At 36.7% G+C, this 144,179-nt stretch overlaps 1 protein-coding gene across 1 annotated transcript; it reads right to left on the bottom strand.

Moving 5' to 3' along the window:
• Positions 1-4,988: 4,988 nt before the first annotated feature.
• Positions 4,989-94,638, bottom strand: Gm6098 (predicted gene 6098). Its single transcript, XM_030252972.1, has 3 exons — positions 94,495-94,638; positions 9,652-9,665; positions 4,989-5,325 (listed from the first exon to the last, which is right to left on the bottom strand). Exons 1-3 carry the CDS (start codon positions 94,636-94,638, stop codon positions 4,992-4,994), a joined length of 492 nt encoding a protein of 163 aa, XP_030108832.1. The 3' UTR covers positions 4,989-4,991.
• Positions 94,639-144,179: the final 49,541 nt, after the last annotated feature.

Consider the following 144,179-nt stretch of genomic DNA (forward strand, 5'->3'; position numbering starts at 1 on the left):
AAGCAGTAAGGGCAAAAGGTCAAGTAATGTATGAAGGCAGGCCTATTAGAATTACACCAGACTTTTCACCAGAGACTATGAAATCCAGAAGATCCTGGACAGACACTAAGAGAACACAAATGCCAGCCCAGGCTACTATACCCACCCAAACTTCCAATTACCATAAATGGAGAAACCAAAGTAGTCCATGACAAAACCAAATTCACACATTATCTTTCCATGAATCCAGCCCTTCAAAGGATAATAACAGAAAAAAATTACAAGGATGGAATCCACGCCCTAGAAAAAGCAAGAAAGCAATCTTTCAACAAACCTAAAAGAAGACAGACCAAAAGAACAGAATGCCAACTCTAACAACAAAAATAATAGGAAGCAACAATTAATTTTCCTTAATATCTCTTAATATCAATGGACTCAACTCCCCAATAAAAAGACATAGACTAATAGACTGGCTACACAAACAGCACCCAACATTTTGCTGATTACAGGAAACCAATCTCAGGGAAAAAGGCAGACACTACCTTAGAATGAAAGGCTGGAAAACAATTTTCCAAGCAAATGGTCTGAAGAAACAAGCTGGAGTAGCTATTCAAATATCTAATAAAATCGACTTCCAACCCAAAGTCATCAAAAAAGACAAGGAGGGACACTTCATAGTCATCATAGGTAAAATCCTCCAGGAGGAACTCTCAATTCTGAATATCCATGCTCCAAATGCAAGGGTAGCCACATTCATTAGAGAAACTTTAGTAAGCTCAAAGCACACATTGCACCTCACACAATAATAGTGGGAGACTTCGACATCCCACTTTCATCAATGGACAAATCGTGGAAACAGAAACAGAAACTAAAGAGGAAGACAGTGAAACTAACAGAAGTTATGAAACAAATGGACTTAACAGATATTTACAGAACATTTTATCCTAAAACAAAAGGATATACATTGTTCTCAGTGCCTCGTGGTACCTTTTCCAAAATTGACCATATAATTGGTCACAAAACAGGCCTCAACAGATACAAAAATATTGAAAGTGTCCCATGCATCTTATCAGATCACCATGGACTAAGGCTGATCTTCAATAACAACATAAATAATAGAAAGCCAACATTCATGTGGAAACTGAACAACACTCTTCTCAGTGATAGCTCGGTCAAGGAAGGAATAAAGACAGAAATTAAAGGCTTTTTAGAGTTTAATGAAAATGAATCCAAAACATACCCAAACTTATGGGACACATTGAAAGCATTTCGAAGTGAAAATCTCATAGTTCTGAGTGCCTCCAAAAAGAAACTAGAGAAAGCACACACTAGCAGCTTGACAACACACCTAAAAGCTCTAGAACAAAAGGAAACAAATTTACCCAAGAGGAGTAGACGGCAGGAAATAATCAAACTCAGGGGCAAAATCAACCAAGTGGAAACAAGAAGAACTATTCAAAGAATCAACCAAACCAAGAACTGGTACTTTGAGAAAATCAACAAGATCGATAAACACTTTGCCAGACTCACTAGCAGGCACAGAGACAGCATCCTAATTAACAAAATCAGAAATGAAAAGGGAGACATAACAACAAATCCTGAAGATATCAAAAACACCACCAGATCCTTCTACAAAAGGCTATACTCAACAAAATTGGAAAACCTGGATGAAATGGACAAATTTCTAGATACCAGGTACCAAAGATAAATCAGGATCAGGTTAATGATCTAAACAGTCCTATATCCCCTAAAGAAATAGAAGCAGTCATTAATAGTCTCCCAACTACAAAAGGCCCAGGACCAGTTGAGTTTAGTGCAGAGTTTTATCTGACCTTCAAAGAAAATCTAATTCCAGTTCTTCACAAACTATTCCACAAAATAGAAGCAGAATGTATTCTACCCAACACATTCTATGAAGCCACAATTACTCTGATACCTAAACCACAGAAAGAACCAACAAAGATAGAGTACTTCAGACCAATTTCCCTTATGAATATCGATGCAAAATTACTCAATAAAATTCTTGCTAACTGAATCTGAGAACACATCAAAACAATCATCCAACCTGACCAAGTAGGTTTCATTCCAGGGATGCAGGGATGGTTTAATATACGGAAATCTATCAATGTAATCCACTATATAAACAAACTCAAAGACTAACATGATCATCTCCTTAGATGCAGAGAAAGCATTTGAGAAAATCTAACACCCATGCATGATAAAAGTCTTGGAAAGATCAGGAATTCGAGGCCCAAAGCTAAACATGATAAAAGCAACCTACAGCAAACCAGTAGCCAACATCAAAGTAAATGGTTAGAGGCTGGAAGCAATCCCACTAAAATCAGAGACTAGACAAGGCTGCAGACTTTCTCCCTACTTATTCAACATAGTACTTGAAGTCCTAGCCAGAGCAATTTGACAACTAAAGGAGATCATGGGGATAAAAATTGGAAAGGAAGAAGTCAAAATTTCACTTTTTGCAGATGATATGATAGCATACATAAGTGACTCTAAACATTCCACCAGAGAATACCTGAACATGATAAACAGCTTCAGCGAAGTAGATGGATATAAACTTAACTCAAACTAATCAATGGCATTTCTCTACATAAAGGATAAACAGGCTGAGAAAGAAATTAGGGAAACAACAGCCTTCATGAGAGTCACAAATAATATAAAACACCTTGGCGTGACTCGAACTAAGGAAGGGAAAGATCTGTATGATAAGAACTTCAAGTCTCTGAAGAAAGAAATTAAAGAAGATCTCAGAATTTGGAAAGATCTCCCAGGCTCTTGGATTGGCAGGATCAATATAGCAAAAATGGTTATCTTGCCAAAAGCAATCTACAGATTTAGTGCAATCCCCATCAAAATTCCTTCTCAATTCTTCAAGGAATTATAAAGGGCAATCTGCAAATTCATCTGCAATAACAAAAAACCTAGGGTAGCAAAAACTCTTCTCAAGGATAAAAGAACCTCTGGTGGAATCCCTATGCCTGTCCTAAAGCTGTACTACAGAGCAATTGTGATAAAAACTGCATGGCACTGGTATAGCAACAGAAAGGTAGACCAATGGAATAGAATTGAAGACCCAGAAATGAACCCACACACCTATGGTCACTTGATCTTTGACAAGGGAGCTAAAACCATCCAATTGGAAAAAGACATCATTTTCAACAAATGGTGCTGGCACAACTGATGGTTATCATGTAGAAGAATGTGAATTGATCCATTCCTTTCTCCTTGTACTAAGGTCAAATCTAAGTGGATCAAGGAACTCCACATAAAACCAGAGAGAATAATACTTATAGAGAAGAAACTGGGGAAAAGCCTTGAAGATATGGGCACAGGGGGAAAATTCCTGAATAGAACAGCAATGGCATGTGCTGTAAGATTGAGAATCAACAAATTGGACCTCATAAAATTGCAAAGCTTCTGTAAGGCAAAAGACACTATCAATAAGACAAAAGGGACACCAACAGATTGGGAAAGGATCTTTATCTATCCTAAATCAGATAGGGGACTAATATCCAATATATATAAAGAACTCAAGAAGGTAGACTCCAGAAAAGCAAATAATCCCATTTAAAAATGGGGCTCAGAGCTAAACAAAGAATTCTCACCCGAGGAATACCGAATGGCTGAAAAGCACCTGAAAAATTGCTCAGCATCCTTAATCATCAGGGAAGTGCAAATCAAAACAACCCTGAGATTGCACCTCACACCAGTCAGAATGGCTAAGATCAAAAATTCAGGAGACAGCAGATGCTGGCAAGGATGTGGAGAAAGATGAACACTCCTCCATTGTTGGTGGGATTGAAAGCTTGTACAACCACTCTGGAAATCAGTCTGGAGGTTCCTCAGAAAATTGGATATAGTACTACTGTAGGATCCTGCAATACCTCTCCTCAACATATATCCAGAAGATGTTCCATCTGGTAAGTAGGACACATGCTCCAACTATGTTCATAGCAGCCTTATTTATAATAGTCAGAAGCTGGAAAGAACCCAGATGCCCCTCAACAGAGGAATGGATGCAGAAAATGTGGTACAGTTACACAATGTTCTACTACTCAGCTATTAAAAAGAGTGAATTTATGAAATTCCTAGGCAAATGGATGGGCATCTTCCTGAGTGAGGTAACCCAATCACAAAAGAACTCACGTGATATGTACTCGCTGATAAGTGGATATTAGCCCAGAAACTTGGAATACCCAAGATACAAGATACAATTTGCAAAACACATGTAACTCAAGAAGAACGAAGACCAAAGTGTGGACACATTGTCCCTTCTTAGAATTCGGAACAAAATACCCATGGAAGTCGTTACAGAGACAAAGTTTGGAGCAGAGAGGAAAGGATGGACCATCTAGAGACTGCCATATCCGGGGATCCATCCCATAATCCGCCTCCAAACACTGACACCATTGCATACACCAGCAAGATTTTGCTGAAAGAACCCTGATATAGCTGTCTCTTGTGAAGCTATCAGGGGCCTGGCAAACACAGAAGTGTATGCTCACAGTCAGCTATTTGATGGAACACAGAAGCCACAATGGAGGAGCTAGAGAAAGTACCCAAGGAGCTAAATTGGTCTGCAACCCTATAGGTGGAACAACAATATGAACTAACCAGTACCCCTGGAGGAGCTCGTGACTCTAGCTGCATATGTATCAGAAGATGGCGTGGTTGGCCATCATTGGGAAGAGAGTCTTGCAAACTTTATATCCCTCAGTAAGGGGGAACACCAGGGTCAAGAAGTGGTAGTGGGTGGGGTAGGGGAGTGTGGGGGTGAGGGTATGGGAGAGTTTTGGGATAGCATTTGCAATGTAAATGAAGAAAATACCTAACAAATAAAGAAAGAAAAGAAAACTGTAGAAAGTTAGTAAATGCCACAAGTGGACGACAGTTGGTGGCACGTGTCAATTTCCACAGAGTCCTGCTTTGCAGGATGTCTGAATGCAATGCTTGGGGTCTCTGCTCAAACTTGCAGGAATCACTCATGGAAGATTTTAGTCCACAGGTCGCTTTTTCCCATATTTCTTTGTAAACTCTTCAGCATTCTTACAGAATTTTTTTTTACGGTTCTTAGAGTATTCTTCAGCTAGGTCAGCCCGGAGTGGGTGCTCAGGCTGGGCGTCATTCACCAGTGCTGAGAGGGACTGGATTACTTGGTCAGTCTTGGTGGCTGGCTTCCAGTTTTCAGCACTAATGACTGGCAGACACACCTGCCCCTTCTCATCGATGTAGTTCTTTGTTTTAAATGTGATCTTGGGCGGTTTGAATGGATACTCTGCTAGAAAGTTGATTTCAATTCTGAAGGCTCCCTTATCATATGGAGGGTTGGGAAAGCAGCAGCACCAGATCCAAGATGGCGGCCAGCAGGAGGCTGATGAAGGAGCTTGAAGAGATCCGTAAATGTGGAATGAAAATCTTCCTTAACATCTAGGTTGATGTATCTAATTTATTAACTTGGCAAGGGCTTATTGTTCCTGACAACCACAAGTATTAACAATTATTATCAATCATGTAAATAAAAATAGAAGCAGTTTCTAGTAAGTTGTCCTTGGAATAGTTTATGTAGTTATAGTGATAAAACTGGTTCCTCAAACTGATATCTAAACATGGAAGGTAGATTGATCAAAATTTTCAATGTGTATCAGAACTGATTTGAAAGAGGATCTTTTTGAAAGGCAAATTTTACTCAAACCTTAAATTGAATGAATTAAATTTAGAGTATCAAGTTCTTAGATGTGACTCATTCATTACAGACTAAATTTTGTTTCTTAAATTTCTTCAGTGTTCTTGAATAATGGATGGGAATTTACTTTTCTTTTATATTCGGAATAAATTTCCCTGTTGTATTAGTTTTGTTTTCATGGCTTCAACCAGGGAACAGCCATGTGATTTTTTTCAGTCCTTTTTCTTTTAAAACTACTTCTTTCCATCTAATAATCTTAGCCGTTCTTATCTGTTTTGATATATTCCAGTGCATGTAAACTCAATTTAATTTGATATTTAATTTCGTTTCATCTGTACCTACACATTGGATGTAAATTCAATTGCCAATATTTCAACTTGTGGATGACTTGAGAGTAAAAATATTAAAAATACAATAAGAAAATTATAAGAAACATACAAAGTTAAGAATATTCAAGGAATGGCAATTGAAAAACAGGGCAATAATTATTTGCTATTATTTACATAGATGAATTGATTTAGGCAACTTTTCACCAAATTTGTTCTTCAGGAAAAAGTTAGAATGCCACTGACCCTGGCAACAGTCATACAAGCGGAGCACAGCTGTAACTAAACTCAAGTTAGGTCAACTCTCTTCATTTAAAAATAAAGTACAATATTTGCTTAATCTGAATACATATATACATATCTTTCAAAAGATTACCAGCTACATTATCACTATAACATGTGCAATAGCTCCCATAGTTTTTTTAGGTTTTATCTATAAATGATTATAATATAAATAGAAACTGTGAAAAAGTGATTGTTAGTTTTTCACCTTTGTATGTCCAAAGCACTTCTATTGCTCTCCTGAAAGAACTGTCAGAAAATTAAACAGACCAAATTTATTTCTGCTAATACTTAGTTCTATCCCAGGTACCTGAGAGCGCAGAGAGCAAACGGGTGCTATGTGTCCAGAGCTTACGTATAACCAGAAACTGACTAGGTGAAGTTCCTACACTTTGTTGGTGCCAAATTTCACAATGGTTTTAAGACATTCTCTGTGTAGCAGTATGCTTTAAATCTATAGAACAGAGAAATACAATTATGGACATAGAATATTATAATGTCTATTCTTAGTTGTCAAGATCTGGAATTAACTAATTAGGAAAGGGGGGGTCAAACTATTGAGGTTTTTTTATTTTTCTTTTTTTAAATTTGATATAGAAAGACCCACTTTAATACAGATCTTGAAGGCAAAAGAAACACACCTTTATACCTTTAATATGTGTATTGAAATCTATAAAAACACCCTTAATCTTGACCACAATTTTTTCTAGAAGTCTATATAAGGGCAAAGATAAGGAAGCTTTTCTATTTGCCTGGCTGCCCACACACACCTTGCTAGCAACCACATTCCTTCATTGACATTAAAGCTTACTTCTTCAGGACTCCAGCATATAATACAGACCAACTGAGATATCCAGCCTTATGGACTAAGCAACTACTGAGTTCCTCAGCTTTTGATTCACAACAAGCAATTTTTGTCTTAGCTGAACTGCAGTTTGTAAGCCATTATAATAAATTCCTTGTCCATAAATAAACACATTCATTCTATAAATTCTGTTACTCTAGATAAATGTGAATAATACACATTTTGGTAGCAGAGTGATTATAGAGCAACAAAAAGTATAAGAAAGAATCTAGATGTATATGGAATAGGTTTTTCAGTTTACCAGTACCTGCAAGAAGCTGGAACCCTTTCTGTTTCCTAAAGCCTCTCCTGGAATCTCTGAGAATCCTAAACCCTATTTGTAAACTAACTTACAAATTAAAGATGTAGAGGAACTTGGCTACTGTTGCAAGAGAGTCCATTCAAATATTAATACAGCTGGTATGCAAACACACTACTTGACTTTAATCCCTCTGGTTGGAATACAGACACTGACATCTAATTGAAGCACAAACAAAATGATGAATTAAAGAAAGATTTGACAAAATGAGTCAGACATAGGATATGCCTAACTGTCACAAGAAGAGACAGAAAGAGAGGCTACTTAAAAAAACACTTAGAGAGAAAAAAAATATTCAATTCAATTCAGTGAGTTCAGTCCATTCCCGTCCGGTCCAGTCTAGTATGGTCCAGTCCAGTCCAGTCCAGTCCAGTTCAGTTCAGTTCAATTCAGGTCAGTTCAGAGCAGTTCAGTTCACTGAGTTCAGAGGCAGTCTTTTCAAGCAGAGAAATTCTGATGCTGAGAGAAGCCAATTTGAGTCAGTAAGCTTGAAGAAGAATTTTAACATCTGAGTTGGACTAGCCAGCGGTAGTTGAGAAAGAACTAGAAAGAATTAGCTTATACTGAAGTAAGTTACAGAGGCTGAGACTCTGTCGGCCTAAGTTAGCAGACAGAGGGAGGAAGATGAAGCCATCAAGGTCAAGGGTTGCAGAATATTACATTGTAAGGAAGGAAGATGCTCCCAGGCCTCAGCCTAGGGATAGTTAGACAGAAATGCTCTAGGCTTAGCCCAAGCCATATAGTTGTAAAGCTTGGGCATGTCTCTCATCTCATTTTTCTGTCTGAGGAAATAATAATAATGTTTACATTTATATAAGGAAAATGCATTTGATTATTCTGACTCAGCAGTTGTGCATGGTGACAAATATGGTGAAAACTTATACATGAATTTTGACAGTTTGTGAAAAAACTAAGACGATAATTGTGCCTATGAGTTGCTCTTAGCATCTCTGGATAAATTGACAAAGGATAGGAAAGAGCTCAAGCTCTGGGATAAAATTAACCAACTTCTAGCATCTGAGACTATGTTGAAGAATGACAATGAATATAGTGATAAAGTTGAATGGACCCAGATGTGCAAAAAATAGTCTAAAGGGTCCTGAGTGTGCCATGGATGAGAATCTTCTCCCTGTATTCACAGAGCTTTAAGTTGTAGACTAGCAAACCTAAGTCCTCATAATAAGTTTGTCCAAATTACAGCAAAATTTCAAGTACCAACCTTGGAGGGTTTTGATTCTTAAAGTAAGGATGGTATTTGGTAAAGAATGTGGGATAGGGATATGGAGTAGGAGATGATTGAAGCTCAGAAACTTGAACCCTCATACTCTCAAGGGTGTATTTCCCATGAGGAGGTAGTCTCTTTATTCTCAGCAGAAGACATGACAACTCCCAAGCATTAAAAGACTGCTTCTTCTGTCTTTGACTGAGAAAATTAATTCTCTATTGTCTGCTAAACCAGCAGTGACCTTCTCTGAAGGAAATACAAGACAATATAATACTAATGTCCCTTAGGACTCAACAGTAGTTGTCACTATAATCAAACAGAAGACAATGCAGGCTCCTAGAAGAGTGACAGAAAGTTTGGTGCAACAGGAGGTGTGCTGCACTACCAAAGCACTTAATGAGTTTGCTAATAAATTCAAGCAAAAAGTATGGGGAATAAATGTGGGGATGGAAATTAAGAGTTTATGATAATGATTGAAGGAACATAAGAATGAGTAAAGATGAGTTTATTGATATGGACCTTCTGCTTGGAGATTCTAGGTTTAGTGTAGAAACCAGAATATTCTTTTTTTTTTTTTTTTTTACGTATTTTCCTCAAATATATTTCCAATGCTATACCAAAAGTCCCCCAAACCCCCCCCCACACTTCCCTACCCACCCATTCCCATTTTTTGGCCCTGGCATTCCCTGTACTGGGGCATATAAAGTTTGCCTGTCCAATGGGCCTCTCTTTCCAGTGATGGCCGACTACGCCATCTTTTGATACATATGCAGCTAGAGTCAAGAGCTCCGGGTTACTGGTTAGTTCATAATGTTGTTCTACCTACAGGGTTGCAGATTTCTTTAGCACCTTGGGTACTTTCTCTAGCTCCTCCATTGAGGGGCCCCGTGATCCATCCAATAGTTGACTGTGAGCATACAATTCTGTTTTTGCTAGGTCCCGGCCTAGTCTCACAAGAGACAGCTATATCAGGGTTCTTTCAGCAAACGCTTGCTAGTGTATGCAATGGTGTCATCGTTTGGAGGCTAATTATGGGATGGATCCCTGGATATGGCAGTCTCTAGATGGTCCATCCTTTTGTCTCAGCTCCAAACTTTGTCTCTGTAACTCCTTCCATGGGAGTTTTGTTCCCAGTTCTAAGAAGGGGCAAAGTGTCCACACTTTGGTCTTCATTCTTCTTCAGTTTCATGTGTTTTGCAAATTGTATCTTATATCTCGGGTATACTAAGTTTCTGGGCTAATATCCACTTATCAGTGAGTACATATCATTTGAGTTCTTTTGTGATTGTGTTACCTCACTCAGGATGATGCCTTCCAGGTCCATCCATTTGCCTAGGAATTTCATAAATTCATTCTTTTTAATAGCTGAGTAGTACTCCATTGTGTAGATGTACCACATTTTCTGTATCCATTCCTCTGTTGAGGGGCATCTGGGTTCTTTCCTGCTTCTGGCTATTATAAATAAGACTGCTATGAACATAGTGGAGCATGTGTCCTTCTTACCGATTGGGACATCTTCTGGATATGTGCCCAGGAGAGGTATTGCGGGATCCTCCGGTAGTACTAGATTTTATCCCAGGGATGCAGGGATGGTTCAATATACGGAAATCCATCAACATAATCCATTATATAAACAAACTCAAAGACAAAAACCACATGATCATCTCGTTAGATGCAGAAAAAGCATTTGACAAAATCCAACACCCATTCGTGATAAAAGTTTTGGAAAGATCAGGAATTCAAGGCCCATACCTAACCATGATAAAAACAATCTACAGCAAACCAGTAGCCAATATCAAAGTAAATGGTGAGAAGCTGGAAGCAATCCCACTAAAATATGGAACTAGACAAGGCTGCCCACTTTCTCCCTACCTATTCAACATAGTACTTGAAGTCCAAGTCAGAGCAATTAGACAACAAAAGGAGATCAAGGTATTACAAATTGGAAAAGATGAAGTCAAAATATCACTTTTTGCAGATGATATGATAGTATATATAAGTGACCCTAAAAATTCCACCAGAGAACTCCTAAGCCTGATAAACAGCTTTGGTGAAGTAGCTGGATATAAAATTAACTCAAACAAGTCAATGGCCTTTCTCTACACAAAGAATAAACAGGCTGAGAAAGAAATTGAGAAGACACCCTTCCCAATAGTCACAAATAACATAAAATATCTTGGTGTGAAACCAGAACATTCTTAAAAGGTGTCAAAATTGTTCTTGAATGGTTGCTTGAAATTTTTGTCAAACTATACCCAATTGAAAAGAATTTGGAGATTGTTAAACTTAGCTTAGTGTTATGAAAGCATTTTAAGGCTTAGGGTAATTGAAATGCTTGACTGTGTACGATATACAAAATATAAAAATCTTCAACCATGTGAAGGCCCAGAAGACATTTTCATCACTAATTCTGTAAGGCACAAAATTGTAAGCAGCACATCAGCTCATGAGAAGAGTAGTGTTGCTTTTTTTCTCATTTGCTAGTGGTTCTTTATATTATGAAGGATTTACCCAGAAGTGGAAAGATATATCATTAAAATCACATTTCTGTGTCATCCCTGAAGGATACTAGCAAGGGGAAATCTTCACAGTGGCATGAACTTCAGGCAGTACACATGATTGTATATTTTTTTTGGAAGGAGAAAGGCAAGTGTGTAATTGTTCACCTATTCATGGGCTCTTTAATGGAATGGCAGTATGTTCAGGGACTTGCAAACTGAATGATTAAAAAAACTTATGAGAAAGACTTATGGGGAAGAAGAATTTATATTGACATGTCCAAAAGAATAAGGGATGTACGATAATTATGTCCCATGTAAATGTTCATCAAAACAAGACTTTATCTGAGGTGTTAATAATTAAATAGATAGTATGACCCATTCTGTGGCTAGTAAGCCTCCTTTCCCAGCCATTCTTGTGTTTTGTCAATAGATTTATAAACAAAATGGCCATATGTCAGAGAATAGGGGTTATGAATGTGCTCAAAAAATTGGACTTCCAGTCACCAAGACTGATGTGATTACACCTTCTGCTAAGTGTGAGAAAACAAGATTGAATCACAGAAATAGCACCATTCCTTGATACATGCAGCCAGCAACCACAATGAATCACATAGTCTGTGGAAAGGACAAACAATTATCCTTACAGGAGTAGATGCATATATTGGATATTAGCCATCTATCAGATATATGATTGGTAAAGATTCCCTGTAATGCCTTCCATGGGTATTTTGTCCCCCATTCTAAGGAGGAATGAAGTATCTACACTTTGGACATTCTTCTTCTTGAGTTTCATTTGTTTTGCATATTGTATCCCGATTATTCTAAGTTTCTGGGCTAATATCCACGTATCAGTGAGTGCATATCATGTGAGTTCTTTTGTGATTGGGTTGTTTCACTCAGGATGATAACCTTCAGATCCATCCACTTGCCTAAGAATTTCATAAATTCATTGTTTTTAATATCTGAGTATACTCCATTGTGAAAATGTACCACATTTTCTGTATCCATTCCTCTGTTGAGGGACATCTGGGTTCTTTCCAGCTTCTGGCTATTATAAATAAAGCTATTATGAACAGAGTGGAAGAACAGCAATATGACCTAACCAGTTCCCGCAGAGCTCATGTCTCTAGCTGCATATGTAGCAGTAGATGACCTAGTCGTCCATCATTGGGAGGAGAGGCACTTGGTCTTGCAAAGATTATTTGCCCCATTACAAGGCCAGGAAGCACGAGTGGGTAGATTTGGGAGCAGGGTGGGGGTGAGGGTATAGGGGACATTCAGGATAGCATTTGGAATGTAAATGAAGAAAATAGCTAATAAAAATTGATTTTTTCAAGATCTTTTCCCAATCTGTTGGTGGCATTTTTGTCTTAATGACGGTGTCCTTTGCCCTACAGAAGCTTTGCAATTTTATGAGGTCCCATTTGTCAATTCTTGATCTTACAGCACAAGACATTAGTGTTCTGTTCAAGAATTTTTTCCCTGTGCCCATATCTTTGAGACTTTCCCTACTTTCTCCTCTGTAAGTTTCAGTGTGCCTGGTTTATGTGGAGTTCTTTGATCCACATAGATTTGTCCTTAGTATAAGGAGATAAGAATGGATCAATTCTCATTCTTCTACATGATAACCACCAGTTGTGCTAGCCTCATTTGTTGAAAATGCTGTCTTTTTTCCACTGGATGGTTTTAGCACCCTTGTCAAAGATCAAGTGACCATAGGTGTATGGGTTCATTTCCGGGTCTTCAATTCTATTCAATTGGTCTACTTGTCTGTCACTATACCAGTACCATGCCGTTTTTTATCACAATTGCTCTGTAGTAAAGCTTTAGGTCAGGCATGGTGATTCCACCAGAGGTTCTTTTATCCTTGAGAAGAGTTTTTGCTATCCTAGGTTTATTGTTATTCCAGATGAATTTGCAGATTGCTCTTTCTAATTCGTTGAAGAATTGAGTTGGAATTTTGATGGGGATTGCAAATGGATGGATCTGGAGGAGACCAGCCTGAGTGAGGTAACCCAATCACAAAAGAACACACATGCTATTTACTCACTGATTAGTGGCTATTAGCCAAGATGCTCAGAAAACCCAAGATACAATTCACAAAACACATAAAACTCAAGAAGAAAGACCAAAGTGACTATTTCAATCCTTCTTAGAAGAGGGAACAAAATACCCATGGAAGGAGTTACAGAAACAAAGTGTGGAGCAGAGACTGAAGGAATGACCATACAGAGACTACCCACCTGGGTATCTATCCCATGTACAACCACCAAAACCAGACATGATTGCAGCCCCATAGGAGGAACAAAAATATGAACTAACTAGTACCTTCAGAGCTCCCTGGAACTAAACAACCAACCAAAAAAAAAAAAAAAAAAAAAAAAAAACATGGTAGGATTTATGGCTCTAGTTGCATATATAGCAGATGATGTGATGGCCTTATTGGTTATCAATGGGAAGAAAGACCCTTGGTCCTGTGAAGGTTCTATGCCCCAGTACTAGGGAATGCCAGGGCCAGGAAACAGGAGTGGGTGGGTTGGTGAGCAGGGGGAGATGGGGATAGGGGGTGTTTAGAAGGGAAGCCTGAAAAGGGGATAATATTTGAAATGTAAATAAAGTGTCTAATAAAAAGGGGGGAAAGTACAATATTTTGAAGCTAAATTTTTTAGCCTGTATTACTTTGTAGATATTTCCATCTTCTTCTCTGCTCTATACAATCTTGCAGAAAACACCATTCATGTGTACTAAAATACTCATAAAATGGCTGTCTATGTTGTTTTGAGATAAGAAGCATCTACTCCTTATTCCTCCAAGCACACAAATAAAACACTGCAACAAAATATCCATGTATATTTCTTTGATTAAGTTATGTATTTATTATATTCTTAAAATTATTATTACATTTTTATAATAATGGTTTCCACATGCTTTAGTACCTATATTCTTTAGAGCAAATTAGTTACTTTGATGTGGAAATATATGGGATATAAGATCCCCATTATCTTTGCATAACTGCTCAGAAGAAAACAAATTATACCAGGGAAGATTTTGGTGTCAATCTCTATAACTATTAAAAATTTATACAGGCTTCAGGGTAATAGTTGGGGATTTGCAAATGCAAACATCTTCTTAAATAAGTAATTTCTGATTGTTTGAATATTTGTAGCATGAAAGATGAAATTGGTGTAGAAGATGATCTTTTTATTTCTATTCGACATTTACCACTGCAGGTAATATAAAAGAAATATTATTCCCCTAAAGGTTCATGATGCATCATACTTTTAAGTGTCACAAAACTTAGAGTAATATTAATAAAAAATTCAATATTAAGATAATATATGCACAAAATTCTGAGAAACATACATAAATACTATCATTGTCTGTGAAAGCTATCGGTATTATGTACATAAGTATTTAGATGCATTGTTGAGGTAAAAAGGCACATTTAAAGTATCATCCATTAGCTGAGAGGAGGCACTTCTATTATTTCCATTCTCTAACTATTGTGTATAGAGTGAGTGGTAATGTGCATGGCAGAGCAAGAATTTATGATATAAGATATGTCTCATGGACATTCCTCAAAGAGTGCAACGTAGACTGGCCATTTTGTAAAGCAAAGGAAATAATCAAGGAATCGATCAAAAGAGGAAAACGTGGTAACTTAATCTTTCTGATCAAGCTTCCCCCATTTACAGTCTGACCCTTGCTTTTATTCTCCTTTCTGTGGCTTATATTAACTGAGAACTTTGCTATCTGTGAATTGTACCACACATCTTTTAAGATAGTCTTTTTACCATCTGTAACATTTGCTTTTAAGCATGAACATAAAATATCTGTTCACAACTCTTGCTTTATGAAGCCTTTGTGACTACTTTTGGAAACATTATTCACACTCATTTTATTCTTTCTCTGGACATAAACCACTCTTGAGCGTGAATATATTATGTTGGTTTTTCCACTTCTATCACCACCATATTATTCACCTGGGGAGGATAATTGTACTGTAATGTATTTCTACTATACCAAACAACATAAAAAAGCAATTGTTTAATAAATACTTATGGAATCAATAAATGAAAGATGAGTAATTAATATTAATATTATGTTTTCCTTCGTTATTTAAAAAACTGGCCTTTCAGTCTATAATATTTATTTCTACTTTATTCTGCATTTACTATTTTTATTTATCAAAAAAAATTCATACGAAAAACTTACCTTCTTCTCAGCACCTCATGGTACCTTCTACAAAATTGATCATATAATTGGTCACAAAACAGGCCTCAACAGATATAAAACAGATATTGAAATTGTCCCATGCATCCTATCAGATCGCCATGGACTGAGGCTGATCTTCAATAACATCATAAATAATACAAAGCCAACATTCATGTGGAAACTGAAGAACCCTCTCCTGAAAGATACCTTGGTCAAGGAAGAAATAAAGAAAGAAATTAAAGACTTTTTAGGGTTTAATGAAAATGTAGCCACAATATACCCAAATTTATGGGATACAATGCAAACATTTCTAAGAGGAAAACTCATAGCTCTGAGTGCCTCCAAAAAGAAACTAGAGAGAGCATACACTAGCAGCTTGACAGCACACCTAAAAGCTCTAGAACAAAAGGAAGCAAATTCACTGAGGAGTAGTAGACTGCAGGAAATAATCAAACTCATTGGTGAAATCAACCAAGTGGAAACAAAAAGAACTATTCAAAGAATCAACCAAACCAGGAGCTGAATCTTTGAGAAAATCAACAAGATAGCTAAACCCTTATCCAGACTCACTAGAGTGCACAGGAAAAGCATCCTAATTAACAAAATCAGAAATGAAAAGAGAGACATAACAACAGATCCTGAAGAAATCCAAAACACCATCAGATACTTCTACAGAAGGCTATACTCAACAAAACTGGAAAACCTGGATAAAATGGACAAATTTCAAGATGGATACCAGGTACTAAAGTTAATTCAGGATCAGAATAATGACCCAAACAGTCCTATATCCCCTAAAGAATTAGAAGCACTCATTGATAGTCTCCCATCCAAAGAAAGCCCAGGACCAGATTGGTTTAGTGCAGAGGTCTATCATACCTTCAAAGAAGACCTAATTCCAGTTCTTCTCAAACTATTCCACAAAATAGAAGCAGATGGTACTTTACCAAATTCATTCTACGAAGCCACAATTACTCGATACCTAAACTACAAAATGACCCAACAAAGATAGAGAACTTCAGACCAAATTGCCATATGAATATCAATGCAAAATACTCAATTAAATACTCCCAAATTGAATCCAAGAACACATCAAAATGATCATCCATCATGACCAAGTACACTTCATCCCAGGGATGCAGTGATGGTTTAATATACAGAAATTCATCAACATAATCCACTATATAAACAAATTCAAACACCACATGATCATCTCCTTAGATGCTGAGAAAGCATTTGACAAAATCTAACAACTCTTCATGATAAAAGTCTTGGAAAGATCAGGAATTCAAGGCCCAAACCTAAACATATTAAAAGCAATATACAGCAAACCAGTAACCAATATCAAAGTAAATGGTGAGAAACTCGAAGCAATCCCACTAAAATCAGAGATTAGACGAGGCTGTCCACTTTCTCCCTACCTATTCAATATATTACTTGAAGTGCTAGCCAGAGCAATTTGAAAACAAAAGGATATCAAGGGGATATGAATTGGAAAGGAAGAAGTCAAAATATCCCTTTCTGCAGATGATATTATAGTATATGTAAGTGACCACAAAATGTCCACCAGAGAAATCCTAAACCTGATAAACAGCTTCAGTGCAGTAGCTGGATATAAAATTAACTGAAACAAGTCAATGATCTTTCTCTACATAAAGGACAAACAGGCTGAGAAAGAAATTAGGGAAACAACACCCTTCACAATAGTCACAAATAATGTAAAATACGTTGACTTGACTCTAACTAAGGAAGGGAAATATCTGTATGATAAGAATTTCAAGTCTCTGAAGAAAGAAATTAAAGGAGTTCTCAGAAGATGGAATGATCTCCCATGCTCATGGATTGGCATGATCAATATAGTAAAAATGACTATCTTACCAAAAGCAAAATACAGATCAATGCAATACCCATCAAAATTCCAACTCAATTCTTCATTGAATTAGAAAGGGCAATTTTCAAATTCATCTGGAATAACAAAAACCTAGGGTAGCAAAACTATTCACAATGATAAAAGAATCTCTGGTGAAATTACCATGCCTGACCTAAAGCTGTATTACCTAGCAATTATGATAAAAACTTCATGGCACTAGTATAGCGACAGACAGTTAGACCAATGGAATAGAATTGAAGACTCAGAAATGATCCCACTCACTTATGGTCACTTGATCTTTGTCAAGGGAGCTAAAACCATCCAGTGGAAAAAAGACAGCATGTTCAACAAATGGGGCTGGCACAACTCATGGTTATCACATAGAAGAAAGCAAATTTGATCCATTCTTATCTCCTTGTACTAAGATCAAATCTAAGTGGATCAAGGAACTCCACATAAAACCAGAGACACTGAAACATATGGAGAAGAAAGTGGGGAAAAGCCTGGAAGATATGGGCACAGGGGAATAATTCCTGAATAGAACAGCAATGGTCTGTGCTGTAAGATAAGGAATTGACAAATGGTATCTCATAAAATTGCAAAGCTTCTGTAAGACAAAGGACACTGTCAATAAGACAAAAAGGCCACCGACAGATTGGGAAAGGATCTTTACCAATCCTAAATCAGATAATGGGTTAATATCCAATATATATATAAAGAACTCAAGAAGATGGACTCCAGAAAACCAAATAACCCCATTAAAAGTGGGATACAATGCTAAACAAAGAATTCTCAATTGAGGAATCTTGAATGAGACCTGAAAAAAAATCGTTCAACATCCTTAATCATCAGGGAAATGCAAATCAAAACAACCCTGAGATTCTACCTCACACCAGTCAGAATGGCTAAGATTAAAAATACAGGTGACAGCAGTTGCTGGTGAGGATGTGGAAAGAGAGGAACATTCCTCCATTCTTGGTGGGATTGCAAGGTTGTACAACCACTCTGGAAATCAGTCTGGAGGTTCCTCCAAAAATTGGACGTAGCACTACCAGACAATCCAGCAATATCATTCCTGGGCATATATCCAGAAGATGTTCCAACTAGTAATAAGAAGACATGCTCCATGTTCATAGCAGCCTTATTTATAATAGCCAGAAGTTTGAAAGAACCCAGATGTTCCTCAACAGAGGAATGGATACAGAAAATGTGATACATTTACACAATGGAGTACTACTCAGCTATTAAAATGAATGAATTTATGAAATTCCTAGGCAAATGGATGGACCTAGAGGGCATCATCCTGAGTGAGTTAACCCAACACAGAAGAACTCATATGATATGCACTCACTGATAAGTGGATATTAGCCCAGAAACTTAGAATACCCAAGATACAATTTGCTAAACACATGAATCTCAAAAAGAATTAAGACCAAAGTGTGGACATTTCACCCCTTCTTAGAATTGGGAACAAAACACACATGGAAGGAGTTACAGAGACACAGTTTGCAGTTGAGACAAAATGATGGACCATCCAGAGACTGCCCTACCACGGGGTCTATCCCATAATCAGCCACCAAAGGCAGACACTATTGCATAGCTAACATGATTTTGCTGAAAGGACCCTTATATAGCTGTCTCTTGTGAGGCTATGCCATTGCCTGGCAAACACAGAAGTGGATGCTCACAGTCAGATATTGAATAGAACACAGGGCCAACAATGGAGAAGCTAGAGAAAGCACCCAAGGAGCTGAAGGGGTCTGCAACCCTATAGGTGGAACAACAATATGAACTGACCAGTACCCCCAGAGCTCCTGTCTCTAGCTGCATATGTAGCAGAAGATGGCCTAGTTGACCATCATTGGGAAGAGAGTCCTCTTGGTCTTGTAAACTTTATATGCCCCAGTACAGGGGAAACACCAGGGCCAAGAAGTGGGAGTGCATGGGTAGGAGAGCAGGGGTCGGGAGGTAAAGGGGATTTTTGGGATAACATTTGAAATGTAAATGAAGTAAATACCTAATAAAATTGGGAAAAAAAACTTGAAAAGGTTGAATCACAAATGAAACAATCATTCTTTTTAATTTTTAAAATCACACTAGATATCATATGGTAGAGGAGGAGGAAGGAGCCAGATGGATAAAGGATACCACAGGAAAACCTAGATAATTAACTAAACTGGATACTTAAGGCCCTAAATAGATGGAACCAAAAATCAAGGGTCATGTAGGAGTCTGTTGTAGACCCTCTGTTTATATGTTATGTTGTGTAGCTTGGTATTCTCGTGGGGCTCCTAAAGGTAGGAATGGGGCTGTCTCTAAATCTTTTGCCTGCTCCTGGGATACCTTTCCTCACACTCAGTTGCTTTTTTTTTCCCAGTCTTAATATGAAGAAATGTGCTTAGTATTCAGGAATCCTCATATGCTATATTTGGTTGATATCCCTGGTAGACCTGCCCTTTTCTGAACTGAAATGAAGAGTAGTTTGGGTAAGAGGGAAGATGGGTAGAAGAAAGGACTAGCAGGAGAAGAAGGAAGGAAAATTATGGAATTATGGTCAAGATGTAATATATGAGGGAACAATAAATAAATTTTAAGACGACTGTAAAAATGAAAAACAATTAAAACAAGACAAACTAGATTTCATAACTCATTTTAATTATTAACTGGAGTTTAGAATTTATATATATAATTATAGAAAAATATACTGATGCAGGGAAGATTATATCTTTGATCAGAATGTGTTTTGCTGACTTGTAGTTGTTAATACTTTTATGCTTCATCCATCAGCTCTCACACTTCCTCCATGCCTAGATTTCTCTCGATGTCTTAGTTGGCATCATATTATTAGGCCTTGTGATCACAGAACTCTAAATTACTCCTTTGTAGTCTTAACCATTCTATTCTGCTTTTCTCCTAGTCAGCAATAAAGCACCTGGCAAATGTTTCAGTAGCTTCTTGCTATTGTGACATATTTGTCCACTTTCTGAACATCTTATTAAACCTTGATAGGTTAAACCAAATGAAATGAATATTGCCAATACAAAGCTAATGAACTAAACCTGTTTCTGCCTTCTTAATTAGTCAGATAAAACATGAGTTTATTGCAGTTCAAATGCCCCGCAGTAGAATAAAATGCATAGCCAAATTTTCATGTGTTTGTTTTCTTGTTAATATTTTACATACATAGTCTTTGATTTTTATATAAATAATTTTTTAGGTAACAGTTTCATTGATAAGTAAAAAGAGACCAGGCAATGTTATCATTAAAACACTGTCCATCTATTGTTGGGTTCAGTAAAGTTTTTATTATTCATGCATGTCAATGGACTTTTTACTTCCTATCTTAGATTGGGTTTACATTGCTCTGCAGAGATGCCATGACCAAGGCAACTCTTACAAAAAACATATAATTAGGGTTAGCTTATAGGTTCAGAGTTTCAATCCACCATCATAAGTTGGGTGACATGCCAGCATCCAGGTAGGAATAGATCTTGAGAAGGAGCTGAGAGTTACATATCTTGTTCCAAAGAGAACAATGAGAAAACAGTCTTTTAGACATTTCAAAGTGACACATTTTGTCCAACAAGGCCAACCTCTTTTGACAAGGCCACATCTCTTCATAGTGTCACTTGCTGGGTCAAGAATATTTAAACCACCACAGTTAAAGATTCTGAAATTTTACATATAATTTTGAAGTAATATTCTCTGAAATTTTAACTCTTGCAATTGTAATTTGAGTTGCTTTCACTATGAACTGATTGTCAAAGAAAGTTCCAAAATACCAACATTCATGGAGCAAGAAGTTGAACCCAAAACAGAGAGAACCAAATATCACAAAGAACTCCTGAATGACTGGAGTATCTCCTTTCTCTTTCTGTCAGAATCCTTTTATTTACCTAGTATTTTCTGGGGTGAAAATCCCTATGACACACTGTATCATCAATATAATTGACTGAACAGCTGCATTCAAACTCCTGTGAGGACTGTTGAAATGTTTTATTTCAGTTGCTGGTGTGAAGCAATGGAGAGTTTCCAAGTGAATAATGTGTTCCAACTGGTAGCATCAGTTTCTGTTTAATGTTCATAAATGTTTTCACAGCTAAGTTTTTTGAATCTCATTATTTTACATCAAGTTATTTTTCAAAAGCACTGGAGTATCATTCTGGATTCATCTATGATTACGGAATGGGAACCAAAATGGCTCAGTGGATAAAAGTATCATCCTTGAGCCCAGATAGTAGATGAATGAACTGACATTTGGGTACCCCTAAATTCACACTTATGCTCTGTTACAGACACATGCTTGCATATGTAAAAATGTAAAACAAAGAAGCAAATAAATAAATAGAAGTACTTTTAAAGGTTATTAGAGAAATTTTTATTAATCCATATTTTGTGTGCTAAAATATGATTTTAATAAAAATATGAAAGAAAATATTGGAGATAGAGAGATGGCTAAGCATTTCAGAGAACTTACTGCCCCAGCAATTAACCTAAATGTTTTTGCAAACAGGTACATGATGAATCATACCAACTATAACTACAGTTCGAATGAACCAAATGCCTCTTTTGGACATTATAGGCACTTGCTTGGATGTTGCACATATAAACACAAATATATATGTATATATGTGTGCTTGAGTGTGTGTGTGTATACAAGCATATATATATATATATATATATATATATATATATATATATATACATACATATATGCATATTAGGGTTAGCTTATAGGTTCAGAGTTTCAATCCACTATCATAAGATGGGTGACCAATCGCACGGGACCTGATACTGCATTAACTAGGGAAGCAGATAACCTAGCCTGAGCAGGGGCACAAGTCCCTTCCGGCCCATTCCAGCACCAGGGTGCCTTGCCCGCGGAGTCTTCAGACACACGCAAGGAACCACACAAGATTTCCCACGGGATCCTAAGACCTCTGGTGAGTGGAACACAGCATCTGCTCCAATCCAATTGCATGGGACCTGAGACTGCATTAATTAAGGAAGCAGATAACCCAGCCTGATCAGGGGCACAACTCCCTTCCGGTTCACTCCAGCATCAGACTTCCTTATGCCCAGAGTTTCTGGACACCGCCAAGGTCCTCACAGGACGTCCACAGGATCTTAAGACCACTGGTGAGCAGAACACATCTTCTGCCAGGAGGCAGGTTCAAACACCAGATATCTGGGAACCTTCCCTGCAAGAGGAGAGCTTGCCTGCAGAGAGTACTCTGACCACTGAAACTAAGGATAGATCTAGTTCCCAGGTCTGCTGATAGAGGCTAACATAATCAACTGAGGAACAAGCTCTAACCAGAGACAACTATAACAACTAACTCCAGAGAATACCAGATGATGAAAGGCAAACGTAAGAATCCTATTAACAGAAATCAAGACCACTCACCATCATCAGAACACAGCACTCCCACCCCACCTAGTCCCGGACACCACAACACAACCAAAAAGCTAGACCCGGATTTAAAAGCATATCTCATGATGATGGTAGAGGACATCAAGAAGGACTTTAATAACTGACTTAAAGAAATACAGGAGAACACTGCTAAAGAGTTACAAGTCCTTAAAGAAAAACAGGAAAACACAACCAAACAGTTAGAAGTCCTTAAAGAAAAACAAGAAAAGACATCCAAACAGGTGATGGAAATGAACAAAACCATACTAGACCTAAAAAGGGAAGTAGACACAATGAAGAAAACCCAAAGTGAGGCAACGCTGGAGATAGAAACCCTAGGAAAGAAATCTGAAACCATAGAAGCAAGCATCAGCAACAGAATACAAGAGGTGGAAGAGAGAATCTCAGGTGCAGAAGATTCCATAGAGAACATCGGTACAACAATCAAAGAAAATACAAAACGCAAAAGGATCCTAACTCAAAATATCCAGGAAAAACAGGACACGATGAGAAGACCAAACCTACAGATAATAGGAATTGATGAGAATGAAGATTTTCAACTTAAAAGGCCAGCAAATATCTTCAACAAAATTATAGAAGAAAACATCCCAAACCTAAAGAAAGACATGCCCATGATCATACAGGAAGCCTACGGAACTCCAAGTAGACTGGACCAGAAAAGAAATCCCTACAGACACATAATAATCAGAACAACAAATGCACTAAATAAAGAGAGAATATGAAAAGCAGTAAGGGAGAAAGGTCAAGTAACATATAAAGGCAGGCCTATCAAAATTACACCAGACTTTTCACCAGAGACTATGAAAGTCAGAAGATCCTGGACAGATGTTATACAGACACTAAGAGAAAACAAATGCCAGCCCAGGCTACTATACCCGACCAAACTCTCAATTACCATAGATGGAGAAACCAAATTATTCCAGGACAAAACCAAATTCACATATTATCTTTCCATGAATCCAGCCCTTCAAAGGATAATAACAGAAAAAAAATACAAGGATGGAAATCATGCCCTAGAAAAAGCAAGAAAGTAACCCCTCAACAAACGAAAAAAAGACAGCCACAAGAACAGTATGTCAACTCTAACAACAAAAATAAAAGGAATCAACAATTACTTTTCCTTAATATCTCTTAATATCAATGGATTCAATTCCCCAATAAAAAGACATAGACTAACAGGCTGGCTACACAAACAGGACACAACATTCTGCTGCTTACAGGAAACCCATCTCAGGGAAAAAGACAGACACTACCTCAGAGTAAAATTCTGGAAAACAATTTGATAAGCAAATGGTCTGAAGGAACAAGCTGGAGTAGCCATTCTAATATCTAATAAAATCGACTTCCAACCCAAAGTCATCAAAAAAGGCAAGGAGGGACACTTCATAGTCATCACAGGTAAAATCCTCCAAGAGGAACTCTCAATTCTGAATATCTATGCTCCAAATGCAAGGGCAGCCACATTCATTAAAGACACTTCAATAAAGCTCAAAGCACACATTGCACCTCACACAATAATAGTGGGAGACTTCAACACACCACTTTCATCAATGGACAGATCATGGAAACAGAAACTAAACAGGGACACAGTGAAACTAACAGAAGTTATGAAACAAATGGACCTGACAGATATCTACAGAACATTTTATCCTAAAAAAAAAGGATATAACTTCTTCTCAGTACCTCACAGATCCTTCTCCAAAATTGACCATATAATTAGTCACAAAACAGGCCTCAACAGATACAAAAATATTGAAATTTTCCCATGCATCCTATCAGACCACCATGGACTAAGGCTGATCTTCAATAACAATATAAATAGTAGAAAGCCAACATTCATGTGGAAACTGAACAACACTCTTCTCAATGATACCTCGGTCAAGGAAGGAATAAAGAAAGAAATTAAATACTTTTTAGAGTTTAATGAAAATGAAGCCACAACATACCCAAACTTATGGGACACAATGAAAGCATTTCTAAGAGGGAAACTCATAGCTCTGAGTGCCTCCAAAAAGAAACTAGAGAGAGCACACACTAGCACCTTGACAACACATTTAAATGTTCTTGAAAAAAAGGAAGAAAATTCACCCAAGAGGAGTAGAAGGCAGGAAGTAATCAAAATCAAGGGAGAAATAACCAAGTGGAAACAAGAACTATTCAAAGAATTAACCAAACAAGGAGTTGGTTCTTTGAGAAAATCAACAAGATAGATAAACCCTTAGCTAAACAGACTAGAGGGGACAGGGACAGCATCCTAATTAACAAAATCAGAAATGAAAAGGGAGACATAAAAACATATCCTGAAGATATCAAAAACTCCACCAGATCCTTCTACAAAAGGCTATACTCAACAAAATTGGAAAACCTGGAAGAAATGAACAAATTTCTTCATACCAGGTGCCAAAGATGAATCAGGATCAGGTTAACGATATAAACAGTCGATATCCCCTAAAGAAATAGAAGCAGTTATTAATAGTCTCCCAACCACAAAAAGCCCAGGACCAGATGAGTTTAGTGCAGAGTTCTATCCCACCTTCAAAGAAGATCTAATTCCTGTTCTGCACAAACTATTCCACAAAATAGAAGTAGAAGGTACTCTACCCAACTCATTCTATGAAGCCACAATTACTCTGATACCTAAACCACAGAAAGATCCAACAAAGATAGAAAACTTCAGACCAATTCCCCTTATGAATATCGATGCAAAAATACACAATAAAATTCTTGCTAACAGAATCCAAGAACATATTAAAGCAATCATCCATCCTGACCAAGTAGGTTTTATTCCAGGGATGCAGGCATGGTTTAATATACGGAAATCCATCAACGTAATCCATTATATAAACAAACTCAAAGACAAAAACCACATGATCATCTTGTTAGATGTGGAGAAAGCATTTGACAAGATCCAACACCCATTCATGATAAAAGTCTTGGAAAGATCAGGAATTCAAGGCCCATACATAACCATGATAAAAGCAATCTACAGCAAACCAATAGCCAACATCAAAGTAAATGGTGAGAAGCTGGAAGCAATCCCACTAAAATATGGAACTAGACAAGTCTGCCCACTTTCTCCCTACCTCTTCAAAATAGTATTTGAAGTCCTAGCCAGAGCAATTCGACAACAAAAGGAGATCAAGGTATTGAAAATTGGAAAAGATGAAGTCAAAATATCACTTTTTGTAGATGACATGATAGTATATATAAGTGACCCTTAAAATTCCACCAGAGAACTCCCAAACCTGATAAACAGCTTTGGTGAAATAGCTGGATATAAAATAACTCAAACAAGTCAATGGTCTCTCTCTACACAAAAAATAAACAGGCTGAGAAAGGAATTAGGGAAACAATACCCTTCTCAATAGTCACAAATAATATAAAATATTTTGGCATGACTCTAACTAAGGAAGTGAAAGATCTGTATGATAAGAATTTCAAGTCTCTGAAGAAAGAAATTAAAGATGATCTCAGAAGATGGAAAGATCTCCCATGCTCATGGATTGGCAGGATCAACATTGTAAAAATGGCTATCTTGTCAAAAGCAATCTACAGATTCAATGCAATCCCCATCAAAATTGCAACTCAATTCTTCAACGAATTAGAAAGAGCAATCTGCAGATTCATCTGGAACAACAAAAACCCTAGGATAGCAAAAAGTCTTCTCAAGGATAAAAGAACCTCTGGTGGAATCACCATGCCTGGCCTAAAGCTTTACTACAGAGCAATTGTGATAGAAAACTGCATGGTACTGGTATAGTGACAGACAAGTAGACCAATGGAATAGAATTGAAGACCCAGAAATGAACCGACACACCTATGGTCACTTGATCTTCGATAAGGGAGCTAAAACCATCAAGTGGAAGAAAGACAGCATTTTCAACATATGGTGCTGGCACAACTGGTTGTTAACATGCAGAAGAATGTGAATCGATCTAGTCCTATCTCCTTGTACTAAGGTCAAATCTAAGTGGATTAAGCAACTCCACATAAAAGCAGAGACACTGAAACGTATAACGGAAAAAGTGGGGAAAAGCCTCGAAGATATGGGCAAAGGGGAAAAATTCCTGAATAGAACAGCAAGGGCTTGTGCTGTAAGCTGAGAATTGACAAATGGGACCTCATGAAACTGCAAAGCTTCTGTAAGGCAAAAGACACCGTCAATAAGACAAAAAGGCCTCCAACAGATTGGGAAAGGATCTTTACCTATTCTAAATCAGATAGTGGAATAATATCCAATATATATAAAGAACTCAAAAGGTAGACTCCAGAAAATCAAATAACCCCATTAAAAAATGGGGCTCAGAGCTAAACAAAGAATTCTCACCTGAGGAATAGCAATTGGCTGAGAAGCACCTGAAAAAATGCTCAGCATCCTTAATAATCAGAGAAATGCAAATCAAAACAATCCTGAGATTCCATCTCACACCAGTCAGAATGGCTAAGATCAAAAATTCAGGTGACAGCAGATGCTGGCGAGGATATGGAGAAAGAGGAACACTCCTTCATTGTTGGTGGGATTGCAAGCTTGTACAACCACTCTGGAAATCAGTCTGGTGGTTATTCAGAAAATTGGACATAGTACTACTGGAGGATCCCTCAATACCTCTCCTGGGCATATATCCAGAAGATGTCCCAACAGGTAAGAAGGACACATGCTCCACTATGTTCATAGCAGCCTTATTTATAATAGCCAGATGGTGGAAAGAACCCAGATGCCCCTCAACAGAGGAATGGATACAAAAAATATGGTACATTTACACAATGGAGTACTACTCAGCTATTAAAAAGAATGAATTTATGAAATTCCTAGGCAAATTGATGGACCTGGAAGGCATCATCCTAAGTGAGGTAGCATAATCACAAAAGAACTCAAATGATATGTACTCACTGATAAGTGGATTTTAGCCCAGAAACTTAGTATACCCGAGATATAAGATACAATTTGCAAAACAAATGAAACTGAAGAAGAACAAAGACCAAAATGTGGTCACTTTGCCCCTTCTTAGAATTGGAATCAATCACCCATGGAAGGAGTTACAGAGACAAAGTTTGGAGCTGAGACAAAAGGATGGACCATCTAGAGACTGCCATATCCAGAGATCCATCCCATAATTAGCCTCCAAACGCTGACACCATTGCATACACTAGCAAAATTTTGCTGAAAGGACCCTGATATATCTTTCTCTTGTGAGACTAGGCCTGGTCCTAGTAAACACATAAGTAGATGCTCACGGTCAGCTAATGGATGGAGCACAGCACCCCCAATGGAGGAGATAGAGAAAGTACCCAAGGAGCTAAAGAGATCTGCAACCCTGTAGGTGCAACAACATTATAAACTAACCAGTATCTCGGAGCTCTTGACTCTAGCTGCATATGTATTAAAAGATGGCCTAGTCGGCCATCACTGGAAAGAGTGGCCCATTGGACATGCAAACTTTATATGCTCCCGTACAGGGGAATGCCAGGGCCAAAAAATGGAAATGGTTGTTTAGGGAAGTGGGGGGGTTATGGGGGACTTTTGGGATAGCATTCTAAATGTAATTGAGGAAAATACGTAATAATAAATATATTTTTAAAAAAAGAAAAGAAAAATTAACCCCCCCCCCAAAAAAATAAGATGGGTGACATTCCAGCATCGAGTTAGGAATAGAGGAATATTATAAATTAAAAGAAAATAAATAATTTTTAACAGAAGACATATTTAAATTGTTAAATCCCAAAAGTTCACAAAAAGAATCTGCAGTTTCTCTAATAAAGGATACTCATTTAATCCATGATTATATGTTAATATTGATATTTATTTTAGTGTCACCTATTTAGCTCTGATTATATAATCCTAAACATTTCCTTGCAGCTGTTTCAAGATTTTCAGAATCATTCTACAAAACTGTTTCATAGGTTTCTGAAGCTGATGGTCAAGTATGATTGTAGCAGGAATATATTTATTGATATAAATTTTTCTTCTTTAATCTTTTATCAAGATCCAAAAACTTTATTTGTGGAAAAGCAACTTAATAAAAGAAATATTTGTTTTGGCTCATTTTATTATTCAGTGATTCCACTTCATGCTTACATGGTTTGTCCTTCATGAGTCTTTGCTGTTGAAAATCATTGTGTAAAGGATAGCACAAGATTGTAGCTATCCTTCCAGTATATTTTCAGACGGAGTTGTCCTGAAAGTCTATTCATTTATTATTAAGTTACAGGTATGAGTATTTTACCTGCATGTATGCTTGTGTACCATATATATGCCTCTTAAATGTCAACCATCCCACAACCCTGAGAGCATTATTATTTTTTTTTTGCTTCATTTTAAGAATTAAAAAAAAAATTTGTGGCCAGTTGAACAGGTAAAGGGCACTATTGAACTGGACAATGCAAATGGAACAGTTTGAGGAATGATGTATTTCTGAGAGTGATATTAGCATCCTCATTAATAGCAGAAATAATTGTGAAGGAAAAGTAGTGGGCAGAGAGAGCAGAGGTCAGAGGGGGAAAATGGAGGATGATTGCATCCAAACACATTGTGTGGATACATATTAATTATATTTTACAGTATTTGTATTTTTACTTTACTTACATTGGTGTTTTCTCTGCAAGTATATCTATATGAGGGTGTCCAATACCCTGGAACAAGAGTTAAGGGCATTTGGAAGCTACCATGTGGATCCTGGGTGTGGGAAGCCACATGTGCCATTGCAAAGTGGCGCTGACTACTGCTGGCCACCACACATAAGTTTGGACAAACAACCAATGTGTACATATGCAGTAAAGTTTTTTTCCCAAGATACTGCCTGGCCTGGGTATAATAATGAGGTTCTGAGAGTATAACCAATCAGATGTGAGACATGCAAATCAGGTATGATAATGAGGCTCTGTGAGGAACAGTGAGAGAGTAGCCAATCAGATGAGGAACATGCAAATGAGGCATAGTGCATAACCAATCCGGTGTGAGACACGCCTCTGCTAGGCCTATATAAGCAGCACCAGTTCTGGGCTCGGGGTCTCTTCACCTCTGCAATCAAGCTCTCTGAATAAACATGTGCAAAAGGATGCTGTTGCAGCGTTGTTCTTGCTGGTCGAGTCCGGCGTGCGCAAGAAGTGGTGCCGAAAACCCGGGACAAGAAACATCTTCAGGCATGAGCGAAGACCCCCTGCTACAGGGAGGATTCAGAACTGCATCACGGGGAAGGAGCGGTTAATAAGTGGATTCAGAACTTTTCAGCTGAGGAATGGTGGTACCGGTAAGTATAAAGAAATTAAGGTAAGTCTCTGAGAGGTATGCATTCTTACGCAGTAGGTCTGGTAATTGTTGCTGGGTTTGTGTGGGACCAGCTGTTAAGGAAGGGCAGCAACTTTGTAGGAGTACCATGAAGGCATATCAGAAACAGAGAGAATGGAAAAAGAAGACGTGCGCAGAAAAATAAGTAACTTAAGAAACACAAAAAGAGAAAAAGAAAGGAAGCTAAAATATAAAGATACAAAGGATATTATAAAATATAAAGATACAAAGGATAATATAAAGATACAAAGGATAATATAGAGATATAAAGGATAATATAAAAATGAAGAACAAAAAATTAAGTCAATTTACCCTCCTCTCCAGGACTTTGACTAAAGAGGCAGCCTTCATCAAAGGCTTAAAGATAGGTCTCAGGGAAAGAGGAGTAACTATTAGAAGCAGCCACTGTGCAGAATTCCTAGAAGAAGGAGAAAAAATGAAAATAAGCTATTTCAGAGCCCTCCTAGGGACAGACAGAAAACGGGAGACATCCTGCTTCCTCTCTGGCTCCTATGGAGATATTATTAGCTTCGGATAGGATATCTGTGTTCTATTGTCTATTTTTGGTGCACAAAATTGTCTATATTTCTGTCAACTCATGTTTGTTTTTGTTTGGATGATTGAATGATTGTTGTTCTGTGTTTCATGTTGAAAAATATAAAAAGCAGTCTCAGTCTGCACAGCAGAAATTGACAAGTTAGCTGCACGGTGGCTGGGAGTCAAGTACAGCTGAAAAAGCCATGCTGAGGGCCGATTGCAAATGGAGCTTTTAAAGGGGCAGGCAGCCTTTTGCTTATAACAGAAAGTTAGCTTAAAATTGGAAACTCAAGGTTGGAGTTATTCTAAACAACATAAGAAAACAGGTGATATGCAAAAGCAGTGTACAAAGGGTAGAAAGAGTAGGTTTGAAAAGAAAGTATATATCTTTACAAATAGAAGGAAATCCCTTTCAAGATATAATGGATACAGGAGCAGATAAAAGCATTATATCCAGTAAGTGGTGACCCGCTTCTTGGCCTGTTAATCAATCATCACATAGCTTACAAGGATTAGGATATGAGGCTAACCCAACTATAAGTGCAAAATCCTTACAATGGAAAGATAAAGAAGGAAGGACAGGACTTTTTCAGCCTTATGTACTTCCTTTACCTGTAAACTTATGGGGAAGAGATGTGTTGTCAGTTATGAACTTTATACTAACTAATGACTGTTCTCAAAAAAGCAAGGAAATGATGAAAGGAATGGGATATATACCTGGACTAGGTCTTGGAAAATTTTTACAAGGTAGAATTTCACCAGTTAAAGCCACAGAAAAAGCAGACAAGAAAGGGCTGGGTTTTTTCTAGGGGCCGCTAAGGAGCCTTTGCCCATTCGATGGTGTACGGAGGACACAGTGTGGGTGCCTCAGTGGCCTTTACCCTCTGAGAAGTTAAAAGCTGCTAAAGAATTAGTATAAGAACAATTAGACCTGGTACATGTGGAACTCACTCAATCACCCTAGATCACCCCTATTTTCGTTGTTAAGAAGTCAGGTAAATGAAGATTGTTACATGACCTAAGAGCCATTAATGCACAAATTCAAGTTATGGGTCCTGTACAAAGAGGACTCCTCCTACTCTCAGCTCTACCTAAGGATTGGAGAATTATAGTAGTAGATATTAAGGATTGTTTCTTTTCCATTCCATTAAATAAGAAAGATAAACCTAGATTTGCATTTACCTTGCCTTCTATTAATCATATGGAGCCTGATAAAAGGTACCAATGGTGGGTATTACCCCAAGGAATGTCAAATAGCCCTACCATATGTCAGTTATATGTAGGAAAAGCTTTGCAACCGGTTAGAGATGGTTTCCCCTCCTTAAAAATTTGTCATTATATGGACGATATAGTGATTTGTGGACCTGAAGAAGAAAGTATACAGCAAGCTTATGGCTTGCTTAATGAAACGTTAAAAAATAATGGCTTGATTATTGCACCAGAAAAGGTACAGCAGTCTAATGTTAGTCATTTTTTAGGAGCCACCATTACTTTACGATGTGTCACCCCACAAAAGATTAGTATAAGAAAAGATCATCTAAAGACACTAAATGATTTTCAAAAATTATTAGGAGATATAAATTGGATTAGACCTTATTTAAGGATCCCTACTTCAGAATTAAAACCTTTATTTCAAATTTTAGAAGGAGAATCACATATTACCTCATTGAGACAATTAACACTTGAGGCTTCTGATGTTCTTAGGAAAGTAGAAAAAGTGATCCAAACAGCACAGTTACATCGTATAAATGAGCAAGAACCTTTGTGACTATGCATATTATGCACCATCAATTTGCCAACGGCTGTGTTATGGCAAGATGGTCCTTTAGTATGGATACATCCACATATAACCCCTAATAAGACTATAGAGCATTATCCCATCATGGTAGCAAACATGGCACACAAAGGGATAAAAACTTCAATTACTCACTTTGGAAAAATGCCTGATAGCATAATTGTCCCTTATACTGTCGCACAAATGCAAATATTGTGTGCTACTATAGATGAATGGGCCTTTCTTAGATGCAGTTATTCTGGTTTAATTGATAATCATTATCCTAAACATCCGTTATTACATTTTATGTTATTACATCCAGTAATATTTCCAAAGGTAACGGCTAATACCCCTATAAAGGGAGCCATTGATATTTATACAGATGGATCCAAAACAGGAATTGGAAGTTATGTGATCAATGAAAAGGCTGTAAGGTTCCAATTTACACCAGGAGTTCCTCAACTGGTAGAATGTTTGGTGGTTTTAGAAGTTTTTAAAAGATTTCCTATGCCCATAAATATTATCTCTGATTCTGTTTATGTAGTTAATGCGGTTCTAGCATTAGAGACTGCCGGAAATTTTAAGCTATCTAGTCCAGTATCTGAAATTTTGATGAAAATTACAAAATTGTATTTTGATGCGTGAGCATCCCTTTTATATTCAACATATTAGAGCACATACATCATTACCTGGACCTATGATTAAGGGAAATGCAATTGCTGATTCAGCCACAGAGACATGGTTTTCCTATCACAAAGTTCTATAGAAAGTGCAACGAATTTTCATCAACTTTACCATGTCCCTGCTTCTACATTACGACAAAAGTTTAAACTCACAGGAACTGAAGCTCGAAATATTGTCCTACAGTGTGGTAAATGTGTAGAATTTATTAATGCACCTTCCGTGGGTGTTAATCCTTGCGGATTGCGACCCCTAGATGTTTGGCAAATGGATGTCACGCATATCCCATCTTTTGGGAAATTACAATATGTACATGTATCCATCGATACCAGTTCTGGTGTCCTACATGCCTCTCCCTTGACAGGGGAAAAAGCAGTTCATGTCATATCTCACTGCTTAGAGGCTTGGGCTGCATGGGTCAAGCCCCTAGTGTTAAAAATAGATAATGGTCCTGCATATACTTCTTCTACATTTAGCCAAATTTCCAAACAAATGCAAGTAAAACATATTACTGGATATAATCCACAGGGCCAAGGCATCATTGCGAAAGCCCATCGCACTCTGAAACAATATTTGCAAAAACAGAAAGGGGGAATAGAGGCTATGACGCCAAAGATGGCTCTATTCCTTACAATATTTACTCTTAATTTTTAAAAATTGGATGATGCTAGAAGATCACCAGCTGAAAGGCACAGACAATGGCCTCAATCACCCAATGAAATGGTCAAATGGAAAAATGTCCTTGATAATAAATGGTATGGCCCGGATCCTATCTTAATCAGATCCCAGGGAGCTATTTGTGTTTTTCCACAGGGTGAAGAAAATCCACTTTGGGTCCTGATGCGACTGACAAGGACTGTGAAAGAGCAAGATGAACCCCAAGATGATCCTCTTGCTCCTGATGATTGAGACTGGGATATGTATACCCTTGTGGGCCATAGTAAGATCATGGCCAGTACCTTTACCAGTACATTCCAATTCTTCTACCTAGCCTTTGTTTTTTTGCAAAGGAATGTTTTTTGGATGTGCCTTATGCACGGCAAACTCCTCAAGAGCCACGGGTGTATAAGAGTACTAGTTTTCATTTAAATTATATATTATGCTTTGTGCATAATGTGGATAAACATTTTACACCCTGTATATTTTTTAAGAAAAAGATTAGCTCTAATTGGGCAGATCAAATTAATACTGCTGACACTATAAGTCAGATAGCAGAAAAAACGTCTGAGGCATTGCTTACCCTGCAAAGGGTGGGTTCTTGTATCACCTCAGGGTTAATGTTAGTGAATCAGAGAGTGGATATTTTACAACATAATATGGAACAGGTGATGGATGTCATACAAATGAGTTGTGTGGCATCCACATTGCATGTGTGCATTACTCCCAATAGGTTTATTAATAATTCTTTTATTAAAAGTAAAGACCTATCGAATTACCTGAATGGGAACTGGTTGCAGGAGCTGGAAAGGTTGCAGACGAGGCTGCAGACACAGATCCTGAACCTTAATGGGACCAGAGTGGAACCAGTGACCCTTGGAGAATTTACCTCTTGGCTTACCTCTGCTTTTTCTTACTTTAAGGAATGGGTGGGAGTGATTTTGTTTGGTGCTGCCATATGCTGTGGACTGGTGTTCATGCTCTGGTTGGTATGCAAATTCAGAACCCAACAAAAACGTGACAAGGTGATTATAACTCAGGCACTTTTAGCTATTGAAAACGGCTCCTCCCCTGAAATTTGGTTATCTATGCTCAAGAATTAGTCGGCATCTGAGTTCTCTGCTCTTGCACTCCACGGCACTGAGATGAGAGAGACTCAACGATCATTGATCAGCCCTTGCACATCACTGAGGTTTCCTCATTGCAAGCGATAGGGTGATCATGATTTCCCCACTAATTCATTTTTTGGCTGGCCTCTTTTGCAGAGTTTGCCCTAGGTCATTTAGCAGTTACTGTCACACAGCACTGCTGTATCCAGAGATGGGCAACTTTCCTCGTGCACAGTTCAATCTAAGACACGGGCCAGTGGCGATAGGGTTACCCTATGACTGGTAAGGCTGTGACATTAGAGGAATGACCTAAAACAGGAGCCACGGCGGACGCACATAATTTCACAGGCCTAGTCCAGCCTCGTTTTATTAAAACAAAAAGGGAGAGATGTGGGAAGCCACATGTGCCATTGCAGAGTGGCTCTGACTAATGCTGGCCACCACGCATAAGTTTGGACAAACAACCAATGTGTACATATGCAGTAAAGTTTTTTTCCCAAGACACTGCCTGGCCTGGGTATGATAATGAGGTTCTGAGAGTATAACCAATCAGATGTGAGACATGCAAATCAGGTATGATAATGAGGATCTGTGAGGAACAGTGAGAGAATAGCCAATCAGATGAGGAACATGCAAATGAGGCATAGTGCATAACCAATCCGGGTGTGAGACATGCCTCTCCTAGGCCTATATAAGCAGCACCAGTTCTGGGCTTAGGGTCTCTTCGCCTCTGCAATCAAGCTCTTCCAATAAACGTGTGCAGAAGGATCTTGTTGCAGCGACGTTCTTGCTGGTGGAGTCCAGTGTGCGCAAGACCTGGGAATTAAACCTGTGTCATCTAGTAGAGTTGACAGCTCTTAACCTCTGGGCAATCTCTCCAGCCCCCTACTATTAATTAAAAATAAAAATTATCAGTTCCAAGACAAATCTAAAAGTATAGTAAAATTCCTGTTTTTCCCCCAACATCCTTATGAAATGGTTTCAAACTATGTGTAATTCTGGTTGGAGTTGGATTTGATACCATTGGCTTTCATGAGCACATGCCCGCGCGTGCACACACACACACACACACACACACACACACACACACACACACACAACAAAATCAAAACATATAAAAGGAAAGACTGTATACAGTAGTGTGAGATAGTTCACCATGATTATTCTGCATACCATATGATATGTTTTGTTAAAATGCTAATATATTCTTATAATAATATTATAATTGTCTATAGGGTTATATATTTTAAAAATCTTTAACATAATGGTATATGCAATACCACATGTAATAATATTAATATTCATAATCAGAATGTCAGTTCAATACTTTTCAGTATTAAAAGGAAAACACTTCACTTGCATAACTGAACATAACTTCTGATAGCATGACTTATGCTCTAAACGGTGAAATCCTTTTCTATGATTTTCTCTTTCTAGCACTGCTGTTATGAATTGTGTCTCTGAGATGAACTCAGTCACCTTGTTTTGAAATATTTTTTGCCTATTGACCTATAAGGCTTTGGAGGTAACAGGTCAGGATGTACATCTTTTATATCCAGCATATATATATATATATATATATATATATATATATATATATATATATATATATATGCCACTATAAATTCATGCTTAATTTTAAAAAAAAGCCAAAATATATGATATATTTTGTCTTTTTTTTGAGGTTTTCTTCATTTACATTTCAAATGCTATCCCCTTTCCTAGTTTCCTCTCCGAAAATCCCATATACTCCCCCCCCCTCCCCTTGCTCTCTACCCCACCCACCCCTACTTCCTGGCCTTAGCATTTCCCTATACTGGAGCATTTAATCTTTGCAAGACCAAGAGCCCCTCCTTGCATTGATGGCCGACAAGGCCATGGAGTACTACTCAGCTATTTAAAACAATGAATTTATGAAATTCTTAGGAAATGGATGGTTCCTGAGTGAGGTAACCCAACCACAAAAGAACACACATGATATTCGCTCACTGATAAGTGGATATTAGCTCAGAAACTTAGAATACCCAAGATACAATATGCAAAACACATAAAACTCAAGAAGAAGGAAGACCAAAGTGTGGATACTTTGCTCCTTATTAGAATGTGGAACAAAATACCCATGGAAGGGGTTATAGAGACAAAGTTTACAGCTGAGACTGAAGGAAGCAACATCCAGAGACTGCCCCATCTGGGGATCCATCCCATAAACAACCAACAAACCCAGACACTACTGCATATGCCAACAAGATTTTGCTGATAGTTCCCTGATGTAGCTGTCTCCTGTGAGACTATCCCAGTGCCTGGCAAATACAGAAGTGAATGCTCTCAGTAATCTATTGGATGGAACACAGGCTTCCCAATGAAGGAGCTAAAGAAAGTTCCCAAGGAGATAAAGGGGTCCGCAACCCTATAGGAGGAACAACAATATGAATTAACCAGTACACCCCAGAGCTCCTGTCTCTCCCTGCATGTGTAGCAGTTATATTTTGTCTTAACAAGATGAATATAAATATTAAATTATGCTTTGATTCATGAAAATTATCCAGTTTAAGTATTCATATTATTTTATTATCTTAATATGAATGTTCAGTGTCTCTTCTCATTAATATAATAACAAAAGTTTACCTTACCCTTTAAACATTTCTATATATGTCCCCCAAATAATTAAAAATAACATATTATTGAAATATTAAAAGTTAGTACACAGTTTCAGGACTGATATTACACTTTGAGAATGTTTTATATAAACAGAAAATATACATAGTATGAGTTATTTATCTGTTATTGCACAAAACCCACATTTCATGTCTTGTCATTATGATATACTTGCTAATCCCTTATACACTGTTATTACTTACTTTGTAAATTAACTTTATCTATGTTTTATTTTTAAATGTCTAGTTTCGGTAAATCCATCTGATATAAAATGCCTCTGCTTTTTCCAAGAAGTGAAATAGATTATGTATTTCTATCATGTGAAGATTTTATTTTGAACAATTTGCAAGACAAAAAATATTACAAAAGTCTATTTCTACTAAAACATTGCAAAACTGTTTTAAATAAGATAATGGTGTTATGAAATGATTACTTAATGTATTTCTTTAAACTTTTTTGAAATAATATAATTACATCATCTCTCCCTTCTCTTTCTTCCTTCCAAACTCTCTCAGAAACCACTACTTGTACACCTTTCAAAATCATGGCCTCTTTTTTATTAGTTGTTGTAATTAGCTAATTTTTGTAAGCATTATACAACACATATCACATGACTACAACCTTATCAGTTTGTATGGCACTTGTATGTTTTCAGTGCAGATCATTTGTGTGTACAGGGGCTGATACTTGTGTATATAGGGAAGTTATGGAACAACTTGCTAGATGGGTCTTTTTATTTCTTTTATTATTAGTAGTATTCTCTCATATATTACATCCTGACCAGAGTTTTTCCTCCCTCCTCTCCTTCCAGTCTGCCTCCTACCTGTCCCTGACTCACAAGCCACTCCTCTTCCTTGAATCCCAGAGATTTCTACCATACCTGGCATATCAAGTTGCAATAACAATAGGCACACCCTCTCATATGAAGGTTGGAAGAAGACAACTCAATAGGAGGAAAAGAGTCACAAAATTAGGCAAAACTGCCAGAGACAGCGCTTGTTTCCAGTTAGGAGTTCCATAAGAACACCAAGCTATAAAACCGTGACATCTAACCAGAGGGACTAGGTCAGACCCACACAGGCTCCCTGGTGTTTTGGTTCAGGGTCAGTGAGCCAGTTGATTCTCTGGGTCAAACAAATTGTCCTGCCAATTGAACTCAAATCACTAAACTTGTCAGCAAGCACCTTTACCCACTGGTCCGTTCGTTAGCCCTGTTCCTCAAGTGGTCTTGGCTTTCTTGAACTCTGATAGGTTCTTGGTTGCCATGCAAATATCACATCAGCTGCTGCTAGTTACAGCGAAGTCACAAGTACAAAGCTGAGATCCACCTGGAGGTTTTGCATGGACCTATCTTTTAGAACTTCTAAACTTGCCAAAGTTTTCTACTACTCTACGACAAGGCATTATTTCCTCATACAAAATGTGAGAACTCAATATACTCTGCGCAGTATCCCGAATCTTCTTAAGTATGTCTGCTGTAAAGTCTGATGGTTTGAATGGGAATAGCCCCCGCAGGCTCAAATATTTAAATACTTGGCCCCTACTGTGTTATTTATCTATTTATTCTCAAATTATGGTTTCTATCCTGCCTTTGATTATTCAGTTCCCAGATAAAAGACATACAACCTTTATATTTATAATAAGCCTTTATAGAACAAGAGCTGGTCAAATATCTAACATCTAAGCTATTAGAATTTATTTTACCATAAATAACTCCTAATTATAATTTGCCATGTTCTATCTGGGCTACTCTTAAATCCAATTAGCTAGCCCTCATGGTCATGTTTCATTACTTACTATGGTATCTTCTCCTTCTATCCTGCCTATCTCTCTTCTGCCCAGCTATAGGCCCTAGGCCTCTTTATTTACCAATCAAGGATAACTTGAAGGGCACGGTTACATTGTATCACTTGTGTTCCTGCAAATCCTCTTGTCCTTGTGGGAAAACAATGTCTAGGGGCCAGAATTTAGCTTTATAATGCATAGCAAACAAAGTTCAACAGGTCCCTAGTTAGAAGAAATCTTAGGAGGTATGGACTTATTAGGGAAGGTGCATCACTTGAGGCAGAAGTGGAGGTTTCAGAAGTCCACACAAATACCAGTTAGCTCTATTCTGATTTGAGCTTATGAAACAAGAAGATGCGAGGTACTGACAACTGATCCAATAGTCATAGATACCTGTCTACTGCCATATTCTCTACCTTGATGGTCATAGACACTAACTCTGTGTATCTGTAAACTCCGAATTAGCATTTTAGTCATGGTAAATTTTTACAGGAATAGAAAATAACATAGACAAAATCTTAACATAACATCTCAATAATTTTGTGTTCCCAAATTTTTCATGGATCAATATATTCACCAAACAAAGGGTTGCTAATCTGAAAATATTCATACTCAAAGCAGAAAATCAGGAGAAGAACATGATTTTTTGAAATATCAACCACAAACACTGGAAATATATATATGATATATTAATTATGACATAGTAAAATATTTTTCATTTGCCTCTCCAAGAGATAAGCTCTTTATTGGTTGTCCCATATAGACTGGTGAGTCTTGCAACCATATACCTGCAAACTACAAAATGGAGTCAGAGAGAGGTTTTCAGTGTGTATGCATAAACAAACATAGAGTTTGTAATTATGTTATAAAACAAATGCTATTAATTTCAGAATGAAGACGGGTGAGAAGAGCTCAAGGGAGTCTAGTAGGGAGGGGCTGAGGGGGACAAAGAGAATGGAATAAAGCGATATAAATACATTCCTTGCAAACCTATTAAATATTAAAGGAAAAGAAATTTTAAAAATGATAAAGGCATTAAAATGGTAGTAAATTTTGATTTGTAAAAGTTAAAGTTCAGGACAGTTCTCTAAAATATTGAAAATATGTGAATTAAAAATCTATATGTATAAGTTCAAATATTTAGAAATTCATGTCTATAAAAATAGTATCTGTAGTAACAATGACAGAAAAATACAGTATTTCATGTATAAAAAAATTCCCTGATAGTTTGCCTCCAATTGATGCAAGATTAACAAAGACATAGATGACAATATATGTGCATAATGTTCTTGAACTATTAAAACATTCACAATACTTTAGAACATTGCAGCATATTTGTAGGCCTGTGCATTTAAAAATGATGTATATTATTGCACATATAGTAGATTTTCATCATTACATACCATTAATAATCATCTATAAATCTTGAAAGGACCATAATGCCCTGTAATTAAATAGAATTCAATTGTATTTTACTCTAGTCTCTTAAACTTTATAAGGTGGCAAAGATCCTACCATTCTGTAATTTAAGTATAGAAATGCTGCCCAGATACAGCTTGTTTCTGTGTCAATTTACTGCTACTATTTCACTTTAAAAATTTAAGTAATGAAACAAAGATTATAAGTAATAATAATAGGTTTTAATATCAGATTTGTTGTAAGTTGGAAACTTTATTAAAAATTAAAAAGTGTTATTAAATATAGTTACAATCTTATAGAAATAATTTTGTAAACTTACTTGAGAAAAAAACATTAGAAGCACCAGAACATTCTGAACAAAAATGGAAATGGTTTACAACACATCAACTTTAAACAAAATGTCTTATTTCATTAGACTGACATTAAATTTTTTCTAGATTTATCTTTCTTTTTTCTGTTCACACAATCTAGATTTTATATAGTTTCCATAGACCAGTGCATATTTGTATGTTGTGTGATTCTTGCCACTGGACACTATGTTGTAATACCTGTTCTAACTTGTGACATTTGTCTTTGCCTCTGAGCCTGTGACATCACTCTGTATTTTTAAGTTATTTTCCTCTATAAGGTCAATTCATTAATAAGTTCATTACTGATCAAAGACTTCAAATTGTGTGCTAACCATGCAGCTGAGATATCAAAATGAATCATATGTTCAAATATCAAATGTCTAACATGAGAAAAGGAGTATGACATTTTGATGGTTAGGAACAGATCTGGAAATATTTTTTTCTGGTTAGAAACTAAAGAGCATATTTCAAAACATTATGGGTATCTTAGCAGAGTGAAGAAATGTTAGATAACTGCAATAGCTGCTATTCTATTCCTATCACAATTAACTCATTCTTAGTGTTCATATGATGCTATATGCTTTCAAAAATGTCAGAGTCCTAGTTTGGTTTATATTGCACTTATTAAGATACTAATAAGATTAGCAATACAAAGGAAGAGGTATATTTTATTTTAAAGTGTCCATGTCAAAATTTATCACCCAGGAAATTCAGTGTAGGTTCATGAGGCAGGGACAGAAGGAAGACCAGGGCATATATGCCGTGTCTTGCTCAGCTTTCTTTCTTATATACCCAATGTCCACCTGTACAAAATGACCCTGACCATAGTAGGATGGGGAATTTGGCATCTATCATCATTCATAGAAATTTCTTGAAAACATGTCTCTAGGCCACTGTGTCAGAGGAAATTAATCAGTTGAATTCCTTCCTTACAGGTATATCTAGTTTGTTACAAGTTGTTAAAAGCCAACCATCATATTTTTGATATTTTAATATCAAAGATAATGCTTAAGAAAAGTCTCTGTCTCCTACAGTGATCTGAGAAAGGTATTTGAGGACACTAGCTAGTATTCATTTGTAGCAATGTGATAAGTAGTAGACTTCACCAAGCCATTTGAATAGGGTAGGCTAAAGTTATAAAAGTTTCAAGCACTTAGGCACCTAAACAGCCTCTAAAAAGGAGGCAAGTTCAGCACATGAGCTGTAGAGTATGGAATAGTTTTCTGATTTTCCTATATTCATGTTCTTTACAGAACAAGGGCATTTAACAAATGAGACTCATCCAATAAATAATAGCAATTTCGGCAACTTTCTTTCTCTTTGGCAAAAATAAAGTTAGAAACCTAATAAATATTTTTTTTTCTAATGTCACAAACTCACCAAAGCTAGGAAGATATGTTATATTGCATGGATTTTTTTTTTTTGTAAAGTAAGAAAATGTTTTAAAATAATTACAGTAAAACTGAAAATCCCCAGCATTATTTTAAACTATAAATTATATTTAACATTTGACTCCCATGATTCCTTACTCTTCTTGACAGTTTCCTTATTCATCCTTTTAAGTGATTGGACAGCATACTTGTCTTTCATAGATCTATTAGTAAGATAAGTACTAAGTCTATATCTTTTATATTCTTTGACTTTTTATCTAGTTATTAGTACATAGTGCTATCTTATATACTGAGTTGTAGCAGATTTTAGTGTTTCAATATAACAAAATATTGACATAAAACAGAAGAAAAACCACATATCACAAACAACCATTAATAGCTCAAATCTGAAATAAGAATAACATATACAAAGGTGATAAATATTGCATATCTAGTACACTCAAATAGGAGACTATCATATGTTATTTACCTTTAATCACTTCTAATACTTGTTCATTAATTGAATGCAGATATAGTTTCAATTATTTCAGAGAAGGAAATCTGCATCGAGTTTACATTCTAAGGCAGTTTCATGGACAATATTTATTAACACTTTTTAAATTCCATACCTTCAGCATCATATTTCAAACCCTTTATATGGTTTGTTTGAGCCTAGATATATTACATTCTTTTCTATTTCAAATATAATATGTAAATAGATTATAATACTGTTGTGCAACTTTTATTCATAAATCTCTTTTGTGAACTATGGAGATGTTCATTACAATGAAATTTACAGGCAAGTTCAGCAGTTTTTCTCTGACTGAGAGGAAGACAGTTTATTATTTTGAAGCTCAGTGTATGCTTATAAGAAAGAAAAAAGAAGTAAAACATAACATATGAAAGGGTTATACAACTTTGATTTGTTTATAAGGATATTTATCAAAATATCTATGTCCTCAAATTTCTTAAAGTCTATTGTCATAATGAAAGACTAGGAGTTATTTCTCTCTGTGTGATCATAAAATCATTTTTTCCTGATCTAGAGTGACTGAATTTTTATAGTCAAATTATATTCATGTACAATTTTGAAAGTAAATATTTGTTTAAAACCAATCATTATCACTAGCTAAATACCAAAGGAAATAAATATAAGTTGTTTGTAAAATATAATTTTATGTTAATTTGACAAAGTTAGTCTGAGGAGGGAATTTCTATTAAAAAATAATGCCTTCATAAGATCAGGCTGTAGGGAATCCTGTGGGGAATTAGTGATTGATGGTGTTCGGCTCAGTTCATTGTAGATAGTGCCATCTCTGGGCAGTGGTGGTCCTGGATTCTATCAGAAATTAGACTGAGCAAGCCAGGGAAACAAGCCAGTAATAGCACCCCTCCATGACCTCTTCATTGGCTCCTGACACCAGTTTCCTTCCCTGTGTGAGCTCTTGCACTGACTTCATTTAATAATGAACTCTGAGTTGGAAGCAAGAGCTGAATAAACTTTTCCCTCCTCAAGTAATTTTTGTCAATGTTTTATATAACATGGATAGTAACTCTTGCTAGGAGAGATAATGGGTATTTCTATCTCAATATTGTTTTTAGAGGATTCTGAACAAACTTTGGAAATTCCTTAAGTATTGAGCGTTCAGTGAGTTGTTGACCTGTCCAGCAGGTCCAGTTATTCAAGGGTCTCGAGGGGACCTTCTCCTAAGAACCAAATGGGGGGTAGAGAGAGACGAGAACCTTGTGCAATGAATGACACATGGAAGCAGTCTGAGTAACATCAAGGTCTCACTGTATTAGCAAGGCTCAAAGTTTAAATGCACAAGCAAAAGTGGAAGTACTTCTCAGCAGGAGGAATGGGGCAGTGGAAAAAGAGGAAGTACTTCTCAGCAGGAGGGATGGGGCAGCAGAAATTTTTCTTTTGGGAACTACATGGGGAAGCAGGAACTTGGTGGTATCAGGGTACATCTTGAGGTCAGGACATCCGGAGCTGACTTAGCGCTGGCACAGTCTGTGGTTGTTCTCTGAGCGGTGTGTCGGTGGCCCGCTTTTGATCCCCTTTTCTTCTCAGCGCGGGGGGAGGGGAGGCAATTCAGAGATCAGGACAATAGTGTTGTCTTAATAGATCCCAACAAGTTGTTCTGTAGGAATTCGAAGATAAGTATATTGAGAACAGTGAAAATGATTAAGGCTTGGCTTGTGAAGTTTTAGAGATTAACAAAGACTAGTGGGCCATTAAAGTGAAGATTATATGGTATTTCTTCAACTATAGCTTAAATATTGGCTGTGGTTAAAAAGAGACAAAAAGCGCTAAATAAAACCTTTACATTACTGGAACAATTTGTGTTATTTATTCATTGCTGAGAAATCAGAAGGGATTAAGAAGAGACTAATATCATCCATGTAAAATCATCTGGGAAATATTTCCCATGAGTCAGCACACAGAAATGTGTTATAGATACAGCTAAATGTATACTTAATGCTGCTAGCTGAACTTGGTAGTTTAAGAGTCATCCAGGTAATACTTCATTTGAAGGTGTGAAGAAGTCACTAAGAGCATCAGAGTTTCGTCACTGTAAGAGGCTAGAATATGCCAACTACCACAGCCCCAGTAGATGAAACATGACTGAGCTTAGAAGACAAACTTTGTGTATGGCAAAAGGCAGAGTTGTAGACACAAACCAAGTCTCCTGGAAGAACCCAGAAGATTGGGAGTGAATCCCAGACACTACACATTGTAATATTTATACATTCTGTACTTTTGTTCTGTACTGAGTAGATTGCGATTAGGACACAGTTATTCCTTATTGGAGTAAGAAAGTATTTCATTAATTTTGATTTTTATAGGAACCCATATTAAAGAAAATTTAAACTTTTAAAAAAAGATTTTTTTTTAAGTGACTGGATAGTTTTAAAAGACTAGATTTTTAAAAATGTGTTTGAATTTGTAAAGACTGTGGAATTTTCTTGTTTATTTTCCATTCTAGTCATTGTCCCCCCCACACTCACCTCAGTCATCTCTTCCATAGTTCCTCATCCTATTACACCTCCCCCTTGATTCTGAGATGTTTCTCCCCATCACACCAGGTCTCCTTCCCTGGGTCCTCAAGTCTCTCAGGGATTAAGCACATCTTTTCCTACTGAGGCCAGACATGGCAGAACTCTTCTATATATGTACCAGGGGCTTGAGACAAGCTTCTGTGTTTTGGTAAATATCCAACCACAAGAAGCCCATTCAAGGAAAATGAAAATTTTTTGTAGTAGATCTCCAACCCCAATAAACCCATTCAAGGAGAAAGCAACTCAGTTATATATTTATAAACTTTACACTTATATTGGGCAGATATGCCTCTACACAACTTTCTTCCCCACTATGAATTTGCTGCTGTTTGCAGTTTTTCCATGCCATGCACTTCTGCTCCATCTTCCTTCCAACAACTCGCCCTCTGTCCCTCTCAGATCGCCACTTCCTGCAACTCCTCTTCCCCTCCTCTTCCTGTCTTGCTTGGAAAACCCACCTCCTCATTTTTGCCAAGCAATCAGCTATTTGTCATCTTTATTAGACAATCAGATAATTAAAAGAAATTTCTCCACACTTCTGAATGCTCCTGGTTGGTGGTTCAGTCTTTGCTGGCTCTCTCGGGTTTGTGTTAGTTGAGACTGCTGGTTTTCTTATAGGGTCACTTTCCCCTTCAGCTTCTTCAATCCTTCCCCTATTTCAACTATAGGATGGCCCCTGACTTCAGTTCAATGGTTGGGTGTAAGTATCTGCATCTGTCTCAGTCAAGCGTTAGTAGGGACTCGCAGATGATAGCCATGTCAGGCTCCTGTCTGCAAACACATAATAGCATCAGTAAAAGTGCCAGGCTTTGTTGTGACCTCATGTGATGGATCCCAAGTAGGGCAGGTCCTTGGACCACCCTTTCTTCAGTCTGCAGTTCTTTTTGTTGGGAACAATTTAGGGTAAGTAATTTTGACTCTGGGTTACAAACCTTGTCCCTACACTTGAGGCCATGTCTATCTACTGGAAGAAAACACTTTGAGTTCCATATCTCCAGTGTTGGGCATTTTGGCTAATGTCATCCCCATTGAGTCCTTAGTCTCTCCCTTCCAGGGTCTCCAGTATTTTCTATGGGGTGCCCCCACCTCCCACACAACAAAGCTGATTATTTCCATTTATGGTTTGGCCCTGTGGGCTTCTCTCCTGCCCCCTCTATAACTTATCCGGTTACACTATCCTCTCCTCACTCCCATCCAGGTCCCTCCTACCCTCTGCCTCAAGTGATTATTTCTTTCCTCCTTCTAAATGAGATTGAAGCATGATCACTTGGGCCTTTCTGTTTGTTATACTTGTTATACTGCTTAAGGTCTGTAGGTAATACCCTAGCTATTCTGTACTTTTTGGCTAATATCTATTTGTCAGTGAGTACATAGCACTGCATGTCTTTTGGGATCTGTGTTACTTCATTCAAGATTTTTTTTTTTAGTTCTATCCATTTGCTTGCAAAATTCATGATGTCCTCACTTTCAATATCTGAATAGTATTCCATTGTATAAATGAACCATATTTTCTGTATCCATTCTTTGGCTGAGAGACATCTGGGTTATTTCCAGCTTCTGACTATTAGAAATATGGACATGGTGGAGCATTTGACCTTGTGGTATGGTGGGATGACTTTTGGATATACGCACAAGAGTGATATAAATAGGTTGTTAGGTACAACTATTTCCAATTTTCAGAGGAAACTCTAGATAAATTTCCACAGTAGTTGTACCAGTTTGCTGTACCATCACCAATGAAGAAATGTTCCTATTTCTCTACAGCCTTTTCAGCGTTTGCTATCACTTGACTTTTTGATCTTAGCCAGTCTGATTGTTGTGAAGTGCAATCTCAGTGTCTTTTTTATTTTCTCTGATGACTAAGGACTTTGAAGATTTCTTTATGTGCTTCTGGTCTATTCGAGGTTATTCTGTTGTGAAAACTCTGATTAGCTCTGTACCTCAATTTTATTTATTTATTATTTTTTGGAGGTTTACTTCTTGAGTTTTATATTGTGGATATTAGACTTCTGTCAGATACAGGGTTAGTGAAGTTTTTATCCAATTTCTAGGTTGCCAATTTGTCCTATTAACTATGCCTTTTGCCTTACAGAAGCTTTTTAGTTTTATGAGGTCCCATTTATCAATTGTTGATCTTGGAGCCTGAACCATTGGTGTTTGGTTTAGGAAATTTCCCTGCTCCTTTCTCCTGTGTGAATGAGTTCAAGGCTCTTTCCTACTTTCTCTTCTATTTAATTCCGTGTATATGGTTTTATGTTGAAGTCCTTGATCCAATTGGACTTGAGCTTTGTGTAAGGTGATTGATATGGACCTATTTTTATTTTTTCTACATTCAGACTACCAGTTAGACCAGCATCCTTTATTGAGGATGCTTTCTCTTTTCCACTCCAGGTTTCTGGCTTCTTTGTCAAAGATCAAATGTCCATAAGTGTGAAGGTTTATATCTGGGTCTTCAATTCTATTCCATTGAAATATCTGTCTGTATCTGTACCAATACTGTGTACAGCTTGAGGTGAGGGATGGTGATTCACCCAGAAGGATTGGTTTGGCTATCTTGGATATTTTGTTTTTCCATATGAAGTTGAAAATTGTTCTTTCCATATCTGTGAAGAATTTGTTAGAGTTTTGTTGGGGATTGCATTGAATCTGTAGATTGCTTTTGGTAAGATGGCCATTTTCAGTATGTTAATCCTACCAATTCATGATGATGGGGAAATCTTTAAATATTCTGAGGTCTTCTTTGATTTCTTTTTTTTTTTTTTTCAGGGATTTAAAGTTTTTGTCAAACAGATCGTTCACTTGCTTGGTAAAAGTTACACCAATGTGTTTTATACTACTTGTGGCTATTGTGAAGTGTGTTGTCTCCCTAATTTTTTCTCATCATGTTTATAATTTGTATGATTTACTTGAGTTAATTTTATATTGTGTCACTTCCCTGAAGGTGGTTATCATCTGTAAAAGTTATCAGGTGGAATTTTGGGTGTTGCTTTTACTATCACATCATCTGCAAATAGTGATACTTTGACTTCTTCCTTTCCAATTTGTATTCCTTTGATCTCCTTTGTTGTCTGATTGGTCTAGCTAGAATTTCAAGTACCACATTGAATAGATATGGAGAAAGAGGGCAACCTCATCTTGTCCTATATTGTTGTGGGAACACTTCTAGTTTCGATCCATTTAATTTGATGTTAACTGATATTTTTCTATATATTGTTTTTTTTTTTTATGTTTAGATCTGGTCCATGAATTCCTGATCTCTCCAAAGCTTTTAATATGAAGGGATGGTGTACTTTGTTGAAGGCTTCTGAGCATCTAAATAGATGACCATGTAGCTTTGTTCCTTAGGATATACATATAGTGTAATATGTTGATGGATTTTTATACATTGAACCATTCCTGCATCCTTGGGATAAAGCCTACCTGATCTTGGTGAATGATGGTTTTGATGTGTTCTTGAATTCAGTTTGTGATATGTGTTCTTGGAAGTTTGAGAGAATTTTATTGAGTACTTTGGCAACAATATTCATAATCAAGATTGGTCTAAACTTGTCTTTCTTTGTTGTTTCTTTGTGTGCTTTAGGTATCATAGTAACTATGGCTTCATAGAATGACATAAGTAATGTTTCTTCTGTTCCTCTTTCGTAAAATATTTTGAGGAGTATTGGTATTAGCTCTTTTTGAATATCTGGTAGAATTTTTCACTAAAACCATTTAGCCTTTGACTTTTATGGGTTAGGAGGATTTGAGGACTATTTCTTTTTCCTTAAGTATTATGGGGCTGTTTAGATCATGTATGTGATCTTGATTGAAATTTGGTACATGATATCTGTATAGGAAATCATCTAGATTTTTCAGTTTTTGTAGAATATGGGCTTTTCCAGTAGGTTCTGATGACTTTTTAAAATTTCCTCAGTTTCGGGTGTTCTGTCTCCCTTTTCATTTCTGGTTTTGTAATTTTGATACTGCCTCTGTGTCCTTTAGTTAGTTTTGCTAAAGGTTTAACTACCTTATTGATATTCTCAATTAACTAGCTCTTGGTTTTGTTGATTCTTTGTATCATTCTCTTTGTTGTAAACTGTTTTTTTTTTTTTTTCAGTCCTGAGTTTGACTATTTCCTGCCTTCTACTACTTTTGCCTATGTTTGCTACTTTCTGTTCTAGAGCTTTCCAATATGCTGTTAAGTTGCTTGTATGAGATCACATGATCTATGAACTTTCCTCTTAACACTGCTTTCATCATATCCTGTAAATTTTGGTATGATGTGCCTTCATTTTCACTAAAATCTAAACCATCTTTGATTTCTTTATTTCTTCCATGACAGAATTATCATTGCACTAAGAATTCTTTAGCTTCCATGAGTATGTGTGCTTTCTGCTGTTTTTCTTGTTACTGAAGACTAGTGTTTTTCCCTAGTGATCTGATAGGAAGCATGGAATTATTTATGTCTTATTGAATCTGTTTAGGCTTGTTTTATTTCCAATTATATGGCTAATTTTAGAGATGGTTTTATAAGGTGCCGAGAAGAAGGTATATTATCTTATTTTGAGGTGAAATGTTCTATAGATATATGTCAAATTCATTGGGTTCATAATTTCTGTTAATTTCAACGTGTCTCTGTTTAGCTTCCATTTCAATGACCTGTCCATTCATTAGAGTGACATATTGATATTTTCAACTATTATTGTGTAAGGTTCAATGTGTGTTTTGAGCTTTGTTAATTTTTACTTTCCAAAAGTTGGTTCCCAAATCAGTCTGGCAGTTCCTCAGAAAATTGGACATAGTACTCCTGGAAGATCCAGCAATACCTCTCCTGGGCATGTGCCCAGAAAATGTTCCAACTTGTAATAACAACACATGCTCCACTATGTTAACAGCAGCCTTATTTATAATAGTCAGAAGCAGGAAAGAACCCAGATGTCCCTCAACAAAGGAATGGATAGAGAAAATGTGGTACATTTACACAATGGAGTACTACTCAGTAATTAAAAACAATGAATTTATGAAATTCTTAGGCAAATGGATGGATTTGGAGGATATCATCCTGAGTAAGGTAACCCAATCACTAAAGAACACACATGATATGCACTCACTGATAAGCAGATATTAGCGCAGAAACTGAATACCTAAGATACAATTTGCAAAACACATGAAGCTCAAGAAGAAGGAAGACCAAAGTGTGGGTAGTTTCTTCCTTCTTAGAATGAGGAACAAAATACCCATGGAAGAAATTACAGAGACAAAGTTCAGAGCTGAGATGGAAGGAAGGACCATCCAGACACTGCCCCACCCGGGGACCCATCCCATATACAACCACCAAACCCAGACACTATTGCATATGCCAGCAAGATTTTGCTGACAGGACCCTCATATAGCTATCTCTTGTGAGTCTATGCCAGTGCCTGGAAAATACAGAAATGGATGTTTACAGTCGTCTATTGGATGGAACACAGGGCCCCTAATGAAGGAGCTAGAGAAAGTATCCAAGAAGCTAAAGGAGTCTGCAACTGTATAGGAGGATCATCAATATGAACTAAACAGTACCCCTTAGAGCTTGTGTCTCTAGTTGCATATGTAGCAGAGAATGGCCAAGTTGACCATCAACGGGAGGAGAGGCCCTTGGTCTTGGGAAGATAATATATGCCAGTACAGAGGGATTCCAGGGCCAAGAAGTGGGAGTGGGTGGGCTGGTAAGCAAGGCGGGGTGGGGGAGGGTATAGGGAATTATTGGGATAGCATTTGAAGTGTAAATGAAGAAAATTTCAAATAAAAAGTGTTGGTGCCCTTGTATTATGAGCATAGATATTTAGAATTTCGACCTTCTTGGTGTATTTTTCCTTTTATGCATGTGTCCTTACCCATCTAATTTGTAATGTTTTGGTTGAAAGTCTATGTTATTGATATTAGAATGGCAACACAGGCTTGTTTCTCAAGACCTTTGGCTTAGAAACCTCTTTTTTCCAGACTTTTACTCTGATGTAGTGTCTGTCTTTGTCACTGAAGTGTGTTTCTTGTATGTAGCAAAATACTGGATTCTGTTTACATATCTAATCTGTTTTTTATAGGGGAATAGAGTCCTTTGATCTTGAGAGATATTAAAGACAGATAATTGTTAGTTCCTTCAATTTTTGTTGCTGGAGGATGGATTTGTAGAAAAATACTATTTAAATTTGGTTTTGTCGTGGAATATCTTGGTTTCTCCATTTATGGTGATTGAGAGTATTGCTGGTCATTGTAGCCTGGGCTGGCATTTGTGTTTCTTAAGGTCTGGATGATATCTGTCTATGATGTTCTGTCCTTTAGAGTCCCTTTTGTGAATCTGGTGTAATTATGATAGGTCTGCCTTCATATGTTCCTAGGCCTTATCCCCTTACCACTTTTAATATGATTACTCTGCTCTCTAGATTTAGTGTACCAATTGTTATGTGACAGGATTTTCTTTTCAGGTACTATTTGATGTTCTGTAGGCTTCTTGTACCTTTATGGTCATCTCTTTCTTTAGGTTCAGGAAAGTTTCTTCTATGATTTTGTTGAAGATGTTTTATGGCCATTTCAATGAGGGATTCTTCACCCTCTTGTATTCCTATTATTCATAGGTTTGAACTTTTCACTTTGACTTGAATTTCCTGGATATTTTGGGTTATAATCTTTGCACACTTCGTATTTTATTTGACAAAAGTATCAATATTTTCTATGGTATCTTCTGCATCTGAGATTCTCTCTTCTATTTCTTATATTCTACTGGTGGTATTTGTAACTGTAGCTCCTGTTCTCTTCCTAAGTTTTCCATCTCAAGGGTTGCCTCCATTTGTTTTTTCTTTATTTTTTCTATTTTCATTTTTAGTTGAATTTTGGTCAAAACTTTCACCTACTTGATTGTATTTTTCCTGTATTTATGTAAGTGATTCATTTTTCTCCTCTTTTAGGTTTTCTACATATTTGCCCGTGTTTTCCTTTATTTATTTAAGAGATCGCTTTATATTCTCCTTAAGTGCCTCCATTATCTTAATGAGATGGGATTTTAGCTCATTATCTTACTTTCAGGAATATTGCAAGATCTAGGGCTTGCTGTGTTGGAAGAACTGGGTCTTGGTTGTGCTAAACTGAACTGGGTTCTTTTGCTTATAATCTTGCACTTGCTTCTGACCATCTGGTTACCTCTGATGTTAACTGGACTGGGTATCTCTGACTTGAGTCAGCCTCCTTGGAGGTAGGTAGAACCATCCCCTACCTCCATGCAGTGCTGTCTCTAGTTAGTGTAGGCTTCTTATGTCTCTGGTTAGAGTAGTCCTCCTGTGTCTCTGGTTACTGCGGACCTCAGAGGATACAGGCAGGCTGTGTTCCAAGTTACTGCATGCCTTCTGGGAGGCAGACAAGCTAGAGGCTGTAGTAGAATAACTGGCCCAGTTATTTGACCTGGGTTGAGAAGCAGACCAGAAGGAAGAAGGAGCTCAGCAGGGTTGGTGGGCCATATGCCAGCTGGGCTCAGTCTTTGCTTCAGACCTTCTGGGAGGCACACAGGCTGTAGTGTGTGGATGTGTATCAGGGACTCTGGAATTTTCAGTTATATTTTTAATATGAAATATTAGAGATGAATGAGCACATGTTGTGGCTTAACAGTTATATGTCTGTATATCAAGTTGCCAAGGGTAAATTTATATTTGAGAGTTTTATGTCAACTTGAAACAAGATAAAATTATCTGAGGGTTAGGAAACCCATTTAAGAGCATGCCTCCATAAAATCAGGCTACAGGGCATTTGCATAACTAATGGATGAGGACCCAGCCTATTCTGGATGGTATCATTTCTGGTATGGTAGTTCAGGCTGAGTAAGCCATGAAGAGCAAGCTAGTAATCAGAAATACTACATATCTTTGACATCAACTCCTTCCCCCAGGTTACAGTGCAGTTGAAATTTCTATACTTACATGCTTTCGTGATGAACTGTGATGTGAGAGCATCAACAAAAACAAACCCTTTTTTTCCCAAGTTGATTTGGCCATGGCGTTTCATTATAGCAACAATAAAATCAACTATGTAACATTTGTATGTCATATTTCATTAAAAAGAACTAAGGTTAGAAAGAAAAAATAAAGTTGCATTAAAATTTTTGCATGATAAGGGCCAGTGAAATGACCTATAGGATAGAACCATAGTTCTCAAACTTATTTTTAAATCTTTTATTTCATCATTTATTTTAAACTCCAAATTTTATCCCCCTCCTAGTCCACACTCTGACTGGTCCACATCCCATACCTTCTCCCTGCCACTGTGTCTCCAAGAGGATATCCCCAACCCCAACACCCACTGCACCAGACCTGTAAACTTACTGAGGCCTCCAGTCTCTTAGGGGTTAGTTGCATTTTCTCTGATTAAACCCAGACCTGGCAGCCCTCTGCTGTATGTGTGTTGGAGGCCTCATATCAACTGGTGTATGCTGCCTGGTTGGTGGTACAGTGTCTGAGAAATATTGGGGGTACGGGTTAATTAAGACTGCTGGTCCTCCTACAGGGTCACCCTCCTCCTCAGCTTCTTCCAGCTTCTTCCCCTTTTTCAACCACAGGGATCAGGAGCTTCTATTCATTGGTTGAATGGGTGAAAATATCTGCATCTGACTTGTTCAACTGCTTGTTGGGCCTTTCTGAGGGCAGTCGTGATAGATTACCTTTTTTGAGTGCCCCATAGTCTCAGTGATAGTGTCAGGGAACTCCCCTTGAGCTGGACCCTACTTTGGGTCTTGTTTTCCTCAGGCTCCTCTCCATTTCCATCACTGCAGTTCTTTCAGAATGGAAAAATTATGGGTCAGAGTTTTGACTTTGGGATGGCAAACATATTCCTCAGTTGATGCCCTGTTTTTCTGATGGAGGTAGGCTCTATAAATTTCCTCTTCCCAATGTAGGGCATTTCATCTAAGGTCTCTCCTTTTGAGTCCCGAGAGTCTCTCACATCTCATGTCTTTGGTACATTCTGAAGGGTCGCCCCCATCCTCATACCTCCTGAGGTTTCCTGCTACCATTCTTTGTACTGGCCCTCAGGGCTTCAATCCTTTCCCCCACCCAATACCAGATTATGTTCCCTTCTCCCCACTATCCCCTTTCTTTCCTAGGAGCTTCCCTTCCCCTCTCTTTGTGTTTCCTTTGTTCTCCCTCCCAAGTTCAACTGAAGTTCATCCTCACTTGGACCCTTCAGCTTGCAGCTTGGTGACCATTTTGAATTCTATGCACTGAATCTTGGATATTCTGTACTTTTTTTTTTTTTTGCTAATATCCATCCACTTATTAGTGAGCACATACCATGCATGTCCTTTTACCTATGAGTTACCTCACTCAGGATAATATTTTCTAGTTCTATCTATTTGATTTGTCTGCAAAACGCAGGATGTCCTCATTCTTAACAGCTGAGTAATATTCCATTATGTAAATGAATCACATTTTCTGCATCCACTCTTTTGTTGTGGGACATCTGGGTTGTGTTCAATTTCTGGATATCACAGATAAGGCCACTATGAACATAGTGGAACACGTGCCCCGTGGCATGGTAGGGCATCTTTTGGGTATATTCCCAAGAGTGGTATTGCTGGTTCTTCAGGTAGATCTATTTACAATTTTCTGAGGAACCTCCAGATGATTTCCACAGTGTCTGTACCAGTTTGCAATCCCTCCAGCAATGGAAGAGTGTTGCTCTTTCTCCACATCCTCATCAACATGTGCTGTCACCTGAGGTTTTGATCTTAGACATTCTGACTGGTATAAGGTGGAATCTCAGGATCATTTTGATTTGCATTTCTCTCATCACTGACTTTGAACATTTCTTTAGGTATTTCTCAGCCATTTGAGATTCCTCTGTTTTGAATTCTCAGCTTAGTTCTATACCCCATTTTTGATTGGGTTGTTTGCTTTTTCTGTGGTTAGCTTCTTGAGTTATTTTTTGTTTGTTTTTGTTTTGTTTTGTTTTTTCAAGACAGGGTTTCTCTGTGTATCCATGGCTGTCCTGGAACTCACTCTGTAGACCAGGCTGGCCTCGACCTCAGAAATCTGCCTGCCTCTGCCTCCCAAGTGCTGGGATTAAAGGCATGTGCCACCACGTCCAGCGTTCTTGTGTTCTTTATATATTTTGGATATTAGCCCTTTATTGGATGTGGGGTTAGTGAAGTTTTTTTTTTTTTCCAATCTGTAGGTTGCTGACCTGTTTTATTGACTATGAATGTTGTATCCTTTAATACTGTTCCTTGTGTTGTGGTGAGCACCTAAACCACAAAGTCATTTTCATTTCTTCATACATATATTTTTGCTGCTTGTATGAATCATAAAGTACATATTTTCACAGATAGAGGCTGGCCAAAGGGTTATAACGTACAGTTTGAGAACAACTGTAGAGGAACTTGACACTTAGTTTAATTCAGAGGACCCACATAGTAGGATGTGTAATTGCTCATGCAAGTTAAATGCCTCCCCATATGTGTTCTGGCATACAAACACACATACACACACACACACACACACACACACACACACACACACACACACACACACACAGAGAGAGAGAGAGAGAGAGAGAGAGAGAGAGTTTTAAAAATCAAAAAATATATAATTGTGAACTTATACAATTTATAAATAACAGGATATGCTTCAAGACAATTAGTATTGTTGGGTTTGTCAGTACCATTGATACACATCCTTAGCATCATGTCAGGTTTGAATTTTTTCCCAGGGGTGATTTTATTTATGTATCCCAGTGGAAAAAAAATAAGCAATCATCCTGCAGCTATCAAAAGAACAGCAATTCTGAAGTCTCTTATGAATAATAGAAAAATAAAATTATACTGTTTACAAAAAAAAATCAAAGCTATCCAAAGCTTCAGCAATGAAGTAATAGTTATCACTAAGAAACATCCTTGATATAAAAAGGAGCAATGTGTTTAAATTTTAAGGAAAGACATTTACTACCCAGAATTAAATCAGTTTTATAACAGGCAAGCTGCTTTAGTTTGTCACAGGAAGGAGGAATGATTGTTATATATTATAGGTAGTTAAAAGAATGGATCTTAAAAATAATTATTTGAGTTGGTTTGAACCTGAGAGCAGGAAACATCCCCTTGACCCATCACATCTATTATGTTTGCAGTAATGTTCCAAGACATTTCTATGGCATAATAATAAACAGTTTCTTAAGTTAACAGATTTAAAGGTGTAGTTTTTCATTATCAAACCACTAACTAGCAGCTATTGAGTGCTAAGAGGAAGTCATAACTATAATGGGTATTGATCTTGTAAAGAATTCAATTCAAGTACAAAGACATTTCCTATAATATAGACATTGTTGCAAGTCATGAACAGTACAATTTTTTTTTCATGAAGTCTCTTTGTATAAAACCAAAAATGAAGGGACCTGCAGGATAGCACAGTAGATAACGGTCCAGACTGACAAAATTTACAACCAAAACTCAACCCCCAGTACTCACATTCCGGTCATATATACCTGATTGTACATTCTGTTCTCTGACTTCCACAAGCAAGATAGGGCTTGGGAAACACACACACACACACACACACACACACACACACACACACACACATCTATATCTATAGATATGTATAAAATGAATAAATATACAGAAGAAAACAAAGAAATGAACTTTAACTTTAATCCTTACTTTGCAATCAGATGAGTATTTTTCTTAAGAAATACCTTGAGAGTGCCAAGTATATTACTTGGTACACAAGTAACTATCAACTAAAATCTATCAAGAAAATGGTAGGATAGAATATTTTGTATGATTCAAAAATATAAGGATAGAGAATGCATTGTGATACAAATTTGTTAAGTCATAAACCATTAAGGTCAATATAATTGAGTGAGTGATTTTAGATAAGAATTTTTCTAACCCATATTACACCTCTACATTTTCAAAGATTTAATTATATCCCTGCACCTAAACTCTACATGAATGAATCCTTTACCTCTATATCATGATTGATTCTACAGGAATATTAGCCACAGGAAACCCTCATAGTTAGGCTTTTCTAGCCACACCTCACCCTTAAACTATCATAAAAGTTAAGGTCAGATTTGTACATACAAAGAATACTCTAGCTATTTTAGATGCTCCGTGCTCATTGAAAATGTTTTAAAGGGTTTAGTTGTTGCTTTGATTCCCAACCCCCATCATAGAAAGACTGAAATAAACATACTACATTCATTTGTTGAATGTTGGTCATCAAAATCTTTATAAAAAATTTCAAATGGGATTAGCTGATTCAATGACAAAAATACATAGACCAGGTACCATTACTACTGACATTTTACACATTTTATATAAGATAAATAAAATTGAAATTTCAAGACAAAATTAAGCAAAAATTGTAAATTATAAGTTTAAAATATAATCTAAGTAGTTGGATTATTGATCCTATTCTGTGAAGGGCTCTTAGAATTTTAACTTATTTTACATGTATTTGAAATGACAGTGTCCTTAAACCTTATATTTAATTAATTAAAACTCCAGATCAAGCCTATTACTTCTAGGTTGAAAATATATGAATGTATTATATATTTTAAATTTAAAACCTTTATTATTTTGAGGATATCATCATGAATACTTAAATCATTTTACACCTCTCTTCTGCTGTAACTTTACCCCTGTCCTCTGTGCCTCTCCTAAAATTCTGTTTATATGTACCTTTGCCTCCTGATGACCACTTATGATTGGATAACAATCATAAGACTTCTTGCAGGAAATTACTTCTTCCTCTTTTAGCAGACTTTGTCTATGCTCTTCATCTAAGGCTAGGGAAGTGTAAAATGTTTGTTGAGATTCCTGCACACTTCTCTTCTGACATTTAGAGAAGGCAGCATCTAGAAAGAAGTAATCAAATGCCTGAATGAATGATAACACAACATATGTAAAGGATGCAGTTATGCACAGTGGTTAAGAGTGTGTGATCTAAGGAATCTAAGGAAGTTTTGGAGTATGGTGAAAATACTTATGTTTGAAAGAACATAATGATTCAGACAGAAGAAACTGAAAGACCATCTAGTATGAACAAGAATGATTATGCACAAAAGCAAAGAGACATATTAATTTCTGGAATTAGGTTGTAATCTCATGAGATTATAGTCATAATTTCTAACACTAAATAGAGTATATATAACATATGAAATATATTGTTCAGAGAGATATATAAATTATACATATTGGATAATTCTAGCTAATACTAGAGTTACCTTTCTGAATATACAGCACATTTCACTACAATGACTATGGTGATTTTATCCATATGCAGCTATGCAAAACTGTACTAGCACTGGATGTAATATTGTATTCAAATTTCCATTCTAACTTAGGATCTTCTATTGAATCATAAAATTAACTTTTATCACTGGTAGACAAGGATCATATTTGTTCAAAATTAAAGGCACTATCTTATCCTGTGACTTTGTATATTAAAATACAAATTGGAATTCCAGGCTTATAAGCCATCGATTGCTAAATAAGACCATTTATTAAGACAGAGTAGGATAGGTTAGCTGGGTTGCTGTTATGTGTGAGAACCCAAATGAAACTGAGCACGTCCAGCTGTTTATCCTGAAAAGTTATAACCAATGAACTATTCTCAAGCTTTCATCGGCTAAGGTTTCCTGCAATCAGTAGTACTGAGGCCCCTATCAAATTATAATGACCTATTTGTTTCCATTTGAAAGAAAGGCCTCAGCATATGAGATTATATTTGTATTTTCTAGAAAGTCATGTATATTTTCTTTAAGGCAAGTGACATAGAATACAATCTAGACCCTTTCCAGGTATCATTTACATCACCTCTTCTTTCTGGGTATATAAATGTTTTCAAGACTGTTAAAAATGAAGTAGGAAGAATGACATAGGAGGTGATGCTTCACATACACATCCATCCATCCATCCATACATACATACATACATACATACACACATACACACACATTACAAACCAAACTTGAGTTTTTGAAATATCTAATATTAAAATCTTGACAAAATACATGTAAGAATGGGGCAATAGAAAGGGAGAAAAACATGGAGAAACAATTTAATGTTGGATATATATGAACAAATCACCGTGGACATTTTCAATGAGATTTTCATTTACTTGTGCATCTTGAAATACAAAGCTCTATTAGACAGTTTTCTTCGTATCTTGGAAGTATGGGACATGGAAGAGGGTAGACTTACATGAATAAAGCAGAAATCCATACTTGTTGACGCTATTAATATGGAGATGTCCATAGGCAAAGAGATTCTACAAAACTGGGATGAATTTTTTTTTTTAACTTTACAACTTGTGCTGGCTAGTATTATTTTGGTTTATGTTTTGTTTTTCAACTTGACACAAGCCAGAGTCATTTGCAAAGAATGAATTCAGAAAATATCTCCAATGGATTGGCCTGTAAGCCAAATGTTGAGGCATTTTCTTGATTAGATTGATGTTATTGGGAACCACACTATGAGGAAGATGCTACCTCTGAACAAGTTGCATAAAAAAAATTAAGGAAGTCAAGAGGTACTCTTATAGAAGAATAGGAGGAAGGATTTCAGGCCCCAAAGGAGATAGCAACTGTACAAGACCAACAGAATCAATTAACCTGGACCATTTGTGGTTCTCAGTGTTTGAACCAGAAACCAAAGAACATGCACACACTGGACCTAGACCTCCATGCACATATGTAGCAGATGCACAGACTGTCTTCATGTGGGTCCCAAACAACTGGAATGGGTTATCCCAAAACCTTTCACCTATATGTAGAATTTGTTCTTCTAGCTGAGCTGCCTTGTCTGGCCTCACTGGGAGAGGTAGCACCTAGCCTTGAAGAGACTTGAAGTGCTAGGGTAGCGGAATACGGGGGGGGGGGGTGCTATTGGAAAAGGTGAGGCTGTAGAGGGGAAAGATTATGGAAGGAGATGACCTAGAATGGGGAGTGAGCTGGATATAAAGTAAAATAAGTAAAAAAAAAAAAGATAAAATAAAATGAAACCCAAATCTGAAAAATAGAAATTAATCAGAAAAAGCAAAAACAAAACAAAACAAAACAAAAACAAACAACAACAACAACAAAAAACAAAAAACAAAAATTCAACACTTGAGGCATAAGCCAGTGAACACTTTTACTCCATGACTTTTGCTTCAGTTCCTGATCTCTTCTTTTAGTTCTTGTTCTGACTCCCCTTAATAGTAGAGTATGACCTAAGAGTTAGAAACTAGAACAATTCCTTTATTCTCTGAGTTGATTTTATCACAGCAATAGAAACCCTAAATAAGCAACCCGACTCACTAGGCAGATAAATGGCTCTGTGGATAAAGGTATTTTGTACCAGCCTGATAAATTGAGTTTAGTACATATAACTTCCATGGAAGAAATAAAATATATTTCTATGAGTTTTCCTGTGACATTAACATGCACTCAATTACACACACACACACACACACACACACACACACACAAAGAGAGAGAGATAAATAAAACAAGTTAAAACCCTTCTCAACAACTCTCTAGAATATATACATTTTTTACATATATCTAGAATATACACATTTTTCCCATAACAATTATTAGAAATATTTTTTGAAGAGAGGATCCTTTAATTCCCTATGGTCAATCCTTTCAACAGATTAGAAATCAATGAGAGTTGAAAAACACACAATAATCAGCCCAAAAGAGTTTTGATTTGGATCTATTACAGTGAATTCCTATGTTTTCATAGTTTTGGTTATTAATCACAATGATAATTATAAACCTAATTTTTGAACTGTACAATGTACAATTGGCATTGGCATGTTTTCAGCAGACATAATGTCTCCATTGTTTTTCTAACCCTGTAGTATGAGAGTTACTGAGTTGGAAAAAGCTATGTAAAAGCCAGTGAATGGATCCTCACCTTAAAAAAAAAAAGTTATCAGAAAGTAATGTGTAATCCCTTGAATAATTATAGAGATTAGGACCACATTCATGATTTGAAAACAAAGTGATTGTGGTTTTAACTCATTCTAACTTATATATACTGTCTGGGAAAAATTTAATTGTGAAGAAAGACAGTAGATTGTCATAAACTTAACCAGGTGTTGATTTCAATTACAGCTGATAGGAAAGATGTACTTTCATTGCTTCAGTAAATTAGCACAATCCCCAGTACCTGCTGCACAGCTGTTGCTGTATTAAATTTTGTTTCCTCTGTGCCTTTGCATAAGGCTTACCAGAAGCTGTCTGCCTTCCATTGGCAAGACCAGTGGCAAACACACTTGATGACACCAGCACATGGGTATGTCAGACAACCATCCCTACATCATAATTTATTATACAGAGTACTTGTATACTTACTGTATTTTCTCTCAAAAGCTATTGCATTATCTCCCTGTTTGAATGACATTTTGATACTATCCTACAGAAGAAATAATATCTTTAGAATTTCTGTAAGGTATTTGTACACTAAAATGTAGAAAACAAATCTAGTTGAAATGCAGAAGTGGATGTCAAATAGTGAGGTGCTCTTCAAATTATTTATAAAATGAATAAATTATTGAAATTCAGTAGCAATAATAACAATAATCATATGATTAAACTGACAAATGATTATAATTGCTTCTTTTTAAAACTAACATATGAAATGAAATTTAATCATTAGTAATAACTATTATTAGAAAACCCAAAATCCCACTAATTTGTTTTACAGCTTATAAAGAACTAGAGACAGCTATATCGGGGTCCTTTCAGCAAAATCTTGCTGGTGTATGCAATGGTGTCAATGTTTGGAGGGTGATTATGGGATGGATCCCAGGGTATGGCGTGAGGCTATGCCAGTGCCTGGCAAACACAGAAGTGTATGCTCACAGTCAGCTATTGGATGGAACACAGAGCCCCCAATAGAGAAGCTAGAGAAATTACCCAAGGAGCTAAAGGGGTCTTCAACCCTATAGGTGGAACAACAATATGAACTAACCAGTAACCCCTAAGCTCGTTTCACTAGCTGCATTTGTAGCAGAAGATGGTCTATTCGGCCATCATTGAGAAGAGAGACAACTTGGTCTTACAAACTTTTTATGCCTCATAACAGTGGAATGCCAGGGCTAAGAAGTGGGAATGGGTGGGTAGGGGAGTGGAGGTGAGGATATGGGGGACTTTTGGTATAGCATTTGAAATGTAAATGAAGAAAACACCTAATTTTAAAAAAAGAACTAGAGAGATGTACTTCTTAGTTTCTCATCATAACACAAATTTATAAAAATTTAAAAAATGCTAGACATTATGGTTTAATCAGTATACATTGTATAAATTTATCAGTGTATGACTCAGTGCCACACAAATACTTACACAAATAATTGAAAAAAACAAAACAAAAATTAACTTCAAAATATTTTTAAATTAAGTTGTTGTGTCAGACTCCCTTTTCCCCACACTAACCTGAGGAATTATCAGCATCATTTTTACACTTTGGGGCTTATAGATAATATATGTGTATTTTTTGGATACTTTTGTGGAGAGCCGTATTGCGAGAAATCGCGTGCATGCCGTGAGCAATCATCATTATAAGATGGCACTGGCTTCCACTGCGCCTAACTAGTAAACAAGCCTTATGCGCAAGTGCAAGAGTGAACTCACGCCCAGTCACTGCCCATCTCGCGGTGTAGTAATGGGGTGATGGGCGAGCAATGAATCAGGAGCTGTCACGCCACATCAGGTGCTGAAACGTCACGCTGCAGGCTATATAAGCAGCGCCATTTTCCTGGTTTGGGGTTTTCCCTCCTGATAAATAAGCAATAAAAGCTTTGCCACAGAAGATTCCGGTTGTCCTGAGTGTGTTCTTGCCGGTGGGGACAAAAGCTTGGGCGATAAGTGGTACAGAGGAACCCGGGAACTACCACCACACCAGCTCAAGGGAGATCCCTCGTTCGCGAGGCGGAACCAGAACTGTGGAACAAATTACAGCTTTACAAGGTATGTCTGGCCTTGAACATTCTCCAGTGTTAGAAGCCTTTTTGTTCCTTTTCACATGTCAACAAGTGGTTAAGGCAGGGCAGAGAATTCTGGACGAAATTCAAGACAGTCTATCAGAGGTAAAGCGGGGAGAGAGAGTAGGAGGAAAGAGGAAACATGGTGCACCAATTAAGCATATAGGCCTTTCCATGGGTCTTGAACCCGAGGAAAAGTTAATGTCAGGGAAGAATACCTGGGGAGAGATTGGAAAAAAGGAGAAGGAAAAAGAGAAGAAAAAAGATCAATCAGTGGTGGTTTCTAGGAGAAGGAACTTATACCCGCCACTAGATGAGTTTAAGCAGCTAGCTCTTAGTAGCTCAGAATCATATGAAGGACTTAGCTCCTCTGAAGAAACAGACTTGGAGGAAGCAGTTCGTTATAAGGGAGAAAGGTACCAGCAAGATAAAAAGCGAGCTACTCAGTTCAGAAAAAAAGGCAAAAAGCGGCTGACAAAAGCCAGCTTGCTGCTCGGCCTCTGGACTGTCTGCTTCAGGGTCCTAGTGCACCTCAGCCCTATGTGCAGAGGTACCATTCAGAGCCTTATGTGCAGAGGTATCATTCAGATTCATTCATTCCAAAAGAGGAACAGAGAAAAGTGCAGCAAGCATTCCCAGTTTTTGAAGGAGCTGAGGGAGGGCATGTTCATGCTCCGGTAGAGTATATACAGATTAAGGAGCTTGCAGAAGCAGTCCTTAATTATGGAGTCAGCGCAAATTTCACTATAGCACAAGTCGAAAGGCTTGCAAATCATGCTATGACTCCTGGTGACTGGCAGACTGTAGTAAAAGCTGCAGCCCCCAGTATGGGAATGTATCTTGAGTGGAAAGCCTTGTGGCAGGACTCCTGCCAGACGCAGGCAAGGGCCAATGCCACCATGGAAGGGGACCAAAGAACGTGGACGTTTGAATTACTTACAGGTCAGGGACAGCTTGCTGCTAATCAAACAGATTATCATTGGGGACCATACGCTCAGATCTCAGCTGCCACTGTTAAGGCATGGAAGGCACTCTCTAAGAAGGGAGAGGAAAGTGGGCATTTGACCAAGATTACTCAAGGTGCACAGGAGTCTTTCTCAGACTTTGTGGCCAGAACGACGGAGGCAGCAGGGAGGAAATTTGGAGACCCAGAAGCAGCTATGCCTTTAAGTGAACAATTGGTTTATGAACAAGCTAAGCAGGAATGCTGATTAGCAATTACACCTAGAAAGAGTAAGGGGTTACAGGACTGGTTAAAGGTTTGCCGTGAGCTTGGAGGGCCACTTACTAATGCTGGATTGGCAGCAGCCATTCTGCAGGGGAGGAGGTGCTCTGGTTCAACTGATCTCAAACTTTGCTTTAATTGTGGCAAACCAGGACATTTAAAAAAGGACTGCAGAGTCCCTATAAAAAGGACAGCCCAGGGATTGTGTACTAAATATGGAAAAGGATATTATTGGGCTAAGGACTGTCGTTCAGTTAGAGATATATGAGGCAGACTATTGCAGCCTACAAGGTCTTATTGTCCACCCTGGAGTTGTAGATCAGGATTATAAAGGGGAACTTCAGGTTCTCTGTTCTTGTCCTCAAGGTGTCTTTTCTATATCACAAGGGGACAGAATAGCTCAACTAATAATTTTCCCAAGCCTACATGGCTGTTTTCCTTCCTCTGTTATTCCTCGAGCTGCCAGAGGGATTGGTTCTACTGGAAATGATTCTGCTTACTTAATAATGCCTTTAGATTCCAGGCCATCCTTGGAGTTAGTTATAGAAGGGAAACAATTTAAGGGAATTTTAGATACAGGAGCAGACAAAAGTATTATTTCTTCTCACTGGTGGCCAAAATCCTGGCCCATAACTCAGTCATCACACTCTTTACAAGGGCTAGGCTATCAGTCCTGCTCCACTATTAGCTCCCGTTCTTTGAGCTGGCAAATGGATGTCACGCATATTTCCTCCTTTGGGAAAAAATCAATATTTACATGTTTACATGGCAGATTTCTTTGTATCTTGCAGGAAATTGGTCTGAAAGATTCAATGAGACCCTTGAGGCCCTGAGAGCAGCTGTTCTCAGGATCAACTCGACATGAATGGACCTGTCATTGACAGAGGGTCTCTCCTCCTGGATTTCATCTGCTTTTTCTTATTTTAAGGAATGGGTGGGGGTAGGTTTATTTGGTGTTGCCACCTGCTGTGGACTTGTGTTCATGCTCTGGTTAGTTGGCAAGCTCAGAACCCAACAAACGAATGACAAGGTTGTGATTGCTCAAGCACTTGCAGCCATTGAACAAGGGGCCTCCCCTGAAATTTGACTGTCCATGCTTAAGACCTAAATGGCATCTGAGTTCTCTGCTATTGCGTCCCATGCATTTGTGGATACATTGCACTGGGATGTAAGAGACTCAACGCTCATTGATCAGCACTTACACCTCGCTGAGGTTTACTAATTCCTCGCTGAGGTTTTTTGGCTGGCCTCTTTTATAGAGTTCGCCCTAGGTCATTTAGCAGTTACTGTCACACAGTACTCATGCACAGATCAACCTAAGACATGGGGCCCGGTGTCGATAGGGTTACCCTATGACAGGAAAGGCTGTGACATTGGAGGAATGACCTAAGACAGGAGACACAGCAGATGGATATGACTGCAGAGGCCTAGACCAGCCTCAAATTTTAATAAAATAAAAAGGGGGAGATGTGGAGAGCCATGCCGTGAGCTATCGTGTGCGTGCCGTGAGCAATCGCCATTATAAGATGGCACTGGCTTCCACTGCGCCTAACTAGTAAACAAGCCTTATGCGCAAGTGCAAGAGTGAACTCACGCCTAGTCACTGCCCATCTCGAGGTGTAGTAATGGGGTGATGGGTGATCAATGAATCAGGAGCTGTCATGCCACATCAGGTGCTAAAACGTCACGCTACGGGCTATATAAGCAGCGCCATTTTCCTGGTTCAGGGTCTTAACTCCTGATAAGTAAGCAATAAAAGCTTTGCCACAGAAGATTCCAGTTGTCCTGAGTGTGTTCTTGCTGGCGGGGACAAAAGCTCGGGATATACTTTAAACAATAAAACAACTCTGTAGCATATCAAAGGCACTATTAATACTGTGCTGAGATTTTCAGTATTGGACCTAATGATACTGTGGTTTTTGGCCATACAGCAGAAATAGTGGGAGGTAGCAATGCTTGTTGTTTTGGCTGTCTAATTCTTGGAATCTAAAATATGTCTTCACAATTCTCAAATAAGACCACAAATACTAATTCTCTTCTTGAGGGTGATTCTCAACCTTCTCAAAGCTGTAGAAATTATTCAGTATTTATTTAACTTACCTGCTTATATGAGCTTCCCACATGAATTGGTGTTATCTGGCCTAATAAGTTATAAAATTGGACAAATATAAAACTATTTCATTACTTGATAGAAGAAGGTAGATATATGTAATTTGGTTAAACAATCCCTGAATTCGAGCATCTGCTACATAAAGGAGTACCCTAAATTTCCACTTTGATAGCTACTACTGTAAAGAAGCCTTGGTAGTGACATAGATATAATTTTCCTCATGTGAAACTATTGAACTTTTTTTCTTCCTTGATATTAAAAATAAGAAGGGAAACTAAACAATAGACATTTATTTTTGTCCTTCTGGTAGAGTTGAGCAAACTCTCTTTCCACATTCATACAATTACTGTTCCATCCACTCCAGTAGTGACTCCCATTACAGGCTTATAAAGCTGGAAGCAATCCTGAGGCAGAGTTTCAAGGAAACTTAGCCTCCTGGAACCTTGGCATTCCCATAGCCCGTATACTCAAAACCTGTCCCCTCTTTAGTCTGGTGTATGAATCCATGTGCTCTCTTTCAGTATTGTTTTATTATAAGTGCATTTAAGGATTGATTTTGACATATAGCTAAGCTTTCACCAGTGTTCCAATGGTTCCTAGAAAGTCCTTGAAGCCAACCCGGAGCTTGGAATTCAGTAAGAATGTTACCTATTCAGTAACACTCAAATTTACTTCTAGTAGTGACAGTGAAATTAATTGGCATTACAATTTACTTGTACAGAGCTAGAAAAGCTCAGGGCTAGTCTGTATAGTAATTGCTTAGGACAATAGCTGAGTCACACTCAAACACTGGAATACAAAATGGCCTAGGAAATAGGTAAGTTGTAGTATGAAAGGCTTAGTAGAAGGGAATTCCCCTTGTGCAGGTTTTTTCACTAGGCCCAGAGGAATAGCATAATCAGGTATTTACTAAAGAACCCATGGTGGTGGGTTTAGCAATAAACTACCATTGTATCAGGGCATTCAGATGGCTCCTGTGTTTAGCTGATCTTAATTAGGGTTGTTCCTATTCTCAGTTGTAAACACAGCCTGGCTCCTGCCATCTTTTTGTTTTGTATCAATGTAACTTGGCAGATGTGTTCACCTGGTTTTCTTGTTTTCTTCTGTATTAAAAGTCTGGTGTTTGCTTGGAAAAAAAATTACATTCAGATTCAGCACTCCCTTGTGTCTGCGTCTGTTTATCAATACTCACCAACCCTTGACCCTTGCTCACCTGCAAACAGAGACCGATTTCCTGCAGATCCAAGACCCAATAGATGTTTGTCTGTAGCAAATTACCAGTTATACTTTTTATACAGGTTATATGCACATGTTCTTGCAGAAACATAGACTCTCCAAATGTTCCACCAGATATTCAGTATCACCCAACACTTATGTCATCAACATTTTTACTAGGAAACACATTGATTTTTGGAGGGATATAAAAGGGAGAATTGTGAGTTCAGCAACACAAACTCTTCATGTAAGAAACCAAATTATATCCACCTTTATACATAAAGGCTTTAATAACCGTGACAGACACATGTAAGTGTTAACTGAAGTGTGTCAGGGAAAAGACTTAAAATTTAGAACACACATCTTGATATTCATGTGTTCCCTGTATATAGTCAGTGCTTGATACAATTTGAAACTTAAAAGATAAATATTCATCTCTACTCTTTGATTGCATATTTTGCATTTCTGGTTAGCTATATCCCTAAATATTTATTTCCCACTGGCAAAACTATGTGAAAAAAATCAAAGACAGACAAAAACCAAAGGAAAATTAAATAGCCTCTACTGAATATTCTGAGTCAAGTAGAGCGTCTATAACACCAGACTTCCCCAGATAGTCATAATATTTCCTTCAAAAGTGTTTATATTCACTGAGGTAATTGATTTATGCTGAAAGTGAGATCAATGAAGTTCTAAGGGCTTTTATCATAGAACAAAATATTCCATGAACAAATTTTTCCACTTTGCTTATGAATTTTCACTGCAGGAAATAAAGGGCTATTTAAATCTCTGCTGAGTGGCTCCAGAAAAATAGTTCATTTCAATCTATAGTATATTCAATTCCTTATTACCTGTTCTTGTTAATAATGCCATGTACATTCCTATCAGTAAAGGCTCACTTCCAGTCTAGCCAATATCATCCAAGTTTCTTTCAAACAATGTATCTATGAGTAGGTTAACAGTTGCTTTCTTTTACACACTGGATTTTTGGTACTTTGTACACAGAGACTTTTCACTGAAAGCTTAAGTAAGAGGGATCTTCTCAATTAAAATAAAAGAAAAATACCCAAATATTGGGTTAATCTCTACCTCTATCTATGTCCTTATGTGATAACTTAATGACCTTCTTTCTCCTACAGAAATCATACCTCATATTCATTAAAACACTTTTCACAAGCAAAGATGAAAAAACTGACTTAGAGGTGATTTGCATGCTAAATATATTTTAAAATATCATACACATTTTAATCATGTTATTAATATTAAAATTACTTACACATTAATTTTCATGCTAGTAATATATGATGTACAATGCCTTGCTCAGCATATTATATTTTTTCTACTATATATATATATATATATATATATATATATATATATATATATGTGTGTGTGTATGAAATTTTTAAATTAAAAGTCTAACATTCCCTTACTTTTTCATATTTTTGATTTTTTGTGAATTCAACATTACAAATAATGAGAATCCCAAGAAAACTCACCACTTAGACTCCTGGTATGTCACATGTGTGCACTTGCCCTGGAGCAGTCTAGAGTTGTGAATGGAACACACACACACACACACACAGACAAACATACACAAACACATACACACACACACACACACACACACACACACACACACACACACTGGTTAATTTTTAAAAGCCTTAACTACCTCAGAGACTGGGTACTCCTAAACCTTCCCCTGCTATTCCAGGCTCAATTGGGGACATGGCCAGTGCCTATCCACCTGAATTTTTACATTGCTGTTTAGCTTTCTCTCCTGAAGCTCCTGCATCCCATCCTTCTCCCTCATGTAATAGCTATTCTGTCTCTCTTCCTTCCTCCTCCATCTTAACCCGAACAAATCTAAGGTTCCCAACCCACCTCCCTTAGCCCAACCATAGGCCACTAGCATTTCATCATGGAATCATGATGCCCTCAGAGACCTGCACAGGCCACTCACATCAACATGGTTCCATGTTGAAGCTTATGTAGAACCAGAGATATCCACATGAACCTTGGTCTTCAAAATGGCCTGTGGAAGTGGATCAAAGATATCAAAGTGGTCTCCAGGGACAGCAAGGAGCATAGAGGTCTATTAGATGGTCCAATCCACATAAATGTTGATAGTGGTTATGAAAAGTTTTCTCTGGTTTCTGGAACTTCTTTAATGCAAATTAACAAAGTCATACATAAAGCGTGTGACTTGTGCTGTCATAGTACTTTGTCATGACTTAACAAAGGTACATGGTTCCTATATTACATTTTTCTACTGCTTCCTCAAAAATCAATATCTAATTTTTATCTAATGCTAAGTGTGACACCATTAATCTATTCATATGCAATAACCTTCTTAAATATTTTGTTCAATGACAGTGCTATTATTTATTTTTATAGTAGGATTTAATTGCTTTCAGATTGTGAAATAATAATGTTTAGCATATCCAGATAAAGGAAGATGTTACATTTAATTGTTTTTTGTCCAGATTATACATCCTTGTGAACTAATCAGATTATTTCACACACACACTCTTGAAACTACTCCGACTAATAAGCTTGAGAATCTGAACAAATATATGTGGCACAGATGGATAGTTGATTTCCTTTTCATTGAGCCTGCAATGGGCTCCATGAATTGCAACAGCTGTGATGAGAATGGTGAATGTCCCAAATCTATGCTTCATTTAGCTTCCAGAATTCTAAAAGACTACATTTTGGAAAACACAAAAGAAGAATTTTCAGCAATGTAACCAAGAGTCCTGCTACAGTTTCGTATTCAAACAGAAGCTTTAGTACAAAAAAGTTGGTACTTGTATATTTCATCCTTTTGATTAATTTTCATCCTTTATCATTAACTCAGCTTTTATTTATATTACAAAATACATAGTAGCTTAGTTCTGGATTCCTTATGAAAATCAATGTAGAAGTAACTAAAAAAATGGAAGAACTGTGAGGTAAATATTTTGTATCAGTTACTTACCACTGAAGTATTTTTTTTCATATATCAGTAAACTTGTTTTATATATCTATGACACATTTTATCTCAAAAGAATTCTCTTGTCAAATAGAGATACTAATATTTGATTCACCTTTTCTGAGATGGCATAATTGATTGACATAAAAGAAATAAAAGCAGTGTAAGACATGAGGAGAGGATTATTATAACATGACACCTGAGGTAGTAAAGAAGAAAAGAAAAAGGAATGGGAGAAGACACTTGAACTAAGAACTGGTCTCCAATTAATTCCATTGCTCACAAAATATGTAAACTTTGGAATTTGTTAGATTTTTTTTTTCTGAAATTCAAACGTTTCAACTATAAATCTGAAGGAAAGTAAATGGAGAAATAAGGTGCATACCTGAAAATGAAAGACATTTCATATAAACTGATCTTATGAAATTCATGTTTTCATTATTTAATTTTTAAAGAAGTATCTAAATTGGCTTTTCTGGTAGAGATGGTTGCCATCTAGGTAGATTTGATTTCCATTACCCATTTTTGAAGAAGGAAAAACTACCTAGCAACTTCACACATGACAGACAGAGAGATAGACGAATAGGCAGACACACACATACATTCACACACATACATACACACACACACACACACACACAGAGGGGAGGGCAGAAAGGGAGGGAAAAGGGAGTGAGAGAGAGAGAGATTGTTTTTTTTTAAGTATCAACTGTTGATAGACTAGATGAGACATGTTTTGACAAGAAATATACTAAAATCATTCTAAAGTAAATTCAAAGAAGAAAAGGAAAAATTACTATAATAATAACTTAAGAAAATTCATTAGATCTCTAGTTACCTAAAATATCTGATTTCTCTACTGTGCACCATATAATGACTATGGTCTTAGTAAAACTTTAACTTAAAATTATGCATCAGAGTTAACTATGTTGAAAATAATCTTGTTCAATTTCCAGACAATTTCTCCCACTTTTCAAGAATTAATCAAGCCACACAGTATCCAGAAAGAGATATTTAGACATTAAAATATATAAACAAATATGACAATAAAGTGTGTTTATTAGTTGAACTAAATCAGCAATACAATCAACAATGATTTCCTTAGAGATCTTCTCCATTGTGGTTGTGAAGTTAAGAAATGAATTTATGGGCTAGAAAGATAACTCAGTGATTAAGAGCATTTGTAGCTCAATCCCTCTATGTTCAACAAGTTATGTGGTGTTTTTCTTGAAAATACGACCCCACATGTAAGATATTGCAGGGAGAACGACCCTCTTGTCCTAGCATCAGCCAGGGTTGTTTGGGGATCTCCACTGGACACCTCAGCCACTGTACTGGATTAAAACACCATCCAAAATATGTCCCAATTGCAGCTGTCTTTCTCTGCACTCTCTTTCTCCCTCCATCTCTCCTTGAACCTGACTCCATTAGGTCCAAACCTTATCAGCCGTATCCTGGACACATCCCTACCTGCTATGTTTCAAATCCACCCTCACAGGTCCTCAGTCCACTTGCACAATCTATTCTATTTACCCACCCCAAGGAGATGCATATATCCTCCCTAGGACCCTCTTCTTTACCTAGTCTCTCTGGGCCTGTGGATTGTAACTTGGTTATTCTTTATTTAACAGTTAATATCCACTTATAAGTGAACATATGCCATGTTTGTCTTTCTGTTTCCCAGAAAACCCACTCAAGATGACTTTTATTCTATTTATTTCCATTGCCTAAAACTTTCACCATGTCATTAAAAAAATAGTAGCGTAATACCCCATTGGGTAAATATACCACATTATCGTTACCCATTCTGCCATTGAGGAACATTTAGGTATTTACAGTTTGGAGCTATTATGAATAAAGCTGCAATGAATATAATTGTGCAAGTGTCCTTGTGGTTGAATATGCCCAAGGGTGATACCTGTGACTTGGTGTGGACTGATGAGAAACTGTCATACTGATTTCCATAGTGTCTGTAGAAGTTTGCACTCACATTAACAATGGAGGAGTGTTCTCCTTGCTCCACAACCTCATTGGCATGAGCTGTCACTTTTGTTATTGATCTTAGATATTTGGGCAGGTGTAAGATAGAATCTCAAAGTAATGTTAATTAGCATTTCCCTGATGGAGAAGGATGTTGAGCATGTCTTTCTTAACCATTTGAAATTTTTCTACTGAAAAGTGTCTGTTTTGAGCAACACCCCATTTTTTATTGGATCATTTAAATATCTAGTGTTCTGACTTTTTTATACATTTTAGATATTAGACCACAACACAATGTGGAGTTGATAAAAATTATTTCCTATTCAGTACATGCCCACTTTATCTGTTCTTTGCCTTACAGAAGTTTATTTTTAGTTTCATGAAGTTCCTTCTATTTATTGTTGATCTGAGCTCCAGCACTATCTGTGTTCTGTTCATACAGTTATTTCCTTTGCTTGCAGGGAAACTTCACTTCTATGTTCTAGTCTCTTTGTTGCAGGGAGTTATTTTTCTGGTTATGGAAGAAGAAAGCAGGACACCTTTCCAGTCACACAATCCTTGACATACAATCTATCCTCTCTGAAAGATGTATTAAGCCTTTAACTTGAGACCCATGCTATGAGATGGTGCCTATGATCTACATTGCCTAGATGGCCAGGAACCAAAAAATAAATAGCCCATAGTCTTAATGTAGAGTCAAACAAGACTGGCCAAAGAAGAAACGCGATTAAATGATATCTAATATTATTATAATACACTCTTAAAATGGTGCTATGCCCACTTGTTTTTCCTGTTTTAAACTGTTTTAATTGAAGAATTGACCTGCTCTCTGAAATAAATAAAAAATGCACAGGTGGAAAAACACATTTGTATAAAAAAATACTAGTTTTTTTTTTTTTTTTTAAAGTTAGCAACTCTCTGTATAATCTTGGCTATCTTAAAATATGGTATGCAGATCATCCTAGCCTGAAATTCACAGAAGTCCTCTACCCTATTGATGAATTTTAATCTTGCTAATTAGAAAAATATATGTATTGCCATTTTCATGCATGTATATGCATGTAATGCCTGTGGAGGTCAAACTAGATTGTCAGATACCCTGAAATTGGAATTATGCATCGTTGTGACCGGGTCTGTAGGTGTTAACAATTGAAACTGGATCTTCTATGAGCATTCAGTAATCTTAATTATCTCTATAGCCCAAATATCTTGGCTTAAGTTTATTATTGAGGGACAATAATATTTTAATAATTTTTATATAGAAACTGTGTGTGTGTGTGTGTTATTATGTGACACAGTAATTTGGGAACATGAAAAATGTCAACTCACTTACCAAGGAACCAATAGTGGATTAAAATAATATCTCTAAAGTTCAACTTGGTGAATCAGTGTGTATATTGTGGTAATATACAGGAGTAAGTGTAGAATTACTTACAAGAACATGTATAATTCTATTGGAGCAATATTAAAAAATAAACTGAACACTAAAGTTGCATTTTCTTCATAAAATTGTGTTACCTTTTAAAACAGTGCCTTTTATTTTAAATTAGAATGAAAAACCTATAACTATTATATGGACTTCATGTTTCCATCAAATGATTACCTTCAACCCCAAAGATGATCTGAGTTTAGTATTCTGTAACCATATCAAGAAAGTCAAATATTTTGTTACTGGAGTCAATTATATATATATATATATATAATTAAAATAAAATAAATAACTCTGTTGTTAAGAGCACTGAATCTTCTAGAGAACCCTGGTTCAGTTTGAAACATACACATTATGATTCACAACTCTCTTGAACAAGAATCTCAGGGAATTCCATGCCATGCTTTTGCCTCTGTGGGTACCAGGCATACATGCAGTACATAGATACACACTCAAAATTCATTATAAACATCTTACAAACTATACCTAGACTGATGTTATAAGAACAACAAAAAAGAACAACAAAAGGACCTTAGTAGAACTTTTATTTTATTTTATTTTATTTTATTTTATTTTATTTTGAACTTGTTATTTTAAACTTTCACTAGTAAATTTAGAACTTTCCATTTCATTCAAACCTAGAAAAACAAACATAAATGCTGAAGTGGTCTTCAAAATTTGTCAACAATTCTAGTTAATGACTGAACTCCCTTTGATCTTATGGATAATACTGAAAGCTAATTAAACATTTGAAAACTAAATAAAACACTCTCCTAAGAGAGCTGCATGTACCTGCTTTGCACTGTTCATATTAACAGCTATGAAAGGAACAGCTGTTTTGTTGGGGCTCATGTATGTTTAATTCTAAAACATAAACCTATGTACTGTTTGCCAGGCAGCAGAATATGCCAAGTAATCATGAAAACAAAATAGTCCCCACTCAGAGGCATTTGCTATGACTGCCTTCTTTCAATCATTCTGTTTTTTTTTTGCCTAGTAACTATGTTTTATGCTTATAAATACATAAGTAAAGATAGATATTAAGATGAATAAGATTGCTGATATTTTATCATATGTCTAGTATATTAATTTGCATACATCATATTATAATACAAAATTATATTCAGATTAATTTAATTTATTTTATTATTCATATTACATCTTACAAAAATGATTTTTGTAACTACAAAGTTTAATACTGTTCTGAAATAAGCCATTCTTCTGATATACCAAAGATACCAATCATATTTGCAATGAAGACATACAGATATGAAGGACTTTTTTTGTTTAAAAATATGTCACAATTCCTATCTCATTTGAAAACTACTAAAATGCATGATATAAAATTAAATCATAACATTATTTGACATTTAAGAAATAAACATATCTCTATGAAATGAGGGAAACCTGAAAAGAATGAGAGCAAGAGAGGGAATGCTAGATAAACTGCACCTCACTTTTTGAACAACCCTCTAGAACATGTGATGTAAAAACGCACCTGGGGACAGCTGGCAGTCTTCCAACATTTGTCTTTCACAATCAAAAAATTAAATAAGTTTACATTCTTTATTAGCAAAGAAATAAATAAAATATTTAACATCATATATTCCTCACCTTAAATATGTTGTCCAAGATGGGATTTGTAACAGATCTCCATTATTCAATTACTCTATTCATTCACAAAATAGTGGTTAGAAAAGTCAGTGGAAGGAAAAGGGGTAAAAATGTAGGCTGTGGGAAAGAGATGCATAAGGCTCTGAAACTCAATGTCAAGAACTAAAAAGTAAAAGGAATGACATGTACCTCAAATCTCAGCCACCTACCTCTGAAGAATATATACTTTCTTGAATATTTATCACCCAAAACATTATGAAAACTATGCTCTATCTTGCCTATCTGACTACAGCTCCAAATTCTTCTTCCTTCCACTCCTATTTATATGCTATCATTCATAGTGAAACTCAATATAAAAGTCTGCATGTACATATTTCAGATCATAGGTCACCTCTGAAATAATGTGTAAATTCTCAAATTGAAAAAAAAAAAAAAAAACACCCAATTTACTCTGAGTTCCATGATCTTTTCCTGGAACAGAATAAAACATTACTGAGGAAATAGCTGTGAACCACTGCTAGAGGTAGTGATCAGATGAATTTTCATATGTGTACCAAGTGACAAAATACATTTCAAAAGATTAAAAACTGAATATTTCTGATCCTGTGACATTCTGAAAAACCTACAGAAAAAAAAAAACTTCCACATTTTCTGGAAGAGAACAGCAAGAAAAAAAGTATGATTTAAAAGAATTATCCTGTGCAGTTTGTATTAGGGTGAATATCATTATCAATATCATTTCTACTCAGTAGGTTTAAAACAGTAATGCATGTTTGTTTAGCATTTGGCTAAATAAAATTTTATATTCTTGAATAAATTATCTAACTTTTATAGCCATAGATCATTTACAGAAAAAAAATGAGAATATTATTTTGAGGGATTGTTGTATTTAAGTATTTCAAAATCTGAGTTCCCATCTTTTTTATTAAGTATTCAATAAATAAAGGTTTGCTTTACTTATGACCCTGAAAAGAGATTGAACTTATTAGCTTTCTTTAATGTACACAATGTAGAATTTATAGTTGTACCTTGCTAAACCATTTTTATGGTATCCTCACAATTGTTATACTGAAGGGCTGACACTTTGCAGATAATGTTTTTAATTAGAACTTAGCATAATTACTAAATCATGCTCTCATTAAAATGTAAAGACCATTCCAAATGCCTTGACAGGTTTTTAATGCAATGTAAGGATATTTAAATAAGTTAATTACAAAGCAAGTCACAAGAGTACTCATCTTTGCAAGCTTCACTAAATCATGTATTACAGATTTAAGTATAATAAAATCCATCATTTAAAAAAACAATTAACATACAGTCATAATGCTTCTTCAAAAAAATAGCATTTATTTCCTCTGATGAAGTGATCATGTAACGGCCTAAGACAATCCATATGAATACACGAATCATTTCTCCTTCTCTCTACTTTATACTCATCATCCCCTCTTCATTTTTATTACTCCTGAAATTAAAATTATATTTGTTATTCATGTTGGAAAAATACCATTTCCTAGTATATATTTAAAGTTTGACACTTGTTTCCTGTTTTATGTTTTTGGAGATTATAATATAATTACACTATTTTTTTTTCCTTAACTTTTCCACCTTCCAATAGTGTCTATACCTCTTTTGAAGACTGACTATTTTATACTGAATTGGTGTGCTTTGAGGAAGACTATTTTTTCTGCTCTCACTTTTCTTTGGTTATTTTTAAAATTACTTCTTTTATTTTTGTGATCATATTATAATTGCAATATTTCTCATTTCATTTCTAAACTGTCCAGTGAGTCTTTCTCCATGTCCCTGGGAAAGACTACTTCTACTACTTTCCATATTGTTTAGTTGTCTGTAGTTTATTTAATTTTTTCTGTAGGTTTGAGACCTCATAGACTTTTCCAGTTCCATGTTAGCATGTCATTGTTGTGCTTGTTCAGCCCATGTTTAAGCAGTCATGTTGTTGAGTGTAGCTTCAGACATTAGTTATAGAATCTAGGTCTAGAGAGGTAGAGAAGCTTCTGGCCACCAAGCTTGATGACAAGTTCAATCTTTAGAACGCACATTCTGGAAGACTAGCACTGAATCTCTAAAATTTTTTTGAGGTCTCTAAATTTGCCTGATAGTATGTTCACTGTCATCACTGGCACTTCAAAATTCACAAGGAAATTAAAAAGTTAAATAAAAGTAAAAACCAAAAATAAAATTTTCATGAGTGTATTTTTTTAATTCATGTTAAAGTAATTAGGTATAAACTATAGATATAGGACATGCGATATAGACATATTCTGCATTGGAACCTCAATGAAATAGCATGACACAATACCCTATGTGTGTAGTAGTAGCATGCATAATATCCTTAATCAGTATCTCTCCAATTGTAATTACCACCTACTTAAGAGATGGGAAACCATGCCTTACTTGTACTGGAAAACTGTCATGAATATTAGAGGAGAATTTACATCTTTTCCTTTATCAAACCCAAATCACTATTCTTTGTGATGTACATCCTCTCTCTTTGAGTTTATGGCTTCCTCACATTATCTCTGCTTCTACATTGATTTAGCTTTCGGCTGGGACTGTCTGCACTTGTAATTGTAAGCTCCTCTCACATTTCAGGAGATCTTTCTTATCTAATCTATTTTACTAACACCCTAAACTATTTGATATCTCTTTTTGACCAAACATTCCCTTCCAGAGGGATCATAAACCAAATAGTGAATTTATATTGCTAAAATGGACAATAGAATTGCTCCAAATGAAAGGTGTATTCACAAAAAGAAGGGGACAAACATGCGCCTAGAAGGGACATAAACTATACAATTACTTTCTCTTTTCTGCCTGAGAGGATAGCATCAGAACTTGCTGAAATTGAGACCTAAACCTGCATCAGTAGTCTTAATTTTTAATGCCGGGTGAAGGGAGTCAACTCTTGGTTTTCCTGTGAGATCTTCAGTGACTAAGTTTAATAGTGGAAAGGCATCAAGGCTACTCTTGGGCACAATTTACTTCTCTAGGTACCTCAAGTTCATTATTACAGGAGTAATAGCCAATCATATATCTCAGAATAAAAGACTAACTACTAAATTCTGAATCATGACACACATTGACAGTTTGCGGTACATTTTGGCTAATATTGAATTCCAAACCTTCTTATTGTCAGCATTATGTATTCTCCACCATAAGAATGCATCTTTGCCTTTCAGTATTAAATGCAAGGGCCATCATTTCTAAGTTTTTGTTCAACGAATGTCCATGCCATGCACATCTAATTTCATGCTCCCTCCCACTTGATATTTACCAATTCTACTTAGTGTCCCACCTGTAGTGAGCTTGGTTACAAACTATTGCTCTGAAGTATTAACATTTGTCTCCTTCCTTTTCTGGTTTGCTGACTTTTGAGATTATTATTAATGTGTACTTGGAACTGTGTTACTCAAAGAAGCTCCTATCAACTCTCAGTTCTGCTTTCATTGTCTGCATTATGAATAGGACATAAGTGAAGAATCAGTGGGGAGTGTGTGATATTTTACTTCTGAAAACTCACAGTTCGTAGTTTTACTAAGAAATAGCATAGGCCTATGTAATACTTAAAGTAAATGTGAAAAAGTAAAATGTTTAAACATCAGCATTAGCATATAGCATGCTTAAGTAAATATGAATACAAGTATAGGTGATATCCAATTAGGGAAATACAGGCAATAAATGTGTTTTGTGAAATATGATTTTATGAAACTGAAACTTATCAATCAATTCAGAGTTTAAACACTGTATTCTGACATAGTATAAAATATATGGTACTAAAAACTGATCACATTTTTAAAACTTGCTCTACATTTTTTTAATGTTTTAAAACATTTAAAATGTTTATCTAAGAGATAAACAGAAAAGTAAAATTCAAAATATACTATCAGAGTCTCAATAGAACCAGAGAGTTTTAATATTTTACTTTCATAGTTAACACGTCTAAGACTATAGTTATGTTTGGTTGCTTTGTAGTCTATGATCTTGCTTTTTAAATGTAGTCTTGGCTAATCTGAAATATTCCAATTATAACAGAGATGTCCAATGTTTGTAGCTATTCTCCTGCATTCTGAATGCTGGTATTATAAAGATATTCCATCATGTACTACATTTAATAAATATTTACTTTGCATTCTGTGGCCATTTTTTAAATGAAATCAACATTTTACAGAACAATATATTTCTGTGGGTAGAGTAATCCCAATATTACAATCCATGTCTATGAAAAATATGTATTAATTACCCTAATACATAAATATATGAATAATATATTTGATTGAACTAAGTGATTTCAACCTATGAGTTCACATAGGATAGCCACAAATAGCCCATGAGTACATATTATCTCTTGATAAAACCACTCATAGGTAACGATATTTTTACAAATTGCCTTTAATATCTTATTATTTTCTATGCCAAGCCTATTTTTCTAGGAACTCTTTCAGACCTTTATTACAAAGTGAACTTTACCCACTTAGTATCTGTACTTAAGTATCAGTTTCTGTATGTAGTGAATAAAACACCTCAATTTTAAAAGATATTTTCTCAATAGTGGGTCACAGAGGAGGAGGAATGTGTGAGACTTAAAATGATGTATGTCACAGCAAAAACATACTTGGAGGTAGTGACATTTTTAATATCTAACATAATTGTGTTTTTTATTTCAGTGCATATATGCTTTCACCAAACTCACATTCACTGGGAAGCATAATTTTATAGTTAACATAATTAACATCCACTATTCCAATTGGCCATTAACTCAGAAAATTATTCTTTCTCTTTACTATTTTTCCTCTAGTCTATGCTCCTTAATATTGTGCTTTGGTTCAGTAAGGCAATTATTTCGAAAGATTTTTCTGAAAAATTGTTAAAGAGCAATTAAAAAGCATGTGTCCTGAGGTTATGGAAAGAAAAATGTTAGAGTATAGGGAGGAATAAATACTATTTTGTTCCAAAGAACATCTAATATTAATCAGAATTCTCTGATTTGCTCTCTACTGTAGATGGAAAAATAGTTCATTTTAGGATTTTGTTGTTGTACTTTCATATAAGATATATAGTCTGAATATATGTAAGATAAGCCTAGTATTCACCCAATGGAACAGACCCTGAGAAACTTCACAGATGTCATAGAAAATAACAGAATGATGCTAAACAGGAGGGTCAGTAAGAAATAGCCTAACATTTTTCCTTCATAGAGAGCAGATATATGACAGAGAAACACTTCCTTTTTAGGTCTGGTCTCTGTGCTTAATATAGCATATGTGAAAAAAATAACATATGTGTATTATTTCATTTTTATGAAAAAGCCCTTGTCTTGTATCCACTGGGAGATATTTTAAGTTACTATGTACTGATATTATGAAGCATGTATTAAATATAACTCAGGAAAATGTTATCAATAGCACATACTTTTAGTTACACATTTGTCATTTGTCTGTGGAATTATAATAGGATTTTGCACCAATTGCATGTGAACTGTCGAGACTCTTATGGGTATCAGCCTTTAACATGTTCAGGTGAGATTTTTAGTGTCTTAAGGTCAAACCCAAAATTATATATATGAATAATTGTTAAACATTTTAGAAGTTTTGTTTTAACTCACTCCAAAAGATGTAAGCCATGTTCACCCATGGCTTGGGTGAGAAAGAATCTGAGACTAGATATCCCAGGAACCTATAAAATAATGAAAACTGTGGAGATAAAAAGACTATTTTTGGAGATACCTACAGGTATTGGTGATCATCAGGTGAGACCTTACATCAAAGAAAAGTCACATTAATAAAATAAACATCACTAAAGATAGATCGCATATCAAACCCCACACATTAATAATGGGAGACTTTAACATCTCTTTCTCACCAATGGACAAATCATAATGACAGAAACTAAATAGAAATAATGATGCTAACATAGGTTATAAATCAAATGGACCTAACAGATACCTACAGAACATTTCACCCAAATAAAAAAAGATCACTTTTCTTCTCAGCACCTCAAGGAACCTTCTCCAAAATTGATCATACTCTTGGTAATAAAGCAAGCCTCAAGAGATACAAGAAAATTGAAATTACTCCTGTATCCTATGAGACCACTATGGATTAAACCTGGACTTGCACAATGACAAAAAGCCTACATATCCATGGAAACTGAACAACTCTCTTTTCACTGAACACTGATTCAGGGAAGAAATAAACTAAAAGAAATTTAAAACTTCCTAGAATTCAATGAAAATGAAGGCACAGTATATCCAAACTTATGGGAGACAATAACAGCATTTGTAAGAGGAAAGTTCATAATACTAAGTGCCTTCATATAGAAATTGAAGAGTTTTCATAACAATGCTTTAAAATGATATTTAAAATACACCCTGAAAAGGTCTAGGGAAAACAACAAATAGAAAAGAAACAAAAAAGAACCCCACCCCACCCCCCCAAGAAAAAAACAAAACAAAAGCAACCCAACCCAAGCAGAAAATGATGCCAGAAATAGTCAAAGTCATGGCTGAGATAAATCAATTAAAAACAAAGAGAACAATACAAATTAATGAAACAAAGCTGGATCTTGTAGAAAATTAACATGATACTCAAACTCTTAGCCAAACTAACAAAAAGGCAAAGAGACAGTCTCCAAAGTGATTAACAAAATCAGAAATGAAAAGGGACATATACCACTGAGGAAATTCAAGGAATCAATAGGTCTTACTGCAAAAGCCTATACTCCACAACATTGGAAAATGTAAATGAAGTGGGTGATTTTCTGGACAGATAGCCCTTACCAAAATTAATTCAAGATCAGGAAGACTGTTTAAACAGCCTTGTAACCCCTAAAGAAATAGAAACAGTTATTAAAATTTGTGCAAGGAGAAAAAGCCCTGGGTGAGATGGTTTTAACTGAGAATTCTACCAGACTTTCATATAAGAGCTAACACCAATAGTCTTCAAACTATTCCACAAAATAGAAACAGAAGGAAAATTAACAAACTCATTCTATGTGGCCATGTTCACCCTGATACCTAAACTACGCATGAATCAACAAAGAAAGAGAATTTCAAACCATTTTTCTTATGGACATTGATGCAAAATTACTCAATAAAATATTGGAAACCCAATCCAACAACATATCAAAGACATCATCCACCATGTTCAAGCAGACTTCATTCTAGTGGTACAGGGGCTGTTAAGTGTGTGAAAATCAATCAATGTAAACCACTTTATAAACAAAGAGAAAGTAAACAAAAACACATGATCATCTCATTAAATGCTGAAATGCCTTTCACAAAATCCCACACCCCTTGACTCTAAACGTCTTGGAGATACCAGGGATACAAGACATGTATCTAAACACAATGCAGGCAATATACAGCAAGACAATAGCCAACATCAAAATAAATGAAGAGAAAATTAAAGCTATTCCACTAAAATCAGGGAAAAGAGAAGGCTGTTCAATTTTCTCTCTATCTGTTCAATACACTGTCCTAGCTAAAGCAATAAGACAAGAGGAGATCAAGGAAATATGAATAGGAAAGGAAGACATCAACTTATAGCTATTTGCAGATGACATGATAGGATATAAGTGATCCCTAAAATTCTACCAGAGAATACTTGGAGCTGATACAGACCTTCACCAAAGATGCTGGACACAAAATTAACTTAGAGAAATTACTAAGCCTCTTTTACACAAATGATAAATGGTCTGAGAAAGAAGTTAGGGAGACATTACTCTTCATAATAGCGACAAATAATTTAAAATATCTTGTTGTAACTTATACCAAGCAAATGAAAGACATGTATAACAAGAACTTCAAGTCTTGGCCTAAAGAAATTAAACGATTAGTGGACCTGAAGAGGATAAGCACCCCACAGGAAGACCAACAGAGTCAAATAACCTGAACCTTTCAAGGCTCCTGGAGACTGAGCCACCAACCAAAGATCACACATGTATGTAGCAGATGTGAAGCTTGGTCTTCATGTGGATGCCCCAATGACTGTAGGGGAGGCTTTCCCTGATTGTGTTGCCTGCTTTTGGATCCTGTTCCTCCTACTGTGCTGCCTTCTCTGGACTCATTGGAAGAGTGTGGGCTTAGTCCTATAACAACTTGATGTACCAGGGTAGGGAGATACACAAGTTCCTCCCCCAAGCCCCATGTAAAAAGAGAAGGGCAGGGGAACATGAAGAAGAGAAATATGTGAGGGGTAGGCTGGGAGGAAAATACAGGTTATATTGGGATGTGAATATATCCCATTGGAAAATGAGTAAATAAATAAATTGATAAAAAAGAGACTATTTTGGTTCATTTTCCATAGGTTGACTATTATGGTTTCAAGATTCTGATAACAGTTCCTCACTTATATTAAAGTAGATTTTAAAGCACTATTTCACTACCTGCAATTCCCATAGGTGAGCTACATGAGGAAAGGCTTATAAAGACCATTTCAGTTACTAAAAACATAAAGAGATCATAACTGAAACAAATCTCAGGGTGGAGGCTTTAGTCTTAATACTGCTGGGATAATTTTCTCATTTAGACCAACACACCAGAGATGCATGGTAGTAATTTCTAGTGAACAGATCATGAAGATTCTTGGTAGATTATATTTTGAGTAAAAATTTTAATCTGAGCATATAAGCAGTACCAGCATATGATAGTCTATGTGCTGACTGTTAACACAATTGTGGACATTAATATATATTTATTATAGAAAAATTATACCATAACTTTACTCACACTCATTACACACAATTTTAATCATCAAAAGTTTATTGAATGTCATTAAAAAATAAGTTTGAAAAAATGAAAAAAATGCATGATTTCTACCCTTTAGTATATTAGCACCTACACAAAAAACTGCACTGTAAACAAATTGCAGCAGCATAAAGTATAATTCAGATGAAACATGTACCTCTTGTGGATATGGTAAGACTTCTCAAACACAAAGGTCAAAATTACCATAGAGTACATACATAAGAAAAATAAAATAGCAATAAGTAGGAAATAAAATGAATGCTACCAAAGAAAACAATACAAATAATAACATGAAAATGTTTCACTAAATGAAACAGGATAAACTGAGCACAGTGAAGAATTCCATATTAGCCTTAAATTAATAGAAAGAATGTATTTAGCAACAATAATTGATAAATATTGATAGAAGCATTTTCAAGGATATATAGTTGGTTGTAGACTTGTGCTTATATTTAGAATTCTGTCTGACAAAGTTTAAACAATAGGGTAAATAAATATATGACCTACCACCTAGATAATCCAATATGTAATATTGGATTATGTAATATCACTTGAAAATAGGCAGAATACATTTCCATAACATCAAAAAACAATGACCCTCCAAATATATCACAATAATTACAGTTAAATAAGCTTTGTGCACTCTTCTAAATATACACTATGAATGTATCACATTCCTTTAATATTATTAGATATTTTCTTTATTTACATTTCAAATGTTATCACTTTTCTTGGTTTCCCCTTCAAAAATCCTCTATTCACTTCTCCCTCTCCCTGCACACCAACCTACCCATTCCTCCATTCTAGCCCTGGAATTCCCCTATACTGGGGCATAGAGCCTTCACAGGACCAAAGGCCTCTCTTCCCATTGATGATCAACTAGGCCATCCTCTGCTACATATGCAGCTGGAGCCATAAATCCCATCATTTACACTCTTTTTAGTTGGTGGTTTAGTTCTTGGGAGATCTGGGAGTACTGGTTAGTTCATATTATTGTTCCTTCTGTAGGGCTTCAGACCCCTTCAGCTCCTTGGGTACTTTCTCTGGTTCCTTCATTGGTAAATCTGGGCTCAGTCCAATGGATGGCTGGGAGCATTCACTTCTGTATTTGTCAGGCACTGTCAGAGCCACTCAGGATATTGCTATATCAGGCTCCTGTCAGCAATGTCTTGTTGGCATTCACAATAGTGTCTGGTTTTGATGTTTGTTTATGGGATGGATCCCCAGGTGGGACAGTCTCTGGATGGTCCTTTCTTCAGTCTCTGCTCCATACTTTGTCTCTGTAACTCCTTCCATGGGTATTTTGCTCCCCCTTCTAAGAAGAATTGAAGTGTCTACAGCTTGGTCTTCCTTCTTGAGTTTCATGTATTTTGTGAATTGTATCTTGGGTATTCTGAGTTCTGGGCTAATATCCAATTCTCAGTGAGAATATATCATGTGTGTTCTTTTGTGATTGGATTATCTCACTAAGGATGATATCCTTCAGATCCATCCATTTGTCTAAGAATTTCATAAATTCATTGTTTTGTTTTGTTTTGTTTCTAAGGAAAAGACTTTGCAGTCCTGGTACTTTATTTCTTTTGTACATTAGGTCATGAATTCATATGGAATGGTCTCCAACATCTCAGGCACGTTTCTATTAGTCCTCACAAAGTCTGCTTCTCTGGGTGGCGCAGGCTGGTACTTCAGCTGAACCCAGTTGTCCTTCTCTTTGGCTCCCTTTTTCTTCCTTCTCCTTCACCTGCTTCAGGAAGTTGTCTCTGCCTTTTGAGTGCTTGCTGTGTTCAATCCACACATTGATCCTTCTGGCCAGAATTTTGCCCTTAACTTGCTTTTTTACAATAGTGCCAACTGCATTCTGGGTGACATTGTAGACTCTTCCGAATTTGCCGTGGTAGCACTTATGGGGCATACCTTATTGAACGGTGCCCATTCCCTTGATGTCTACAATATCACCCTTCCTGTAGATTCTCATGTATGTGGCCAAAGGAACAACACCATGGTTCCTAAAAGGCCTAGAGAATATACCAGGTGTTTATCCTCTTTCCCTTGGTGTTCGTCATTTTGGCAAGTTACTGTACGAGACGATGCATGCCTCATTGTTTTTTTTTTTTTTCTTTTAATTATTATTTTTTAAATATTTTTTATTATTACATATTTTCCTCAATTACATTTAGAATGCTATTGTGTTTAATAGCTGTGTAGAACTCCATTGTGTAAATGTACCATATTTTCTGTATCAACTCCTCTGTTGAGGGACATCTGTTTTTTTTTTTTCCAGCTTCTGGCTATTACAAATAAGGCTGCTCTGAACATAGTGGACCATGTGTCCTTATTACATGTTGGAGCATTTTCTGGATATATGCCCAAGAATGGTATAGCTGGAGGCTCTGGTAGTACTATGTCCAATTTTCTAAGGAACCGAAAAGTGATTATCAGAGTGATTGTATCAGCTTGCAATGCTGCCAGCATTTGAGGAGTGTTCTTCTTTCTCCCTATCCTTGCCAGCCTCTGCTGTCACCCAAGTTTTGATCATAGCCATTCTGACTGGTTTGAGGTACAACCTCAGGATTCTTTTAATTTGCATTTCCCTAATGATTAAAGATATTGAACATTTTTTTAGGTGCTTTTCAGCCATTCAGTATTACTCAGTTGGAAATTCTTTGTTTAGCTCTTTACCTGCAAGTTGAGCCACCACCATTTGTTGAAAATGCTGTCTTTTTTCCACTGGATGGTTTTATCTCTTTTGACAAAGATCAAGTGACCATAGGTGTGTGTGGGCTCATTTCTGGGTCTTCAATTCTATTCCATTGATATTGCTGCCTGTCACTATACCAACACCATGCAGTTTTTATCTCAAGTGCTCTGTTGTACAGCTCAAGGTTGGGATGGTGATTCCACTATTATTTTTTTTTTTTATTGTTGAGGACAGTTTTTCCTCTCCTAGGTTTTTTGTTATTCCAGATGAATTTGAAAATGGCTGCTTCTTAATCTGTGAAGAATTACGCTGCAATTTGGATGGGAATTGCATTGAATCTGTAGATTGCTTTTGGCAAATTGGCAAAATTTTATTAAACATTTTTTACTAAAAAAAAATTAGGGAAATGACACCAATAGTCACAAATAATATAAAATACCTTGGTGTGACTAAGCAACTGAAAGATCTGTATGATAAGAACTTCAAGTCTGAAGAAAGAAATCAAAGAAGATCTGAGAAGATGGAAAATTCTCCCATGCTCATGGATTGGAAAGATTAATATAGTAAAAATTGCTATCTTGTAGAAAGCAATTTACAGATTCAATGTAATCCCCATCAAAATTCCAACTCAATTCTTCAATGAATTGAAAGGGCAATTTGCAAATTCATCTGAAATAGCAAAAAACCTATGATACCAAAAACTCCTCTCAATGATAAAAAAAACCTCTGGTGGAATCCCCATGCCTAACCTCAAGCTGTACTACAAAGCAATTGAGATAAAAACTGTATGGTACTGCAACAGCAACAGTTAGATCAATGGAATAGAATTGAAGACCCAGAAATGAACCCATACATCTATAGTCACTTGATCTTTGACAAGGGAGCTAAAACCATTCAGTGGAAAAAAGACAGCATTTTCAACAAATGGTGATAGCACACCTGGTAGTTATCATATAGAAGGATACAAATTGATCCATTCTTATCTCCTTGTATTAAGTTCAAGTCTAAGTGGATCAAGGAACTCCACATAAAACCAGAGACACTGAAATTTATAGGAGAGAAAGTGGGGGAAAGCCTCAAAGATATGGGCACAGGGGAAAATTCCTGAATAGAACAGCAATGGCTTGTGCTGTAAGATTTAGAATTGATACATGGGACCTCATAAAATTGCAAAGCTGATGTAAGGCAAAAGACACTCTCAATAAGACAAAAAAGGCACCAACAAATTGGGAAAGGATTTTTACCAATCCTAAATTAGATAGGGAAGTAATATCCAATATATACAAAGAACTCAAGAAACTGGACTCCAGAAAATCAAATAACCCCATTAAGAAATGGAGCACAGATCTAAACAAAGAATTCTTAACTGAGGAATACCGAATGGCTGAGAAGCACCTGAAAAAATGTTCAATATCCTTAATCATCAGGGAAATGCAAATCAAAACAACCCTGAGATTCCACCTCACACCAGTCGGAATGGCTAAGATCAAAAATTCAGGTGACAGCAGATGATGGCTAGGATGTGGAGAAAGAGGAGCATTCCTCCATTGTTGGTGGGATTGAATGCTTGTACAAGCACTCTGAAAATCAGTCTGGCAGTTCCACTGAAAAGTGGACATGGTACTACCGGAGGATCCAGCAATGTATCTCCTGGACATATATCCAGAAGATGTTCTAACTGGTAATAAGAACACATTCCACACTATGTTCATAGCAGCCATATTTAAAATAGCCAGAAGCTGGAAGGAACAAAGATGTCCCTCAACAGAGGAATGGATATAGAAAATGTGGTACATTTACACAATGGAGTACTACTCAGCTATTAAAACAATGAATTTATGAAATTCTTAGGCAAATGGATGGATCTGGAGGGTATCATCCTGAGTGAGGTAACACAATCACAAAAGAACTCACATGAGGCCAGGCATGGTAGCACATGCCTTTAATCCTAGCACTTGGGAGGCAGAGGCAGGTGGATTTCTTTTTTTTCTGTTTTTTAATTTATTTTTTTTAATTAGGTATTTTCTTCATTTACATTTCCAGTGATATTCCAAAAGTTCCCCATAACCCCCACCACTCCCCTACCCTCCCACTCCCACTTCTTGCCCCTATACTGAGGTATATGAAGTTTACAAGACCAAGGGACCTCTCTTTCGAATGATGGCCGTCTAGGCCATTTTTGATACATATGCAATTAGAGACACGAGCTCTGGGGATACTGGTTTGTTCATATTGTGGTTCCACCTATAGGGTTGCAGATCCCTTTAGCTCCTTGGGTACTTTCTCTAGGTCCTCCATTGGGGGCCCTGTGTTCTAGCCAATAGCTGACTGTGAGCATCCACTTTTGTGTTTTCTAGGCCCCGGCATAGAATCACAAGAGGCAGGTAGGTTTCTGAGTTCAAGGCCAGCCTGGTCTACAAAGTGAGTTCCAGGACAGCCAGGGCTATACAGAAAAAAGCTGTCTTGGAAAAAAAATAAAAAATAAAACAAAACAAACAAACAAACAAAAAAGTACTCACATGATATGCACTCACTGATAAATGGATATTAGCCTAGAAACTTAGAATACCCAAGATACAATTTGTAAGACAAATGAAACTCATGAAGAAGGAAGACCAAATTGTGAATACCGTGTTCCTCCTTAAAATGGGGAACTAAATACCCATGTGAGGAGTTACAAAGTTTGGTGCTGAGATGGAAGGAAGGACCATGCAGAGACTACCCTTTCTGGAGATCCATACCATAATCAACCACCAAAGCAGACACTATTGCATATGCCAGCAAGATTTTGCTGAAAGGACCCAGATATAGCTGTCTCTTGTGAGGCTATGCCAGTGCCTGGGAAATACAGAAGTGGATGCTCACAGTCATCTATTGAATGGAAAACAGGGCCCCCAATGGAGGAGCTAGAGAATGTACCCAAGGAGCTGAAGGGTTCTGTAACCGTATAGGAGGAACAGCAATATGAAGTAACCAGTACCCCCTGAGGTTATGTCTCTAGCTGCATATGTAGCAGAAGATGGCCTAGTCGGCCATCATTGGGAGGAGAGGCCCTTGGTCTTGCAAAGATTATATGCCCAAATACAGGGGAATGCCAAGGCCAGGAATGGCGAGTGGGTAGATTGTGAAGCAGGGCAGTAATGGGTATAAGGGAATTTCAGGATAGCATTTGAATTGTAAATGAAGAAAATATCTAATAAAATTGTTTAAAAAATAGAAAAAAAAAACAATTCACTCTATGGGTACAACTTGTATATTATGGGGTACATTTTAGATTAATTTAAATTTATAGAATTATAATGAATTTCAAAGAGCCAATCTAATTTCTTACGTTAAGTAAACAACAACATCAAAAAATTTTAAAAAGATATTCTGTTAATTCAGAAATCCGGTGGTGTATTCTGTGTAAGAATTTTTGAAATGACTGTTCTCTAGTACCAGTTATACTTTAAGAAAAATGAATATTTATGTAGTGTTTACAGTAGTTGTATGCTTATTTATTAATTAAATAAAATGAAATAAATGAAGCTTCTGATAAACTTGTGTAAGTAATGAATCAGATAACTAATATATGAAACATTAAATAACATTAAATAAGTGAGTTAACATTTTGAAGTATACATTGATTTACTTGCCAAATTATCTAAAACATTAACCTAAATTAAAATTGCTTTATGTCAACACCCGTCAGTGTGTAGGCTTAACTTAAATCTTCAACCTTCAACCTATTGATGGCTAATATATAACTCCCTCCTTTGTCACTGGCTAACATGGAAATGGCTGTGAAATCATTTTTAAGTACTTGGAGAATATTTGAAAAGACATATCTGATTTAAATATTGATCAAATCAAGATTAGAAAAATGATGCCAGATATGTTTGCAATAGGAAAAAAAACCCTAAATTATGGGCTCAGTTATTTTTTCTCTGTTGTATCTGTTCCACATCCCATATAGCTATTACTGAGAGTAAAATACTGTCCCCAAGATAATCAGAAAAGAAGATTCTGAGGTTAAATTATATATGCTAGTGGGCTCAAGAAATGAATCAACTGCTAAGAGCACTCATTGTTCTTGCAAAAAATCTGTGTTCAATTACCAGCATTCACATACATGGCCGTTTATAACAACCATAACTGCAGCCATAGGAGATCTGTGCCTCCCTTCTGACTCCCATGGGCGCAACATTCAGTACATTAGTATCTTTCCTAATTCACAAAGAACTTTGGGTTGAAAAGCATGAACATTGTTTCAGGTGTTCCTGATAGAAAGAACAAGCATTTAAACAAACCCTGAAAATCTTTGGCTTGAAGGCATCAGGTGTGTGTGTGTGTGGGGGGGGGGGGGTTGTTGTTTGTTTGCTTGTTTGTTTTCCTTGTCTTTGGTGGCCTTAGGGGGAGGGGGAGGGGCCTGCTCTGCCAGGAGGTGGCTGTGTGTTCTAGAAAACATGTTTTCTAGAAACCTTGTTTTCCCTGTTTTGTTTTGTTTTGTTTTGTTTTTCTTGGCTGGTATATCATAAATGTAAAGCAGAAGGAGGTGAAAAGCCAACCTAGAAGAAAAGTTGAAAGGAATAAGCACAGTCAGGGACAGAGGGAGTGAGAGGCAGCACCTTTCTAGCTAAAGCAGCAGTAGCCCACTGGCCAGCGTGAGAGGGCAAATCCTGCCTTTTGGCCTGCAGGAGACCTCAGGGAACAGCAGGTTGGCTGGCAGACAGAGAAAGCAGAGTTCAGGGCAGGCACTGCTGTCTGAAAAGTGGCTGCATAGGAGCCATAGCTGTGGTGCTGGAGGAGGGGCAGAGAGTAGAAGCTAGTTGCCACCCAGGGAAGAAGCTGTCCAGGAACACACGCGGGGGTGTGGTGAGTGGGGGGGGGGGAGATAGAGAGAAAGAGATAGAGACAGAGAGAGATCAGAGGAAGACCTAGTCTTTTGAACTAGGTCAGGTTACTCATGGTCTTAGGAAATCTGGAGTCCCGATGTGGCTCTCTGCGTGGGCTCTAGCTGAGGTTATGATTTAGCTGGTTCTGCCCTATGTTTGGCACCAGATATGGGTTAAAATGGTATCCTGCGACTGCTCAGGACTCGGGCTGCTGGGCAAGGCGGGACATGGGATGTTTGACTGAGTGCATCCATACTGGGCTGTGAGAAGCCGCAGGACCCTGATCCATGGGTGGGGTGGGGGCATAGTCTATGACCCCCAAGGAACAACGGAGTTAGCTTGGGGTCCTGGCCTGCATGGAGGCTAAGGGTGACAGGTTCTCAGGCTCTCAGAAATCCTAGACATCACTGGATGCCACAGAAGAGCTGAGAGCGAGAACGGATTGGGAGCCCTCAGGCAGACTGGCCCAGGGCCGAAGGGAAAAGAGCAAGAGAAAGGAGCTATGGCAGGTTTCTGTAGGGAGGAGAATGTCTCTGGCTTGCTTGGTAGGTGGGTTGGCTTCGTGAAAAGTGTGTCTGAGAGCACAGAGAGGTCTAATGGTGGGAGGTTAGACGTGTGTATCCTCAGAGGACCCTGAACCAACTCCAGTGTTCCTCTGGGACCTCAGACTGTGCCTCCCCATGCCCGGAGCAGGGTCCTGAGGCTTCTCACAGCCCAGTGCCTACCTGGTGGTGGTGTAGAGTAGGCTCATTCAAACTGCCCACCGCTCCAGCACAGTGGGTCCTGATAAGAAGAGATAGTCCATGTTTTTAAGGTGTTTATTGTAGAAAAGTAGACAGAGAGAGAGAGAGAGAGTAGGGACGTAGAGGCCGGCCATGGCCATATGGAGAGAGGTGGAACAAGAGGGCAAAAGAGAAGCAAGCAGGAAGCAAGAGTAAGAGAGGGAAGAGGGGGCAAGCATCCTCTTTTATAGTTGGCCTTACTACCTGGGGTAGTAGGGGGTGGAAAACCATGAGCTTAGGACACTGCCCCAAGCATTGCCTTACTTGACTGATGGCCACCCACCTCTCTCCGAGGTGGGGGTTGGGGGCAGGGGTCTGTGGGAGGTTGAAGGTTCGACAGAAGTCAGGAGTCCAAGGCGGTGGCCAAACACCTTCAATTTCTTGCAGGCAGAAGTCACCTACTGGGCCTTTAGGCTTCAAAGCCTGTGCTTGACTGGGTACTAGTCTGCCATGTGCTTACATGTACAGGTCCCCAGTACCTCACTAGATATATTCCTTCCATGGAATTTTGCATTTCTCTTACTAGGTGTCATCAAGACGTAAAAAGAAAAAAAAAAGAAAAAAGAATAAAAGGAACCTATTTGAATGTCTTCCTCTTTGCCAGGAAAAAAAAAAAAAAGACACATAATAGCTCCAGCTCTTATGCATCATACATCTTTGTAGTTCTCTTTGTTTTGCCATCACTGGTCTCCATTACATGACATGCATCTTGAATGTTCTGTTCATTGATCCCTTTGTAGCAGCATTCAGACAACTTTGCTGAGGTTTCTGGAATCTGTGCAGTTTATTCCATGATATCTCACCTCCAACCCCCAAGGCAAGTAGGACCCGGTCAAGCAACACGCAGTCCAGAGTTCAGGCAGCATCTGGCTGGTGCCTAATGTGGTCTATGGACAATGTTACTGTTCTTTTGTGGTTGCTTACAAACCTCATTTTCTAGGGGCTCATTTTTGCTTGCTGCTGCAAGGACTGTGCTCACAGTTTGACCTGATATGCTCATCTCCTTTTGACTCCTTCAGTTGCTTGGTCTATGAGTTGGACCCTTCGTGTTTTATGTGGAGGGTCCAGTGAAGATGCACACGCAGACCTCATTTCAGTCTTCTTTGTGTATTTTGTCTGATAGTTCTGGTTTCTGTCATGACTGTCATATTTTCACTTTCAGTTTCAGTTCAAGGGTGAGCCTGTGGAGGCTCTCTTTTCTTCCTTCTTGGTTTGTCTTTGTTTGCCTGATTGCCCTGGCAGCTATCATACTTTCTGTTTTGGTTCGAGGGTGAGAGCCTGAGGTCATTTTGTCCACTTGTCCATGCAAGCTACTCACCTTCACTTTCAGTTTGAATTCATCCCAGTATCTTACCTAGGGGTTGGTCTCCCAGGTGATTGGCTCCTAAATGCATTTTCCATCCCAGAGACACAGTGCAGGCAGACAGCCTTTAAGATACACCTGAGAGAGTTCCCTGCTTAGTAAGAGACTTTCATCACCTGGTCGGTCATGTCTGGTATATCTGTCCACTGTTTGTTTCCTTTGTGTTCATTGTCATGGTTTCCCTCCCGTCCATCATCAAGGAACCCCAGGTTAGGGTGCTGAAACCCCTTCTGGTTACCTGTGGTCTCAAGGTGACTCATGGCCTGGACCAATTTTGGGAGGAGGCTGCTATTTTGGCCTTCTGTTTATCAGGAGAGAAGTTGTGGGACCCTGACCTCTGGATGTGTGTTCCTTTCTTTGCCTGCAAGTTCAAATTGCAATCTGGGTTTATCCCTCCATTATTCTTTCTGCAGTCATCATCAGTTTTAACAATTCTTCCCCCAGAGGAAGTGATAGCCACCTATAACCAACAATGGCAGGACTGACTGCCCCACTTCCTCTGGCAAACAGGATAATCTCAGCTATGAGGATGAGGGACTCTGCTCCGGCCCTCTAGCTGTCAGGCTCCAAGCTGTCCTCTAGCCCTGCTTTCTTAGATCCCTCACTCACTAGCCTTTGGGCTCCTGCCCCATCAGAGGTATCCCCAGATTACCTGTGGCATGATTCAGGGGGACTTTGCCTTCCAGCAGTCACACCTGTGGTGGTCACTCATAAGATGCCCTGTCCCTGTCCCCCAGAGGCATCATTCTACTCAGGTATATAGTGAGGCTTTCCTTGTCAATCTTGGCCCTGATATAGGGACTAGGAGCTGGATTCCTACTCCTTTGGCAGATTTGGCACTAATCAGAAAAGCCACCAACGATTCTGGCCCAGATTCCCCTTATTAGACAAGTACTAAGCAGTGGGCCATACACCCCCAGACCTATTATGATTGGTATAATCTTCTTAAGGCAGTGCTCTACCCCACCGTATTTCCTATTTTGAGGTGTGTATATCACGACTTGGCTGAGAATTAGGCTAAGATTAACTTGGAATATAAACTTAGCATTACTTTTGACATGCTCACTAGCCACAGTGCATATATTAACCTTGTCACTCAGGCCAGTCTTGAACTGTAGGCTTACTTTAACCAGGTGGCTGATCTTGCCTTTAAGTCCCTAAGAGCACACACCCCTTAACCTTTCTGCTTACTTTTGCCACATTGTCCAGCAGTCTGGAGAGTCATCCACAGACTTCCTGTCCTATGTGACTGAGGCAGTGGAAAGGCAGGTCAATGCTGGCCCAATCAGCAGCTTGCATGGGAGGACCTTAACACGCCTACTCCCAATGCTGTGGCAACCATAAGGAATGATGATATCCATAAATGGGTTGTTGCCACTGGGATGCTTGCCCTATTGCAGCTCTGATAGCTTCCAATGATACCTTGGTCAGAGGTATGTACAGAGGACACACCTTCTTCATGAATGGCCTGAGACAAGCCCAGTCACCTCAGACTAGACAGCTCTTCACTTCAGCTAGACCGAAGACCAGATGTCCTCATCGTAACAAAGATTTCCATTGTCATTTTCAAAAGCAGGAAGACAATTTAAACTCCAAAAGAGTCCTGTAAGAGGTATCCCTGCTCAGCTAGGAATCTTTTTGACTTTGCCTACATTTCCTCAATCACTGTACATTTACATGGTATACCTGCTAAAGGGTTGGTTGGCATAGGGGCAGATGTCACTATAACAACAAAAAAATCAATCATCATGGTTTCCCCATTGGAGATTCTGTCCAGGTCCCTTCATTATAGGAGTTGTAGGACAAGAGGGCCATAAAATGAATACCCAACCTGTCCATTGGCAGGACTTGGATGGAAATCAGGGATCATTTACGCCTGTTGTGGTTGGTGTTCCCCATAACCTCCCCATTCTTGAAGACATGTGTGCTGTCCTTACTAAGGATGATTGAGCCCCCTTTTTTTATGATGATGGTGAACATGGCCAACTGGACTGCACAGGTCACAAAGTCAGGAATCACCCTCAATTCTAATGGTCATGGCCCATCCAATGCCAATTAACATCAAGGTACCTGATCCTATACTGTTGGCCTAGCAGTTTAAAGCTGTTATCTTGATGGACCAGTGTCCCATTTTAGACTTAAGCTTTCTGCTCTCAAGGAACTGGTCTTAGAACAATTAGTTTTGCCTTGTGTGGAGCCCTCAACCAGCAGACATAATACTCCCATTTTAGTCATAAAAAGAAGTCACGGAAATATAGACTTCTACTGGATCTGAGAGCCATTAATGAACACATGAAAAATGGGCAACACTCAAGCAGGATTGCCTCATCCTAGTGCTATCCCACGCAAGTACCATGTGATGATACTAGATATTAAGGATTGTTTTTTCCAGATGTTCTGGCACCCCAGGATACATGACATTTTGCCTTAACAGTATGGAAGCCTAATATGAATAAACCAGGTAAAAGATATCAGTAGACAGTCCTGTCTTAGGGCATTAAAAAATACCCTGACTATTTATCAGCTATAGGTGACTGAAGTTATACAGAGTGTCCCCAGATATGTCATTGTAGTCCATTACATGGATGATATGCTTGCACACCATAGCCTGCCTGATCTTGAAAGGGTGTCCTCTCAAGTGTTGCTTAACTTAGAAAAACTCAACTTGAACTTTGCTTCTGAAAAGATTCAGATAGTTCCCCCATATGCCTTCCTGGCTTTTCTATTTCTGACAGGTATAAACCCCTGGCCTTCTCCATTGAGGTAAAAGAGTCCTACTCCCTTGTGGAACTACAACAATTGTGTGGAACAATTAGCTGGCTCAAACCTTTCTGCCTATTCTGGACCAGGAGATGAGTCACCTCTTTTCTCTTACCAAGGTTAAACTAACATCTGAGGCTAGCACCCACTATAGAAAGTTATGACACTCCTATCTGTATCAACTCTGAAAAGGCATCATCCAAGGGAACTTCTCCTAGCCATTATTTTGTGGTGCCTTGAGGGGGTCCTAGGAGTGTTATGGCTGAATGGGCTCCTCATGTGGTTGTGCCAGGCTAACTATGATTTATTTAAGGTTACCCAGAGTTTGAGATTACCTTCTGCCCTGCCCTTAAGACAAGAGGCTTAGCAGGGAGAACTTATAAGAGGGAACCAAGCAAGATAAGTCTACCTTATAATATTTTCAATAATTATGGGCATATTCCATCAGCTTTCAAGAAATGATGTCGAGGTTCATAGGCACATTGAATAATCACATGCTACCAGACAAGCTTCTTACTACTTTGTCCCAGCTGCCAATTACAATTAAGCCCCATAGCATACCTCACCCTTGCCCCACTCCCAAGGCAACTGTGGCCTTTTCTGATTCCAGTAGAGCTAGGTATGGGGTTCTTTTCCAAAGATGTGGGAGAGGGGACACAACTCACATTCTCTCCCTAATCCTGGCTCAGTGCAAATTGTTGAATTGTTTGGACTCCCGAAAAATTTTGAGTGTTTTCAACAGGAGCCAGTTAATATTTTCTCAGATGGCCAAAATGCAATAGAAGCTGTCCATCCCATGTCCTTCTCATATTTTATAGAGCAAAGCAGCCCTATCCATGTCTGCATGCAATTTATCCAGAAGGCTCTCGAGAATAGGGCATGTCTCTTGTTCATCTCACATGTAAGATCACCCTGATTATGACTGTAGACATGGAATTGCTAGAAGAAATCACAATGTTATCCCAGCAATTTCATCTTTCCCTTCAGAATTTACATAAGATCTTGCTTGAATTGCCTACGTCACAATGTAAACATCTTGCAAGGTCTTGTGCATTGAGCATACCTCTTGCACCCCTGGGGCCTCTTGGCAGATCAGAAGTTAACCCTAGAGGTATACTGCCCAATGCAATCTGGCAAATGTCACCCATTACCAAGCCTTTGGTAAACTTAGGTATGTACATGTTGTGGATACTTGTTTGGCCTTCATTTACATGGTGGTCAATGACATAAGAAAAGGCCTCGTATGCTATTCAGGCCATGAAATTAGCAATGCTGGTAATGGAAGCACTCAAGGCTGACAGTGGATTTGGTTACTGATCTCAGCAGTTCAACACCTTCTTATTTCTCATGAGAATCGGTCACTCCTTTGAGATTTCCTATAACCCTCAAGGACAAGCAATTGTGGAAAGAGCAAATCACTCCTTGAAGCAAGTACTTGCTCACGTCACCTACCCAGTAACCAAAAGAGATCCATACCTAGCATTGGTAAAAGTCCTATTTCATGTGAACTCTATCTCCTTTGCTGAGAAAGGACTAAGCACTGCTTATAAACATTGGGAATTTTGGCAGAGAGATACTCCCTTCCGTTTGGTTAGATGAAGGAACCCAATAACTTCTCAATAGCAACTGGCCACTGTAGCAGAACTTTTGCTATCCAATTAATTTAAATATTAACACCACAAGAAACATGTGACTGGTCAGGGAAAAGGAAAGCTGAGCTAGGAGTTTGAGAAACAGAGGAGAGAAGGAAGAAAGATAGAGGAAGACTACCATGATCCAGATTCCTTGTGGCCTCAAATAGCCATAGGTAGTTATGAATATCTTGTAAGGGATAGATAATTACAAGACAATTTGTCTTGTCTAGGTGGGAAATTTATATCAATATCAATTAGCTTTCAGCAAATTGTGTGGACATTTTGTGGGGTGAGAATATATTGATATAAATCTGACTTACAAATTACAAGCCTCTATAGTTTTGATTTTACCAAGTAACTGGGATTTGGGACCACTGACCAAAGGAGGTGGGTGGCTGGGAATGTGAACAGAACCAGGGTGAGAGAACAGCTATCTATCTGGGGCTATCCTAGAGGCAGAGGTAGTGAGAATGCTGGGGCAGGGAGTAGATGGGTGTAGTGAGGGAATCATGCTGTCCTTTTTAAAATATTTCCTGCAGCAGCCTGCTCCACCTCTGACAAGGGGTTGAGCTTATGTTCCAACCCGCCACCCCCCAGAACACAACTGTGCCAGTATGGTTTCCTTTAAGAGATGTTCTGCTGGCCACAGACCAGGGGGCAAAGGAGCCAGAAGAGGACCAGGACTGGGAGTTGTACATACTATGTTTCTTAATTTTTTCTTCAACCTGGGAGGGTCAGTGAGCTCTGGGCTTTGATACCCCCCCCTTATTTTTTCTTTTTTGCCTGTGGCAGTTAACTCTCTGGCCTTCCCTGTCCTTTTCTCTTCCATTATGAGTTTGGGGTTTACCTTTCATGGACATAGTCATTTCTACACAATGATTAGAAAACACCTAGCCCATGGAGGAAATTCCCTGCTTTACCACCAGTGTCTCCTCTGTTAGCCCTTGCGTCCAACTACACAATATGGCCATGAGGGACTTCCATGGTAATCAAACCTACAGCACCATGTTAGGCATGGGACGTCATGTTCCCCTTACTGATTACAAATCCCCAAAGAATCTCCAATGCATATCACATTCACCTCTGTCTCACTGTCCAAGGAGTCCATGAAATATTCACTTTTGTCAGACCTTCTAGCCCTTTGGAGCACTGCCAGCCTGCACTAGGTGGGAGATTCACCCGGGACTACCTGATATTGTCATCTAACTTCAAACTTGGCATGTGGAGGTTTATCCACAGGATGCTTTGACATTACTCCCTATGTTCAAATTAGAATTGAATGTGACCCCATTGTGAGCAATTGTGATCTATGTGGTCCCTATAATTGTCTCAATTTACACCACCTCGCTCTCTTAAAATGTGCAGAGACTGTCAATGTGTTTAAGTCAGTTAAGACACTATAGGTGTAGGAGGTACTAAATCGGCATATTTATCAAGCCATCTACATTTTTGACTTACTGACAGAAGAGTTGGTCCTTGTCTCTATAAGCCTGCTCCTACAGGTTTCACTCAATCTATCTAATCCCTTACCAGGTATATAACACCTTTGAAGAATGACAACAGTTCGCACAATATCTTGAAGGTAACTGGTCAGACAAATTCCTTAATGATTCTGTGTTATTAAGGCAGAACATAGCCAACCTCAACATGACCAGGGTACCTGTGCTCTTCGTAAATGGGAAAAGTGTGGGGCAATATTAAGATGCTGTTTGACCATTCGTGGACAGCCACTTATGCTATGATGGGAGGAATTTTCACACTAATAATCACTTTGTTTAAGTGTCTAGCACAGCATATTTCCATGCAACCCTCCATAAATAATGCTGCTCTTGAAAATCCTGATTGTGGTCCCACTAAGAAAATGATCAAAGCATGGATGGCAGAGATCCATGAGACCACCATTTGGGCTATTCCCCATCTCCACCTTGTGTGACATGCCTTCAGAGTGATTATCTCTTTGAGGGCTGGTAGTCAATGAGGCATAAGATTCTGTAAAATAGGACAACCTAAAACAGGAACAGTCCAGTATACTGGAAGTCCTCCAAGGTGGGATCAACAATATCCAGGCAATGGAACCTCAGCTCCCACTAGCCTCTCAAAAGCTAAAACAAAAGGGTGGAAATGTAGGGGACTAGGGCAATGGCTGGGGCAGGGGGCCTGGGCCATGGAGCCATGCAGGTAACTCCTGCAGGAAGACCTAATTGAATACTGCCTGAGAGACCAAGGATTGCTCACAAAGACAAGGCCAGCCAGTCAAGAACAGCCCGTTTGAAAGAGATTCATTCTTGGGTCCAAATGTGCGTGGGTGGAGAGTTTTAAAAGAGCTTGCAGCAGCATTCAGATGGGCTTTCTGTACCATTCAAACCTGCCTCTGGAATCTGTGCCATTGATTCCATTCCATCTCATGGAATTTTATATGTATTTATATGTATAAATTTATTGCAACATCTCAGTATTGCTACATTTGATAATGTTATTGGAAAAATATAAAACTTCTGTCCTCTAGGAAATGTATTAATAAATGGCCCTCCTAGACAGATCTAGTTCTCTGGACTGTTAGGATTCTTTAAACAAGCAGACCTGGACATTTTATTGCTATGAGTGAGAATGATGATTAACAACTGGTCTCCAAACCACCTGGTGGTCACATACATACAAGGTCCTTAGGATATGCAAAACATATAAATGATTCATCAGAACTCTTTGGCAAATCTTTACTTATGCTTTATCATTGGAGGTATTTTATGTATCTCAAGGGCCTAAGTTAGAGAACAGCCACGAAAAGGGGGAACTTTTAGAGCACACACCTTACTTCTCTGGACTCTCCTGTAAGACAACCTTCATCTATGATTGAAATTGGTTCTGCTGCAGTAGATAGGTTTATAGACATGATTATTTGATGTTCAAATCATTATAACAGTTACTCTTAACATAGTCAAACTTCTTATATACATTAAAGCCGGCAAGTATAGCTTCAGGTATTGGGATTTGTCTTTTAAAAACTACTGGCAAAATTTAGATTGTAGGACTGAAGGTCAAGAGAGGTCTATGAAGTCCCAGTGCATATATCCTTCATTTAATATTTTAAAATGTACTTATTTGATGTATATAGATTATTTTCTGCAAGTATGTTTGTGTCTGACATTAGTGCCTGGTGCTCATAGAGGACTGAAAAACAGTGAATGGTCCTCACTAACCAGATTTACAGATAGTAATAGCCCATGATTTTAATTTCTTCCTTTGTATGCTGTGATGGTTTGAATATACCTGGCTCGGAGAGTGGCACTATTAGCAGGTGAGACCTTGTTGCAGTAGGTGTGTCCTTGTTTGAGGAAGTTTATCATTTTGGGTTTTGGTTTTAAGACCCTCATCCTAGCTCCCTGGAAACCAATCTTCCCCTGTTTGCCTACAGACTTAAGCTTTTCTTTAGCTATACCCTGCTCAGTCTTAGGCTGGCCTTGAACTCAGAGATCCATTTGCCTTTTCCTCCTGGGATTAAAAGCTTGCACTAGAACTAAAGTTAGCTGGGTGGGATCTTGCCCCAAGGTTACTACCCCCTTAACTCAATTTAATATCATTGAACATATGATTCAGGTCCATTCACTTTTTGGTGCCCCTTTAATACTCAAATTATATATTTGATATTTTTCTTTTCTAACCTTGCTATGGTTGCTTAAAACACACTTCATGAATGTTAACAAGAGAACAAAGTTTCTGCTGGGCTTTTCTTATGCTTCCTATGTCAATACAATTAATATAAATCTCTACCTTAGCCTCAGGTAGACTCTTTAGACAAAGGCAAAAAGCAGCCACATCACTCACCAAAATACTACAAAAATAGTCTCTAGGCCACATACTGAAATTTTTCTTTACTGAAATCTCTTGGGCCAGGTCTGCACAGTTCAAATTACTCTCACCAACAAAGTCTTCTATATTCCTACTAGGACAGTCCATTAAGCCCCAGTTTCCAAATCCAAAGGCCCCAAATCCACATTCTTCCAAATGAAAGCTTGATCAGGCCTATCACAGCAATACCAGACTCCTGGACCCAACTTTTGTCTTAGTTAGAATTTCATTGCTATGAACAGACACCATGAGCAAAGCAACTCCCATAAGTACAACATTTATTTGGGACTGACTTACAGGCTCAAAGATTCAGTCCATTATCATCAATGGTACAGGAGGAACTGAGAATTCTACAGTTTCATCTGAAGGCTCCTAGAAGATTGACTTCCAGGCAGCTAGAATAAGAATCTTAAAACCCATACCCACAATGACATACTTCCTCCAACAAGGCCACTCCTACTCCAAAAGGCTTTACCTCCTAATAGTGCCACTCTCTGAGCCAAGCATATTTAAACCATAACACATGCCCATCTATTATACCTGGATGTACAATAAATTCTTGAGTAATTCATCTGCTTCTTTCTAAGATTATTCCCACTGCCCTGAAATAATTATAAATACCAGTGTTTAACTTGTAGCATTCAACCTTTGAGGATAGTGTAAGAGGCATATTTGTGACCAGTTCCAAAGCTGCACTTCCTTCTGTAGCATTTATAAGGTTAGAAATACTTAGCTTTGATTTTCTTGCCTGGATGGTACTTCAAGGCTGACTAAAGAAAGACAGCTCATATTGTTTGCTGTGTGGCCTGAAGCTGACAAATCCCTGGGTCTTTTTCTAGATGGCAAATGGATATCTTGTATGTCTGTCTTATACATACTTTCTTTACACCAATGTTTGCCTTTCCCACAATTGTTGTTGTTACAATAACCTGGAAGCCTTTGTGTTTCACAGCAACCAGAGTCTGCTTGTTGTCTTCTATGAATATCATATTTATCAGAGTCAATGCAACTGCTATTGTGAGATCTGAATATTTTAACATTACATTTGGAAATGTCCAGATTCACCACAATTAAAACATTAGGCATTTTGTTTCCTGAGACTTATACATATGGCTTGCACTATGATATTGGCATGATCTCATGATACTGAAAGATAATACCAGTAGTCTCTCTTATCCATTCATCTAGCAGGTCCAGTTGTGCATTCAATGTTCTGATTGCTCTCTACATTTAGTGTTTGCATTTTCAAACGCCAAGATCTCTGTTAAGCACTCTCTAGTTTTATTGTCTGATATGGCTCTATTTACAGCTCAACTCAATCGCTGTATGAGGTCAGTAAAATCTTCCACAGGACCTTGTATTACCTTAGTAAATGAGATAGATTTTTCCCTGTCTTTTCAGTCATATCCCAAGCTGTTAAAGCTGTACCATGACATTATGCACTTATGACATCATCAGATTGGATTTGCTTTTCTAGGTTAGCATAATGCCATTTACCAAGCAGTTCATTTAGCTGCGTTGCTACATTAAGTTGTTTTATTTTCATGGCTTTGTGCCTCTGCCATGACAGCCACTGTAATTTTTGACCAAATTCTATCATATTACAGCTGACACAAATCCCTTCAATTCATGGGTAATAACTCTATGCTGCATGGCCCAGTTACTTAAAATTTCATTAATGAATGGAGAATGCAAGCTATATAATACAACAACCACTTTAAAATGCTTTAGATCTATCATTTCTATTGGACACCATGTCAACTCATTATAAGCATGATGACCATTGTAATCAGACATATGCTCTGCAAAGAATGAGAAGGCTAAAGATGCCTGTGCAGTTATAGGCAAATCCTTCCATGGTATACTCCTCTGAATATTAACCCTTTCTCTCTTTACTGATGTCTGCTCCTCTTGAAACTCTTGTCTCACAGAGGTGCTCAGGGCACCTGGCAGTGAAAGTACTTGAAGCAAAGAGGATGGCTGTCTGTCTTCTAGATTAGTTTTCTTCCCTTTTTCATCTTACAGCAAATTCCTAGTCTCAGATACCAATCCTGAGCCCTGTTCTTCCCTTTGCACTGGTTCATTTCGCTTTCCAAGTACTTCAACCTCTATCTGCAAACTCTCTAAGTGCATAGCCAACTCTGCAGTCCTTTGAACACAAGAACCTTCCGAGTTTTCAACTTCAACACTATCTTTGTCAAAATGGTGTGCACAAAAACTATGAAGAAAGAAAGAAAAAAAAAAAAAAAAAAAAACAGAACACCACCCCACCACCACCATCGAAGCTAGGCAGGAAACAACTTAGTGCCAGTAGCTGCTGTTTTGCCACCTCTTTAGACAATGTTGCCAAACCAGAAAATCCTACTGATTTCTTTACTACATTCGAAGCAGAGTTGGCCATTATGCCTAAGCCATGTTGGAGGCCACCTGAAGGTTTAGATTTTATTCAAAACCTACTTTATTTAGGGTTCTTAAATGCTTCAGCTTTTCTTCTTATCAAAGAACCAGAGGTAGGGCTGGGTAAGGTTAATAGGAAAAGAGTGTTGTGTACCCGTTTAAAATTACTTCCTTGAGGCAATTCCACTCTTCATTGATAGGATACCAGCAGGCTAGTTCAATAGCAAACACCAAACACAAATCACTACCTGTGGTACTATCTAGCAGAAACAGCAAGGCTCTACTGAATCTGCATGAGTCAACAGAAGCAACCAGAATCATGCAGAACATCACAAGAAACTCTTTGGCACATTTCTCTCCTGAGAAGACCAGCAAAACCCAGTGAAGCATTTCATGGCTTAGGAAAGCAAGAACCACCTCTCACTCCTGGTGGGGTTCTATTTATATTCTCTCTAAACATCATGTGTCCTCTCAGATGTCTTTTTTTCAGCAAAAAATCACATGCCTTTATAGAAAAGAGCTCCCGGGAAAATATCTGACAAAACTAAGTTGTTAAAGAAACCAGAAATTTTCACTTTAAAAGTCCAAGACTATTAAAAGTGATTTACCACTATTAAGTAATATTTTGGTAGATTTTAGTTCCTGTGTTGGCATGAATAGCCTCTAGGTTTCTACAGAGACCCAAAAACTTCCCTGGCATTTAGTCTTCTGTGTAGGGTAATGCCAGGGAGGGTAGATGGGATAAAGACAGGGGAAAGAAGGATGGTATAGGGGGTTTCTGAAGGGAGATTTGGAAAGGGGAAACATTTGAAATGTAAATTTAAAAATATGGAATAAATAAAAAAGAATAAGAAATTCCAATTTACTCTCTCGGCCTATAGCATACTTCTCGTGAAGAATGGCTGCAGCAGCCAGAGTACTTACGTAACATTTGCTTCTCTCAGTAGAATTACTAAGCAACGATATAGATCAAATGATGGACCTTGAACTATAGTAATTTTCTTATATTCACAAGAAAGCAATTGTCTAATAATTATTATAATTAGTTATCAATAAATTAGTATATTATTATAACTGCAATATCATAAATTATAACATATTAAACATCAGAGAAATATTAGAATACTAATTGCAAATGTAGATTAGAATCTTCCATTGTATATACCTTAAAATCGGAAAGTTGTGGTGAGAAAAGTGGTTACCATGCTAGTAGCTATCTGAAGAATAGCTTGACTAAAACACAAAAAGTATTTATTGTCATGTTGTAAGTAACTGATGATTTTTTTAAAGATCTCTGTCTTTCTTCATATCATGAAGGACATGAATGTTTAAATATGTAATTTAATCAACTCAGAAGCCAGTTAATACTACTCATTTTATGAATAAAGTCTCCCTATCTTGCAAAAGACATAAACCATAGAAAGTAGTAACCGAATCACATGTTTGGTTTATTCATAGGTAACAAGAAAGGAATATTCAGAGTATATCATAGGGGATAGGGACATCTATTCTTTTGATGATACATCATCCTCTGTCAGTGCATGAGATTGTTGAGATGCCATACCAAAGTAATAATCCTCTGCCTAAAAAGTACATGCATATAATTATCTTATTAAATAATGTTGTTATAAGTATATGGGTTTATGTATTTTTATACTATGTGCTTTATTGGAAAGATGTGCATCTACATAGCATGAGAGACAAAAAGAAGAGAAACAGATACAGTGAAAGAAAAAAAAAAGACAAAAACCAAGACACAAAGACACAGAGAATGACAGGAATAAGTCCAGTTTTATATGACAAAATAAAACATGCTAAAGAATATTAAATAGCATATTCAAGGATAACATATCATAAGAAAAAGTGTTAAAATGAATTCAAAACTGGAGGGTTTCTTTCTTTTACAAGAAATCTACACTTCAGTAAAATATGATAAAATATTTTCATAGTATGGCAATAGAAATGAGTAGTATACTTATATAAAAATGTCTATTGTATTTTCCAGAACTCATTTCTAAAACAGCCATTTCTAAGAAGTCATTTTGTGCTATGAGAATAGAGCTAGAATCATGCTACTACTTTCAATTCTTCAGAAGCATAAATCTTTTCAAATGCAAGTGAATCCTAAAAATAGTCTCTGTCCAGTAAAGATTAATCAGACTCTGTTCATGTTATCAGTTATTTATATGTCATTTTTACAACTGAGCATCCCTACTGCCATAATGAACAAAACACATGCAGTGCTCAGTTGCTGAGGCATAGCTTACAAGCTGATTTTTATTGCTTTTGACACATTGAACAACAGAAGAGCCCATCCGCACAGGCACATTAGGATGCTAGAAGTGCATTCCATTCACTTGCCATACGAAATCACTCCACAGTTGAATGTATGGCAAATCTTGCCTTTCTTTTCTTAAACAAATCTATAGCACACAATGAACTATACCATTAGTGATGAATGAGTTCTCCTAAAAAGAATTTAAAACACTATTTTATTTGATACTTGAGTCAATCCCCAGTAATAGTTTTGTTAGATTTACAGTTTACAGATTTTCTTTATGATAATATGCAAATTTAGGCATTTATGGAATTGTTTTTTATGAACTGTAAAAATATCATCAGTATCCATTCTAAAGAATACTTTACATTGGTTTGTTTAGACTATTAGTATTAGAGTTCTGATAGCATTATAATTAGTTTTTACTTCATTATGCATGCTTGAAGTAAATATTTTAAATATACTCCATCTGTCTTTCATAAAGTGAAAAAGCATATCTATGGATATATACAAATATATGCAAATGCCTATTGTTAGTATATATATGGATAATTGTACATCTTTTTTAGAAGTTAAATTTTTCCTAACTTTTCTATTTAATATAGGCCATTTTTCTTTAGAAATTTCACATGTGCTATTTTATTTTCATTACATGTCCTTGTTTCCTATTGTGATATCTTTATTCCATGCAAAGTGTAACATATGGTCAATGCCATACAATGCAGGCTGGTTGACAGAATTAGAGACTGTTATAAAAAATGAATCACTACAAGTACTTATTTTCATGTCACATTTATTTTCTTGCAACATAAAAATCAGACTGATAAAAAGGAAAATGCTTATTCATTTCGGTAGACTCATTGTAGACAATGACACTAAAATGAAATTTAGTTGTTTTAAATCAAGCCAAACATGTATTGTTCTTAACTTCATGTCTGTGGCTTTAGAAAGAATAAAAGGTTCTCAGATATTTCACTACAAAGCAAGTGAATTAAAAGCAATTTTTAAAGATGTCACTGTTAACCCATCTCTATATTATATTTCAGCAGTCGTAGCATCTAAATTTTTAATTCATGACACTTATTATTTTCATAAATAAGATAATGTCAAATTTGTCAACGTGACACAATCATAATTCAATATACCAATTTAAATGGGAATTGAATGTTGTTCTTGTAAATATTTAACACTACATTCAGATTAATAACTGATAAATAAATGAATAAATTATTTTACTCACTTTAGGACTCATTTCTGATTAAAAATGAATTTCAAATAAATATTAGTTTGAGAATGTATTTCTAGTATGTATAATAATTTATTTTGTAGCATGGATTGAGTTCCAACCATTTTTTTTGAGACAGGTATTCTCTGTGTAGTCCTGGCTGTCCTGGAACTCACTCTGTAGACCAGGATGGCCTCGAACTCAAAAATGTGCCTGCATCTGTCTCCCAAGTGCCTGAATTAAAGGCGTGCGCCACCATGCCCGGCCCCAACCACTTTTAACATAGTTCATATACTATGATGTGCTTTGTAAATTTTTGATGAATTGACATTAAGTAATGCAAGTTATTTGATTGATGAAAATATTGCAGATACATTTAGGATTGCTGATTGCTTATAGAATAGTTGAAATCAGATATCAATCTCTAATTCTTTCAGACTTCATAGAGACACATTGGCTTTGTCTTCCCATATTTTGTTTACTTTTAATAGACCTTAAATTGATGTCTCCACTCTCTTCTAATTAGTTTTTGTTTATTTATACATTTTATATCCTAATATCAGCTCCCCCTCCTCTCAGTACACCCCTACACATAACTTCCCCATTCCTCCCCCATTTTTTCTTTGAGAAGAGGGAGTTTTCCTAAAGGTATCATCACTCTGTTACACTTCCCTTTGCTCCCCTGCTCCATCCCAGGAACATACTGTCATCAGACAAATCTATTTAAGGGAACAGTATCCACAGGCAGACAGGCAACAGGTTCAGGGTGAGTCCTTGCTTCTGTTGTTGGATATCTGAAACATATGTGCAGGGGATTAGGTCCAGCTCATGTTTGCTCTTTGGTTGTTGATTCAGTCTTTGGGAGCCCCCAAGGTTCTATCTAGGTTAGTTGATTTTGTTGGTTGTCCTGTGAACTTCAAGTCCTCTTTGGGTCCCTCAATCCTTTTTCCAACTTTTCCACTAAATTCCCCAAGCTCCATCTAAAGTTTGGCTATAGGTCTCTGCATCTCTTTCCATTGGCTGCTGGGTGGAGCTTCTCAGAGGAAAGACATACTAGACTCCTGTATGCAAGCAAAACAAAGTTTCAATACTAGTGCCAGGGATTGATTCTTGACTTTGGGATAGGACTCAATTTGGGGCAGTCATAGGTTGGCCATTCTCTTCTGATCATTTTTAAATTACAAATTCTCCTCATTTGAACAATTGAGATTTCTCTTCAAGTAAGCTAATCAATATGGGACTTCATTTGAAATATTGAGAGTTATTTTTTTATGATGTGTATCTCTTCCAAATTATTATTTTTTAGTACCTATATGAGTGCTTTTACTCTCATAAAATATAACCACTTCTAAAAGTGGTAAATATTTTTTCTCTTTAATTTTAGTCATTTTTCAATTTCTTCCAGGTAAATTTAAAAAATCTATAGGCAAAAAATAAGCAAACTCATAGACAGTTTGCATTCAATGAGAAATCTCTTGAGAAAAAAAATGGATGTGTAAATAATCTTAACCCAAATATGTGCCCAAAATCAATTATATTGAAACAAATATGTTAATTAAACATTAACCTTGATATAACTGCACAATGTGAAGAGAGTAAAAGACTTTGGAGTCCTTAACTCTAAACTGCACATCTTTATTAATCTCCTCCCTTCAAGATTCTGAGATCTAGCAGAAACTGAAACAGAAACAGAAATATTGTAATAGCTATATGAGGTGGATTACTCCAAGGAAGCATCATCTTCCAGATACAAATAAGACTAAAATTCATATGAACTCACAGATTTGGGATAGCATGTACAGGACATAAACAGGTTCAAACCAGATAAAATTTCAAACTGTGAAGTGGAAGTGGGCACAAATTCTCATCACATAAGAAGAAGGTACTTTCAACTGATACCTGCTGAGAATGGTGATTATTAACAATTCCCAGCAAAGTATCACTGGGTATATTAACCACAGTCCATACCAGGCCTCATACTATTTGATAATGCAAAGTGGACTCCATGTTTTGTGCACTCTTTCATATTATATGTTTTCTCTTATTGGGTTCTCATGGCTATTTTGATTTTCAATTTTTGTTTAATTGCAGGTGACAAAATGTATAGTTCATATGTAGGGGAATGGACAGCATCTGGAAGGGGTTTGGGGAGGTGAAAATATAACCAAAAATTTTGCACGACAACTGAAATTCACATGTTAATATTATACAAAATTTACATATTTGGTAACTTGTAAAATACTGACATGTGAATATTCAGTAAATATAATTTATTATTTTGAAATATGTTTTAATTGGATACTCTAGAATACTGCATTGTCAATTCTTGATCTTAGAGCACAAGCCATTGCTGTTCTATTCAGGAATTTTTCCCCTGTACCCATATCTTCGAGGCTTTTCCCCACTTTCTCCTCTAAAAGTTTCAGTGACTCTGGTTTTATGTGAAGTTTCTTAATCCACTTAGATTTGACCTTAGTACAAGGAGATAGGAATGGATCAGTTCACATTTTTCTATATGATAATCATCAGTTGTGCCAGCACCATTTGTTGATAATGCTGTCTTTTTTCCACGGGATGGTTTTAGCTCCCTTATCAAAGATCAAGTGACCATAGGTGTGTGGGTTCATTTCTGGGTCTTCAATTCTATTCCATTGGTCTACTTGTCTGTCGCTATACCAGTACCAAGCTGTATTTATCACAATTGCTCTGTAGTAAAGCTTTAGGTCAGGCGTGGTGATTCCACCAGAGGTTCTTTTATCCTTGAGAAGAGTTATTGCTACCCTAGGTTTTTGGTTATTCCAGATGAATTTGCAGATTGCCCTTTCTAATTCCTTAAAGAATTGACTTGGAATTTTGATGGGGATTGCATTGAATCTGTAGATAAAAAATTCAGGTGACAGCAGATGCTGGCAAGGATGTGGAGAAGGAGGAACACGCCTTCATTGTTGGTGGGATTGCAAACTTGTACAACCAGTCTGGAAATCAGCCTGGCGGTTCCTCAGAAAATTTGACATCGTACTACTAGAGGATCCCGCAATACCCCTCCTGGGCATATATCCAGAATATGTTCCAACCGGTAAGAAGGACACATGGTCCACTATGTTCATAGCAGCCTTGTTTATAATAGCCAGAAGCTGGAAAGAACCCAGATGCCCCTCAACAGAGGAATGGATACAGAAAATGTGGTATATTTACATAATGGAGTACTACTCAGCTATTAAAAAGAATGAATTTATGAAATTACTAGCCAAATGGATGGACCTGTAGGGATATTAGCCCAGAAACTAAGAATACCCAAGATATATGATATAATATGCTAAACACATGAAACTCAAGAAGAACGAAGACCAAAGTATGGAAACTTTGCCCCTTCTTAGAATTGGGAACAAAACACCGATGGAAGGAGTTACAGAGACAAAGTTTGGAGCTGAGATGACAGGATGGACCATCTAGAGACTGCCATATCCGAGGATCCATCCCATAATCAGCTTCCAAACGCTGACACCATTGCATACACTAGCAAGATTTTGCTGAAAGAACCCTGATATAGCTGTCTCTTGTGAGACTATGCTGGGGCCTAGCAAACACAGAAGTGGATGCTCACAGTCAGCTATTGGATGGATCACAGGGCCCCCAATGGAGGAGCTATTGAAAGTACCCAGAGAGCTGGGGTGATCTGCAACCCTATAGGTGGAACAACATTATGAACTAAACAGTACCCCCTGGAGCTCGTGTTTCCAGCTGCATATGTATCAGAAGATGACCTAGTGGGCCATCAGTGGAAAGAGAGGCCCATTGGTCATGCAAACTTTATATGACTCAGTATAGGGGAATGCCAGGGCCAAGAAGTGGGAGTGAGTGGGTGGAGTAGTGGGTGGGGGAGGTTGTGGGGGACTTTTGGGATAGCATTTGAAATGTAAATGAAATAAATACCTGAGAAAAAATTTACTTTTAATGGGAATCTTATGTATTAATAAATATAGAAATAATTTTATAGAAATCTATACTCTTAATGGGTTTCTAAAACAATCCTAAACTTCATATAATGCCAAATCTTGGTTATCATGTAGATTTGATTTGCTGTCACCTGAATTTTTGATCTTAGCCATTCTGACTGGTATGAGATGGAATCTCAGGGTTGTTTTGATTTGCATTTCCCTGATGATTAAGGATGCTGCACATTTTTTCAGGTGCTTTTCTGCCATTCTGCATTCCTCAGGTGAGAATTCTTTGTTCAGTCTACAGATTCAATGCAATCCCCATCAAAATTCCAACTCAAAACTTCAACGAATTAGAAAGAGCAATCTGCAAATTCATCTGGAATAACAAAAAACCTAGAATAGCAATAACTCTTCTCAAGGATAAAAGAACCTCTGGTGGAATCACCACGCCTGACCTAAAGCTTTACTACAGAGCAATTGTGATAAATACAGCTTGGTACTGGTATAGTGACAGACAAGTAGACCAATGGAATAGAATTGAAGACCCAGAAATGAACCCACACACCTATGGTCACTTGATCCTTGACAAGGGAGCTAAAACCATCCAGTGGAAGAAAGACAGCATTTTCAGCAAATGGTGCTGGCACAACTGGTTGTTATCATGTAGAAGAATGCGAATCTATCCATTCCTATCTCCTTGTACTAAGGTCAAATCTAAGTGGATCAAGAAACTTCACATAAAACCAGAGACACTGAAACTTATAGAGGAGAAAGTGGGGAAAAGCCTTGAAAATATGGGCACAGGGGAAAAATTCCTGAATAGAACAGCAATGGTTTGTGCTCTAAGATCGAGAATTGAAAAATGGGACCTCATGAAACTGCAAAGCTTCTGCAAGGCAAAAGACACTGTCAGTAAGACAAAAAGACCACCAACAGATTGGGAAAGGGTCTTTACCTATCCTAAATCAGATAGAGGACTAATATGCAATATATATAAAGTACTCAAGAAGGTGGACTCCAGAAAATCAAATAACATACCCAATCTTATGGGATACTATGAAAGCATTTCTAAGAGGGAAACTCATAGCTCTGAGTACCTCCAAAAAGAAACTAGAGAGAGCACACACTAGCAGCTTGACAACACACCTAAAAGCTCTAGGAAAAAAAAAGAAGCAAATTCACCCAAGAGGAGTAGACTGCAGGAAACAAAATCATAGAAAAAAATTCCTAACCTAAAGGAGATGCTTACAAAGGAAGGTACAGGAAGCAAACTAAACAATATATAAATTTGAACTGATGAAAGTTCCCTTCAGTACATAATAATCAAAACACTAAACTTACAGAACAAAGAAGAATATTAAAAGCTACAAGGAGATGAGACAAAGTAACATATAAATACAGAACTATTACAACTATATCTGAATTTTTTTTTTGGTTTTTTTGAGACAGGGTTTCTCTGTATAGCCCTAGCTGTCCTGGAACTCACTTTGGAGACCAGGCTGGCCTCGAACACAGAAATCCGCCTGCCTATGCCTTCCAAGTGCTGGGATTAAAGGCTTGTGCCACCACTGCCCGGCTATATCTGAATTTTTAATGGAGGTTCTAAAAGCCTGAAGGACCTTCATAGATGTACTGTAGACTCTAAGGTAACACATTGCCAGCCCAGATTACTATACATAATAAACTTTCAGTCATTATATGAAAAAATAAGATATTCTAAGGTAGAACAAAAGTTAGACAGTATTTATATACAAATCTAGCCATGTAGAACTACCTAGAAGGAAAACTCAGGTTATAGGTATTCAAATATACCCATTGTAAGAAAAAAGAAATTAAAAAAATTGAAGAACAGCAAAACCAAACCCCGGGCAGAACACAAAATCAAAGAGAAACACTCGTGAACACTCCACCACTACCACCACCACCAAAACCCATGACAGCAAGATAACAGGAATTAACAATTATTGTTCACTGATATCTCTCAACATTCATGTTCTTGATTCTCTAACAAAAAGTTACAGACTCATAGAATAGTTTTGAAAATTAAACCCATTCTTCTGCATATAAGAAATACACCTCAATATCAAGAATAAATATCACCTCAATGTGAAACATTCAAAGTATGTATTCTAGGAAAATGGACCTGAGCAGTAAGGTAGTATACTCATTTTAATAAAAAGATAGACTTGAAATCCAAACTGATTAAATGTGGTAGGGATGGACACTACATATACATCAAATGAAAAAGCAACCAAAAGGACATTTCCATTCTTAACATTTATGGCCCCACACAAGGGTACCTTTGTTTTTTTTAAAAAATATTTTCTTAAATATTTTTAAAATATTTTTATTAGGTATTTTCCTCATTTACATTTCTAATGCTATCCCAAAAGTCCCCCATACACTCCCCCCTCCACTCCCCTACCCACCCACTCCCCCTTTTTGGCCCTGGCATTCCCCTGTACTGGGGCATATAAAGTTTGCATGTCCAATGGGCTTCTCTTTCCAATGATGGCCGACTAGGCCATCTTTTGATACATATGCAGCTAGAGTCAAGAGCTCCGGGGCACTGGTTAGTTCATAATGTTGTTCCACCTATAGGGTTGCAGATCCCTTTAGCTCCTTGGGTGCTTTCTCTAGCTCCTCCATTGGGGGCCCTGTGATCCATCCAATAGCTGACTGTGAGCATCCACTTCTGTGTTTGCTAGGCCCCAGCATAGTCTCACAAGAGACAGCTATATCTGGGTCCTTTCAGCAAAATCTTGCTAGTGTATGCAATGGTGTCAGCGTTTGGAAGCTGATTATGGGATGGATCCCCGGATATGGCAGTCTCTAGATGGTCCATCCTTTCATCACAGCTCCAAACATTTGTTTTTAAAAGAAACTCTACTACAGTTTAAATAGTATATTGACCCTCACACATGGATAGTGGGAATTCCAATACCCCACTTTTACTATGCATCCAGATAAAAACTAAATAGAAAAATACTGAAGACACCAGATATTATAAACCTGGGGGGAGGGGGGCTGAAATCAACCAAAACAATAGAAATAAGGAAAATAATACAAAGAATCAATGAAGTAGAAGTTGGTGTTTTGACAAAAATCAGTAAGATAAACAAACCCTTATCCAAACTAAGTAGAAGGCTGATAGAGCGTACCCAAATAAATAAATAAATAAATAAATAAATAAATAAATAAATAAATGGACAGAACAACAGGTAGAGCAGAAATCTAGAGATCATAAAGGCATACTTTCAAACCTATACTGATCCTAACTGAAAAAATGTAAAGGAAATGAATAATTTGACCGACAGGAACAATTTACCATACTTAAATAAATCAGATAAACTATATAAATAAACCTGTAACTCCTAGTGAAATACAATCAGACAATAAAAGTTCCTAGGCCACAAAAGCCCAAAGCCAGATAGTTTTACAGCAGAATTTCACCAGAGTTAAAGAAGAGTAAAGGCCAGTATACTACTTAAATTATTTCACAAATATAAACAGAAGAATAATAGCCTAGATCATTTTATGAGGCCACTGTTTCCATTATACACAAACCACATAAAGAACCACTAAGTAAAGAAAAATTATAGACCAGTTTTTCATATGAACATAGGTGCAAAAATATTCAATAAAATATGCAAAAACCAAATCTAAGATTGTAGCAAAAGGTTACCCATCCTGATCAACTTGTTTCATCTCAGATGTAGGCATGGCATATATACAAAAATGATAAAATTCACCATATTAATAAAACAACTGAAAGGAAAAAAATACATGGTCATCTCCTTACATAGAGAAAAGGCCTTGTACAAAATCTAACCTTCCTTTTTGATTAATGTCCTGTAGAGAGTAGAAATATTAAAGACATGGCTAAACATAATAGTGGCACTTTACACAAATCTTTAGACAACATCAAATTAAATGGAGGTAAACTCAAAGCAATTCCACTATAATCAAGACCATGGCAAGGTTGTCAACTTTCTCCATATCTATTTATTACTTGAAGACTTTGCTCAATCAATAATAGAACTGAAGGAGACCAGAAGTTACAAATTGGAAAGAAAGACGTTAGAATATTATTATTTGCAGAAGATATGATTGTATATATGTGATCATTAAGGTGCTCAATAAAGAAAAATAAAAACTGTATGATATAAAGTCATGCAGATAAATGGAATCAAATTGAAGATCCTGATATACATCCACATACCTATCTACCCTCAATTCTTTTTTAAAAAGCTAGATATATACACTGATCAAAGGACATTATCTTCTAAATTAAGGTGATTATCAAACTGAGTGTCTGCATGTAAAATAATGCAAAGGGATGATATAGAAATCTAGAACACTGGAAATAGACATATATTTACAATCATGCCCAAAATTCAAGTCAAGTGAATCAAAGATCACAACATAAAGCCAAATATACTGAACATGAGAGAAGAGAAAGTGGGGAAGAGTCTTGGATACATTTTCAAAACAGACAATTTTCTAAACAGAACATCAATACTACATGCACTAAGGTTATGAAACTGTAAAGTAAAGAACACTATCAATCAAGCAAAGTTGTAGACTACAGAATGCAAAAAGGTTTTCATCAACTCTATATCCATAAAAAAGTAAAATTCAAAATACAAGAAGTTAGATATCAAGAAAATAAGTTACCCAATTTTAAAAATGAGTAAAATTCTAAATAGTGAATTAACAATAGAGGAAACTCTAATGTATTAGTAACACTTAAAAAATAAAACAAAAACAAAAACAAAAAACCAAATAAACAAAAAATGAGCCTTAGCCATCAAGGGATTTCCAGTCCAAACTGCACTGAGATTTTTTTTCTACATATGTCAGAAGGATTATGATCAATAATACAAATGATAGCAGGCTAGAGTTTGGAGCAACGCGAACACAGCCCCATTGCTGAAGGGAGGTGTAATTTGTACAGAAACTATAAAAATCTACATGGCCTTTTCTCAGAGAGTGAGAATTGATCTATATCAAAGATCAACTATCTTACTTTTGGCCATGTACCTACAGGATGCTTTATCCTACAACAACTATATGTACTCAACTATGTTCTTTGTGGCTTTATAATTAATACCTATGACTTGAAGACAACATTCATATATTTCAACAGAAGAATGGATAAAGTAAATGTGGTACATTTTCACAATGGAGTATTACACAGCTATGAAAAAAGATTGAGGGAGTTAAAGAAAAAAAAGAACAACAACAAAAATTGCAGGAAATAGATGTAAGTAGAAAAATCATACTAACTTAAGCAACCCAGATCCAGAAAGATAAATTTGGATGCAGTTGCTTACAAGTTGATATTGGGCACTAAATAAATAGTAATGAAGCTACAATTTGCAGGTCCAGAAAAGTTACATAAAAATTAAAGATCTAGGAGTGGGCAGATGTATCTCCCTGAGAGTAGAAAATAGAATAGGTATTATGGCATGTGGTGACAACAAAAAGAAGGTCAGATGGGAAAGGGAGGGGAGACAGTGTTGAATGAGAAAGTGCAGACAGAGAGAGCAGGAATGAAGGATATTTTTAGGGATGATAAGGAAACAGTGCAACTGAAACTTCCTAAAATATATAAATGTGATCCTAATGAGGTGTCTTAGTAATGGGAAATACAAACTCTCAACTAGTCATCTCTTGACACTAAATGAGCCTCTCAGTATGAGGACTATGTTCCATTCAATTGAGTTTTTGTCCAAGGAGGTCCAATGGAAATACTCAAAGAATCTTGGCTATTGATTAGTTAAATGGTTGCACTTGCAAATTGATAGTATGGCTCCAAAAACGAGAACACCACCAAGCCAACTCATGAACATGGAGAAGTTTACCTCATGTGAACATAGAGTCTTCATGTCTCTTTTCTGATCTCTTGATGTGAGAAGATACTGTGCAGGTGACCAAAAGGGAAACCTAAAATCATCCCAGCCTCAACATATTTTACCTAAAATCTGTCCTGCCTGCTTCCAAAATATAGTAGGGCAATGGCAGACCAGAAACTGTGGGGATAGCCAATGCTTGACTGACTTTAGTTAATATGCACTCCTCCAGAAGGAACTTATACAGATATTGAGTAACCAAGAGCCAGACACTAGATAGCCCTGAGATCTAGGGTAAAACCACACACTACCATTTAAAAAACACTGTCAATAAAATGACTCCTAATAATGCTCTGTTATGCTCATAGTTCAGTGTCTTAGTTATCATTAAATAATCTTCCTCCTGTATACCATGAAAACAGATATAGAAACCCAGCCAGATATTATGTGGAGGTAGTCTATTTATCTATTTATCATCTATTTATTTATAGTGCATTTATACTAGACTATTTAAATGTGAAAAACATATATTTTGTTTTATTTCATTATTAGATAATAGTATATTTAATTTATGTTTTAATATGTTAATAAAAATGAATGAAACATTTAATATATTTATTGCTAATACATTAATATATCATTTAATAATAAAAATTACTTAAATATATGTGTTTTTCATCATATGATTCTATATTTCTTTCTTATGCTGTTTACTTGTGCATGCATATAAGTAGACGTGTACATTAAATATACATCCAAACACAGACATTCATATACATACATGCTTAAATACATTAATACTTAATATACAAGCTTATTCTTTTACTATTTGAATTCAGGATGCTATACTTATTTGGGGATATCAGTGATGTTTGAATCATGTAACTCTTTTGATCATATTCTAATGAATGTAGATATTTCCATCTCTTTAAGCATTTATTATTTCTTTGTTTAAAAAATGTAAAAGTATATAATATCTCGATATGTTTTATAATCAACCTCCTATGAAGTAGAACTCCAGGAATTATTTCTCTGTCTACTGAAATGTATTACTTAATGGAATGATCTTTGCTTGACCTTTCTACTTTATTGAGTTTCTGCAACAGTTCATGATCACCACAATCTACCTTTCCACACCTATCTGATCAACTTTCTTAGATTCCTTGGTTTTTTTGTTTGTTTGTTTGTTTGTTTTTTGTTTTTTGGGTTTTTGTTTTTTTGTTTTTTTGAGAGAGTTAGGTCTTTGTATCTCTGCGGTTTTTTTATTTCTCTTAGTAAGATGTTTTTCAGGGCATCCAGGTTTTGGCAAGAGTTACACAAACTAATATAGCATTATTGAAATATGTGTTATATAATTTTAATAGCTATTTGATTTATTCTTGAAAATTTTTATTCATTTATGAGTGCTTTGATCATATCCTTATACTAATACTTCTTTTCAACTCCTCCTCTTACCCGCTACCTAAACTCCAACTCATTTTGTGTATTCCTTGTTGTTGTTTTTGTTACTAAAATTCATTTAGGTTCAAGTAGTATTTCGCATATCCATCTGTGTAAGTGGCTATTCATGTCCACTGGGATATAGGAAACCTACTAGTGGTCAGATCCCCAAAAGGGATTTAATCTCCATCTCATAGGAGTTCCTAACTGGCAAAAATTATTTACTAAGGGTGTGATCTCAGAAGTGCCTAACCCCACTTAAAAAAATTCATTTGAGTTTGCTGATATTGACTATAAGAATCACAAAAATAAGATCATTCTAGGATCATATTGAGTTATGTGATAGCTATTTTTGGTTGTCAACTTGAATAGTTCTGCAATGAAGCAAACCTTAAGTTCCTAAGTAAACCTGGGAGAGATTTTTATTAATTAACTTATTAGAAGTAAGATGATCCATATTAAATCTGAATCTTTTGAGATGTGAGAACACATCTCAAATATGAACCACATCTTCTGGTGCCAGTGTATATAAAGGACATAGAAGAAGCAACTCTGGTCCTTTACCTATTTGCTCTCACACTCTCTGACAAGTTCATTTGTTCACTGGTATAAGAACCTACTTCAAAGTTCTAGAATATTTGAAGACCAGATGAGGCATTTTGCTTCATAGAATGTTCAATTACTTTGACTTTAAATTGAATAGAGGCAACTATTGTTGGAACAGTCAGACCATATTGTGTAAGCCACTTTAATAAATTTTGTTTATGTATATACATAGGCAGATATATATTCATTTTATCTCAAATTTTCTAGAAAATCCTGACTAGTACAGATATTGGTACTAAAAGTGGTTCTGGAATGTAAGTATAAGCATGAATTTTTAAACTATCTGGAACACAATTTGCCAATACCTACAGTCACTGAAGTCTCACAAGTTACAGGAGTCCCCTCTAGAAGCTTGTGAGATATTGCACAAGTGTACCGAGAAAAACACATTTGGTTATCCTTATTTACTTTTGTGAGAACAAGCAATTCAGTTGCTCACTAGGTAAAACATTTCACAATTTAGGGAAAAAATAAGGAAAATAATGATGTTATTTGGATGTTCCTAGGATGTCTGGATAAATTGTCAAAGGGAAAGAATCAGTTACACAATAAAACTAACCAATTTCTAGAATCTCAGCATATGAAGATGATGAGGAAAATAATAAACTCAATGATAAAGCCGACTGGCTCAAGAAGGACATAAACAGCCTAAAGGTTTCTAAGTGTGTCCTGGAAGACCATCTTTCCTGAAGGCACAGAGCTCAAGTGGCAGAAATTATAATGAAAGTTCTATGAGAACATTCGCGATATTACAACAATTCAAGTCCCACCTTCAGAGTGTGTTCGCAGTTAAAGTATTGATATCAAGTGGTAAAGAATAAGATCTTCTAACTTGGCATGGGGATTTGTCGAAGGACCCTATTGAGTATGGGAACTTTGAACCCTCAGATTCTCAAGGTTTTATGTCACCCAAGTAAGAAGTACCCACTGCCTGAAATATTGCCTACTCTGCCTTTGCTGGAGAAAACTAATCCTTCATTGTCTGCTAAACCAGTAGTGATTTTATCTAGGGAAGATGCTGAAAGGTGTGACATGCTTATGTAACACAGAATGTATGGTTATAATTACATTATCTAGCTGCTATACATATCACAATGCAGTATATTCATCTGTCATTATTTTATGTTTGTTTTAAGATACAACTATATACATGGAATGATTAATATGCTCTGACTAAACCTTTGCACTTAGTAATAACTGTACTATTTAACTATATCATCTGTAATACATATAAGACATTTTAATGCATAACTAATCACACATAGTCATATTTGCTAAGTATGTTTTTGTTATTTATGTTTGTACTTCTACTATTTCAGCTTTAAGTAATGCACAGTTTATGGAAGTTATTTTTGCTTCAAGTCTCAATATCTTTCGCACTGAAGAATCAAAAGACAAAACTTGGTGAGATGTGATCACTCAGTGATTAATGTCTTTCTCTGTAAATTGAGTAAAGGTCTGGCTTTTCAGAACCCATACAAATGTTGGAGGGTTTGTAAGCTGTCATTTAATTCAGGTTTCCTAAGGCAGACAGCAGGAATTGTGAGGACATACTGGATTGTGAGAAAAGCCATATGTGTGGTAACCCAGACCTAAAAGGATATGCATGGTATGTACTCCCTGGTAAGTGGATATTAACCATAAAGTACAGGATATCCATGATACAACTCACAGAACATAAAAAAAAAAAAAATAACAAAAAGGAAGGCCCAAGTGTGGATAACTCAAACCTCCTTAGAATAGGTAACAAAATAATCATGGGAGGCCAAGGGAAGGAGGATCCTGGCTGGAGGTGGGGAAGGAGAGGAAGAAAGGGTGGAGAAGCTCAGAGGGTCATGAGAATGATTTGAAATATGCAGCAGTGGGGGATAAGGACAGAGGAAACCTCTAGGAAGTCCCAGAATCCTGGGATATGAGAGGATCCCAGGACTCAGTGGGGATGACATTAACCGTGGGGAGATGAAACCTGAAGAGACTACCTCAAGCAGATAGACATGACTCCCAGTTGAGGCAGGGGACCACCCACCCATCTTCAAAAATTTTAACCCAGAATTGTTCCGGTCTAAAGGAAATAAAGGGATAAAAATAGAGCAGAAGCTAAAAGAAAGGACACACAGCGGCCTATCGTTCCTATCTGCATACACCAAACCCAGACACTACTACTAATAACATGTGCTTTTAGATAGGAGTCTGTCAGGCGCCTCTTAGAGGACAAAAACAGATACTTACAGCCAACTATTGGATTCAGATTGGGGACCTGTAATCCCAGCCCTTGGGAGGCAGAGACAGGCAGATTTTTGAGTTTGAGGCCAGCCTGGTCTACAAAGTGAGTTCCAGGACAGCCAGGGCTATACAGAGAAATCCTGTCTCGAAAAACCAAAAAAAAAAAAAAAAAAAAAAAAGAGTTAGAAGAAAGACTGAAGCGGATCCCAGAGATTGAGCCAAAGTCTAAGGAGAATAGAATACAGGGTCTGCTCTGTGGCCTGGGGCCTAGCACTTTGTCTTGTGGAAACTTGATGCCCAGGGAATAGGAGTTCTGGTGAGGGTGCGATGGGGAGGGTGGGCTGTGGAGAGCACCTCTGTGAAAGGGGTAGGGGGTAAAGAACTCAGGAAGGAGGACCAGGAATTAGGGCAACTTTTCGAATGTAAATAAATAAAATAATTTTTAAAATGCATTTGACCAGAAGAACTCGTCTTAAGGAATAATGAGGAAAAACAATAGAAGATGATTCCACACCTTAAGCCAAGGTCTCCAGTTGCACACATTTACACATGTATTTCAACCTGTGACATACAAACATGGAGGCACCTATACACATACACACACACACAGAGAGAGAGAGAGAGAGAGAGAGAGAGAGAGAGAGAGAGAGAGAGAGAGAGACCACCAGCACATAAACAAATACACAGGAGTATGCAAACAAAAGAAAAAGAAAACAGAAACAAAAACCTTGGCCATCCCTTGAAGCCTGGAGCATGTCACTTCTCAAATCCCAATGTCTGTGTTTGTGTAATTTTTACTCCTTGTTAATCTTACGTGTGTTGGAAAAACTCATTTTTCTTTTTTCTTTTTGTTTTTTTAAGGCATTTTTTATTAGTTATTTTCTTCATTTACATTTCAAATGCTATACCCAAAGCCCCCTATACCCTCTCCCTCCCCTGCTCCCTAACCCAATCACTCCTGCTTCCTGGCCCTGGCATTCCCCTGTAGTGAGGCATATGATCTTCACAAGGGCCTCTCCCCCCATTGATGGGCAACTAGGCCATCCTCTGCTACATATGCAGCTAGAAACACAGCTCTGGGGGCAAATACAGAAGTGGATGCTCACAGTCTTATATTGGATGGAACACAGGGCCCTTAATGAAGGAGCTGGAGAAAGTACCCAAGGAGCTAAAGGGGTCTGCAACCCTATAGGAGGAACAACAATATGAAAAGCTAATTTTTCATGTCGAAAAAGTACATAAACTTTTATGTGACGAAGTTTTTCTTACCACAAAAAAGACTTCTACTGAAAAATAAGAAGTATTAAATTTTATTAAACTACAGAAATGTTCACAGGATTGAATTACAGATTGTTTTGTACTTTCTCAAATTCTAAATTATCTTTATAACATTTGCATATATATTCTATTCATTTTATTGCTTTTATGGATGCAATTTTACTATTCATTCTAAGAATAGTGGTAAGTTGTGGTGTGCTGAGAATAAAACAAGTGGTTCTTATTGAAGAGATTGTGAACCTCTCAAGACTGAAGGAGGGGAGATACCTTGTCTGCTTTTCTTATAAACTATATGTTCTAGGCCAACTCATAAGATAAATAAATTAGTAACAGGGCAATCATAATTGTTGTCTATTCTTCTGGAGTTAGTTTGTGCAATATGGTACATTAATTGTTTTATTCATGCTCAAAGAATTTACATACACACACACACACACACACACACACACACACACACACACACACACACACCACACAATCAGTTTAGAAAAACCAAAACTGGATGCACCAGAATTGGAATCAAAACCATCTAATTATGCTACTCTTATTCCAAATTCTAAAACAGAAAATTATAATAACTAACAACACAAGTAATTCTATTTTATAGTTTTGGTTAATTAAATTGTACTATAACATTTTTTTGAGCTCTTATTTATTCTTGTTCCCAACAAAGCTAAAAATGTTTTATAGGAAAAATTTTAACTAATTTTTTTCTTTTAAAATTCTGTTTATTCATATAATGTTCAACTATTCTGATTTTCTGATTAGGATCATTTACCTGAAAAACTGTTAAAGAATCTTAATTCCTAAACATTTAACTTTTGTATTATTTTTTTAGTTTCATATAAAGATAATTTTATCTGGCTCACTTGTGAAATGGTTTGCTGCCTGAGAATTTGAATTCGCAGCATTCATATTTACCATGAGGGCCAGGAAACACATATTTGTATCCTTTGTCAGTCAGAGCACATATTTTAGGAGTCATGTCAAAAGTGTTATTTTAATATGCACATAAGCAAATGTACATAGAAGGTCGCTCTAGGGAAAGTAATATTGGTGCTTAGAATAAATAGTGTTTCATCCTAACCCTGCTAGGAAATCATCCATATCTGTAACTATTGCATATATGTATATGACATAGGGTCAATGAATATGTATTACTAGTAATTCTGAGATTCAGATAGTCACCATCAGGATATTGGTTTTAGCAATGTTCTTATCTTTCTGTCCATTATTGTCTGATCATCTTTCTGTAATACTATTAAGACAAGTGGGAGAGTAATAGTCCACACTGAGGTATGCAACTGCAACACACTAGAATCCTGCTGAAGTGGTATTTCCTTACTACTGACAACTATACCACAAGATTGAAGACTACCTGTTGAGTTTTCAAGTAGGTCAGCCTTCATTTACATTTCCTTGAGATTCTTCTTCATTCTTATCAAAATGAAAGAGAAAAACTAATTTAAAAAACTAAATCAAAAGCAAACACAAATGACTTTCCACATTCTGGTGAAATAACAAGATTGTTTAAATAGTACAACTATTTAAATAAGAACATGAAAGCAAAAGAAAAGAAAAGAAAAGAAAAGAAAAAAGAGAAGAGAAGAGAAGAGAAAAGAAAGAAAAGAAAAGAAAAGAAAAGAAAAGAAAAGAAAAGAAAAGAAAAGAAAAGAAAAGAATTCTTCCAAACTGGCACATGGTCTTTGATTTCACTTTTCTTTGATAATTTTAGAGGAAGTTATATCTGATTACCTCATTCTAAAGATTATGCTTCCTAATTCATCTTAGCAGGACAAAAAGTTACTCTGGCTCCCATAAAGGAGACATGTAATTAATGATTGAGACATGGTCATTCCACAAACTGGTATATCACTTCAAAATATACTTTGACTCAAAATCATTTAGACAGTGGGGAAAAAATCTATAGGAAGAGACTGAGAACTCAGCAAGAAATATTCAATTAATTATAATTCAAGAAATACATATTGAACCTTTAGTTTCATGTGTGTGTGTGTGTGTGTGTGTGTGTGTGTGTGTGTGTGTGTGTAAAATTTCAACAGTTTTCACCTGGCTAATTCTCTGTCTCATGAGCTCTTTATATTCTGTAAGGCCTTCCATTATTTCTGAGGCAACTTTGTTTTTCACTGTGTATTACATGACTCTCAAATCACATTTCCTTTTGTAATTTTTTTATTATATATAAGTATATCTTATTATCAAAAAATATTCATTTTCTAATCTCAAATTCATTAGCTGTGTTTTTCTGTTAGGGTTAGTTTTTAAAATGCAGTATTATTTGGTAATATTTCTTGATTTACATCAATTCCCACTTCAAACTTTATGTATGACATTTTTAGACAGTGTGTTACCTTTTTATCAATTCTTCTGTGAGTACATCTTCATTAATCCATTGTATTTCTTCTGTAGTACTAGGTGGTAATCTTTACAGTATTTGGAACTTTCTTCCTTTAAATTTTTGAACCCTATATTGAAAAAATACTGACTTTTAACTTTTCTGAATGATATTTTCTGAAAATCCTTCTGCACTCCCTGTTTGGATAGTGTGATATGTTATGATATGATATGATATTATATGATATGATATGGTGTGATATGATATGGTATGATATGAAGTCACAGAGCAGTTCAAGCTTCTGATGTAGCTAGTTCTAGGTGCATTGTTTCACCTTTGTATAGAATGTCGAGCTGTTTGTAGAGCTGGCATTAAACGTTTTAGTTCTGCAAGTTTAATCTGTGGGAGAACGCTTGGGGTTCCATCGTGCTCATAAAACTGTCTTCTTGGGAGGTGTTATGCTGGAATAACTGCACAACTTTACTGTTACTAGCTTCTCTACTCTCTACTTTCCTTGTATGCATTACAAAATCTGTCCCTCTTTTATTTCTTCGTTTATTACCTTATAAAATTTAAGTAATGAATATAGTAGATGTTTAACTTACTTAAAGAGAATAGTGGATTACTACTGTTTTCTCTGTGATTCTAAAGATTCATTTTTACTATACCACAGAATCACTTTTGACTTTTCATATATTATTTTTGTGCATATCAACAGTCTAAAGGCACAGAATTTTCTTAGTAGTTGTATTCACGCTCAAATCTAAATATGTGTAAGTATATATATTTTTTCACATTTTAGAAGGTCTTCTCCTTTCAGACATTAGTGTTAATACCTTCATCCTGTGCCTCTTAAGACTGAGCCACAATTTTTTTTTTTAGCTTATACTACTTGTAATTTTCTGTTTTTCTGAAGGGATTTCCTTGCTTATTTACAAAGGAGGTGAAAAAGTTTGCTGTAAAATTCCATTGCTGAGAGAAACAAATATCATAACAAAAGAAACTATTTAGTAATTTATTTGCTGTTGTACACAGAGAATAACTACAGAGCTAGTAATATTACTTAATGTTTCTATGGTTCCTTAAATTTTCAGTAGCTTAAGTTGACAATAATAGTAATAATTAATAAATAATTAGTTTTCCTAAAGTGTACTCTAAATATTAAAAACCTAGTATACTCTAAGTACTTTTCTATATCCCCTGTATAAGTGTACCTCTTACTCTTTTTTAAAGACACTTATTTTTTGCAAGAGATGTATGCTTACTACTGAGATTTCAACTGCACATAATGTACACAAATCACCAAGAGTACATTATCATACCTGCTATGTGTTATTCATATATTTGAAATTTATTTTTTATCCCAAATGGTGGCAAAAGTATATATTTAAATGCTATTTTATTATTAAAAGATTCAATAACAAGCTTTAAAATATACAATGTTCTTAAATACATTATAGCTGTACAATTTACTTTTAAGATTTCACCCCATTTGGGTTCAAAATGCTGCTGAATTATATATCAAAAAGGGGAATTCTGGGTTGTAGCCTCAAAGACAGATTGAGATGGACAACCTGGGTCCATAATATAAGATATTTTTCAAAATATACACAAAAAAATCTTGTTTATTTAAGCACCCAAGGCATTCGGTATCTATAATATCAGAGTGGTTAATTTTTATCATCAGGCAATCGGAAAGATTTCTGTTGACGATACTAATCAATCTTAAACAATGCGATCACATACCAAACAGGAAAGAAAATATCAAGTCTCTTTTCTAATTCAAATTTATTAATCCCTTTGGCAGCATAGTAAGGGATTTTTTCCAAGCTGAATACTAATAGAAAATGTATTAGCCTTCGGACTGAAAGCCACACAGGACCCTCTCAGAGCACCAACATTAATATTTAACTATGCATTGCCAGAATTTTTCACTATTGTTAGATGAGTGCGTAATGGCCCACAAATATTTTTTTCCACATCCACATAGATAATTTAATAAGAATTTGGATACAAGATACGATTGACAGAAACATTAAGTTACATTACTTTGCTAGATGATTCTATTCTGTCACAACAATTTTGAATTATGAGTGAATAAAGTCTGAGAGAAAGCTATCATGAGGAATTGAACGTGAAGATAGCATAACTTGTTTCCAAGATTTGAAGTCCAGTACAAATAATGCAAAATATTAAAGTAAAATGCAATCTATTCCACAACAGAAGAGCTCTATCAACTTCTGATTTAAAAAACAAAAATCAAAAAACCGAAAACAAACAAACAAACAAAACAACCAAAGTATTTCTCATTACAGAAAAGTGCTGCCTTTTCATTTTGGTATATGTCTCAGTCCCCAGTAAGGATTTTGTTGTTGTTGCTGCTTTTTGAAAATAGTGTATACTAACTATAGTTTTGTAATGGGCAAATGGGAAAGAGTTATGAATATTGTCAGTAAGCAAATAGTGAGCTTATTTTTAAAATGTATTTGCCTTACTATGAATGATGAAGTGCTCTTTAACCTTTTTATCTCTCAGTCATTCATCTATAAATACACTAAAAGAAAACTCAGAAATATTTTACTAGATGTTTGAACACATTCAAGTTTTCATATATATATATATATATATATATATATATGTATGTATATAAATATATGTATATATTTTTGTTTTCTGTAATTTGTTTTACTATGCTTTTGTTTAACTTCTTGCATTTGTCAGATATAAAAGTAAACATTTTATGCTATTAAATGGAGGATGATTATGCATAATGTTATGTTTCTCCCAATATTTGGCTAAGAGGAAAACTGATTTTAATATGAGTAACATAAATTAATTACAATCACTGGAGATCTTGGCCATCTTATTAAATGTTGTGCATATAAGATTAAAGGTATCTTACTATAATATAGTTGTCTTTAAGAAACCTACTGACACCATTATATGAAAGAATCACATGAATAAAGGAAAAAGAAAAACAGCTCTAAATACTGCTTATTTTGTCAAAACTTATTCAGCAAATGGATCATAAAAATTAAAAAGAAATGAAAGAATCTTTAAAAAGTAATTGTCTAAACTTTTAAGTATCCACTATTGAATCATTTCTAACTTATAGATAACTAGAATACTTGAAGATTATTCTTCAAGATTACTATCTAGTTTGGCATAAACATGTACACACAACAAAACTACTTATTTAAATAAATAAAACTAATTATTTAAATAAATAAATCGATATTCTATCGATTTTATATAAAATAATATAATGGAATATTTTATTCAGAGTTGTTTATGATTACATTTGTATATTGAATATGCTCAGATTGCAGACAATAATAGAAATTTTAATTCATTATTAATTTTTTCTCTTATTTTTTTATTAGCTATTTACCTCGTTTACATTTTCAATGCTATCCCAAAAGAACCCCATACCCAACGCCCAATCCCCTACCCACCCACTCCCTTTTTTTGGCCCTGGGGTTCCCTTGTACTGGGGCATATAAAGTTTGCAAGTCCAATGGGCCTCTCTTTGCAGTGATGGCCGACTAGGCCATCTTTTGATACATACGCAGCTAGAGACAAGAGCTCCGGGGTACTGGTTAGTTCATATTGTTGTTCCACCTATAGGGTTGCAGTTCCCTTTAATTCCTTGGGTAATTTCTCTAGCTCCTCCATTGGGAGCCCTGTGATCCATCCAATAGCTGACTGTGATCATCGACTTCTGTGTTTGCTAGGTCCCAGCATAGTCTCACAAGAGACAGCTATATCTGGGCCCTTTCAGCAAAATCTTGCTAGTGTATGCAATGGTGTCAGCGTTTGGAAGCTGATTATGGGATGGATCCCTGCATATGGCAATCACTAGATGGTCCATCCTTTCGTCACAGCTCCAAATTTTGTCTCTGTAACTCCTTCCATGGGTGTTTTGTTCCCATTTCTAAGAAGGGGCAAAGTGTCCACACTTTGGTCTTCGTTCTTCTTGAGTTTCATGCGTTTAGCAAATTGTATCTTATATCTTGGGTATCCTAAGTTTCTGGGCTAATATCCATTTATCAGTGAGTACATATTCTGTGACTTCCTTTGTGATTGGGTTACCTCACTAAGGATGATACCCTCCAGGTCCATCCATTTGCCTAGGAATTTCATAAATTCATTCTTTTTAATAGCTGAGTAGTATTCCATTGTGTAAATGTACCACATTTTCTGTATCCATTCTTCTGTTGAGGGGCATCTGGGTTATTTCCAACTTCTGGCTATTATAAATAAGGTTACTATGAACATAGTGGAGCATGTGTCCTTCTTATTGGTTGGGACATCTTCTGGATATATCCCCACGAGAGGTATTGCGGGATCCTCCGGTAGTACTATGTCCAATTTTCCGAGGAACAGCCAGACTGATTTACAGAGTGGTTGTACAAGCTTTCAATCCCACCAACAATGGAGGAGTGTTCCTCTTTCTCCACATCCTTGCCAGCATCTGCGGTCACCTGAATTTTTGATCTTAGCCATTCTGACTGGAGTGAAGTGGAATCTCAGGGTTGTTTTGATTTCATTTCCCTGATGATTAAGGATGTTGAACATTTTTTCAGGTGCTTCTCAACCATTCGGTATTCCTCAGGTGAGAATTCTTTGTTCAGCTCTGAGCCCCATTTTTAATGGGGTTATTTGATTTTCTGGAGTCCACCTTCTTGAGTTCTTTATATATATATATTGCATATTAGTCCCCTACCCGATTTGGGATAGGTAAAGATCCTTTCCCAATCTGTTGGTGGCCTTTTTGTCTTATTGACGGTGTTTTTTGCTTTGCAGAAGCTTTGCAATTTTATGAGGTCCCATTTATTGATTCTCGATCTTACAGCACAAGCCATTGCTGTTCTATTCAGGAATTTTATCCCTGTACCCATATCTTTGAGGGTTTTCCCTACTTTCTCCTCTATAAGTTTCAGTGTCTCTGGTTTTATGTGGAGTTCCTTAATCCACTTAGATTTGACCTTAGTACAAGGAGATAGAAATGGATCAATTCGCATTTTTCTACATGATAACCGCCAGTTGTGCCAGCACCATTTGTTGAAAATGCTGTCTTTTTTCCACTGGATGGTTTTAGCTCCCTTGTCAAAGATCAAGTGACCATAGGTGTGTGGGTTCATCTCTGGGTCTTCGATTCTGTTCCATTGGTCTACTTGTCTGTCACTATACCAATACCATGCAGTTTTTTTTTTTTTTTTTTTATCACAATTGCTCTGTAGTACAGTTTTAGGTCTGGCATGATGATTCCACCAGAGATTCTTTTATCCTTGAGAAGAGTTTTTGCTATCCTAGGTTATATTGTAGGTATATTCTTCATTTACATTTCCAATGCTATCCCAAAAGTCCCCCATACCCTCCCCCACCCACTCCCCTGCCCCCCTCACTCCTGCTTCTTGGCCCTGGCGTTCCCCTGTACTGAGGCATATAAAGTTTGCATGACCAATGGGCCTCTCTTTCCACTGATGGCTGACTAGGCCAACTTCTGATACATATGCAGCTAGAGACATGAGCTCCAGGGGATACTGGTTAGTTCATATTGTTGTTCCACCTATAGGGTTGTAGAACCCTTTAGCTCCTTGTATACTTTCTCTAGATCCTCCATTGGAGGCCCTGTGATCCATTCAATAGCTGACTGTGAGCATCCACTTCTGTGTTTGCTAGGCCCTGGCATAGCCTCACAAGAGACAGCTATATCTGGGTCCATTCCACAACATCTTGCAAGTGTATGCAATGGTGTCAGTGTATTCATTTTTTGTTATTAAATTTGGAAAAGTATTTTTTCTGGGGGAATATATTAGATCTTTCTGAGATAAATGTAAAACATATGAAGTAAAACTTTAAGAAGAACCAAATATTTCCTTATAATTTATTTTTTGTTTTATGGCCTTAGTATTACTTATGTTTGTATTTTAATAATTAACAATGTTAGGTTTGCAATTATTTTGGTAATTTCATTATCTTTTGAGATATTCTGGGTTTTGTAAATGTAAAAAAAATGAAGAAAACTAAACTGAGATACTCATCTCTGTTTTTAATCATAATTCTTTTATATTCTTTATACATTATTATAGTCATAATACTTTTTATACTTTTGTAAGTGTAGGCAGGTATACCACATATAGACATATTATTTTTCAGGAAACTACCTGTAAAGGAATTGTCACCATTGAAAAGGAATATATCTCTGAAGTGAGGTGATGACTCATATTTTACCAACTCTACTACAATTATTATCATGATACTTTTTTGAATTTTTATATTTTTCTGTATTGCCAATTGAATTTGTCCACTATTTCTTTTCAGTTTGCACTGTTGTTTGAAAAATGAGAATTTATAGCCACTATGACTAAGAGACAAATGAACAGAACCAAAAATATGAAATTAAACTTTGTATATACATCTATTACAAGCTAATCTACAATTCTATGGAAAAGATGATTATTAAAAATTGTTTACTAGAAAAGATGTATAAATTTATACAAGATTTGGAAAAATAGAAACTTAACAAAGTTGAAGACAGGGCGCTATAGATGACTCTGGAAAAGCAGGTTGGCTTTTATTCTCAGTATGTCATCCTTACAAGCAATTGTTTATTTAAAGTTTCTATCTACACCTACATATGGACAAAAATGGGATTTATACCACTGATTCTATTTTCTGAAATAGAATACAGAGAATCATTTGAACAATGAAAACTGTAATGTTTCTTATTCTGCTTTTAACAAGAACAAAGTGAAGTACATTGGTGATAAATACAATAGAATGATGCAGAAAAGTTTAACTCCAGGAAGGAAAAGTCCCGTGGCTTTATTATATACCTGCATTGTAAAGTGCTCTGCTGATCTAATTATCTAATAAGACAATCACTTCCCAGGATTGATGTAGACCAGAGTTGAGGCCCAGTGGGAAGAAAGAAATGAGTTTTCAAGATACAAAAGGATATATGTTGGATCTAAATCAGAGAATTATCATACAAAAAATCAAAGAGCAGTGGTGTATTGTCACAGTAACTATAACAGAGCCAATAGAACTAGAACCTAAGGTATGATGTCATAGATTTTTAAATTAAGCATCTTGCTAAGTCTTCTGTTTTTTTATTAGATATTTTATTCATTTACATTTCAAATACTATCCCGAACATCTCCTATACCCTTCCCCCACCCTGCTCCCTACCCTACCCACTCCTGATTCCTGGCCCTCTCATTCCCCTGTACTGGGGCATATGATCTTCCCAAGATTTTAGTATACTTTCATTGAAGGATCATTCAGGACTGTAACTCCTCTCCACTCATTTTAAGGTGTAGTTATGAATATTTTATTCTGCTTATCATTTTGTAATAGTTAAAATGCTTCCTCTGACCTGTTTTAGCTCTACTGTCATTGAAGTTTAAAATAGCAGGCTCCTCCATAGGTCCAATATATTTTGAATAGATATATCCAGTTGCATATGAATTCTCTCCTATGAAGAACCATTCCTTAACAGCCTGTATTTTGTTTAAACAGAGACACAGATTAAATTAATTATAAACAGTCAACTGTTATGGCACTGTTGCAACACTGAACACACCTTTACTGGCAGCCCGGTATTACAGCATGCAGGATATAGTATGTTGTAAATCCACTGATGTTTTTCTTCATTAATAAACAAAAATAACAAATTAACAAGGTGAAAAGATATTTATTAATCATTTACAAATTGATTTATCTATGACTTGATACCAATATTTGTAATGTCTTTACCCTTAAGGTCTTATTTTCAAATTATAGTGGGCAATCAAGAGCAATGTCAATTGTCTTTTAAGAGCCTATGGGGCCTCCATAACCAATAACTTGTAGAGAAAGATCTCATACCCAATCGTGAAGATTTTATTTAATAACTTATATATACTTGGGGAAATATTGGTCCATTTCTTAAGATATTCCCATTATACATTCTTCTTTAATATATGTATTAACATGCCTACAGCATATTGGAATTTTCATATGGCCATTCCCTATACCCTTAGTGTTGCTTAAGTCCCTCTATCAAGGTAATAAGTGGGAGGACACTACAGGTATTCTGCTCTGGATTCTTCAAGTGTGAACATACTCACAAACATATGTACATATAGCATACTCACACAGTATACACACACACACACACACACACACACACACACACACACACACACTTAAGTATCAACACATGCAAATATCTATCATTTATCTTCATTTTTATCATCCCTTTCATGTCACTCTTCTATATTTTTATTTTGTTGTTAATTCCCAAGATAACATTTTTAGTCTTCTAGATTAGTGAAGATTGCATTCGCTGTGATGTAACACCAAGAACAAAACAAGTTGGGGAGGGAAGGATTTACTTGGATTATGTTTCTACATCTGTAGTCTATCCCTGAAGGAAATGATGACAGAAACTCACAGTAGGAACCTGGAAGCAGGAACACATAAAGGAGTGTTGCTTACTGGCTTGGTTTCTCTGGTCTTCTTAGCCTCTTTCCTATATAACCCAAAACCACAAGCCTAGTGAAGGTAATACCCACAGTGATCTAGATCCTACCACATCAATCACTAATTAAAGAAATGCCTTAATCTTTTTGGTTTGTTTGTTTTGTATTTTTAAAGACAGGGTCTCTCATTGTAGCCTTGGCTGTCCTGGGACTTTTTTTTTATCCAGGCTGGACTCAAACTCACAGAAATCCATATACCTTGGCCTTCTAAGTACTTGGATTAAAGTTTTGTGCCACCATAATCCTAATCTTATATAGGCTTTTTTTCTTATCATTTTAAAATAATTATATTATTTAAAACAATTTTTAAATTATATGTTGATCATATTTTTCCTTCCCCATAAGTTCTTTCAGATCCTCTCTCCCCCCTATACAGATCCAACAATAAATGGATTTATTATAGAGACATTTTTTTTAAAAAATTGAGTTTCATTCCTTTCAGATGACTTTAGGTCAAATAAAGCTACCTCACATACCTTCCTTTGCAATGGACTTAGATGTGCCAATTTTTTTAACAGCTTCTCTGCTGTCATCTTGACTAAATCATAATCATCACACATAGTTGCTATTGCTGGTAGAGTGGTCTCCCACCAGCACTTTTACTTCCATAACAACCCTTAACAGCACTTTTATTCTCTACACAGTAGTCTTTGAAATAAAATGAGTCATTGTTTTCATTTCAAAACATAAGAAGCACCATGTGGTGGCACATGGTATAATCAAAGAATCTGGATTTTGAGCCAAGAGTGGGCCACACAGTGAGACTGCTTTTTAAAACCTTTACAAAAAATGTGGAAATCTTCACTCTGTTTCTATAGAGGGACAAAGTACAACTGAAAAATCAATCGCTCCTATTATTTTCATCAAACAACTAAAGTCCTCTTCAAAACACTGCTGTACAAAGTCAAAGTAGAAATCAAAGAATTAAACTGAAGTTTTTAATGGGACCAAAGGTTAATAAAATGGCAATTTAGCCAGGTTTGGCAATCTGAGTGCTGGAACTCTTCAGAAGAAGAAGAAGTTCCTTAAGGTCATGTTCTTAGAGAAATCACTCCTGGTTCTGGACCTTATTTTAAGGAACCACACCAGGCAAGCAAGAGCAGCTGAAATATCCTCTTGGATTGTACCAAGGTATCTCATAGGAGCATAAGAATATCTGTTTTAGAATATCTGCAGAATTCCAAAACAAAAAAAAAAAAAAATAGTTCCACAGTAGAAACTATATCATAGTTTTGTACCATCTAGATGGGTATTCTACCTAGAATATTAACATAGATATTGATTAAGGCTATTCAAAATAAAATGCTCTATAAGAGATATACTGTCTCATGTGTTTATACCAAAGCCTAAGGCATTATGTTAATGTATGAGATTATATATATATATATATATATATATATATATATATATATATACATATACACATATGTATGTTTATATATGCATATGTGTGTGTGTGTGTATTAGTTCTTTCTCTATTCCCTGGGGACTCTGTAGGTCTCTTACAGATTTTTATCCTCATCTCATCACTTTGTTTCCACTGTCAGTACTAGAGGCATCACTCCTTGGAAACCCTCTGACCACACATCCTTCCTAGAAAGTGGCATACTACTTCCCATATTCCAACTCCAATTCACCAGTCTCCTTTATAGCCCTATAGCAGACTACCAGCACCAGTTTTCTTGCCTTGTACCTCCATTCCCTGAGATGTAACAGATATTAATAATGGACTCAGATTTCTCCTTCATGTGGATCCTCTTAGTCATCCCACCCTGAACATTTATAGCCAACCTCATTCATTCTTCTCATTATGTAGAAACAAATTCTAGGCGGGACAACCAGTGTACAAACCTGGCAGATGATTAGAAGCACTTGCAATGAAGAAAATCACAGCCTGCACACACTTCTAAGGTCCAAACTGGACAGCAACAACAAAACAAAAAATTTAAAACCATTACAAAAAGACAAACATAAATATTAGTACCTAGAATTAAACCATAGCAAACCCAGATTCCTACTTAATTCATGTGTAAAAGCATAATGAATATCAACCAGGACAATATATGTATGAAAAATGTAATATAGACAAGGATATCAAAATAGCCATTATGAATATATTCAAGGACCTTAATGAGGATATGAATGAATCCATTAATAAAGTCTATGAAAACACAAGCAAACAGTGAAGGAAATGAAAACTCTATGAAATAAGACAAAAACTACATAGTTAAATCTTACTAATAAAGTACAAAAGATAGAATTCTACCACTGTCTCCACCAGCTCCATCAGATTCTTGGCCCATACCGGTAAGCTTCCCATCCCCCACCCATCTTCCCTGCTTTATGAGCTCTCTAGGTCAAGCCAAGCTGCCCTGAGCAGCCTGCTTATGACAGGGGCAACTTCATTCTCCTGCTGCCTCTCTGGCTACCTTCCTTAGACCTCAGGTTCCTGAAACATACAGAATCTCAAGTCCAGAACCATACAGCACATGACTATCCTTCAGAGGCCCACAACATTAGGTCCATCGAGATTTACACCTCTGCCCAGCACCTAAAGGCCCTCTAAAGAACACAGCCAACAAGACCCAGGGCAACATGAGACATCGAAAGCACACCTGCCCCAATATAACAAGCCATTAATATCTTAGCACATCTGAAACACAAGTAAATGACCTTAGATTCAAAGTTATAAAGCTGATAGAGGACTTTAAGGATGAAATGAATAAATCTCCTAAAGAAATATAGGAAAATACAATCAAATATATCCAGGTCTTTACAGAGGATACACATCCCTTAAAGACATAGAGGAAAGTACAATTAAACAGGTAGAGGAGATAAACTGTGAAAGACCTAAAAGTGGAAATAGATGCAATAGAGAAAACACAGACTTGGAAATCCAGAAGATGGAAAACCTAGAGAAGAGAACAGGAACAACAGATACAAGCATCACCAACAGGATACAGGAGATGAAAGAAAGAATCTCAGGCATAGATAGTACAATAGAAGAAATTGATACACCAGTCACAGAAAATGTTAAAGCTAAAAAAAATTCCTGACACAAAGCATCCAGGAAATCTGGAATACCATGAAAAGCCCTAACCTATGAATAGTAGGAATAGAAAAAGACAAAGGGTCCCAGTTACAAAGCCCAGAAAATATTCTCAACAAAATCATAGAAGAAAAAGTTCCCAATCTAATGACAGAGGTGCCCATAAACACAGAAGCTTCTAGATCACCAACTAGACTGGATCAGAAAAGAAAATCCTCCTGCCATAATTTAATCCATACACAAAATCTACAGCACAACGAAAGACTACTAAAGTCAGTAAGAGAAAAAGGGCAAGTTACATATAAAGGCAGGCCTATTAGAATTACAGCTGACTTCTTAACAGCAACAAGAAAAGCTAGAAAGACCTGGACAAATATCCTGCAAACTCTAAAAAACCCACAGGTACCAACTTATATTATTATACACAGCAAACATCTCAATCACCACAAAGGGAGAAAACAGAATATTTCAAGATAATTCCGAATTCAAACAGTATCTATCCACAATTCCAGCCTTACAGAAAATTATAGTAAACTCCAACCCAAGAAAGATAAATACATCTAAGAAACCACAGGAAATAAGCAATTCCATACCAGTTAAAATAAGGAAATCAAACACACACACACAAACATACACACACACACACACACACACACACACACACACACACAAAATCACAAAATCATTGGTCTTTAATGTCTCTCAATATCAATGGACACAATTCTAAAATAAAAAGATACAGGATATCTGAATGGATGTGATTATAGGATGCAACATTCTGTCTCATACAGGAACATATCTCAGCAGTAAAGATAGAAATTGCCTCAGAGTAAATGCTCGAAAAAGTTTTCCAAGCAAATGGAAGCAAACTGGAGAAGCCATCATAATATCTAATAAAATAGACTTTTCACCAAAATTAATCAAAGGGACAAGGCAGGGAAAGGCCACTTCATAATCAACAGAGGGAAATGCTACTAAGTTGATATCTCAATTCTGAGCACTTATGCCTCAAACACAAGGCCACACACATTTGTAAAAGAAACACTGCTAAAACTTAAATCTCACATAGAACCCCACACATTAGCAGTGGGAGACCAGCACCCCACTCTTACCAACTGAAAGGACATCTACACAAAAACTAAACAAAAAAATGAAATTAATAGACATGAATCAAATTGACCTAACAGATATCTATACAATATTTTACCCAACCACAAAAGAATATATCATCTCAGCATCTTAGGGATCCTTCTCCAACGTTGATCATCTATTTTGTCACAAAGCAAGCCTTAACATATACAAGAACATTGAAATAATGTCTTTCTTATTGGACCATCATGGATTAAACCTGGACTTCAACAACAGAAACACTGGAAAGTTGAGACACTCATGGAAATTGAACAACTCACTACATAATGATCTCTGGGTCAGGGGAGACATAAAGAAAGAAATTAAAGACTTTCTAGAATTCAATGAAAAATGGCATGACACACCCAAATTTATGGGATACAATGAAAAAAGTGCTAATAGGAAAGTTCATAGCATTATCTGCCTCTATAAAGAAATTAGAAAATTCTCATATCAGCAATTTAAAGTAGTACACAAGAAACCTCTAGGGGAAAAAAAGGAAAATGAAGCAAACACACCAAAGAGGAATAGAAGGCAAGAAATAATCACAGTCAGGTCCCAAATTAATCAGTTAGAAACAAAGGAAACAATACGAAGAATCAAAGAAACCAAGAGCTGTTTCTTTGAGAAAATCAACAAGAGAGATAAACCCTTAGCCAAACCAACTAAAATGCAGAGAAACAGTATCCAAAGAAACAAAACCAAAAATGAAAAAGGAGACATAACAACTGACAATGAGGAAATTCAAATAATCATTAGGTCTTACATCAAATACTTCAAATACATGTACTCCACATGATTGAAATACCTTAATGAATGAACAGCTACAATGAAAGTGATACAGATATCACTTTCCAAAGTCAAGATCCAATGAACTATTTAAACACGCCTTAGCCCCTAAAGAAATAGATGCAGTCATTAAAATATCAAAAATTAAATAAAAAATAAAAAAGCCCAGGTACAGACTTCTACCAGCCTTTCAATGAAGAGGTAATTCTAATAGTACTCAAATTATTCCACAAAATAGGAACAGAAGGAACCATATCAAACTCATTCTATGAGACCACAGTTACTCTAATACCTAAACCACACAAAAACTCAACAAAGAAAGAGAACATCAAACCTATTTTTTAAATTAATATTTGTAGTTAAACTGCTTTGGTTCCTGACATGTCTCACATACACTGTGCCTACCCATGTCTGGCCACTTTCCTGGATCTGTACATGCCAGAAGGGCTTTCAGTTTCATCTCTCTGCTTCCCTGTTATGGCAATTGCCCTCTTCTTCCCCTGTCTCCCCATCCTTTCCCTACACAATCTAAAATTCCCATCTCTGTCTTTCTTCCCAGCAATTGCTATATTTCAATTCTTTATTTTCAATTGAAGCCAGCTGTGGACTGGAAATGCAGCTTTGGGAGCCGAATTAAGGCAAAGCCTCAGATACATTCCCAAATAACATTGATGCAAAAATATTCAATAAAATACTTCTAAAATGAATCCAGAAACACATCAAAGGCATGATCCATTAAGATCAAGAAGGCTGTATCCCATGGATACAGGGATGGTTCAGTATACAAACATTGAGCAACATAATCCACCATATGTACAAAATGAAAGAGAAAAAATCACATGATTTTCTTCTTAGATGATGAAAAAGCCTTTGATAAAACCTAAATAGCCCTTCATGTTAAACATATTGTAGAAATCAGGGATACACGGCACATACCTAAACATAATAAAAGCAATGTACAACAAGTCTATAGTCAACATCAAACTAAATGGATTGGAACTTGAAGCAATCGCACTAAGATCAGGGATAAGACACGGCTGTCCACAAGATAAGACACGGCTGTCTAGTCAGAGTAATATTGGGGCTATGGAAATTAGAAAGAAAGCCTTCAAAGCATCACTATTTACAGGTGATATAATAGAGTATATGAGTGACCCCAAAAAATTTTACCAGAGAACTCCTCCTGCTGAAAAACACCTTCATCAAAGTGTTTGGATACAAAATTAACTCAAATAAATCAGTAGCTCTCTTTACAAATGAGATACAGGGGCTGAGAAAGAAATCATAGAAACAACACCCTTTAAAATAGCCATGAATAACATAGAATGCTTTGGTGTAATATAACTAAGCAAGTGAAAGATCTGTAAGACAAGAACTTTAAGTCTCCGAAGAAACAAATTGAAGAAGACATCAGAAGATAGAACGATATCCCATGCTCATGGGAAGTTAGGATTAACAATGAAATGCTCATTTTACCCAAAGCAATCTACAGATTCAATACAATCCCCATCAAAATTCCAATACAAATTTTTTATGGAAAGAACAATTCTCAACTTTATATGGTGAAAATAAAACAAAACACAGACTAGACAAAATAAGCCTGACAAATTAAAGAACTTCAGAGCAATCACCATCCCTGACCTCAAACTGTACTACAGAGCAACAGTGATAAAAGTGCATATTATTGATACAAAAACAGATAACATTGGTCAATGGTATCAAATCAAAGACCCACAAATAAAATCACACACCTTTGGACACTTGATTTTTGATAAAGAAGTCAAATCCACACTGTCACGTCCTACTCGACCTGCAAGAAAGACACAACCACTGGTTCTTCTGCGGCAAGCTTTAATTGCTTCTTCAGGAGGGAAGACCCCGATCACGGAAAATGGCATTGCTTATATAGCCAGCCCTCAGCCATGGCATTTCAGCACCTGATGTGGCATGTCAGCTCCTGATTCGTTGCTCGCCCATCACCCTATTACTATGCCCCGAGATGGGCAGTGACTAGGCTTGAGTTCACTCTCGCACCTGTGTACAAGGCTTGTTTACTAGTTAGGCACAGCGGAGGCCAGCACCATCTTATAATGGCGATTGCTCGTGGCATGGCTCTCCACACCACACAAATGTAAAAATGAAAGCATTTCATCAAATGTTGCTAGACTAACCGGATATCTACATGTAGAATGAAAATAGATTCATATTTACCAGCCTGCACAAAGCTCAAGTCCAAATGGATCTAGGATCTCAACATAAAACTGGATACAATAAATTTCATAGAAAAAAAGGTGGGAAATACCTTTAAATGCATTAGTACAGGAGACAATTTCCTGAACAGAACAACAATAGCTCAGACTCTAAGACCAACAATTGTTAAATGAGTCCTCATGAAACTGCCAGGTTTTTGTAAGGCAAAAGACACTGTCAATAGGGAAAACTGGCAGCCCACTGATTGGGAAAGAATCTACACCAACCCTATATATCATAGAGGACTAATATCCAAAATTTACAAAGACTTCAAGAAGTTAGGCACTGCCAACACAAATAACTTAATTAAAAATGGGATACAGAACTAAACAGAGAATTCTCAACAAAGAACTCTCAAATCGCCGATAAGCACTGCTTTAAAAACCTGACTCAAATAAATTGAAAAATTGAAAAATAATATGAATAATGTTCTTGATAAATGTTACCTAAAAATTAAGAAAGCATACATAAGCAATTGGAAAAGACCTATAACCATTAGGAAAATAAAACCAGCAGTTAATTATTTTTCAACTAAAAAATTCCCAGGGTTAGATAGTATTAGCTTAAAATTCTACAGAATTTCAAAAAGAATTAAAAACAATACTTCTTATATTCTACTAAATAAAATAAAAAGAAGGTTGCTTAGTTCTCTTTGGAAAGCCACAGTTCCCATGATACCTAAAGACATATTTATATGTATATCATGATACGTAAAGACACAATTAAGAAAGAAAACTGTAGACCAATTTCCTTTATGAATATACATACAATATTCAAAAAATACTGGCAAACATAATCCAAGAACATATCAAAAAGAGAATCCACTATGATCAAGTAGGTTTTAACCTAGAGATGTAGTGGCTACATCTACAACATGCATGAGGCCATAAATATAATCCATCATATAAACAGACTTAAAGGTGAAAACATTATCATTGTATTAGATGTGTTAAAGATTGCTTTCGATGTAATCCAATACCCTCATGATAAACATCCTAGAGTGGTTCTGGATACATGGTCTATATCTGAACATGATAAAGGCAAATTACAGCAATTCCACTAATAACATTATAGAATTTCCACTAAAATCAGGGATAAGCTTCTTCTTGAAGTCTTAGCTAGAGAAATAAGACAGAATGAGATGAAGGGGATATAAATGAGAAAGGAAGACGTCAAAGCATCTTTATTTACACATGAATAATCCAGGAAATACCATTGCCAGAAGTAAGTTGAGGAGGAAAAGGTCAAGGCTTGTATATCCACACTATAAATCAATCACTGAAGTAATTCATTACTGGAACACAGGGAAGGCTGGAACTAATTCAAAGGCCTTGGATGAATGCTATTGACCTGCTTTCACTTAATGGTTTTATCACCCTGCTACCCTATAGAACCCTGGAAGATGCCACCAGGGATTACAGAGATTGCACATTCCACAATGTGATGAGCCCTCCCATATTACTTTTTAAGTAAATGTCCTACATATGTTATGGGAAAATTTTCTCAAGTGAGAGTCTCTTCTTTCAGATGAGTAATTTATGCCAAATTGACCAAAAAAGTAGCCAGCAGGTATGGAAACCTACTAGAGTGGAAACTTCTTAAAATTTATGCATGTATGGAATAAATGTAAAGTGTCATTCAAAACTTGGGAATACATAGTCTCAACTAAACATCTCTTGCTACCAATTAAAACCTGGTGTAGTAAAACTTGGTTAACTGTAGTTGAGGTATTGTCAAAAGGGGCCCCACAAAAACCCCCAAACATTTCACACAACTTCAAGTCCTGTTGGTTGCTCTTCATAGACTGATCATATATCTCTATTACAGAAGACAATACCTATATAATTTATTGAACTCAGAGAAGTCAAGCAGGAGCCTACAGTCAGCTATTGGATGGGTCACACGGCCCCTAATGGAGGAGCTAGAGAAATTACCCAAGTAGCTAAAGGGAACTGCAACCCTATATGTGAAACAACAATATGAACTAATCAGTACCCCCCAGAGCTCTTATCTCTAGCTGCATATGTATCAAAAGATGGCCTAGTCAGCCATCACTGGAAATAGAGGCCCTTTGGACTTGCAAACTTTATATGCCCCAGTACAGGGGAACGCCAGGGCCAAAAAGGGGGAGTGGTTGGGTAGGGGATTGGGGGGATGGGTATGGGGGGACTTTTGGGATAGCATTGGAAATGTAAAGGAGGAAAATACCTAATTT

This window comes from Mus musculus, chromosome 3 (assembly GCF_000001635.26).
Source record: "Mus musculus strain C57BL/6J chromosome 3, GRCm38.p6 C57BL/6J".
NCBI classification, from domain to species: Eukaryota; Metazoa; Chordata; class Mammalia; order Rodentia; family Muridae; genus Mus; species Mus musculus.

What these genes read in the sequence shown, in the direction of transcription:
- Gm6098 (XM_030252972.1), bottom strand. Translation starts at nt 94,638, where the DNA reads ATGAGTCACCTTGAGACCACAGGTAACCAGAAGGGGTTTCAGCACCCT.